The 132082-nt window shown below is 34.0% G+C and overlaps 6 protein-coding genes and 1 long non-coding RNA gene across 7 annotated transcripts; 3 read left to right on the top strand and 4 right to left on the bottom strand.

Moving 5' to 3' along the window:
* The first annotated feature begins 7207 nt into the window (after positions 1 to 7207).
* Positions 7208 to 8853, top strand: LOC149910116 (epithelial serine protease-like). Its single transcript, XM_090110551.1, has 5 exons — positions 7208 to 7405; positions 7529 to 7796; positions 8057 to 8146; positions 8328 to 8524; positions 8714 to 8853. Exons 1-5 carry the CDS (start codon positions 7208 to 7210, stop codon positions 8816 to 8818), a joined length of 858 nt encoding a protein of 285 aa, XP_089966677.1. The 3' UTR covers positions 8819 to 8853.
* Positions 8854 to 15319: 6466 nt separating this feature from the next.
* On the top strand, positions 15320 to 18311 carry LOC149910115 (epithelial serine protease-like). The gene is made up of 5 exons (XM_090110553.1): positions 15320 to 15517; positions 16296 to 16563; positions 17578 to 17667; positions 17770 to 17966; positions 18186 to 18311. Exons 1-5 carry the CDS (start codon positions 15320 to 15322, stop codon positions 18288 to 18290), a joined length of 858 nt encoding a protein of 285 aa, XP_089966679.1. The 3' UTR covers positions 18291 to 18311.
* Positions 18312 to 19907: 1596 nt separating this feature from the next.
* On the top strand, positions 19908 to 21590 carry LOC149910114 (epithelial serine protease-like). The gene is made up of 5 exons (XM_090110610.1): positions 19908 to 20108; positions 20197 to 20464; positions 20544 to 20633; positions 20989 to 21185; positions 21446 to 21590. The coding sequence occupies exons 1-5, from the start codon at positions 19908 to 19910 to the stop codon at positions 21548 to 21550; spliced, it is 861 nt and encodes a 286-aa protein (XP_089966736.1). The 3' UTR covers positions 21551 to 21590.
* A 1522-nt stretch (positions 21591 to 23112) lies between these two features.
* Positions 23113 to 28011, bottom strand: LOC149910113 (uncharacterized). Its single transcript, XM_090108737.1, has 6 exons — positions 27924 to 28011; positions 27367 to 27547; positions 26724 to 26942; positions 25112 to 26557; positions 23610 to 24812; positions 23113 to 23284 (listed from the first exon to the last, which is right to left on the bottom strand). The coding sequence occupies exons 1-6, from the start codon at positions 28009 to 28011 to the stop codon at positions 23113 to 23115; spliced, it is 3309 nt and encodes a 1102-aa protein (XP_089964863.1).
* A 3497-nt stretch (positions 28012 to 31508) lies between these two features.
* LOC149910112 (uncharacterized) lies at positions 31509 to 34543 on the bottom strand. The gene is made up of 3 exons (XR_016457586.1): positions 34491 to 34543; positions 33164 to 33338; positions 31509 to 31562 (listed from the first exon to the last, which is right to left on the bottom strand). It is a non-coding gene; the product is annotated as an uncharacterized LOC149910112 (long non-coding RNA).
* A 4319-nt stretch (positions 34544 to 38862) lies between these two features.
* LOC149910111 (uncharacterized) lies at positions 38863 to 45883 on the bottom strand. Its single transcript, XM_090107247.1, has 6 exons — positions 45796 to 45883; positions 44785 to 44965; positions 43130 to 43339; positions 41321 to 42766; positions 39831 to 41015; positions 38863 to 39066 (listed from the first exon to the last, which is right to left on the bottom strand). Exons 1-6 carry the CDS (start codon positions 45881 to 45883, stop codon positions 38895 to 38897), a joined length of 3282 nt encoding a protein of 1093 aa, XP_089963373.1. The 3' UTR covers positions 38863 to 38894.
* A 9427-nt stretch (positions 45884 to 55310) lies between these two features.
* LOC149910110 (uncharacterized) lies at positions 55311 to 92931 on the bottom strand. Its single transcript, XM_090110542.1, has 11 exons — positions 92653 to 92931; positions 65535 to 65615; positions 63805 to 63857; positions 62740 to 63208; positions 61904 to 62516; positions 61146 to 61562; positions 59968 to 60231; positions 59256 to 59467; positions 57736 to 58941; positions 57253 to 57427; positions 55311 to 56835 (listed from the first exon to the last, which is right to left on the bottom strand). Exons 2-11 carry the CDS (start codon positions 65537 to 65539, stop codon positions 56737 to 56739), a joined length of 3513 nt encoding a protein of 1170 aa, XP_089966668.1. The 5' UTR covers positions 65540 to 65615; positions 92653 to 92931; the 3' UTR covers positions 55311 to 56736.
* Positions 92932 to 132082: the final 39151 nt, after the last annotated feature.

Genomic DNA, 132082 nt, shown 5'->3' with positions numbered 1-132082 from the left:
ATCATCATCATCATCAGCCCATATAGTTCCCTTAGCAGGGACACGTGCCTATTCCTCATAGGATTTTGTCAAGGGACATAAAGTGTATGCCAATATAATAGCAAAAAAGTTCGTTTCAATTAGCTTCTTAGTTAAAACTAATGACATAAGTATGGGTTTGAAATACTAGCATAAGATAAAGTTCTATGTGGACTGTCGAAAATTATAGGGAATCCACACAATTCCATGAATATTTGATAAGTTAAAAGTAGTTCTATCACCAATACAGCGCAGTCAAAAGCCTTGGAATTAGTGTTTTATATATAATAATTGGAGGGTTTATTCTTATAAAATTTGACTCACCTATCTCATGTAAACCTTCATCAGATCTTAGTTGCCAGTTAGTAGAACTTCTAGTTTCTACTGCTCTAGAATATTTCTGTTTCAGATGATCATGTTAAGAATCTCAATTCTTTCATTATTCTGTCTTCATTACTTTCAAAACTTCATATATTTCTAAAAACTGGTGAACACAGCAAGCTCCTCTCTGTCCATAACAACCTAAGAATGGAAAAGTATTAAATGTTTAAATCATATAAAATACTTTAGTTACCAAAAATTAAAAACTAATGTAACGTTTCTCATATAATCTTCACCATACCATATTTTTTTATTTTAATAAATATATTTATATGTATACATATAGGTAGTGAGTAGTGACCATTCGCCTGGACCAACTACCAGGCGAATGGTCACTGGAGATTTAAAACTAGATTAATTCCAGTTTTCAACCTTGGTTTCTTTTAAAACTCTTAATCAAACTTAGAAAAATTTATAACTAACTATCTGTTTCAATTTATTCTGGAATTATGGAAAACAATACTATTTATTGACATGATTTTAAAAGAGCAACTTTGAAATTCTTGCCGGTTCTTCTTCCTTTAAACTGCTTTCTGAATCAGTGATAAAAACTATTACATATAACGATTAAAAAGCTTTTAGAAGAAGTCTTATTGAATAAATAAATAAATGTTTCAGTTTGAGTTACAGATTTACGTTGAGTTTTTCTTGCTGACACTTTAAGCACTAACTAAAATTAAACTAAAAAAATAAATTAAAAATATATGTTTTTTAATTTATTTATTTCGAAAGTTAAAACGAAATATAAGAGGAAGTTTTCTTTCAATCATGTACAAAATAAAAATTCAAATACATATAAGTAATTTTACATATAAGCATTTTTACAATTGCTACTATAAAATCTTTTGACTGCCTAGGCCTCCTCGGTACAGTGGTTGCCGCGTGAGCGTAGCACCGAGGGGTCCTGAGTTCGATTCCCGGTGGAGACGAAGAAAAAAAATGTCTCGGTCTGGTAGGCCACAGGTACTGGTAGGAAACACTGATCGCCTACTTGTCCCTAAAGAAAATCGATCAGTGAAACAGATGTATAATGCATCTGCCCCTTACCCCACTAGGGGACATGGGACTTCACTTTTACTATAAAATCGATGAAGGCATTAATGGATGGAGGTTCTTCTCCGGAGATACTGCTTTCCGAATCGGTGGTAAATGTTAAAATAAGTATGTAATGACTTTTCAAAAGTGCTTCTAGAAGAAGTCTAATTGAATAAATAAATGTTTGAGTTTGAGTTTGAATGTGATAAGTGATTAGAATCTCTTTGCATAATAACTATTTAATCTCCTAATTATATCTTTAACGACATTTTTTTATCTTAGATTGGACTTACCTAATTAATTCGCCAAAATTTTATTTTAAAATCATACAAACGCGTTAAAAATAATATATTTAATATATTTCCCATTGATGATAATATTATAAAATAACATTTCTACATGATTCCGAATAATGTTCTTATGATGGTGATGGGGTAAAATAAAATACACGGTACCTAGGACTTGACATAATATGAAGAAAAAATGATAAAATAGCTTCTGTATACAATTGTGGCGAAGATTACAATGATTTGAAGATAAGATGAGATGAGAGAGAGTGATGAGAGGTAAGAGATTTATTAAAGCGTTTGGAACGATTCTACAACGAAATAAGTGCAAGTGGAGAATTAATTGAGCCCGCTCAATTTTAGTAGAGCAAAATGTTATTCCAACGTTTTCAAAATTTTTTTGTTTAATTGAATTAGATAACTACGTCCATATCTTTTTAATTGACTGTTTAAATTGGTTTTAATTTTCCTCCTTACGCATATGCTATTATTGCAGAACAATTATAGAAGGCGATTTTTTTTATTATTTTCTTATTATTGTGAAATTGAAGGGACTAAAATTATTAGAATTATTTAATTTTTCAATAATATAACTTTACTGTGGTGAGGATAATAATAATGTTATTATGATGCACTTAAAATATACAAATTTAGTGGTGCAAGGTGGTGAAAAACAAAAAGAACTAAATTTTTCATGAAATTTTCAATATTGTGCCAATTTTTTGTCATTTGGGGCATAGAAAATCTAAAAAAAAAGCATTAAATATTTATTATGCACGTACTAATATGTACTCTTGAATATTACGTTTTTAGTATGGCTCATCTTTATAGAATACTAGATTTCCGCCCACGGCTTCGCCCGCGTTTTCCATAGAAAACCCGCATAGTTCCCGTTCCGGTGGGATTTCCGGGATAAAACCTATCATAAGTGTTAATCCAAGTTACCCTCTATATGTGTGCTAAATTTCATTGAAATCGGTTCAGTAGTATTTGCGTGAAAGAGTAACAAATTTGAACAAGTAACAAAATTGCGGTTTTGTCCCGAAAATTCCACGGGAACGGTAACTATGCGAGTTTTTCTTTGAAAACGCGGGCGAAGCCGCGGGCGGAAAGCTAGTATAATATAAGGAGTTGTATATTTGCAGTTAATCAAATTATTATGATTATCAATTTTCTTTGTAAGCACTCATTACATAACATAATTGAGTTAATTTAAAATAAGCGCACATGATAATTAAATATTATCTTTATATCTATCCTTCATTGATAAAAATTTTAAACCGAAGGAATTATTTATCATACTTTATGAATCATAATAATACAAATCCTTAATACACTGTACATCACGATTATTATCTAGGTTCGGGTGTATAAATATTATATTACTAACTAGCTTTCCGCCCGCGGCTTCACCCGCTTTGCTATCTATTAAAAAACACCGCATCAAAATCCGTTGCGTAGTTTTTACGATTTAAGCATACATAGAGACAGGGAAAGCGACTTTGTTTTATACTATGGTGATGTGCTGTGGATAAGCTTGTCTTGCTCGTGCGCTCTTTGATGGCGTTCAAGCTCGAAAGTAAATCTCGAAAGTCTCAATTCTTATTTCGTTTATAACTAAAGTAATAATTGATCTAGAGAAAAAATATCTTGGGATTGGATAGTAAACTATATTTTCTTACTGTTAACATTTATTTTAGACATAAAGTCCAAGTAAATCCTAAAAAATGTAATAATCCTTAAAAGAGGCATAATTTTTTAATTAGAAATGAATCGAGCGAAAATGTTACAATTACGTAACTGTCTTGTACATGGAAAGAAAAAGACCCAATAAATCATATACTAAAGTTCCATTTTGATTGTATGTGTGACTGTTTCAGAATATTAATGCAAATTCACATAAAATTTAGGGAGCCTCCTCTTAATACAATATAATACATAATAATAAGTGTCTATTTATTATTATCTATGTATTATCGCTGAGATTCCGAATTATCAACATATCATTTTTATTTTTTTATCATAATCATCATCAGTCCACATTAATTGCTTTTTATTATTGAAAAAGAATGTCCAATTTATGTAGGATTAAACGCCCTCCGTTTTTAATTATCATGTTATACATATATAACTAGCCATGTGCCCTAGCTCCACAGCATTTTCAAAAAATAAACACCTACTATCATTAAACCCGGAAACAAATCGAAAAAAAACAATCATTAAAATTCGTCCTGTCGTTCTATAGTTATACGTGGTGTAACTAACATGACATTATTTTATATTAATAAATACAGATTCCAACGGGAATGAGATAATAGTCCATTGAATAAAAAGTTCTAGAGTGCGTGAGTTAGTAACGTAAGATGTTTCTTCGGAAACATGTCAAGAGTCCCTAGGTGATAAACCTACTAAAACCCCGGGACACTAGGAGGAGCCCCGGAGTGGGGGGAGGGGGGAATGGGTTCATTTTTTCATTTTTCGCTTAAATCTCAAAAACGGTACATGTTAGAGAAAAACTTTCAAGGAAAAGTTGAAAGGCCATAAAATTATCTATAAGTTGTACCCAAATCATTTTTTCCTATATATCCTACCGTTTCTGAGTTATACGCAGTAAAAAATGATTTTGGCTCAAACAATTTCCCCATACTACACATCAATCGATCAAAAAATATTTCTTTCTTCCAAAAAACTCAAATGTGCAACTTGTGACCGGTACTGATAGATTGCTCTTAATTAGGTCTATAATTGGTAAAATAAACACATTCCTCCATGGAAGCCTTTAGGAGGAATCGATTGTCAAAATATTATATTACGGTAGTTTGAGTTACCGAACTTGATCTTTTAATTTTTTTCTTCCAAAAAACTCAAAAGTGCAACTTGTGACCGGTACAGATAGATTGCTCATAATTAGGTCTATCATTGATAAAAATACCAGATTCCACCACGGAGGCGTTTACGGGGAATTGAATTTTATCAGGGTAGTTACGATACTTGAACTTTTTATTTTTTTTCTTCCAAAAAACTCAAAAGTGCATCTTGTGACCGGTACTGATAGATTGCTCTTAATTAGGTCTATAATTGGTAAAATAAACACATTCCTCCATGGAAGCCTTTAGGAGGAATCGATTGTCAAAATATTATATTAGGGTAGTTTGAGTTACTGAACTTGATCTTTTTATTTTTTTCTTCCAAAAAACTCAAAAGTGCAACTTGTGACCGGTACTGATAGATTGCTCTTAATTAGGTCTATAATTGGTAAAATAAACACATTCCTCCATGGAAGCCTTTAGGAGGAATCGATTGTCAAAATATTATATTAGGGTAGTTTGAGTTACTGAACTTGATCTTTTTATTTTTTTCTTCCAAAAAACTCAAAAGTGCAACTTGTGACCGGTACAGATAGATTGCTCATAATTAGGTCTATCATTGATAAAAATACTAGATTCCACCACTGAGGCGTTTACGGGGAAATGAATTTTATTATTTTTTTAAGTAGCTTATTACCTCTACGTTGAAACAATAACCCTAAAAGTTTCATACATGGGTAAAAATACAGATATTTTGCACATTTTCGGTTAAAGTGGATATTATAATTACTTATAATAATGGAAAAACAATTTTTACATTCAACGCGATTTTTAAAGCGATATTGTTAACGATGATACATTTTTTGCATCTACCTCCGCGTTTCGCTTTTGAAGCCCTTATCGTGAGCCTACGCTACAACTAATTTGTGACCCATATAAAGTATTACCTATATATTATTGTTAGTGTACTTCATAATCAGAATTTTTTATTGTAGAAATACATTTTAAAATTTTTGTATGGTTTAGGATGGTAAAACATGTTTTATATTGATTGGGTGCAGCTTCAACAGATTTCATATCTAGAGCAAAATATAAATCTATAAAACTATATTATCTGTGGTAAAACTAATAATAAATGTTAACTTTTTCATTAATATTATCACTTACTTGTCCATTGCAACGTCTTCAATATCATCGCGATGTTTTCAAAATGATAATTAGTGTATCTTCAGGAATTGTCTATCTTTGTTTTATCAGTTTATCACTAATCGCATTAATTTTTGTATTTTTTCACTATAATACATGTCCGATGGGTTTGCTTGCGATATTTAATTCTTTTTTCTTGACTATATCTGTCTGTTTATTAATCTATCCAATGATCATTTAATTTGGGGAATTTCTTGATGTCAGTCATACATTCTAAAATCGCACCTCACACTATCTGAAACAGAAATAAGAGTGAAATTAATTTCTTGATTTGTATCCAGGATATTAAAGTATAGCTTAAAATAATATGCTTATGTTTAAAAATATATCGTCAGAATACAACACAATCAATTTAGGTCCCAAAATAGCCCCCTGCGGCACTCCGTTTATTATTGGACTATAACAGTAAGAAATTATATAAGTAGTATCATTACTACTGAACACATTTTCTTGTTTGCCAACGGTTACTGGCATGACTCTTATATCAAGCTTCACTTGGACTTAAGTCCAGAGTTAACTTTAGAGTGTATCAATTTATTCTATCAAAAGCACGTACCTAAACGTACGGCAGGGAGCCGCTGGATGCAGGCCGCCGGTGACCGGTCGTGGTGGAAAACCCTGAAGGAGGCCTTTGTCCAGCAGTGGACGTCCCACGCTGAAACGACCGACCGACGTACCTAAATAGTCCAGTAGAGAAATATTATTATTAAATATTTTACCACGAACCTGTTCACAAATTATGAAAAGTATATTTAAAATTTTCTAATTGAGATGAGAGCTCATACATAAGTACCGAGAACCCGGAAAGGAAATGATTGATGCTAGGATGTTTTTTATTTTCGGAATGTAGGTTTTTTTATTAATATTACATTATTTTTTTATTAATAAATAACTGGCCAAGTGCAAGTCGGAGTCGTCAACCGATGTATCCCTATAAACTTGTTGACACTTTAAATTTATGCTTTTCACAATTTGTCCTTTATTTGTGCTATGAGATGGTATTTCATACAATCATTTCAAGAATCAACCAAAGGAAGTAAAGGAAAGTAGCCTGTGTTGTTTTCATTGACTTTGTTTTTTTATTTAAAGGAACGGTAGAAGTATTCGATAAAGAATCTCATCTTGATATCTCCACGCGTGTTTGAGAAAAAGGATATTGAAAGATAGACAGACAGAGAGACAGACTAACGGCTAAGCAAGTGATCCTAGAAGGTATTTTTTTATTTTTTTGATTAGGAACCCTTAAATTAACGATGGGACTTATTTATTTTTACAATAATTTTAATCTAAGAATACATTTATTTAATTTCCGTAAATACAAACAATTTTTCCAACAATATTATATGATATCACTAATTTAAAATGAATATAATTAGATTAAAAATAAACGCACCTCCTCGTCGTAATTGATTTCGATAACTGATAATCTTTGGTATAAAATACAAAGAAATTTTCTAAACGGTACATTTCAAAATGAAACTATTCCTGGTTGTCATCGGTCTTTCAGTGGCACTTGGTGCTCCTCAGTATGAGCCCATAGTCACGGACTACCATGGTGTGATTGGTATCCCTGAAGCTGCCCGCATCAAGGCGGCAGAGGCTGCCCTAGACTTCGATGGCTCCAGGATCGTAGGCGGTTCTACATCCAACTTAGGCCAGCACCCGCATATGGTAATTTTTTATTTAAATTTACAAATACTCTTTATGAGGAGTTGTGTATTTTCCTTCAGATTTATGTGCAGATCGTGTTAAGAGAAACAGAAACACTTCATATATTCATATATTGCATTACAGGGTGGGTTGGTGATCACTCTGACCACTGGTGGACAATCCGTCTGCGGTTCCTCCCTGGTCAGCAACAACAGGATCGTTACCGCCGCTCACTGCTGGCGCACACGCCAGTTCCAGGCCAGAACCTTCACCGTCGTCCTTGGCTCCACCCGTCTATTCTCTGGTGGTACCCGTATCAACACCAACAGTGTGACAGTGCACGGCAGTTACAACATGGACACTCTTGTCAACGATGTCGCCATTGCTACCATTTCATGGGTGAACTTTAACAGTAAGATCTTTTTTATTGTTTACAATTTTCAAAAACGGTTAACGTGTATTATTTTTTTTAAGTTAGTACTACTTTAGTCTTTGAATAGTCGTATTTAATTTGCAGTTTGACTTTCATTGGCTTGAGATATTTATCACGAGTGAAAATATAATATTCATGTTATTACAGTATCGCATTTAGTGAACGAAAAGCTATTTTGCATTCCTTTTTTCTATTAAATATATTTAATGGCTTTAGTATTTTTATTAATTTAATTTCAGACAACATCAGAGCTATCAACCTGGCTTCTGGCAGCAACCAATACGTCGGTGCTACCGCTACTGCTGCAGGATTCGGAAGAACTGCTGACTGTGAGTATATTGTATACAATCATATCAAAAAATCTCAATGGTTTTATAACACAATTTTCTTAATACAATTTCTAGTGTACCATAATTACGAATGAATTTTGATGATCTCACATTTAAAAATCTTCTGAAGGAAGACAAAATCTCTTCGTGTAAAGCTCTACATACAAACTATTTATTACAGCTGCTGCTGGAGGCATCACAACCAGCCAGGCCTTGAGACAAGTTAACTTGCCCGTCATCACCAACGCTGAGTGCGCTCGTGTTTTCGGATCCACCACCATCATCTCCTCCACCCTCTGTACCTCTGGTGCCAACGGTCGCAGCACATGCTCTGGAGACTCTGGTGGCCCTCTCACCGTTAACAACAACGGCCTTTTGGTTAGAATTTATTATTTCTTGATTGACCTTTTGGGTGGAATTTGACTTATCAAAACAATTTCTCACATTATTCAGTAATCTCATTATAATTAGTAAATAAAAAATGATTCCTAAATAATTATCTAGCTATTTTCCTTTGAAGGAATCAGGATTGCTATTAATTTAATGTTACGTCTTTCTATCTAACAGATCGGTATCACCTCCTTCGGATCTGCCAGCGGTTGCCAACGTGGATTCCCCGCTGGTTTCGCAAGAGTCTCCTCATTCGAGTCTTGGTTCCGTTCCCGCATGTAAACCGCCTATGTTTAATAAAATTGAATTCGTTTTAATTGCCTTCTTTCTTATTACATATACCTTACCTTACCTATACCTTATCATCTTGAAGGAGCTTTCCATACAATCATATAGAAGATTTTACTCAATCACTTAATTATTATAAAAGTTGTTTTTAAATAGATGTTATGGAAGAATTTATTAAATCCGATTGATTAGATTGGAAAATGTATATTTCAATACTTACTTAATTATCTTTTAGGATATATTTTTAGATTTACCTGATTATTGCAATTGATAAATAATAAATATCTTTGGCTAACATGTTACATGTTAACTGACAAAAATACATATATATTTTACTAGGCCGTTTGACTCGGCTTCGTCCGTTTTGACCAATAATGAAAAAATATATGACGTCGATATCTGCCTGTGTCTGTTTGTGGCGTCGTAGCGTACAAACTGATGGATCGTTCTCGATGCAGTTTTTTTTTCATTTTAAAACTACCTACCTAAGATATCGGATCGGGTTGTCAAAATTATAATTTAATATTATTTATAAATATTTTTTTAATATCTTAATATCTTTTGGATAGATTGAAATGATTCACAAAGTAAACAACAGGAATTGTTATTGTCTTAAAATAATATTTGGATAAAAATTACGACAAGGTTACGAATAACATGTTTTTTTTATCGGCGTCTCTATCAACTTCGGAAACGTTAATATGTAATAGTTGGACGATCTTATAAGGTTTTTAAACTATTGCATAGCTTCTATCGCGGGCCTTGAGCGCGTGGACCGAATCCAGAAATTCTGCAACGAAAAAACCTCACGCTCCTCACTCCAACGGGCACGGAGGTGTGGCTTGAAGGCAGAGCATGCAATAGCTTTACCGCCGCAGTCCCCGAGTGCCACACGTCTTTTATTGATTTGATTTGGATTATTGTCCTTTTTTAATAAATTTGAGAGCAATCTTTGGCTAAACTAATAGAAAAAAAATCCTTTCCTTTAAATTCCTTTCCGCTATATTATATTCGTGCAGATATCACTACATAGTATAAAACAAAGTCGCTTTCTCTGTCCCTATGTATGCTTAAATCTTTAAAACTACGCAACGAATTTTGATGCGGTTTTTTTGAAGTGAAAACTTCTTTAGCGGCGTTGAGCACTTTTTCTGTAATGGGTATAAAATCTTAAACTCGCGTCAGGAAACGTGACCCTCGAAAAAGCGTAAGACGGATGGATATCAAACATGCTCAACGTTAATAATCAAGTTTTCACTTCTGCCGGCACTCCCGGAGTGCAACCCGTCTTTTTTTAATAGATAGAGTGATTCAAGAGGAAGGTTTTAGTATATAATTTATTATGTTTTAGATAAAGCAGGCGAAGCCGCGTTCGGAAAGCTAGTAGATAATAAAATCATACAAAGAAGATTTTTATAATCATCTTTTTTACGTAATGTTGATAAATGGTTATGAGGGATTTAATACCAGTCTTTTGGAATATTGATCCAATTATTTCAATGAAATATAGATAGAACTGTGCCTACTTATAATGATTAGTAGCTAGCATACAGGACTAGGCATAGGTACTAGCATAGCAGGGGAGCTTTTTGTGTCGCGGAGAATTGGATTTTTTTTGGTGGACATGTGGTTTCAACAAGACGGTGCCACATGCCACACGGTACGGGAAACAATCGCCCAATTGAGAACCGCCTTCAATGAACAGTTTATCTCACGTTTTGGGAACGTCAATTGGCCGCCTAGATCGTGTGATCTAACCCCTTTGGACAATTTCTTGTGGGGCTATGTTAAGGCTTATGCCTACAGGGATAAACCAGCAACGATTGACGCACTGGGAGCCAAATTAATGCATTTATTCGTGTTAAACCGGCTGATATGTTGTAGAGAGTGTGCCGAAATTGGGCCTTGCGAATGGGCCATCTAAACCGAAGCCGCGGCCAGCATTTGCATGAAATCATCTTCAAACATTAAATTATATTGATCGTTCTATCGATTCCATTATAGATTACATCAAATTTTTTAAAAATTTTGCGTTTTTTTTGAAAATCAAATCCTATACCTCTTATAAAATCACCCCTTATAAACAAATACAGAATTGAATGTTAAAAAAATCCCGTAACTAATGATGATGATATTAACTTGTGATGAAAATTTTTCGCGATGATAGCATGATGATGAAAAGCCTAACTATTTGCAGTTAAATAGGAAATAGCTTATTTAAAAATATTTTAAAGTTAACGTTTTCAAACGTAAATTAATCAAATTACAGATGTTTTAGATTTTAAAGTTGAAACAGTTATTATTTTTTCAAAGCGGAGGTTATTCTAACAACTAAACAAAAATTATTAACTTAATATTTTGGACACAGGAAATATTTCAATGTTATTTTTTAAGACGAAAAATTTAAAACTCAGACTGCTTTTTCTTATTTTATGTTCTTTCTGTATTTCTATTTCTTTGTGTGCAACAAAATAATAAATTAACAATAAATAAGACGAACAATAATGGCTATTATTTAGAAAAAAAAAACACTTGCCTTCATATGCCACATCTAACGTGGTCTAATTGAACTGAGCTTGTAAAATGATAGAAGATTCTCCAGAAATGGTCGATCTGTAATCAATAATAACATCAATTAATCAATTATTATCATTAACACAATTCACAAACTATAGGCCACGTTGTATGGGTTCGCTTGCGTGTTTATTCTATCGACTATATTAGAAAAAAAAAACAACAACTAGGTAGTGAAAATTTTTTTGTTATTGATTTTTTTGTTAGCTACCAAAATACAAATTTTTACTCGTTCAAGTATCTATTGTAAAAAATGGTGATACACGATTACTATTTATTTTAGTTAGCAATCTCTATAGGTCTCTATAGTCTCCTTCTACAAAAACGAAATTTTGACGATAATGCAATAATATTTTACACAGTGTCATAGAGCCCTAATATATTTATTCTAATGAAAATAAATCTTATGAGTTGGATGTATTATTTTTCCATGTGTAGCCTATATCATTGCTTAGGTATTTTTAAGCTATCGTATAGCTTCTATCGCTGGGACCGAATCCAGAAATTCCGTAACGAAAAACCTCACGCTCCCCACTACGACGGGCGCGGAGGTGTGGCTTGAAGGCATAGCATGCAATAGCCCATGAGCGTTAGCATTGTCGGGGACTCTACGAACGTAAAATAAAAATTAATTATTTTTAAGAGCTTTTTGTCATTATATGTTCATTAATTTTAGCTCCTAATTTTTTCACTTGCAATATATCCTTTTCCATGTAAGTGATCATAACACCAACTAGGAGCTAAAATTCACTAAGATAAATGTTATTTGGAATGCATTATACTTTGAGTTCTCGTCATTTTGGATACTTATAATCTCTATATTAAGCACCGTTTCGTTCAGTTTAAAGTAAAATAATATGTAACTTATCGTATCTCAAAATTAAACATCTCTACCGAAAACTATGCAAATTAGTGCATCATGGTTTTTTACATTCAACAAAATGTAAAATGAAAACCCCGGTGTGGTTTATTTCATATTCAACCCAAAATTTTCAGTAATCAGTGATTTACCTTGTTATTGTAGCAGGCGCTTTCATTTTCATCAAGAATTTTCGTATCTACTATCATTGGTTACTAAAGTTACCAGCGCTTCTTACGAGATAGCAATTTATACTCAACTCAGCTTTCCACGCTTGGCGTCGACCGCTTTGTAGAAATCTTAAGAAACTATTTACTAACACCTTCCTCAAGAACCACTCTATCTATTAAAAAACTTCATCAAATCACCGTTGCGTAGTATTAAAGATCTAAACACTTTGTACGTTTAGATCTTCAATACTAGGGGACGGACAGAGAGTAATAGCGACTTTGTTTTATGTGATTTTTCAACGATTTTTGATTAAGTAGATATCAAAATGATGATGTCTTCAGAAATATCATGAATTGATGATTATAATTAAGGAGATATGCAGACATGATAATTTTTTTGTCATATCAATGTCATGGTACATCAATCATTGATAAAAAGTTAAGTTATTAACTTTGGGTTTTCCATATTTCAGTATCATGTCTCTTTATTGTTATCTATAATATATTTATTGGATGCCACAAGTTCTTGAAATATGAATGATTATTATAAAATAATAAATAACAACAAGATGAGAAAATAAATAATAGAAAAAACGACACGAGTATTCGAACTCTCGAGTCTTTATCAGCCTTGCCGGGACGGGGTGGAGCCGAGGTTTGATTTCCATTCCCTTTCTTTAAAAAACTCTCATTTATAAAGCACTAGCTTTCCGCCCCGGGCTTCGCCCGCGCAGTTAAAGAAAAACCCGCATAGTTCCTGTGGGGTTTCCGGGATAAAACCTATCCTAAGTCCCGGGGTAAGAAGTAGCCTATGTCCTTTCTCGGGTATCAAAATATCTCCATACCGAATTTCATGCAAATTGGTTCAGTAGTTTAGGCGTGATTGAGTAACAGACAGACAGAGTTACTTTCGCATTTATAATATTAGTATGGATTTGAATACTATAAAACAAAATACTAAATCATTTGATTTTCAGTTACAGTTTCTAACACACATTCACACAGCTTTACAAGAGCTTGTTATCATAAAAAATAACGACTTCTTTGCAGGCTAAAGCAATTTAATTCAACTCAATTTTATCTAAAAATATTTATTTATATGTAATTACCTACTAGATTTCCGCCCGCAGCTTCGCCCGCGTTATCAAAGAAAAACTCGCATAGCTCCCGTTCCCGAGGGACTTCCGGGATAAAACATATCCTATGTGTTAATCCAAGTTACCCTCTATATGTGTGTTAAATTTAATTGTAATCGGTTCAGTAGTATTTGCGTGAAAGAGTAACAAACACACACACACACATCCTCACAAACTTTCGCATTTATAATATTAGAAGGATTTTCGACATGCTTGCAAGGTTATTATATTATAATAAAGAAAATGGAAACTTTGAGCCTGTTATGAAAGATTCTATGTAGGTAACTAATAATATTATTACAACAAAAGCTTTTTAAAAGCATAACTGTAAGTATGTTATTCCTTTTTGACCCGAAGCATATTTGTGATTAAAGACGAGTTTATGCATACTAACGCATTTTTCAAACATTTGTACTTAAATAACCATATAATAGTAATAATTGCCACAAAGTTGGCACACAAACAGGCGCGGTCCCAGCATGAAATTGGAAAATGTCGATTCGGTAAATTAGTCGATTAGGTTCATTTTCACTGGCAGAATCTGTTTCTATTGGGATCAGGAAGGCCACTAAGAAAAACGAAGAAGAAGCTTCACTTTAACACGCTTTTATAAACTTCTCTTGAATGTTTTACTATATTTTAGTTTCCATTCATACGTCCATATAGGAGGCTCATTAAAAATGATGATGATGGTATAGAAGAAGTACTTAAACATGTTTATTACATTATTTTTCTACGTTTTGGCGTTTAGTCATGTTTTTGCCAACCTGATTAAAATTCGCGCTTATAATAACCCGCGTGGCTCCGCTCCTGTTGGGCGTAAAGATATATCTAGAGCCTATAGTCTTTCTAGATAAATGTGCTATGTAACAACAATAATTTTTCAAATCGGACCAGTAGTTCCTGAGGTTAGCGCGTTCAAACAAACAAACAACTCTTCAGCTTAGTACTAGTATTGATACCTCTTGATGGAACTGCATCATAGAGCCTCTAGGTTTTTAAATAAAAAGCATCTTATTTACTGAATCTTCTTTAATTTAATTTTTTTTTAAACTACGACTGGTTTTGGAACATCGTCGTAATGTGAATAAAGGTGAAGTTAAGTGTTTTTCATTCAAAATCCAAAGCTTTTTGTAAATTAATAAGTATGGCTTTTGATTTTTTTAGTAGGTATCTATTATAATATTATAGTTTAGGATATTTGTTTGTTTTTTTTTGTCTTTCTTTCACGTCGCAACGGAGAAATTTTAAATGTATGATTAATTTACATCTGTACCTAGTATGTATCTAACTTTTCATTGCTGGTGAAGGGAAGCCGGCGCGGGTAACCACTACCTGAAATTGCTAAAAAGTAAAATAATAAGCTTTATTTATTTCCACAATACAATTAATATATATATATATATATATATATATATATATATATATACACATGTGTGTGTATATATTAATTGTATATAAAAAGTAAAAACAAACTCAAAATTCTTTTTCGAAATAAAAAATGATACTGAAAATTCTTCTACGTTGGAAAATTATAATATTTAATGCCTCTTTTCTTGAAGTCGGAAAAATAAATTTCCTATCAATATAGGTAAAGGCATCAACTAATAGGGTTATTTGTTTTGTAAAAATGATGATTAATTGTGTTAATCCTCATTGTCATAGGATAAGCAGATTAATCATCAAAATTGTCATCATATCTGATAGTTACATTAGTATATAAACCATATGAATTTTGCAAACTGTACATTTCAAAATGAAGTTGTTCCTGGTCGTCATTGGTCTGGCTTTGGCTCAAGCAGCCCCGAAGTATGAGCCCATACTAACAGACTACCACAATGTGGTGGGGATTCCGGAGGCTGCCCGCATCAAGGCAGCGGAAGAGGCTATGGACTTCGATGGCTCCAGGATCACGGGTGGTTCTACATCGAACCTGGGACAGTTCCCTCATATGGTGAGTTTTATTGCTATATACTGTTTAAAATAGCCTTATTATAATATTGGGTGGGTTATGGGTATACCATAGAGAATTTTCTCGAACATTTCTTTGTCATGTAACTTTCTTAAAAATGGTAAAATACAGGGAATAGCTCAATTTCCAAAAGCATTTTCATATATTGTAATGTTCCTGCAAAACCTCGTTGTTCGGCGTAATGCACATTTCCCTGGACTTTGCGCTCAATCTTGTTTGAAATATTGTCATTTGACCGATAATCCTTTATAGAAACTTAGACCACAGTATTACAATATTATTTCCTATTGTAATACTGTGCTTAGACTATGTCTATGTTCGCGTGATGATCTTCACGAAAGTATTTCGTATGACCTAACGTGAATTTATAAGTTAGCACGACAGTGTAACACTGGTGAAGATGGGGTGCACAACTAGTTAAAAATAACATAGAAATAAAAATAAAAATAGGAGATGGAGATGAAGACTGAAAAATAACAATCGCCTTCAAAAAGGTAAAGTAAAAAATAAAAAAGCCCGTGCACCGACATCAAACCTTTTTAGTAAATAGGTACTAAATAGCATATAGTCTAAATAATATGTATTATGTAGTAATTAATAATATCAAATCTTTTTTATTTTTAATTCCGTTTTTGAAGTCGGTTGTTTTTAAGGTAGTTATTTTTATAAACCAATATGCTCCTTGGTTTTAAAAAAAAACCTTTGGAAACTATGATAAACATAAAGTATTATAAACAAAAAATATATGTATTTTGAACAGGGCGGTTTAATCATCACTCTAAGCAACGGAGGTCAATCAGTCTGTGGCTCCTCTCTGATCAGTGCCACCAGGATCGCAACCGCAGCGCACTGCTGGCGCACCCGCCAGAGCCAAGCCCGTCAGTTCACCGTTGTTCTCGGCTCCGTTCGCCTGTTCTCCGGTGGTGTCCGTCTTAACACTAACACCGTTCACATGCACGGAAGCTACAACATGGAAAACCTTAGAAACGATGTCGCTATCGCACATATACCCAGAGTCAGCTTCAATAGTAAGTAAAACGTTCATGTTATTAAATCTTTCCCTAATGTGATTGATTAGTGAAGTTACAATATAATTTGACTGACGGTTTGCTTGGTTGGAATTGGCCCTGTCTTCCAAGACAAAGGTCGTGGGTTCGATAATCGATTCCCACGCGGGGAAAATATTTGTGTGTTGAACATAGATGTTTGCTCTGTGTCTGGGTGTTAATTATCCCCACCCCCCAGTACCTCAGTATCAGTTACTTCCGTTTGACCGCCTTCAGCATCGTGCCTGCCGCGTTGTCGACCTACCTGAGCTCACCGCTGGATCCTCTGGCTTTGAGGCGAGATGTTGCGACTCTGTGCGTATTTTATAGCATACTAGATTTCCGCCCGCGGCTTCGCCCGCGTTTTCAAAGGAAATCCCGCATAGTTCCCGTTCCCATGGGATTTCCGGGATAAAACCTATGTGTTAATCCAAGTTACCTTCCATATGTGTGCTAAATTTCATTGTAATCGGTTCAGTAGTTTTTACGTGAAAGAGTAACAAACATCCATACATCCATACTTACAAACTTTCGCCTTTATAATCGTAGTAGGATACAACGAGAAGTGTTCTGAGGAATTATTTGTCCTAATACCACCTGCACAATTCCACCACCGCCCTGCCCGACACAAGCAAAAATATCATCCACACCACCTAGATGCATGGCGCTCGTCAACCGTGCGTTTCTCACTGCACTTCCTGCCCAGAGCCACACTCCTGTGGAACAAATGTTCCCCAACCAGTACGACATAGAAACCTTCAAACAAAGAGCCTACACCTACCCGAAAAGCCAACTTTCATCTTTAAGCCGGCAATACGATCGCAGTGTTCCCAAAGCTGTGGCCTGTGATCGTCATGGGCGGCGTCTATCACCTACCCCCAAGTGAGTCGCCTGCCCTATTGCTAGGGTTACTATAAAAAAAAGTATGGGATCAGATCGTGCTGTGTGTGCAAATTGTCCTGCAATATTTATTTATTTATTATTTATTAATTACAGACAATATTAGAGCTATTAACCTGGCATCTGGTAGCAACCAATACGTGGGTGTAACAGCAACTGCCGCTGGTTTTGGAAGAACTGGTGATGGTGAGTCGATATAAAAATTATTACTTGGAAATTATTGGTCGTTTTCTTTCATACTTTATTATCTTGAATATTATTTATTACAAAACTGAAACATTCTTGCAGGATCTGGTGGACAAATATCAAACAGTCAAGTGTTGAGACATGTTAACCTTCCTGTAATCAACAACAATGATTGCAGCCGTGTGTATGGACCCAATACAGTTATCGCTTCCACCTTGTGTGTCAACACGAGCGGCAGACGTAGTACCTGCCCTGGAGATTCTGGTGGTCCCCTAACAATTAACAACAACAGGGAATTGGTAAGTACAACCAAACATTCTACATTGAAGAAATTTCATAGATTTTTATATTTACCCCCGTGGCTCCTCTCCTGTTGTTCGTAGTGTGATTATAGTATATAAGCCTTCCTCGATAAATGAGCTATCTAACACGGAAATAATTTTAGTGTTGTATTTTTAAAGTGTGCTTTGGGAATAAATGTCTAAATTCTATCTCTTAATTTTATTATTTATCAACAGATCGGTATCACTTCCTTCGGTCACCGCAACGGTTGTCAGCTCGGCCACCCCGCTGGTTTCGCCAGAGTCACCTCCTTCGCATCTTGGTTCCGCGCCCGCATGTAAACTGCCTAATAACTTTTCATAATAAAGATATATTGAATGCAATTTTATGTATTACTTATTTATTACAAAATATCAACATAAATCTACATTCAACGTAACTCATTAACTTGTTTACGCAATGATAATTACGATATATACGTTTATATAAAAAGCCGACAGTGTGAATTATTGATGGCTAATATAGTTAATTCTTATCGACTATTATAATTTTTGATACATTCGTCAGCTAAAAAAGATCTAATGACAATTGATTTAATTTGTTGTTGCAGTCTTTTTCTTCTACTTTCAAGTAGTTTTTTGTACATGTGGTATAAAACGTAACACATAAGTAAATGCTTCTTATTTTAATTTATGAAAAGGGGAATAAAGTTTTCACTGCATTGAATAGATTCTATTTTTAAAATATATTAATGTTTAAAAATGTAATTTAAACTTAATATTTTAATTTAAATCGGCTATTTTTTCAATATGGGTCTTTATACAAATTGTTTCGTAGCAGATATGATAGCTTTTCCATTTTATTTATCTACTAGCGGTTCGCCCCGGCTTCGTCCGTGGTACATGTTTATGTTTTCTTTCCTCAAGAACCATCCTCATACTTCAAGGAGTCAAGGAATATTATAAAAAATGAATTATCGAAATCGGTCCAACCGTTCACGCGTGATGTCGTGACCAAGGAAAACGGGTTTCATTTTTATATATGTATATGTATTTCATTGATAAATTAACTCAACAGACAATGTTATCAAAACTGGAAAAACCCTATTGCTAATCTGTAGCCACCCGCGAATTTATGAACTAGTATTATTTATCTCTTAATCGCTCTTATCTTGTTTTATTGACTGTTCCTCGAAAATATTATGAAATCCTACACGTGTCAGAAATGAAACTTTTTTGTCAATATACAATGATACCAAAATCGTCGCCTTACGACTGACGTGACGGTATTGCCATGACGCGACCTTGAAATTTTATTCTCAACGCGTCTAAAGAAGTTTCACTTGAAAACTTTATTTCACACTTACTTAACTTTATTTTAAGTTTACAACCACCGTTGTAGTACATTAGCGTAGGCTCGTTGGCTCGTCCGACTAGGGCCCTTCCGGCCTCCTCCACTCAAGCGACAGCCCAAGCCGAAGTTCGAGATCCCCGTCAAGGGGGGACGCCCTTGCGCATGTCGCTATCAGGGTGAACCTTCAGCCCTTCTGGCTAACATAGAGAGACACCACACAAAAAAAAATGCGTAGATCCTATAATTTCTGGGTTTGATTCCCGTTGGAGACTATAGAATAATTTTTTCGCGATATTTGTGTTTCTTGCCTGCCTGCCCTAATACGAAAGAGGAAGAATATGAGCTTCACAAACACTTATGAAACAATAAAAAATCTAAAGCTTTGCCTAGGAGAAACTAAAATTAATACTTTAGAGAGTATGTTATCACCGAGGTAATTAAAGTAATTCGGAAAATTATGTAAAAATAACAATATTAAGATAATTATTTACGTGGTATCATCATTAAAATGGACAGGATAAGCTTAATAATTATCTGCATCGTGCGATATCTGATACACGCTTAGTATAAAATCAGAGCAGTATTTGTATGCTGCACATTTCAAAATGAAGTTGTTCCTGGTCGTCATCGGTCTAGCCGCTTTGGCTCAAGCCGCCCCAAAGTATGAGCCCATACTCATCGACTACCACAATGTAGTGGGCGTTCCAGAAGCCGCTCGCATCAAGGCGGCGGAGGAGGCTATGGACTTTGATGGCTCCAGGATTACAGGTGGTTCATCTTCCAGTCTCGGTCAACACCCCCATATGGTAAGTTTTTTTAACCTATTTGAATTTTAATCATCTTTGGAAGTATCTGTTCAAGTCATGTATGTAACGTGTAAAATATAATTGACAGGGTGGTTTGGTCATCACTCTTACCGATGGGAGACAATCAGTATGTGGCTCCTCTTTAGTCAGTGATACCAGAATCGTGACTGCCGCTCACTGCTGGCGCACAATCCAAGCTCAAGCCCGCCAGTTCACTGTCGTCCTTGGCTCCGTCCGCCTCTTCTCTGGCGGTACCCGCATCAACACCAACAGTGTGACAATGCACGGAAGCTACAACATGATCACTCTCCGAAATGATGTTGCCATTGCTACTATTTCCAGAGTCACTTTCAGCAGTAAGTATTAATTCTTAATTTAATAAACTTTATACATAATTTCATAAAAGTACCTGTCTAACGTGCAATTATTTTACAGACAATATCAGAGCCATCAGGCTGGCGTCCGGCAGCAACCAATACGTCGGTGTTACAGCTACTGCTGCTGGTTTCGGCAGAACAGGAGACGGTAAGTTTCGAAAAAACATTACATAAAAACATAGCTTGATGACCGGTTGGCTTGGTTAGTGGACCCTGCCTTCCAAGCCGGTTCGATTCCTACCCAGGGCAAATATTTGTGTGATGAACATAGATCTTTGCTCTATGTCTGGGTATTAATTATCTATATAAGTATTTATTTAAAATTATATATATATATATATATATATGTTTATCAGACATCTGGTTTCCATAACGCAAGCGAAAGCTTAGTATGGGATCAGATCGTGCCGTGTGTAAATTGTCCTTAAATATTGCAAAAATATTATACAATGATTGTTAACCTAACCTGTTTAATTTATTTTTAACGCAATATTAACTAACAGGATCCGCTGGTGGAATTTCCAACAACCAAGCTTTGAGCCATGTCAATCTCCCTGTCATGACCAACAACGATTGCGCTCGCGTTTACGGATCAACCACAGTCGTTGCCTCCACCCTGTGTGTCAACACTAGCGGCAGACGCAGCACCTGCGCTGGGGACTCCGGTGGTCCTCTTACCATCAACAACAACCAGGAATTGGTCAGTATACTCTTTCATGTGTTTAACCAAATTAACTTCTATTACTCCAAGTTCTATCAAGTTATGTTTGTAAGGAATTATAAAATAATATACATAATTATATTCATATATGCTATGGAATGTAAAAAGGCCTTTTAACTATGAGTTTAGTTATTATTATTTACTTCGTAATCTAGTTTAGATGCATATAAAAAAACAGTTGGTAGCCAGAGAAATGGATTAAATGTTATATATTTCAACTTAATATTATTTATCAACAGATCGGTATCACTTCCTTCGGTCACCGCGACGGTTGTCAGCTCGGCCACCCCGCTGGTTTCGCCAGAGTCACCTCCTTCGAATCTTGGTTCCGCGCCCGCATGTAAACAGTATTTTGAACGTCAAAATAAAATCTTTCTCATAAAAGTTTATGTATACTTAAATCCTCTCCATTTTCAAATGATAGGTCTAAGTTTTCTGAAACTAAGAATTTTACGAGGTACGACACCATCAAGATGTTGCTAACTAGTAGGTATTGTAAATAATTATTGTCAATTTGCAATTGATAAAACGCATTTAATATTAATAGCGCAAGTTTTAAGTGCAGAAATTGCAGATAAACCACACCAAATAAACTTAAGCGAAAATAAGGTATTACGATACCTTTTCTTTCTTGTTACTGCATATTATATTATATTCACTTGAAATCCATACTAATATTATAAATGTGAAAGTAACTCTGTCTGTCTGTCTGTTACTCAATCACGCCTTAACTACTGAACCAGTTTGCATGAAATTTGGTATAGAGATATTTTGATACCCGAGAAAGGACATAGGATAGGTTTTATCCCGGAAACCCCACGGGAACGGGATTTCTTTGAAAACGCGGGCGAAGCCGCGGGCGGAAATGCTAGTCATCCAATATGCCAGTAATTATATTTTTTTATCACAAGAACATTCAAAGATACAACATTAAAAATTGCGTGAGATAAAAATAGAATAACATCATACAAAATTGAACGTAATGCATCCCATTAATTATAATAATAATTATAGATTGACAGCTGATAATATTATAGCACATGCTTAATATTCACCAATTAATAATGGTTTTAGTGACTTATCATAACATTATGATTATTGATTACATTATTTTTAAAAATGTAATCGTAGAAAATTTATTTTAGGTATAGAAATTTCATTAAAATACGTTAAAATATGCACATTAATTCAAAATAAATTTTATTAAAAAAAAAACTATAAAACTGACGTTTTACTGACTGAACTGAACTGACGAAAAAAAAGACGGATTGCACTCCGGGAGTGCCGGCAGAAGTGAAAACTTGATTATTAACGTTCAGCATGTTTGATATTTTGGAATGGTATCCGTGCTAAAAATCCGGGCTAATAAAAATCCGTTTTACGCTTTTTCGATCAGGCCACGTGTCCTGACGCGAGTTTAAGATTTTATACCCAACGCCGCTAAAGAAGTTTTCACTTCAAAAATGATACCTCCTAAAGGTATTGCAGAAAATCCTTACCTTCCTTGTAGACCATTGTACTTAACTGCTTCATAAATACAAATAAAAATTATTATCATTGATTATCTATAAGTAAGATGAAAACTTGAGTAAAATTGCTATAACTAGACCCATTGATTTTTTGTCTAAATTCGTCGATTCATCGTCAATTGATTCCTGGTTTTTCTCTCAAGTTTGTTAGAGATATTTGCTAAAATTGAGATCTTACGTTTTGAAGAACGTGGCTAAAAGCAAGTAAGACTTTTGTAATCCTTAACTTATTTTGTAATCGGTAAACTAAATAGTTCTAACACTGTGCTTTTCCACTATTTTCTTTTACATTATTCAAAAGAGCCATAACTAAATTTAAGGGACGAATAAATGAAAACCAAAGCGAAGCTTATAAATATTAATTGTACGTTAAAGCATCACGTTATGAAATCAAAATGCATATTTTCTATCGGTGGGACAAGCGGTAGTTCTGGAAATAACAAAGCTGGCGAGATCAGTTTTGGATCCTGAGTTAGTTGTTTTCGTATTTGTGATGCTGTGATCCTCTGTTCTGGGTCTCGACACCAACACTTGTATAATAACTTGCGCCTGGAAACATAAACATAATTAATCTCATTTTAATCGATTTGCTTCTTTCAAACAATATTTAAATGACAATAGTATGTACATATCTAATCATATAATTGTTTTGTCATATAGCAACTATGAAGTCAGGTAATTAAACTATAAATAAAAGTTAGGACAGTTATAGCTTCACAATCACAATGCCTACCATACACGAATAGGTTATTATTTTAGATCATTATTTACAAAACTATTAAAAAAAATTTTTGTGAAAAAATAAATATATGAAGTATTTGAGTTTTGACCTGTTTGACAATGTATAAATTAACTGTAACTTTAAAATACTTACATGGAAAGTGAACTGTCAGGTGGTAGAGGAGGATAGCCACCACCAATCACGTATCTTATCACTCTTTGCGGAGGCCAGTCACCGTATGGCCGTGATCCTAGCGTGGCTATCTCCAAAAACAAAACCCCAAGAGCCCATATATCCGACGCTAAGCCGAATACACCACCTTCCAAACTTTCAGGCGCCATCCATAAAACTGGAAAGAATGCTTTGCGAGTAGTCATGTATGTAGGATCCTCACTATCCAATTCCCGGGCTAAACCAAAGTCAGCTAGTTTTAAAGAAAGCCTTTTATCAAGAAGACAGTTAGCAGCGCGAACGTCTCGATGAACTAAACGCCGTATGGATAAATATTCTAATGCAGAAGTTGCTTCTAGTGCCCATCTCGTTAAATTTGCATCTGAAACCTCTAAATCCTCAACATACGGTCCTTCTCTTGCTTTGATGGCTAAATGCCTTCTCTCTGTTAGAAATCGAATCAGATCTAAATACAACGCATGCTCCATAAGCATCAGGGGTGAACCGTTTGTAAGACAGACACCCATGAGTTTTATAACGTTACCGTGATCTAAACGAGCAAGAACGCAAGCTTCACCAATAAATTCATTCTCTTCAAGCGGTGTTATATTTTCATGTGGCTCTTTCGCCGCTACTACTTGTGTTCCTTGGCCTGGTTGACTTAATTCCGCAAAATATACGCGACCAAAATAACCAGACCCTATCTGATGTAATAATTTCACGGAGCCACGATCCACCAAAAATGCTGCTAAAGATGAAGCGTTTTTGTGTCGAGTTTCCAATATATCTATAAGTACAGATTTGTTATACGCTAGAAGACGGTCTCGTCTGATCTTTTGCGCAATAAAAAGGGCACAACATGTAAAAATTAACGAAACACCAAATACTATTACGGCAATGTCGTGACATCGAGGCGTAAATTCATCGCCACTGAAAATAAGGCATATCTTTTTATCATGTATTCTTTCAGCACCTAGAATCGCAAGACATATATCTTGGCTGTTATTTAGTAGCCATAATTCAACTACTGTATTATTTAGAATTTGCAAAATAGCCATCGTCCGGCGTTCAGTTCCTTTCCACTTTTCCACAAAAATCACTGGATTTTTTTGAGAATTATTCTTCACCTCTAAAAATTGGGCTACTCCTGATACGTTCAGTGAATTCATGGCACGATCAAATTTCCTGAAAATTGAAAATAACACAATGAGAATGAGATACTCTTATTTTTATTTTTTAACATTTCATTCCAACTTTCACAATCAGACAAAAAGTACCCGCTAATTGTATTGCATGCGTAAGCAGTCAATATATATATATTTTTTAATTTTAATATTTGCGATCCATCGAATATCGTAGACCTTATCTTATGGAATAATTACAGGCCTATTTATATTTTAATTACTTAGTCAACATAAAATTATAATTTTTACTATCATTCATATTTTAGTTGTATACAAAATGGACATCATAATGTTAATTACTTTTTAGTGCCTTTTCCATGGAGATCATATCGATAAGAAGGATTTTCCATAAGATATGCAGTAAATCCGTGTGCAAGCTGGATTATAGCGTCATATAAGTAGGAAGCGCCTGGTAATTTAACGGTGTTCCCTCTCCACAAATCAGTCTTACTGGATATTTCTTTCCGAAGTTCTTTAGAACCTCCCCATGACTTACCGCCACGCCATGCAAAATCAATTGTATACAAGACATTTTCTTCAGTATTATTATTATCTAAACTACACCAATCACGAACTATCCAGACGTAATTTTCGATAGGCGTAAATATACTTCTTCCATGTGATAGTATTTTATTAGACAATTGGCAATTAGTATTTAAAATAAATATCCGAGCGTCATCATTTTTCAACTTTTCGAGGTTCGTAGAAATATTTTTTTCAGTTAAATTAATAATTTTCGTATTCAAGTTCCCATGACTTGTTATTTCTTTAAGAAAGTATGCCGAATATACTGTATCATCCGAAATAATTGCTATTCGATTCCAATCACACTTAGATAAAAAGTAATGGTATCCTTTAGCCAAATCTGAGAAACGGCCTGAGGTTGCATATGTGGTTTCTCCAAGATATGTATCACTAGCTGGACCAGCTAGTATGAGAGGAAAGTCTACATATTTAGCAAAATTTGAAGCAGTTGGAACTGCGGCATTCCAACTCCATGCTATAGCACCGGCAACGTTATCACGTCTGTAAAGATCATTAATGCCCCATTTGAGATCATTTTCAGCTGTACAATTTAATAAGGTTCTATTCAAACCGTATGAAAAATCTTTTACACTGTTCTTAAGTTTAAGTGCCATATTCTTTATTACTATTTTATAGTATTTATTATTAGGGTCATCAGTACATAGAAATATCACAATAGTATTGTGATTAGTTTTTGATTTATAGTATAATTTCTCGAATTCTTTAGAGTTTTCATTCGCCCATAAACAGGCAGCTTCTTCTATATTGTTTACTTTTTCTGTAGCTTCGTATTCTAATATCTTTCTTATTATATTTGGTTTAGGAGAAAAAGTAGAAAAGGTTTCATAAATAGGAGGTGCAGATTTCCTAATTAAGGAACCGTCTCCAGTTCGGACTGCATTGATTGAATGAAGGGCATCCATATTACAGGTAGAACAATTTGATTTTTGAATTGGTGGGATTTCTATGTAAACAATATCAGGAATATCAGACCAAATATTTTCATCGATGAATAAAAAGGTCTTATTAGATTGACGTAGCCTGTACAGCATGCGACGAAAGTTATTATCATTGTTAAATATCACTAATTCTAGCAGTAATTTTGATGCCATTACTTGCTTTACGAATTCAAATAAAGCGAGGTTGTCATGAATCGTTTCGTTTCTTGCAAATATAGGCAGTAAACAATTCTGATTGCAAACGTCTTCAATAAGAGGTTCACTGAAAAAGGAAAAAACGTTATTGTAGATGATAAAAAAATAATACTGAAAAACTCATTTAAAATATACGGATAGTAAAGACTTAGAATCAGTATGCTCTTTTAGACACAATTTGTAGCTTCCTTATATGATTATTGTGGTTGAATGTTGATTAATTTAGTCCTTACCTTTTCTGCTTGACATAAGATACACAATCTCTAACAGCATCAGTTTGAAGATATTGCCATGTAATTTTATTTTTACACCCATCAGATACATGTGCCATAAGATGAAGATTGACTTCAGCTGCGGCTGGTGCATTGAAACTTGCAACCGGATCGATTTGTCTATTTCCAGACCCGCAGCCATCTTTATTTATAATAGCAGCGGGTGTCAATACAATTGATCTGTTGAAAATTTAATAAAAACATGAGACACCTCCTAAATATTACCCTTTTAGTCTGTGTCCAGAATTTTACCGAAATCCATTCCGGTGTTACATATTGTTGAAAATTTTTCATCTTACGATGATAAAATATCTTTATGGAATATACTTACGATCAGTTACGGAACATTGTCGGAACATTTCATAAGTCTCTATTTTTATTAAGCTATATTTGCCGCGCGGTTTTAACCGTATACGCGGAAAAATCAAGTATTTAGGTCATGTATAATTCTGATGTATAATAATCTATGTTAGTATTATCAGTAGTTTTTTCGTGAAAGAGTAACAAACAAACAAACATACATATAATGATATAACATACAACATTTACCCTCAGAAGCTTTCCGATTTATAAAATTATTAAGATAGGAAAAAGTTTTACTTACGAAAATGGACTTTGAGTCACATTACAGAAATACGCTTCTGTGGGGTCCAAACGCGCGGTATAGCGATGTACATGTCGTACGATAGCCAGTAAGAGAGCAGCCTCTGCTCTCGCAGCTCCACCCCCTCCCTGAACCACTACATCACAATCCACACCTTGGTACCTCACTGCAGACACTGGGCCTGGAATATACACATACACACTATAAAAGATAACAATAATAAGAAGTATGAGGGTAATTACTAATTGTGTATAATATTATATGTCTTTCGTAAAGAAAATTTAGTTCAAACAGCGTCATCTAGCGAAACCTAAAATAAAGCTACAATAGAAAAAAAAACAATTATTGATCATGATATCTTATTCGTTATAACTATTGTGAATAGATATAGTATATGTTTAATACATGTGTACATTAAACACATTTTCTTGAACATGAGTTTGTTTGTTGTATACATAATATTACAAAAATTACATATTATGTACGACGTATTACAAAATAATTTATTATTTAGCTGAAGTTAAGGAAGGCATAAGAAATAGTGTAAATATACATACCTTTATATTTTCTATGTAAACGGTCACATTGCTCCAACGCTTTAGCATAAAACAATAAAATTATAACACAAAATAAATGTAACCACATGAAGCCAGTTTAGAACACTTTATTCGTTAATGTGCGAATGATTTCTATCCCATTATTCCACAGTTTTCCTTAAGTTTTATCTGCTTTTGATATTGGTCCTCGAATAACCTCGTATTGATATTTAAAATAATATAATTTACTGTTTTAGCATGCATATATAATAACTAACTTCATCTGTTTGTATTGAACCAACTCAATTAGATTTTGACACACTCTAAACGGACAGGTTGAATTCAAACTTTGTTCATATATCAAGGATCAGTGACAAAATAATAATTTTATTAGTTTAACCATGTTTAACTTATAAAAGCGTAAGAACTACATTTATTTTACATGTGGACACTTATGTTATAAGTTTTGAACTGATAAAATAGGTTTTTTTTTTGCATATTTTTTTATTATTTCATTCATTTATGAATAAAAATATTATGTATGTCAATTTATAATATGCAGATTCATATTATTGCGCTTCTAGTAAACTGGGAAAATAAAACAACATAAGTAGGTGTAAAAAAAAAATTATTTGTGATGTCTTTCCTATACACACAGTACACATAACCCAAACACAACATACAATCAAAATAATTACATAACTTAAACTTAGCTACAAGTTGACTAGATTTATTCGGAATGTATCAATTAGGTACTAAATTTGATTTAAATACAAATTATAAGTCATTGCTAATAAATATAAATAAATAAGTTATAACATTTTAACTTAAAGTAAATAAGATACATTACGTATATTGAGATTCTAAACGAATATATAGATATAAAATTATATAATAAATTTTTAGAATTAAGTACTTACACATTAATTTGTGATTGACAATTTTTTAAATAACATTTTATAAAATATAAAAAAGAACCGTAAGCCATCTCATTCTATGCAAAAGAAATGAAAGAGATAGATAGTTTTTTCTTTGTTTTGTGAAAAAATATCGCATGCGAAATACAATGCTATTAATAATCATTTAGAAGATAATATTTTTTTATACGACTTAAAAAATAGTAACTTTTAGATCCAAAAAGTTAAGGCGGTTCTATCTAAGAAAAATCTTACAATTTAGTTTTTAGAAAATTTTATATTATTTATCAATTAAATTACGTATAAAGTCCATTACATACATACATTAAAAATTACGTATTTAGTTCTATTTTTTCTATTGTGTAGGAACAAAGAATTAGCTAGTACTTATATAATTTATTATTCGAGTGTTTCTTCACTAAGTCTAGTACATATTTAATAATAATAGTTTATTTATTTAGGCAGAAAGTTTGTCATTTATCGTATGTAGGTATGTACGTAGAGACATTATTACAGAAAAAAAATGTGTGCGTGTACTAGTGTACACAAGAAAGAAGTGAAACTTCTTTATGACCATAAGGTCATAAAGAATTATTTTTTTTTAAATAATTAAAAAAAATAATTTACTATATGCAACTTTACAGAAATACTTTAATCAAAGATGGCGCGTAACAGAAAAATCCATCCATCATCATCCAAAAAGCAATCTTTTTCTTATCCCTACCACGCGTGATTCGACGTATTTCCACAGTATTACCATTATTTCCTACAGTAGTGCGACGAATGTACTTGTGCAGAGAAACGGAGGGGAACTGGCGGGGGTCGGGCGACGCGGGCCGCGTAAAGCAGACACGCTTAGTTTGCTTTACCTAGCGCGAAAGGATGACGCAGTTGTATTTTTTGTGTAATAATTTTATTATACATAGGTACTTACATATTCTATTATGGCGCGCACAAACTGTTCGGTTTACGGATGTAAATCTACATTGAAATCCCAGAAGGAAACAATATTTCAGAAAGATTGTATTAATTGTATCTGTTGAATTAAAATCAAAGCTATGTATATATGTTGTCCTCATTATTTTCTTATCAGATTGTACATCCCAATGCGAATGCATTACTAAGTTAAATGTTATAATATACAATTAAGAACATCCAAAAATAAAGTGTCCACGTAAATAATATTTAGCAGTGCAATATCTGTAATTATATATTTATGAACAAATAATTACATCAGATTTAATAATCGCAATTATTTTGAATGTACATATGAATAAAGATTTCATCATAATATTAATAATCACAATTGTTTTATTTCCCATTTGTTGCAACCCTAGCGTATTTTCGTGTGGCAGCGTCATTACCTACGCTGGCGGCGGCATCGCGCGACATCAAAGGCGATTCCTTACTGTAGGAAATAATGGTAATACTGTGGTATTTCTGTAAAGTTGCATATAGTAAATTATTTTTTAAAAAATGACGTCATATAGAAGTTTCACTTCTTACGTGTGTACACTAGTACATGCACACATTTTTTTTTCTAAGACTATGCATCTCATAAAAATTAGCTGCCCGATACGCTAAATGAATCATGTTTGACATAACTGTAACCAGAAATAGGTACTTACGTTTGTTTTTTGTAAAAATCCCAAAAGATCTTTTAGATTCAACACAAACACATATACCTACCTACATACTAAGTCTTTCAAAATGCTAAAAGATATTTTAGGAAATAACTAAATATTAATTACCTGGTTACAGTCTGGTTACAATATAGGCCGGGAGACTGACACAAAATTTCGGGTCATTTAATAGCACCATATGAGTAAAGAAATTGAATGACAGTTTTATATTTGAAGTCCTTAATCATATTTGTTTCTTTTTTTTAACAAATTATAATTTAATCTTATAAAGGTACTACGATTTACAAAAATAAGTTGATAGATTTATAAAAACTGTTCTCTTTTCCATACTCGTATAGTACGTGTTATCTTCTAAAAGACTTTCATTTTATTTTATTATTTATTAATTTAATTATTTATTTTTTTATTATTTATTTTTCGAAAACCCTGTCTCAACCCTAACAAAGTAATTTTCTAGACCTAGTTCCTAGATTTTTATAATAACTTCCTAATTTTCTAATAATTGAAAATTAGTCTCACAATCGCCTATTGAAACATCGAAAGTATCCGAGCTGCGTTGTAAAAACATTCATTGAAATTAGCACCTTATTCCGTCACAATAATGTTTAAAGTCTATTGCATCGTTCATTAGAATTACCTTATATTATATAGGCAGAATTTGCTTCGGACAATTTCCGGGCGTTATTGTTAGTTATTCATAATGTGCATCATTGGTTCACGTTCACCTCTAACAATATTGTGAATTTAGTTTTTAAGTGAGCAATGTACAACTTCTACAAAATTTTTAAGCTATTGCATAGCTTCTATCGCGGGCCTTGAGCGCGGGGAACGAATCGAGAAATTCCGTAACGAAAAACCTCACGCTCCCCACTCCGACGGGCACGGAGTTGTGGCTTGAAGGCATAGCATGCAATATCTTTACCGCGGCAGTCCCCGAGTGCCACACGTCTTTTTTTGATCTAGTTAAATTTTCTAGAAACTTCCACATTTTCTATACGTAATGTAAGTTTTAAGGAAGGAACCTATCGTTTTCTCTCGGCGCATCTGTACGTGGTGTCTGTGGTCGCTGATGTAGGAGCTGCCCAAGATACCCACCGAGCCTGGAAAGACAAACAATTAAAATAAATGATTTTTTTTACACATAACACTTATTAATTATTTCTTAATAATATTGTGAGCAATATATTATCATAAATGGAAATGTGTATTTTTTTAATTTTTAAAATTAAACAAGAGTATGTTTTATTACTTTATATTGAAATGTGCTAATTAAAAAAAAAATGAGTAGCAGCGAGAAGCAAGGTCATAATATTAACATATCCTAGTATATTAGGTATTAGTGACATTGGAGTTAATGCTATAATATATTTTATTGTGAACTGAATTAGATTTTGTGTTAGTTATAAAAGTTGCTGTTAGCGTCGCAATAGTTATTGGTGTTATTCCTATTATAGTTAGTAATGCTATTGTTATTATTTTTGTCATAAAAATTAACTTTTAAATTAAATAATTACATCAGCGATCTCTTTCGGCAAGCGCTAAGAGTCAGCGTCCAATGAAAGTGCGTCCAACGGCACATCGAGACATGGTGTAAGTAGTGTCATAAAAGTTGGTGTCACAATTTTTTTGTTTAGAGATTATAGTTTTAGTGTTAATGCCATTATATTTTGTGTGAGATTTTGTATTAATGTCGTAATAATAGTTGTTGTTAGTGTCGTTATTATACAGTAGCACCTCTATAAGTCGAATATCAAGGGAGACGCCAAAAAATTCGAGTAATAGAGTTTTCAACTTATGGAGGATTTCGACTTAGGCGGATTTTGATTCGACATAAAGAGTTTGAGGTTTATTCTTATAAATTTTGAGTTAGAGAGGTAAAGTTCATTAAAATTCAACTTGCAGAGGTGACAAACATGTTTTTATTTCTTATAAATCAACATTATTTCAAATCATTTTAAAATAAAAAATATGGTATTAAAAAAGTCAGTATTTTTTTTGCTTTAGATAATTTGGTTGTTTTCTAGCATTGTCTAATCTATAAAGAACAGAAAATTCTTCTTCTTCAGAGATACTGGTTTGCTCTATAAAATTTCGTAAGGTAGGTATTCAATGCGGTTCTTGCCTCTTTGATGGAAACGCATGGAGCGCATGTATTATTCACGTCTTCTATGTCATCTTAATCATTAGTATCGGTTTTCTGAGCTACTGAATCGATAATTTCGTCATCAGATACCTACTTAATGCGAACACGTGTTTACGTGAGTCATAAATTTATTATCGCATACTCCTAAAATGTTTTCTAAGAAACAATTATAGTGTACTGCACTGTCGGCAAGTTGTTAAAGTCCAAATGATCAAGTTATAAAGATTGTAAAATAAAATGTTGCCATGTTCGAGATACAGAGGTCAAATTTAATTTTTCGAGTTATAGAGTGAAAATATGTACCAAAATGGCTTGGAGGGACTCGGTGATTATTTCGACTAACAGAGGGCCAAGATTTCAAGTAACGGAGGTTTTTGGGTTTGAAGGGAAGGGAACAAGACATTTTTTCGAGATTTGGAGGTTTTTGACTTATCGAGGTTCGACTTAACGAGGTGCTACTGTATTATTAGAGTTAACCCTATTATAGTTGGTATTGCTGTTTAATGTTATTATTTTTGTCATAAAAATTAAACTATAACTTTTAAATTAAATAATTACATCAGCGATCTCTTTCGGCAAGCGCCAAAAGTCAGCGTCCAAAGAAAGTGCATCCAACGGCACATCGAGACACGGTGTGAGTAGTCTGGGAGTGTCCGCTATAAACGCGGCCACTTCGGACGCGGTAGGACGGGACTTGTATTCCGCCTGCCAGCACGATTTTATGAGACCCTCTCTGGAAAGTTATTTATAATTATTATTAACTAGCTGTGCCCTGCGGTTTTACCCGCAATGCTCCACTCCTGTTGGTCTTAGCGTGATGATATATAGCCTCAAGCCTTACTCGATAAATGGGCTATCTAACACCGAAATAATTTTTGAAATCGGACCAGCAGTTCCCGAGATTAGCGCGTTAAAACAAAAAAACAAACTCTTCAGCTTTATAATATTAGTATAGACATAGACAAATATGTATAGATTAGACTTCGTTGAGAAAGAAAGAAGATAAAAGAATGTGGAAAAATATTTAGGCTAAAATGAATATGATATTTAACAGTATTGTTTTTAAATAACGTAAAGCAATTACACCATAATTTTCTAATTTTACTTAAAATAATTTTATATATATATGTTACGGCTAAAGGTAGGTGAGAACATAAACTTAAGATTAGCCGGCTAAACTTAGGTTTATTTTCGACGAGGTGTTAATGTTAGTTTGTTCTATCTTTAGCCGGCTAAACTTAAGTGTAACCGCAGGCCCGTGGCTAAAAATGTCGGGGTGGGTAGATTTGGTTACTATAATACATGTAAGGAACAGGGCGAGTGTTTTCTGGCACTTCGCCGGCTGCTGCCGCAGCACGCTCGCTGCGCTCGCTCGGCTCGTGCGGGTCTTAAGAGTTCTAACCTAACCTAACCTAGCCACCAGCTTTCTGCCCTGAGTCGGGGTGGGTAGATTTGGTTACTAAAATACATGTAAGGAACAGGGCGAGTGTTTTCTGGCACTGTGCGGGCCCCTCAAGCCCTCCACCGGCCCGGCGCTAACCAAATCTACCCACCCCGACATTTTTAGCCACGGGCCTGCGGTTACACTTAAGTTTAGCCGGCTAAAGATAGAATAAACTAACATTAACACCTCGTCGAAAATAAACCTAAGTTTAGCCGGCTAATCTTAAGTTTATGTTCTCACCTACCTTTAGCCGTGACATATATATTATAAAAAAATTTGACGCCTGCGCAAAAGTTCTGGCCAATACTATTGTATCAATATTAATTTTATTTTTTCTGTATACAAGAAATGCAAGACCTGTATATTTTCGTTTTTATAATATAAATAAAACAAAATAAGGATTACAAATTAAACAACTTAAGTTTAAAAATTATAACTTACAACTGTGGTTTCAATCCCGTCGGCAACGTGATCGTCTGTCCTCCCTTCACTTTCACTTCACACAAAATCTATTGATTGGACTAAAAAAATAAAAAGAAATTTGTTTAGTATGTTGCATGTAGAATTATTTGCCGAAAAAACAGAATGATTGCATGTAGTTTAGTATGGTTTTTAAGCATCAAAAGATTTTTTTAAAGGTACCTTTGTGATTTTTTTCTATCGAGTAAAATAAGTTGTATTGTGTTTTCAACACAGTATCTAGTTAGTATATCTCCTGAAGAATATCATATATTTGTCTGAGATTTTTTACTGCAGTTAATCATATACTTTAAAGCATTATAAAAATCGAGTTTGTTTAGCTCTTCTAGTCCCCATAACTAATGGGTCTACCATTTATTTTTTTGTCTAAATTCGTCGATTCATCGTCGATTGATTTCACGGTTTTCCTCTCAAGTTTGTTAGAGATATTTGCTAAAATTGAGATTTTACGTTTTGAAGAACGTGGCTAAAAGCAAGTAAGCCTTTTTTGAAATCCTTAACTTATTTTGTAATCGGTAAACTAAATAGTTCTAACATTGTGCTTTTCCACCATTTTCTTTTACATTATTCAAAAGAGCCATAACTAAAGGAGACGATTTTTTTTGTTTGGAGAATAGGCCCACCTCAATTTCTTAGCGTATATTAATGAAATGTGTGTTAATTTGTTCCTTGAAGTCCCCAGATTACAGTGGTGACATTACTTTTACATGTTTTAACCGGAATCTTTAGAAATACGTGTGCAAACATTCACCTCATTACTACATAAAAACTAACTGATAATGAGCGATTTGTCTTGTGTGACCCATCCGAATCATTGGGTACAATATATTTAAATAAATGAATAAATAAATGGTAAAACTGTACATTATAGGGCGTGGAATTTGGGGGTAGTGGGGGGTGGAGAGAGGGGGGGTGGGTACTAGGAACTTCCCCTGTAAAGGGGGGGGCGCGAAAATTAATAGTTTTCGAGATATTTACAAATTAAGTTTTGGTCCGCCTAAAGCAAAGGGGGCGCAAAGTAAGGACTTAGAAAATTTTTGATCTAAAGTGAAAATTGTATAGGAATCATAAAATACATAATTTTTATTCAAAACGCTAAAATAAGCATGTTTTATAAAAAAAACTTTTTCTCTAAAATAAAAAATGGCCGAGATATTCGCCCTCAAAGATTGATGATAAAACCTAACCTAACCCTTTCCCTATCTCCTCATGTCTTTTTTATATTGTCTCAGACACTGCCTTAGCTCCGGCGCTACGGGAAGTGCAGCCCTTCCGCCCTTGCGTGACAAAGCACGGTCGCCCGTACTCCACTTCGCAGCTTCAGCTTATTGGTCGCCTTCGGCGACCAGCCTCAGCCGCTCCGCTCCGCACGGCTCCCGAGCTTTGTCACGGCGGGCGAGGGCTGCTCCCCCTCCGCGCCTCCGGCTTTTTACATACACTCTAGGGGTAGGGCAAACAAGACCACGTGGAATTCGGGGTTGACAGCTTCGGTTCTGTGGCAAGTCTTATGGTAATGCAATGCTTATTTTAGCGTAACGTTTTTTAGCTAGATTCGGACTTTCGCAGCTTAATATTGAATACATAATATTCCATCATTGAAAAAATTTACATTTTACAATCCGTCATGTATCTTGGTAATTATCAAGTTTAGAGAAAAGTTGCCCCAACAAAACATGCTTTTATTAGCGTAATCTTTACGATAAAACAATAATAAATAGGTGTTATAATGATACCAACTCCATCAAAAATTTTCTAAGTCCTGCGCCCCCTTTGCTTTAGGTATTTTTTTCCAGTTCCACATTGATCTGAAGCAATTAATATTAATTATTACTTTAATACAATAATAGTTTTCAATACTAGTAATATTGCATTAGCTCTTTGATTTGAAATATGACAGATTTAATGTAATAGACATTAGTATGACCTGTAGTTTTTTTTTTGTTTGAGTGGGAATCGCCCTAAAGTCGCTTCTGGCACTCGCCGGCCGCTGCCGCGGCACGCTCGCTTCGCTCGCTCGGCTCGTGCGGCAGTTCAAATGTTAACCTAACACGCTCGTCGCTTCGCTCCTCGCTACCTATTTGTATGCTAAAAGTAAAAGTTTAATAGTTTTGTACAGTTTTAGGGCTTAACAGGAGTACGCACGAAACGATCTCGACTGAAAGGTGGCAAACGAACGGTAACTGAAAATGACGTCGTTATTGTTTTGTTCCACGGTACAAAGCGTACAATTAATATTGGACAGCGCTAGTCGTCCGCTAAACGGATGAATAAAATAAATTAGTCGTCCGATTACCGGATGAATAAAATAATTTAATCGTCCGATAACATCTATTTATCTATATAGTTAGGTTATCGGGGTTTCTTTAGAGAACTGCCGCACGTATTATAGGTTTTTTTGTGGGGGGAGGAGGGCACACGTAGGTATTTGATTTTTTTTTGCGCGTCGACGGAGCCCCGCTTCGCGGGGCTCCTATTTCTGTGTAGTTTTTTTTTAAAGAAACCTAACCTAACCTAACCTAACGGCTAACCTAACCTAAACTAGATTTTTTTTGCGCGTCGACGGAGCCCCGCTTCGCGGGGCTCCTATTTCTGTGTAGTTTTTTTTTAAGAAACCTAACCTAACCTAACCTAACCTAACCTAACCTAAAGGCTAACCTAACCTAAACCTAACCTAACGAATTGAGGGTGAATATCTCCGCCATTTTTTATTTTAGAGAAAAGTTGTTCCTATAAAACATGCTTATATTAGCGTTATCTTTACGATAAAACAATAATAAATAGGTGTTAAAATGACACCAACTCCATCAAAAGTCCTGCGCCCCCTTTGCTTTAGTCCAACGCAACTAGCTTTAGTGTTAAAAGGTTATCTAGTAATCCGAATAATCGGACGATTAAATTATTTTATTCATCCGGTAATCGGACGACTAATTTATTTTATTCATCCGTTTAGCGGACTACTAGACACTTTGATTAATATTTTTGTTAAATTATAAATTGCGAATATTAATAATTTTATTTTATTTAATCTATTTTACAAAAACTATACTTAATAATAATTATTTTTAATGTTGTTGTTAAAAAATATACAAATTTCATAAATAAAATTTAAATTATAATAGTTTTTTTGTTAGATGAAATAGAATGTTTTACCTGAAATGAAACGCGTTTGACAATCGCTGTAGGTCAATTTGACACTGTCATAACAGTAAGTTCGCGTTTCAAATATAAAATGGAGTAAAATTTTCCGATTTTCAAAAATTCGTGACTCAAAAACAAAAAGTTTTCGCGCTGTGAAATTTCAGATTTAGGTTCCATAGGACAATAGCTAACCACAAAAAAAATTACGACTCTCAACTCCACGCCCTATAATGTACAGTTTAGCCTAAATAAATATTAGAAAACATCATATTATACATTGGCACGATTTAAAGCTCGGAAATCAGACACAACGAAGGTACCACAAACACAGAGACCCGATTTGCTTATAAATAATATAGAAAATAGATACCTATAAGTGGGTGTACCTCAAGTTTCTTGACCTTGATGCGATTTTAGCGATTGGGAAAACTGATTCAATAAGAAATTATTAGTTAAGTAGGTATGTAGGTATTTAGGTACGTGATATTTTATGACTATGGTAGGTAGGTACATAATATTAGGATAGGTATCCATTTGCACAGCTATTTTATTATTCATGTTCAATTGTAATATTAAACGCTCTTAAGTTGTAGCAATATAATTTTTAAATAGATAAAAAAAAACATTGTTTACATTCATTGCAAACATTGACGCAGGGGGCTACGACAGGAGGAATCTGACATATTCCGTCAAAGCAGCCAATAGATACACTATATAGATATTATATAACGTTTCGTTACACGGATTTTTTTAGCTGAGTAGAAACAAATTGTTTTATTTGATAAATGACAGGATTTAAAATCGCTATCAATCATATTCTTCACATATTCTTCCACATAAATAAGAATAAAAACAGTTTCTAAAGTGGTTCATTGAAGGCAATTTTTTTCGCTTTTTGGTTTTATTTTCATTCTATCGATAAAAACGTTTCGTTCCAGTTTTTTTTAATGTTGGCCATTGTTCTTGGTTTGTAGACAGCTTGGACAGCACACTACAGCAGGGATGATATCAAAATAAGGCTTTTTAATTCGATTTCATGATTCCGGTTTCGTTTGTAAAACAACGAAGTTACAAAATACATAATGTAATTTTATATTTTTACACGTTTTTTTTTATGACTTAGATACGTTACCGAGTCTTGGTGGGCCCACAAAAAATAGTCTCCTTTAAGGGACGAATAAATGAAAACCAAAGCGAAGCTTAAAAACTTTATTTAACGTTAAAGCATCACGTTATGAAATCAAAATGCATATTTTCTATCGGTGAGATAAGCGGCAATTCTGGAAACAACAAAGCTGGCGAGATCAGTTTCGGATCCTGAGTTAGTTGTTTTCGTATTTGTGATGCTGTGATCCTCTGTTCTGGGTCTCGACACCAACACTTGTATAATAACTTGCGCCTGGAAACATAAACATTATTAATCTCATTTTAATCGATTTGCTTCTTTCAAACAATATTTAAATGACAATAGTATCTAACTGTTTTTCTTATAGCAACTATTAAGTCAGGTAATTAAACTACAAATAAAAGGACAATTATAGCTTCACAATTCCTACCATAGGTTATTATTTTAGATCATTATTTACAAAGCTATTAAAAAAATCTTTATGAATTGTTGTTTTTTTTGACGTGACAACGTCTTATAATTCGATAGACTGCACGCACGATAAAACATGACTCATGCGGCGTTACCTCGCTCTGAGGCGTTCCATGTAAGGTTTGAAGTGCAAGCGAGAGCGCGGAACGAGCGACAAAGTAGCACAATCGGACGTTGTCACGTTCAACTATCGTCAGTAAACAGACTTTACAGACAACCAATTAAAAAAATATATATATATATACTAGCTTCCGCCCACGACTTTGTACGTGCATCCCCGTTTTTCCCCATTCCCGCAAGAATTTCGGGAAATCCTTTCTTAGCGGATGCCTACGTCCTAACATCTACCTGCATGCCAAATTTCAGCCCGATACGTCCAGTGGTTTGGGCTGTGCGTTGATAGATCACTATATCTATAGATTATACACTATATATATAATTGATATATTTGATTTTAAAGATCCTAATCATTCATCTTAAGAAACTTAACTGCTGCTTTAATAGAAGTGTTTGACTTTTGACCTGTTTGAAAATGTACAAATTAACTGTAACTTTAAAATACTTACATGGAAAGTGAACTGTCAGGTGGTAGAGGTGGATAGCCACCACCAATCACGTATCTTCTCACTCTTTGCGGAGGCCAGTCACCGTATGGCCGTGATCCTAGCGTGGCTATCTCCAAAAACAAAACCCCAAGAGCCCATATATCCGACGCTAAGCCGAATACACCACCTTCTAGACTTTCAGGCGCCATCCATAAAACTGGAAAGAATGCTTTGCGAGTAGTCATGTATGTAGGATCCTCTCTATCCAATTCCCGGGCTAAACCAAAGTCAGCTAGTTTTAAAGAAAGCCTTTTATCAAGAAGACAGTTAGCAGCGCGAACGTCTCGATGAACTAAACGCCGCATGGATAAATATTCTAAAGCAGAAGTTGCTTCTAGTGCCCACCGTGTTAAATTTGCATCTGATACCTCTAAATCCTCAACATACGGCACTCCTTCTCTCGCTTTGATGGCTAAATGCCTTCTCTCTGTTAGAAATCGAATCAGATTTAAATACAAAGCATGCTCTATAAGCATCAGAGGTGAACCATTTGTAAGACAGACACCCATGAGTTTGATAACGTTACCTTGGTCTAAACGAGCAAATTCATTCTCTTGAAGTGGTGTTATATTTTCATGTGGCTCTTTCGCCGCTACTACTTGTGTTCCGTGGCCCGGTGGACTTAATTCCGCAAAATATACGCGACCAAAATAACCAGACCCTATCTGATGTAATGATTTCACTGAGCCACGATCCACCAAAAATGCTGCTAAATGTGAAGCGTTTTTGTGTCGAGTTTCCAATATATCAATTAGAAAAGATTTGTTATAGGCCAGAAGACGGTCTCGTCTGATTTTATGGGCTATGAAAAGTGCACAACATGTAAAAATTATTGATACACCAAATACTATTACGGCAATGTCGTGACATCGAGGCGTAAATTCATCCCCACTGAAAATGAGGCATATCTTTTTATCATGTATTCTTTCAGCATCTAAAAACGCATGACATATATCTTGGCTGTTATTTAGTAGCCATAATTCAACTACTGAATTATTTAGAATTTGCAAAATAGCCATCGTCCGGCGTTCACTTCCTTTCCACTTCTCCACAAAAATCTTCGGATTTTTAAGAGAATTGTTCTTCACTTTTAAAAATTGGGCTACTCCTGATACGTGCAGTGAATTCATGGCACTATCAAATTTCCTGAAAATTTAAAACAACACTATGAGAATGAGATACTCTTATTTCTATTTTTTTACATCTCATTCCAACTTTCATAATCAGACAAAAAGTACGTGCTAATTTCGAAAGCAGTCTAAGTATATGTTTTATTTATTTTAATTTTAATATTTTCGATCCATCGAATATCGTAGACCTTATTTTTTGGAATTACAGGCCTATTTATATTTTAATTAGTCAACATAAAACTATAATTTTTACTATCATTCATATTTTAGTTGTATACAAAATGGACATCATAATGAATATAAAATAATAATAATAATTACATTTTAGTGCCTTTTCCATGGAGATCATTTCGATGAGAAGGATTTTCCATAAGATATGCAGTAAATCCGTGTGCAAGCTGGATTATAGCGTCATATAAGTAGGAAGCGCCTGGTAATTTAACGGTGTTCCCTCTCCACAAATCAGTCTTACTGGATATTTCTTTCCTAAGTTCTTTAGAACCTCCCCATGACTTACCGCCACGCCATGCAAAATCAATTGTATACAAGACATTTTCTTCAGTATTATTATTATCTAAACTACACCAATCACGAACTATCCAGACGTAATTTTCGATAGGCGTAAATATACTTCTTCCATGTGATAGTATTTTATTAGACAATTGGCAATTAGTATTTAAAATAAATATCCGAGCGTCATCATTTTTCAACTTTTCGAGGTTCGTAGAAATATTTTTTTCAGTTAAATTAATAATTTTCGTATTCAAGTTCCCATGACTTGTTATTTCTTTAAGAAAGTATGCCGAATATACTGTATCATCCGAAATAATTGCTACTCGATTCCAATCACACTTAGATAAAAAGTAATGGTATCCTTTAGCCAAATCTGAGAAACGGCCTGAGGTGGCATATGTGGTTTCTCCAAGATATGTATCACTAGCTGGACCAGCTAGCATGAGAGGAAAGTCTACATATTTAGCATAATTTGAAGCAGTTGGAACTGCGGCATTCCAACTCCATGCTATAGCTCCTGCAACGTTATCACGTTTGTAAAGATCATGAATGCCCCAACTGAGATCATTTTCAGCTGTACAATTTAATAAGATTCTATTCAAAGCGTATGAAAAATCTTTTACACTGTTCTTAAGTTTAAGTGCCATATCCTTTATTACTATTTTATAGTATTTATTATTAGGGTCATCAGTACATAGAAATATCACAATAGTATTGTGATTAGTTTTTGATTTATAATATAATTTCTGAAATTCCTCCGTGTTTTCATTCGCCCATAAACAGGCAGCTTCTTCTATATTGTTTACTTTTTCAGTAGCTTCGTATTCTAATATCTTTCTAATTATATTTGGTTTAGGAGAAAAAGTAGTAAAGGTTTTATAAATAGGAAGTGCAGATTTCCTAACTATGGAACCGTCTCCAGTTCGGACTGCATTGATTGAATGAAGGGCATCCATATTACAGGTAGAACAATTTGATATTTGAATTGGTGGGATTTCTATGTAAACAATATCAGGAATATCAGACCAAATATTTTCATCGATGAATAAAAAGGTCTTGTTAGATTGACGTAGCCTGTACAGCATGCGACGAAAGTTTATATCATTGTTAAATATCACAAATTCTAGAAGTAATTTTGATGCCATTACTTGCTTTACGAATTCAAATAAAGCGAGGTTGTCGTGAATCGTTTCGTTTCTTGCAAATATTGCCAGGAAACAATTCTGATAGCAATCGTCTTCAATGAGAGGTTCACTGAAAAAGGAATAACATTGTTGTAGATGATAAAAAAATAATACTGAAAATCTCATCTATACTAATATTATAAAGCTGAAGAGTTTGTTTGTTTGTTTGATCGCGCTAATCTCAGGAACTACTTGTCCAATTTGAAAAATTGTTTGGGTGTTAGATAGCCCATTTATCGAGGAAGGCTATAAGCTATATGTATTTATATATCATTACACTAAGACCAACAGGAGTAGAGCCACGCGGGTGAAACCGCGAAGCGCAGCTAGTTAAAAATATACGGATAGTAAAGACTGTGAGAATCAGTATGCTCTTTTGGACAATTTGTTGCTTCCATATATGATTATTGTTGTTGATTAGTTAAGTCGTTACCTTTTCTGCTTGACACAATCTCTAACAGCATCAGTTTGAAGATATTGCCATGTAATTTTATTTTTACACCTATTGGATACATGTGCCATAAGATGGAGATTGACTTCAGCTGCGGCTGGTGCATTGAAACTTGCAACCGGATCGATTTGTCTATTTCCAGACCCGCAGCCATCTTTATTTATAATAGCAGCGGGTGTCAATACAACTGATCTGTTGAAAATTTAATAAAAACATGAGACACCACCTCCTAAATTTTTTCCACCTCCTATATTTTTTCCACCAACCCTTTTAGTCTGTGTCCAGAATTTTACCGAAATCCATTCCGGTGTTACATATTGTTGATTATTTTTCCGACCCAAATATCGACCAATAGAATTGCACCATTCGACGTCACGTGGTACAACCTACATGGTATTATATTATACTGATAATTTTTTGAAAATTTTCTCTAGTCGTTGACGTCAAACTGACAGGTTCAATTAAATTATTGGCCGACATTTGGGACGGAAAAAGAATCTCCCGAATACCACACGAGCTTCAAAATTATCTGGCATTTCCCTCAAGGTTCCCTGCAAACAAATAAAGTCGTCAAGTTTTTCAGGAAAAATCACTCGCGCTTCGCGCTTGTGATTTTTTAACCTTGACTAAAAACTTGACTCCTTCATTTGTTTGCAACGAACCTATCGGAAAATACCCGATAATTTTGAAGCTCTTGTGGTATTATAAGTGAAAATTTTTCATCTTACGATGATAAAATACCTATCTTTATGGAATATACTTACGATCAGTTACGGAACATTGTCGGAATATTTCATGTCTCTATTTTTATTAAGGTAGATTTGCTGGGCCCTTAGTAGGTGAAAACGGCAAAATGGACTGTTATATATATGAGCTATAATAGAAAATATTAAAGTTTTTTCGCACTGAAATTTCTAATATGTATAACAGAACGTTCCTTCACCGTTCGAGCAGTGGTGATGTTACAACATGCGCAGATAAATTGAAAAATCAATTTATTTCCTGCGCGCTCGCCCGCTCTCGAACCCCGGACTAATCGATTCGAAGTCCGAGGTCTCACCACTGAGCCACCACTGCTCTCTGCTCTCTGCTCGAACGGTGAAGGAAAACATCGTGAGGAAACCGACATGTCGAAGAATCAAAAGTTCGACGATATGTGTCATCCGCCAACCCGCACTTGGCCAGCGTGGTGGATTATGGCCTGTACCCTCATAGGAGGCCCGTGTCCCAGCAGTGGGAACATATATGGGCTGATGATGATGATGATGATGATGATTACAGAACGTATGTGTGATGGGATGACTGTTTCATCATTCATGATGAAAATACGATTGGAAAATGTTGCTCGATAAAAAAAAATCCTGAAGTTACCTCTAAAATATCAATAGCAATATAAATGCTCATTACAACCGTATTTTACGATAATAATTCGTATAAAATGACAAATACATAGGTATTTACCTTATAGATTTCGTCATAGTATTCTGATGTATATAATAATCTATATTAGTTTTATTAGTAGTTTTTTCGTGAAGAAGTAACAAACAAACTTACATATAATCATATAACATACAACATTTACCCTCAGAAACTTTCCCATTTATAATATTAGTAGGATAGGAAGTAGTTTTACTTACGAAAATGGACTTTGAGTCACATTACAGAAATACGCTTCTGTGGGGTCCAATCGCGCGGTATAGCGATGTACATGTCGAACGATAGCTAGTAAGAGAGCAGCCTCCGCTCTCGCTGCCCCACCCCCTCCCTGGACCACTACATCGTAATCTACACCCTGGTACCTGACTCCAGACACTGGGCCTGGAATATACACATACACGCTATAGTTTATGATATTTTTAAACTAAAAGATAATAATAAAAACTAAAAAGTATCGTAATTGTGTATATGTCTTTCCTAAAGAAAATTTTTAACAGCGCCATCTAACGAAAACTAAAAAAAAGCTTGCACCGTAGAAAAAAATAAAACAATTATTGATCATGATAATTTATAACTATTTGTGAATAATTATAGTATATTTTAATGCATTTGTATTAAATTAAAAAAAATCAGTAGCAAAAAAGCTCATCATGTGAGTACAATGTGTGTTTTCTTGAACTTGAGTTTTTTTGTTTTTTTTTTTTTATGTTATGGGGAGGCAAACGAGCGGACGCACTGCCTGGTGGTAAGCAGGTTGCGTCGCCCATAGACCATAACAGAGGTTATGGTTGTTGCCTACCAGGATTAAGGGATTTGGAAGGAATTAGCGAGAAAGGGGCGAGGATGGGAGGGATTAAGGATAGGGGAGGAGAGGAAGGGTAGGGGATAGGAAGGGATGTGGGCCTCCGGACCCCTCACTCACCGTACGGAACGCGACAGTAAACTGTCACTATGGCGCCGATATTCTGTGAGGGTGTGGTACCTTCCCCGGTGCGAGCGTGGCCCAGTTCGTGCCTGAGCGGGTCCAATTTATAAAATGCTTTCGGTGTTTGTTAGCTCATTTGTCAAATTACTATATAGAAACTTTACTATTAAATAAAAGGACATGACGTATTACAAAATAATTTAAAATTTAGCTGAAGCATTAGCTTCTATTAAATATTCTATGGCTGAAGTGAAATAGTAATAAGAAATAGTGAAAATATACATACCTTTATATTTTCTATGTAAACGGTCACATTGCTCCAACGCTACAGCATTAAACAATAATATTATAACATAAAATAAATGTAACCACATGAAGCCACAGTTAAGAACACTTTATTCGTTAATGTGCGAGTGATTTTTATCCCATTATTCCACAGTTTTCCTTATCAAAAGCAGATAAGACTATCTGCTTTTGATATTGTTCCTCATAACCTCGTATTGATATTTAAAATAATATAATTAACTGTTTTTAGCATGCTTATATAATTACTAGGGATGCGCCGAATACCGAATACATATTCGGTATTCGGCATATTCGGCATCTTTTTCACTATTCGTATTCGGCCGAATTATTCGGTTTAGGTGCCGAATATATTCGGTATGAGTATTTCTACTTTTAGACCGGGAGATACTGACACAAAATTTCGAGTCATTTGTAACAGGATGGCGGTTCTACAGGGTTCTTAGTACGCAATGACAAAAAGAGAAACGATGTTGTGAACGCTGGTACCGGCGTCTTAGTCGCGTGGGCGTTAGTCGAACTCGTCGGAAAAATAGCGAAAGTCAAACGATTTGTACCAGCGTTCACACCATCGTTTTTCTTTTTGTCATTGCGTACTAAGAACCCTGTAGAACCGCCATCCTGTTACAAATGACTCGAAATTTTGTGTCAGTATCTCCCGGTCTATTTCTTGGCTATAGAACTTAATAATTAATAACTTCATATTATGAATGATTTATGTCATACTATACACAAGTCAAAGAAATCCTATGAAGAATGTGTTGAACCTAAGGTATATAAAATAAAACAATCATTACATTTCAAATCAACGTTTATTTTGTAAATTTACATCAACGTAATTTAATCATGTTTATTATTAGCACTTAGTCAGTATTTAATATTTATTATACTTTAAATCCTGAAGTCTGAAGACAATGCTTTTAGTTCCAATAGAATATGACATTATTTTTTTAAACTATAGTCAACATTCACTGGCACTGCGCTCTACTCCACCACGAGAAATAACACAATCACACAAATTACACTTAACTTTTGTTTTGTCAACTTGCATTTCATCAAAAAAGTACCAAGCTCGCGATCTTTTACGTCAGCTCATATTGCAAACACTAACATAAAGTAAAAAATATAAATCTTTTATAACTACAATATAAAAATTTTAATATTTTTTTTGTTTTAATTTGTAACGTATTCGTGCGATGTTTCAACACAACCAGGCCTCCGTCACTCGCTCAAGGTCGCGCTATAAGTGCCTACCGCACAGTAGGTCGGTACTCGGTACCGACCCAAGCGGCAGTTGGTTGGCACACGCGAGACTGCGCACCCGCGTCACGTTTCCCGCGCTCGCTACCAAGATGCCCGGTTTTTGCGATGTGGACGGGTGTCGGAGTTCAAGAGTGAATAACAAGGAATTGTCTTTTTTTCAATTGCCTAAACAGGAACAAACCTACCAGGCTACTTTTTATCCAGGAGACACATATAGCGGGTCCACGCGGGTGAAACCGAAGGAAACAACTACTATCAATAAGATTTCATTTTTCTTTATTGTATAATGTAACAAATATAATTAACAATAAAAAATTAAGTGTTTCAGCAACTCTGTGTTTAATTTACGCGCTCGCTCGGTACAACCCTAAAGTTTTCGTTTGATGACGCAATCGCGCGGCGTGCGCGGGAAACTCGCTTCTCGATGCGTGTTCGTAGAGTACATTTCTTACTGCAGCCGAGTTGCGGCGCATTTTGTAGGTAAATATAGCGTAGGTATTTTAGCTTTTGTATGGGAGTGATGTATCTGTTACGAAGTAACTATTCTCTAATCTGTGACACAACTGAGAGCAAAGAATACTTATATGTACTCTAAAAAAGAGACTGAGAGGGCACAGAGTGCGCGGGCGATGTACGCGGGTGGCGGGTGGTGAGGTAAGGCTCGCTCGCCACCGAGCCAGCAGCTACATGCGATGATGCAATGCAATGAAAATGCAATAGGAGGTATTGAATTTTATTAGGGTAGTTACGATACTTGAACTAACTAACTACCCTAATAAAATTCAATTCCCCGTAAACGCCTCCATGGTGGAATCTGGTATTTTTATCAATGATAGACCTAATTATGAAAATCTATCTGTACCGGTAACAAGTTGCACTTTTGAGTTTTTTGGAAGAAAAAAAATAAAAAGTTCAAGTATCGTAACTACCCTAATAAAATTCAATTCCCCGTAAACGCCTCCGTGGTGGAATCTGGTATTTTTATCAATGACTAGCTTTCCGCCTGCGGCTTCGCCCGCGTTTTCAAAAAAAACCCCGCATAGTTCCCGTTCCCGTGGGATTTCCGGGATAAAACCTAGCCTATGTCACTCAGAAATGATGTAGCTTTCCAACAGTGAAAGAATTTTTCAAATCTGCCAAGTAGTTTCGGAGCCTATTCAATTCATACAAACAAACAAACAAACAAAAAATCAAACCTTTCCTCTTTATAATATTTGTATAGATAGACCTAATTATGAGCAATCTATCTGTACCGGTCACAAGTTGCACCTTTGAGTTTTTTGGAAGAAAAAAATAAAAAGATCAAGTTCAGTAACTCAAACTACCCTAATATAATATTTTGACAATCGATTCCTCCTAAAGGCTTCCATGGAGGAATGTGTTTATTTTACCAATTATAGACCTAATTAAGAGCAATCTATCAGTACCGGTCACAAGTTGCACATTTGAGTTTTTTGGAAGAAAGAAATATTTTTTGATCGATTGATGTGTAGTATGGGGAAATTTATTTATTTATTTATAATTCTTTATTGAACAAAATATGAGAAAACAATAGTATGCAAAAAGAATTAGAAATACAAAAACATAATTTGCCCAAAAGGCGGCCTTATTGCTAAACAGCAATCTCTACCAGGCAACCTATAATAATATATATATATTATATATATATATATATATATATATATATATATATATATATATACAGGGTTACTTGTAAAACACCAGCAACCTCTCAGGACAAGATAGCTAACATCATAAGTAACAACAAGTATGTAAATAAAATTGTTTGAGCCAAAATCATTTTTTACTGCGTATAACTCAGAAACGGTAAGATATAGGAAAAAATGATCTAGGTACAACTTGTAGATAATTTTATGGCCTTTTAACTTTTCCTTGAAAGTTTTTCTCTAACATGTACCGTTTTTGAGTTTTAAGCGAAAAATGAAAAAATGGACCCATTCTCCCCCTCCCGCCACTCCGGGGCTCCTCCTAGTGTCCCGGGGTTTTAGTATGTTTATTTCCTAGGGACTCTTGACATGTTTACGAAGAAACATCTTACGTTACTAACTCACGCACTCTAGAAGTCTAGACCCCCCTTGGAGGGACTCATATGTCACTCACTGGACTATATGTAAATAATACAAAACATGTATAATACTAAGGGAAAGTTGATCCACTTAATTTTTAAAAAATACATCATTCGTACGCATAATTTAATATTCGTAATAAGTGATACCTAAAATGACAATTTGAAACAATTTTCGTGAAAATTACACCGGGTGATTCTTTTTATCAGTACACAAACAACTTCATGTTTATATAACTGATCAACTTTAGAAATTTCTTACCAACTGAATACGAGTCTTTTTGACTTTTGACATTTGTATTTTTTGTGGTATTTTTTTATTTAGAAAGTCTGCTATTATTAGTTCATTATTACGACTGGTTTAATTTATAATTGTTTTTTACTTTATTTATCATTGTTATACGCTGGTTGGTGCAACCTTCGGAAAATTTTGTTGTATCTCATAGGTAAATTTTTTTGCCTATTTTTATTTTATTATTAGGTATATATTTAGTATCAAATCCATTGTTAAGTATATAATATTATTTATTTTAATAACATTTATTTATTTTCGTTCTATTTATTTATTCTATTTTAATTATATTTATAATATTATATTAATACATACACATAAGCATATTAAAATGTCTGTAAACAACAGTTTGAGTAGTCTTGCCACTTTTGATTCTTTTTAAGTTTCTTAGTGAAAGTTGTTCAGTTTCACTAATGAAACGGATAAAAATTTTTTGTATATAATAAAAAAAAATGTAATGTTTGTGTAAAAAATTATAAAATAGAAAAATGCGCAAATGAAAACAAAAGATATTTATTTCTGACTAGCTTCCGCCCGCGACTCCGTCCGCGCGGATGTCGGTCTTCGCGTGGATGTTTTATTTCTCCATTTTGAACTGGGAAGACGTTTCTCACTAAATTAATATTAGACGATCATGATTCACTCCAGTCCAAATAGCAAATAAGCAGACTTCTGCTTCTGCAACGTTTAGTTGTCCCTGAATTTGGAAAAAATAGTCATGATTATTATCTATGACAAAAGTGTTATTTTTTTGCATTGTATTTCAAATATTAATTTTTTTATTTTTAACCGCATCTTCCGCATTCATGTCTTTTGCCGGAATTAGACATTTAACTTCCACTAGTCCCATTTTCCCTTCTTGATATTGGAGTGTATAAAGTAAATTTTTTAGATATTTCTCGTTATACTTTTAAAAAGTTATTATTGTCATTTTGCTCATTAGGTAAAGTAATTTCGATATCAGTTTTAAGTTTTTTGATACCTGCAATAATAACGTCATAATCGCCTACACACATATCGATTACACCCTGTATACAATCCACCATCCACATTCATAATGTTTTCCTGTCCTCCTCTCCTTTACGCTGTTCACCGATACATTTTAAATAAGTAAATCTGCTACCACTGAAGGATGTTTCATTGTGATCAGCAAATTTTCACCACTGTTGTTTTCATTTTTAATCAGCAATTGGGAATCATCAGTTTTGTTTTTTGCAGATTGGTGATGTACCCTAACAATACGTCGAAAAGGGAAAGCATCAACGAATTATCGTTTTCGTCCTCTTTTTTTATTATTCGCGTCTCTGTTACTTGTGTTTGTTTAGTTCTCAACACCCATTGAATTTTCTATGTTATTGTGATCTTCCGTTACATCTGAGTTTTGATGATGTGATGATAATCCATTCGTTTTAATATTGGTACTTAGAGTTGGTGGACTAAACTAGAAATGGTGGACTAAATTTGTCAGCGCGTCTGTAAGATCAGAATATAAAACCAACATCCTGTATTTAAGTTATAAAATTAATAATCAAACAACATGCCGCTACGTTCAAAATGACTAGAAGAAAAAATGAAAACACCTCGACATATTTGGAACTAGGTTTCCGCCCACGGCTTCGCCCGCGCAGTCAAAGAAAAACCCGCATAGTTCCCGTTCCCGTGGGATTTCCGGGATTGCGTCATTTTCCCGGGATAAAAAGTAGCCTATGTCCTTTCTCGGGTATCAAAATATCTCTATACCAAATTTCATGAAAATTGGTTCAGTAGTTTAGGCGTGATTGAGTAACAGACAGACAGACAGAGTTACTTTCGCATTTATTACTATGGATTTTGGAGTAAACAAGTTTATATTATATTTCGTATTTCTCAAACGAAAAATAAACATTTTTGGAACTTCAAAAAAAAATTATATTATAAGAAAATTTATGAGCTTACTTTAGTTTTAAAGAAATATACATCCCTTTACTGACACCCCGTAAAATAACGAAATTGTTGCCAATGACCTTTGTAATCTATTTGGTTTCATTAACTTTATGTTCGAAGATAATTTTTTTTCTAGTAGTTACACGCATATTTTTTTCGTTTATTTTCTATATCGAAATCAAATGTGTACGAATATTTGCACAAAACTAAGATAAAAATAATCAATTAATAAAAATATTAAATTTAATGAAGTGAGCAACTTTCACTTCGGTATGAAGGAAAATCGAGCGTAGAGCACACGTCAGAACGCTCCGGCCCAAGGAGCGCGACTAAAGAAATTCGCTAGGATTTTTCCTAATTATTTTAAATATTTTTTTAATATTTTTAAAGAATTATCAAAATTCGAAAAAAAATTTTAAAGGATTAATACTCATTGGTCTTCAACCAACTCGAATAAATTAATGGAAAAAATAACTTTTAGCAGTATTTATCAATAGTTTTTTGTAAGGCAAAAAATGGGAATTTAATGAATTTATAACGTTCTAATTAGGAAAATCATAAGTTTTTCGGCAATTGTATTCAGCAGATTTTAATTAAGACTATATAAGGATAATAATGCGCTGATCAAATTCTATAAATTGTAATCGGTTGCAACGTAGTGAGTGCACAAACTTTGCTCGAAAGGTCTTTGGGGGAAAGAGACTTATCTTGAAGGCCTGATTAAGGTCACATAAACTAACTTTATAAATGTGAAAAAATTCACGCGCATTGCGTATATATAACACTTATTGATAAACAAGAAAAAAAATCAGTTTATCATTTCAATAGCCGGGAAAAAATTGCCAAATAACTTGTTGAAAACGCAATTTTGCTAGACTGCAGCCTTAACTTATAAAAGCGTTTTTTAAACTACATTTAGTTTACATGTCAACAAAATTTTCGGGATATATTGTCAATAGCGGACTTATTGAATATATTAAGTTTAAATTACATTAGCTTTTATACTTCAGATTTTATTTATATCTAAAAAACGCTAATTTCGTCACTGACTCACTGATGATCATCAAAATTCTTAAGGTATTTCCTAATGTCCTAGGAAGCTGAAATTTTGTATGTAAGCTAGTATTAGCACACAAACAACAAAAAAATTATAAAACTTGTAACTTTCATCCCCCAACCCCTTAAACTAGGGGATGGGAGTTCGTATGAGACCTGTAATTTTAAATTAAATTTTGATGACGCTAGAGGTCTAATCTAATAATCTAAAACTTGGTTCCCCTAGATATATATGTATAGGTACTCTAAATATGCAATAAAAAAAATTTTGTTACAAACAACTTACAAAAAGAAATGAAATCCCACCAAAAACATTTTCATGTAAAATGTTGCCAAGACGAGCCCATATGATTCGCACTGTCAAAAAGTTATCAGATCTCATGTAGAGCCAAGCTTCTAACACTACACGCCCTAACTCTACAAGGCCTAACTTCACAAACTCTACACCTTAGTCAAAATATGTGGCTTGGCCGTTCGTTACTACAAGAACTATTGTATAACACAAAAGTAATGAACAGTGAATTAATTTTTCACCTTACGCCGATGTGAATGTAGCGAAATGGCCAAGCCACATATTTTGACTAAGGTGTATAGCCCAGTGAAATTAGGTAAAAAAAGGGGTCAACCTCGGAATGAAAGATAATAAGCTGGAAATTGGTAAAAACCTTTGTTTTGTTACCCTAAATATTGTCTCAAAAGTCACAAATGATATCGTGTCCGCGTCTTAAGATATTGAAGGTCAAAGGTCACAAAAAACGATTTTTCGCGAATATCTCGGTTCCTATTGCTTAAATTATATTTTCACCTATTATGAAAGTTGTAGAGTATAAAATTCTCTACAACTTTTGTCTAAACTTTTTTTTTTATACGATCAACCGTTTTTGAGGTAGAGCGCGAAGAGTGCGCAGCGTACAGTCATATATGAGCTAATGCAGGGTCAAGCGTGAGTTACAGTTATCAGTACGTTGTATAAAGTCAATTATTGACAAAAAAATTATAATTATTAAGCAATGCCCATTATTTCTGTACTTATTCTTAATTATTTATATTTAATTATTCAACTTGTTGGTCCACTTGTTGGTGGAAGTGTTGACAATTGTACAGGTTTATTTAGTTTTGTTAATTTGATGAATTGCGTGTAGTTTTGTTAATGTCGTTTTATTTTAAAATATAACTAAAATAGATAATCCAGAAATAATAATATACTATAGTTGAATAATTAAATATAAATAATTAAGAATAAGTACAGAAATAATGGGCATTGCTTAATAATTATAATTTTTTTGTCAATAATTGACTTTATACAACGTACTGATAACTGTAACTAACGCTTGACCCTGCATTAGCTCATATATGACTGTACGCTGCGCACTCTTCGCGCTCTACCTCAAAAACGGTTGATCGTATAAAAAAAAATGTTGTGTGGTTTTATGAAACCACGGTAAAAGTGAAACTGTTCGAACGGTTCCGAACACTGCTTTGTGTAGCGCATGTCGCGTGTCGGTCGGCTGCCGAGTATCGGAGTAGGTATACCTACTCGGCAGCCGCGATACACGCGACATGCGCTACACAGACCAAAAAGGTAATAAAAGTTTCACTTTAAAAAGTTTAGACAAAAGTTGTAGAGAATTTTATACTCTACAACTTTCATAATAGGTGAAATATCAATTAAGCAATAGGAACCGAGATATTCGCGAAAAATCGTTTTTTGTGACCTTTGACCTTCAATATCTTAAGACGCGGACACGATAGCATTTGTGACTTTTGAGACAATATTTAGGGTAACAAAACAAAGGTTTTTACCAATTTCCAGCTTATTATCTTGCACTCGCTGCACTATTCGCTCTGTTCTTGCAAGAAGTCGAGGCCCGTATACACAGTCGGCATAGTTAAATTTAGAAAGAACAAGAGCCTCGCATAACCTAGTTCGAATATCAGTGCTGAGAAAATTACGAATTTGATATAAAATTTTTAAACGATAAAAACAGTTCCTGACTAAATTTTGTATGTAGGTTTCGAATCGAAGCTCTTGATCAAAAATAAGTCCTAGATTACGAACCTCTAAAACTCTTTCCACTGGAACACCTTGTACCTTTATGTCCAAATTATTACTGACGATATCTTTTATTTGTTTTTTAGATCCCAATACCATGAACTTTGTTTTACTAGGATTTAACGCTAAAGATACCGACTAAAGATAAAGATACCGAATCATTATATTATTTTCATCATTATTTTCATTATATTAAACTAAACAATACTGTTTTTGATTTATAAGCTTAAGATGTTTCATTTTTATATTTTTGGTAATAATGCCGCTATAAAATAAAAATATTATGCACTAAAATTATTTGACATTTTAAACATAAAATACGTAATTCGGAACACGAAAAAGTGTCACAGGAATCATCATAGGTGAAAAGGACTATAGTGCCTTGTTATTTAGATTTCTATGACCTGGACATTTCTGTATAGTGTACAATAGAATACCTTAGCAAATGTTCGCCGTGAATACTTAAATGGTCATAACTTTTTTACTTACGAACCGATTGACATGAAATAAACACTAAATGTTAAATGAAGATTACCACAATATATTAGTGAAAACCGCATCTAAATCGGAAAAGCCGTTTCTGAGATTAGCGTGCACAAACATACAGACAACAGACAGACAAACTGTTTTTGAAGAAAAATGTTTTAATTACTTTTGGGTTTGGAATCGATTTAATAATAACCCCTGCTAATTTTTTTTACATATTTTATTGTACAGACATCACTTTTCTAGAATTTTATTATAATTATGTATTGATATCAATTTATAATATGGAGATTCTTATTATTGCGCTTCTAGTAAACTGGGACAATAAAACAACATAAGTAGGTGTAAAAAAAATATTTTATTTGTAATGTCTTTCCTATACACACAGTACACATAACCCAAAAACAACATACAATCAAAATAATTACTTAAACATAACTTAAACTTAGCTACAAGTTGACTAGATTTATTCGGAATGTATCAATTAGGTACTAAATTTGATTTAAATACAAATTATAAGTCATTGCTAATAAATATAAATAAATAAGTTATAACATTTTAACTTAAAGTAAATAATTTATTTTAATTCATTTTAACTTAAAGTAAACATTACGTATATTGAGATTCTAAACGATAAATATAAATATAAAATTATATAATAAATTTTTAGAATTAAGTACGTACACATTAATTTGTGATTGACAATTTTTTTAATAACATTTTATAAGAACCGTAAGCCATCTCATTCTATGCAAAAGAAATGAAAGAGATAGATAGTTTTTTCTTTGTTATGTGAAAAAAATATCGCATGCGAAATACAATGCTAATGCAATAATAATTTAGAAGATATTTTTTTTATACGACTTAAAAAAATGTCTACTTTTAGATCCAAAAAGTTAAGGCGGTTCTTTCTAAGATAAATCTTACAATTTTGTTTTTAGAAAATTTTCTTATATTATATATTTTTTATCAACTAAATTACGTATAAAGTCCATTACATACATACATTAAAATTACGTATTTAGTTCAATTTTTTCTATTATGTAGGAACAAAGAACTAGTACTTATATAATTTATTATTCGAGTGTTTCTTCACTAATTCTAGTATTTAATAATAATAGTTTATTTATTTAGGCAGAAAGTTTGTCATTTATCGTAACAACAAGTTTTGATCCGGGCGTTATCTATACATCTATACAAATATTATAAAGAGGAAAGGTTTGATTTTTTGTTTGTTTGTTTGTTTGTATGAATTGAATAGGCTCCGAAACTACTTGGCAGATTTGAAAAATTCTTTCACTGTTGGAAAGCTACATCATTTCTGAGTGACATAGGCTAGGTTTTATCCCGGAAATCCCACGGGAACGGGAACTATGCGGGTTTTTTTTTGAAAACGCGGGCGAAGCCGCAGGCGGAAAGCTAGTTTAGTTATATTATTATTGTTAGTTATTCATAATGTACATCATTGGTTCACGTTCACCTCTAACAATATTGTGAATTTAGTTTTTAAGTGAGCAATGTACAACTTCTACAAAATTTTTAAGCTATTGCATAGCTTCTATCGCGGGCCTTGAGCGCGGGGACCGAATCGAGAAATTCCGTAACGAAAAACCTCACGCTCCCCACTCCGACGGGCGCGGAGGTGTGGCTTGAAGGCATAGCATGCAATAGCTTTACCGCGGCAGTCCCCGAGTGCCACACGTCTTTTTTTTTGATCTAGGTAAATTTTCTAGAAACTTCCGCATTTTCTATACTAATGTAAGTTTTAAGGAAGGAACCTATCGTTTTCTCTCGGCGCATCTGTACTGAGGTACGTGGTGTCTGTGGTCGCTGATGCTGGAGCTGCCCAGGATACCCAACGAGCCTGGAAAGACAAACAATTAAAATAAATAATTTTTCAAATTACACAGAACACTTATTAATTATTTCTTAATAATATTATGGGTAATATTTCATAAATGGGTCAATATCATAAATGGAAATGTGTATTTCTTTAATTTTTAAATTAAACTATCGGTACTCTAATATTATTCATTGTAATATTTTTACAAAAAATATTAAGTAGCAGAAATTCTATAAAGATATAGCCCAGTGTCATAAGGATTGGTGTTAGTACGTTAGTGTCGTAATATTATCGTCATTACAATAATTTTAAGTGTATAGGTAGTGTTAGTGTCACAAGAATTAGTGTTGGTGTTGTAAGAGTTACTATAATTATGTCATTTTTAGTGTTTTTAACGTTGTTTATAGTTGTATAAAGCAATTATTACAGTATACATACATCAGCAATCTCTTTCGGTAAGCGCCAAGAATCAGCGTCTAATGAAAGTGCATCCAACGGCACATCGAGACACGGTGTGAGTAGTCTGGGAGTGTCCGCTATAAACGCGGCCACTTCGGACGCGGTAGGACGGGACTTGTATTCCGCCTGCCAGCACGATTTTATGAGACCCTCCCTGAAAAATAATTAACGAAAATGTTTATTTACTGAACTTACTTGAGAAAGAAAGTGAGAAAATTTGGTAGACATTACGTTAAATGTGCATTTCCAATCTTTAAATAATGAAAAACAGTTATTTTCTAATGAATTATTAAATGATTCGACAAATTTTACCGCCTATTCAAAAATATAGGCAAATACTATTGTGTTAAAATTAATTTTAAATAAATTTGATGCATACAGAAAATTCAAGACCTATTCCATTATTATTATTATATAAATCGTACAAATTTAAACTACAAAAAATTTAAAATAATAACTTACAACTGTGGTTTCAATCCCGTCGGCAACGTGATCGTCTGTCCTCCCTTCACTTTGTTCAAAACTTCACTATTACTGAGCCCTTGATAAGGCAACGATCCAAACGTCACTATTTCATACAACAATACTCCAAACGACCACACATCAGACGCCGGTAAAAAAATCCCGAACGCCAAACTTTCTGGAGCCATCCACCGCACTGGCAACATTCCTTTTCTACTGAATCTATAATAATCGTTCTCAAAAACAAGTCTTGTCATGCCGAAATCTGCCAATTTCACTACGCGTCTTGCACTCACTAGGCAATTTCTAGCTGCTACGTCCCTATGTACGTATCTCATTTGAGCTAGATATGATAATGCTCTAGCTATATCCAAAGCCATTCCAGTTAATCGTCTAGCTGAAACTTGTTCTTCTGGATCATCACTACTATCAGCGTTTGCTAAATGCCGTCTTGCTAGAAGATAATTCTTTAAATCTCCGTATAACATGAACTCCATAACTGTACAAACTGGTTCAGTCTTTGTTATAACAGCCAGTAGTCGTACTACGTTCTTGTGGTCGAAGCGTTTCATAGCTTCTGCTTCAGATAGAAAGTCGACCTTTTCTTCATTACTAGCGCCGGCTTTAAGGGTTTTTACTGCTACGGCTGTCCAACCACGATCTTCAGCCAATAAAGCATGACCTCCATAAACTGTTCCAAACGCCCCCATGCCGAGTTTTCGATTGATAACTACGCGTTCTCGTGGTATCTCCCAAGGGTCTAAACCAACTGTTTTTCCTATTGTCAGTCGTCTTAATGTTAAAGCTTCTAGTTTTGCACGGTACTTCTTTTCTGCGCGACGTTTGCAGTATATTACCAATGCTGTTAAAAGCGTCACTGTAAATGCTAATAATAAGGATGCTAGAAGAATAGACGCAGTTCGGCATTCTATCCGAAATGTATCCGCTAATGATTGTAGGGCACATGTTTCATGGCCATCATCTGGTACATGACCATCTGTGGTATACCATTTTAAAGAACTTTCAAATTCCAAGTTACTATTTGACCAGCGGGCAATTTTCCGTCGTTTTTGACCGTCCCATTGGTAAATTATTAGTGGAGATGTTCGGGCGTATACTGCGCCGTTGTCATCACTTAGTTTAGTCCATTCAAATTTTCCAGTTAGACCAACATACTCTGTCGATGTTGCGTTTGCTAATAATGTTCTGTAAGCAGAAAAACGCTCATTAGTTCCTAAGAATATTGTTTAGACAAGTAAAACTATATTATGACAAAATCTTCGTCACAATGTTAATTTAAAATTAAATAAATAAATATCTAAATGTTAGTAAAATCGTTACAATATTAGTTACCATACTCCTCCGAAACTGCTGGACCGATTCTCATGAAATTTTGTGTACCAATTGGGTAGACCTGAGAATCGGCCAACATCTATTTTTCTAAGTGATAAGAGTAAGGTAGAACAAGGTTTGCCGGGACAGCAGCATTATAAAAAGCAATAAAAAATGACGGTTCTTACCTAATAAGATTTGGTTCATGCAAGTCATTGAGCGCAGTTGGTGTATCAGCTATTAATTGTTTCAAGGTACTGGCCCATAGGCGCAAAGTGTCGTATAATAATACTGCATGTGGTCCGGGGTTCTTGCAATCCACTTTGAGCCAAGTACACGCTTCTCGCCAACGAGATTGCCATGCTTCGTTTTCTTCTGATAGAGTTTTGTTTGCGACTTCCTGAAATTTTTAAAGAAAAAATGAGTGCTTAAATGCTTTAATTTATCAGCTACTAGATTTCCGCCCGCGGCTTCGCCCGCGCAGTCAAGGAAAAACCCGCATAGTTCCGTTCCTGTGGGATTTATAATATTAGTATGGATTTCAATTCACCGTTTTCTATTGACGCAATAAAATAGAACGCTTACCAGAAGAAGACCTTTTGAAACAAGTTTTAATAAGCGAAATCGAAGCTTTTCTATTCTTTGTTAGTTTAAAAATATTAAATTTAATTATTTAATATTTAATTAGTTTAAAAATCCTTATACAATATTTTACAAGGTAAAATATTGAATAAGGATTTTTCTTTTTTACTATGCAATAAGTATTAAAGGTTAAACTAATATAGGTATTACTAGTATATTATACATATGTGAAAACATTGTTAGTGAGAATAATAAGTACATTTTATTAGAATTCAGATCAAACTTAACTACTATGGACTTAAATAAAAATTAACTCACATCATCCAACCACGGCAGCAACCAGTCAGGAGCCACGGAAATATGCCCCAAGCTCATTTCCGCGATTTCCTCCGCGGAACACGTATCCGATTCCGTGGGAATATCCCAAGTGGGGGGGAGAGTGGAGGGGAGGATCCAAACCGCCCCATTACTAGGGGTTAGACCTGACTTGTGACCAGCGCATAGCGCTTGCCGTACTGCTCTAGCGTCTTCTACGCAAATGTATATAATTCGTCCGTTTGTACGAGCGGCGCGATCTGCCCACTGTTGAATGATAATATTAGTTTAGAATCTCGATCGATCGATCTTCTAAAGGTGCTTTTCCACTAATAATGTGGGAGGATATGTAGCGAGGATTGTGTTTGTAAATAACCAATAGTATCGCTTCAATCGCTTAACGCATCATACTTCAAACTAAATGAAGCGATATGATTGGTTTACAAACACATTCCTCGCTACACATCCTCACACGGTGGAAAAAAACCTTAACTATGATGAAACGGTGAATACAATAATATGTTTAAGAAAAATCTAACGAGATGAAATAGTGCCATATAAACTTAATTAAAAGTTGGTTAATGTGAACTGTTTATCATTCAAATTATGAATAGATAATAAAAAAAATGAAATCTAATATTATAATAATTATTAACCTTGAATATGTTAAGGCACCGATACAAAGTTCAAATTTACATTCTCGATATACATCGATGTTGCGTGTAGTTGGGTTATAACATACGAGGGCTGTTGAAGACAATATTTTTTTCTATGTTTGTTATTTTATTTTTTGTGGGTATCTTCTAACAAAATAGAGCTGTATTTTACGGCACTAACTGTATATTATACACCGTTTTACGATTACCGTTACTTATAAAAAAAATTGTTCTTGTATGGTCAAAGCTCTGTTTATAAATGAGTATTTGAGTATGTTTATCCAAAGCTTGAATGAAAAAAAATACTTCTGTTACAAATCTGATGAATTTAAGAAGTTTTTTGCCCGATAACTCAATAATTAAATAGACTTGCAGATCATGCACTAAAACAAAACAGTTTATAATTTCACACGAATAAAATGTCGAACTTAATTTTGTTATGTTAATATAGATTCGATAGTATTCACACAAATTATAATATACATTTTAATACAAATAAATAGTGACTTATGAAACTATAATTACCTGAGCAAAAATAGCCGGATCATTGTCCAATCGATCGTCCGGCAGTTCCAAATGCACAACGAAGTCCACTCCCAAACTGGCCGTAGCAAGCGCTGAATGTGTCGAAGATTCACTCAAAGACACTACTCGTCTCCAGCCCAAAGAGCCCATTAAAGCAGCAATCGCTTCAGCTGGAGTTCTAGCATCTCCAGCGGCTAGCAAAGCTATTGGAGCAGCTGGAGCAGCTGGAGGTGATTGAGCCGTATAAGCCAAAGCTGGAAGACCATGTGCTGGACCCTGTCGTACCACATCAGCGAATGGCGCCCCACAAGCCGGACCCACAGCGGCAGTTAGAGTATCATACTCCCCCGTCCCTAACGCATCTATTAAGTATTTATACGCTTCCGCTGCGTTGCAACGGTCGTCGTACGTTTGAACCTAGAAAAATGAATAAGTTATGAGCTTTACTTATTAATTCAACGGTTATAAGAACGTTGAATAACGTTGTGAGCGTAAAACCTTAAATTGTACGCATGGAAGAACTTAGCAAAATGGTAATGCGTAACGTTACAACGTATACTTTGAAATGGCATGATTAAAACCAATGGACAGGAATCAGGATGGCATTTCTATGTCTCTGATAAAATTGTTACTTTGTTAATTTGTATTTGCATTATGTTTGTTTCTATCCTGTGAAGCTTCACGCTACAGTTAAACTATAAAACAACAACAATTATGCTAAAAATTCTAAATAAGAGGTGTCATAAGAAATGTCTTACCTTAAAAAATGCAATTCCAGGGAACATATTTTCAAGATCTCTATCAGCTAATGCGGCAGCCGCAGCCAGCGCTGAGGAATCATAAACCTCCCGTATAGTTGCAACTGGCAAGAAGACCACCACTCGTAATTGACGTGAATTTCCACGAGTAGGATGAGCTGTCAAAAAGTCAAGCGCAGCGGCTTCTGTTCCCCAATGTCTCTTGTTATCCGCTAGTTCTTGCAACTCGAAGAGATTTATTCTGAATCGTGTCATGATTCGCAACGCAGCTGGAGATCTTGCTAAAGCTGTTGTGTTAATCCATTTAACTAGACGTCGACTCTCGAACGAACACCAATCTGGATCAATGCCATCACACGGCGGCGGTCCAAGCGGTTGGTATGGTTCTTTGAAATGCTCAGTCCAGTCGCAAATCAGTGTCCTGTTTCCGAAAATTGGTGCAATTCTATGTAAATTTATTCCTAATGGAACGACTATTGCGCGAAGGTCATTGTGTCTAACTTCTGATTGGAAGAGTCTCGCTTCACCTTCGTCACTGGTGAATAGTGTTGCACACGTATTATTGCCATTACACCAGATTGATTCCATTGATGTTAAGGATTCACTAGATTTGCTGAAATAAAAGATTTTTGCTTAAAGAGTTATCTATTGGTTTGTTAACATTCTTAAAATGGAATCGTAAGTAATTAATACAAGATTATTGTAAAGATTTTATTCAAATTAATTTTTATGGAATTATTGAGCTATGTATCTATAAAAAATACTAATCAAATTACAAAGGTTTATGACTTTTATGAGTTTATTAAAAGAAAATGACAGGAGAAGAAATAACTTACTACTTCGACGACGAATTTTCTATCATTTGAGACCCAAGCACTTCGGCTATTTCACTTGGTGATATATAATATTTCTGCGCCACATCCTTATCCGCAAGATCTAGAAGCGATCTTGCCGGTGGTGACGCAACACATACTCTTCGTGTTGGTGGAGTAACATCACCCAAATCATCGAATCCTGTACCACGTAGCAACCATGCTTCTGGGACACTAGCTGCTGGCACTGATAGCATCGCTACGTGCAGTCTAGCTTGTCCTAATTCTGCAAGAACAGCTTTTCGGCAAGAATAAGAGTCTGCTCGGGATGGTGATATGCATGATATTGGGGGAAGAACTGCGTGTGCTTTGATGCCAGCTCTTCTTAAGGTCAACGCGGCCAGTTCGGCTAAAGCCGGGGCGGCGTCTGCCCCGTCTCCGGCTACACATGCTGTCACTGCTAGCGAGAACTCATCGTGTGTTGAATTTTTACCTGGAGAAAACATTAAGCTAGAGATAACTGATTTAAATTACATAAAAACATTGCATATAAACGATTATTGAAGTGGTGGTCTAAGTTTATAGAGGTTAATAATAGAGCAAAGTATTTTTGCCTAAAATGGTAAGCAATAGAAAAAATATGGCACGAGAGTATTGTGACATAGACATTTTTTGTAATAGTTTTGGCTGTGAATGTTAATGTCATGACCCTGAAAATCCACCTGAATACATAAATAATAATATCATAATAACTCAAAACCGTCTACCGTTGTCCGTTATCAAAAGATAACGAGAAAATAATAATACATATTACACGCTGAAACATTGTATTTGAAAAATTGAAACCATTAATTACTTGCAAATATTATTTTATTTACTCCTGAGTCCTGAGAGTACGTCATCTGCTATAACAGATTTATAGGATATTTTGATATTCCTGAGTGGGTGAGATCAAATTCAGATCATATTGGTTGTTCTGTTATTTTGTTTGGTTTTATTTATTTGTTTTATTTAGCTTCTAACGTCCTTACTCAGGTAACAGAGATACGCTCAGAGGTTTAATATTAAGTAAGTTATTAAATAAATTACCTGAAACAATTCCTAAAATGGCGAGCAGCAAAGTGCACGCCGCGCTTCCCCACCTGTAATCAATAATTTAATTGTAAACGAGGCCAGATTTACCACAAAATAATTGCAACACTTGTCTGTGATTAGAAAAAAAATTGTTTAAGATTAGTTAGAAACAAGGAAAACGCTTGAGCCGCCATATTCCTGAGACGAGGCACGTTCACACACTATTTTTCCGACGAGTTCGACTAACGCCCACGCGACTAAGCCGCCGGTACCAGCGTTCACACCATCATTTTTCTTTTTGTCATTGCGTACTAAGACCCCTGTAGAACCGCCATCCTGTTACAAATGACTCGAAATTTTGTGTCAATATCTCCCGGTCTATCTCTATTACGCGCGTTTTCAGTTTTCACTTCTGCCGGCACTCCCGGAGTGCAACCCGTCTTTTTTTTTATATATTAGTTGTGCCTCCCGGTCCACCTATTATGAATACTTATTAATAAAATATTTATTAACGATTCGTTTGATTCGGTTTACTTACAGTAGCGTTAAATTTTCCAATAGAAAAACAATTTTGTTTATCTACTATAGTGTTCTTTGAATGTATGATATCTATGACGTATGTACATACATTAAAAATAATGTACATCTGAAGTAGGTATGTTTATCAATCTAGTTTCCATAGCACACACACGCTTTACAAAGTTTGTACTAGATGGCATTGTAGTATGTATCATTGTATTATTCAATGATTGCAATTATGCATTCAATTTTCACATAGCATTTTTATTAGCTTCACTTGTATGTTTGTATGTAACCAACTTTAGACTCAATAATTATGATCCAGATTCCAGATTAAACGGACACAACTTTTGAGGTGTTTATTTTTAAATTTTAATGGTTTAGGAAAATTTTACTTCATTCAAACGCGAGTTCTTCTTATGAGCCGTTTTTTGCTTGTATTTATAAAATATTAAAATAACACTAAAAATCACATTTGAAACATAACAACCATTATTTAAATCTTAATGATGTGTTCATACAACTCTAAACAGCAGTTCTTTTCCTTGACGCCAAAACAAGTTCATTGAATCAACCAGCTCTAAAATAAACAACATATAATTATTGTAAACACCGAATTACTCATACAAAAAAACTAAACGAATGTTTATTAACTTATATTGTTTTTAATAAACAGTTTTATTAAACAATAAAATTCAATTAATTGCCAGTATCTAACGTTATTTTTTGTTATCAAAACATAATCGTTTAAATAATAGATTTAAAGTATTTTAGTTGACTTTAAACTTATATAATGATATAGTTGAAATAAAGAGTTATTAATCTGTGCTAACATTAAGTTTGTGGAACTGCAGAACTGATTTAGAGAATTAGTCACATTTGAAAGCTACATTATTCCTGAAAATATTTTACTGGTCTCCGGGTATAGGTAAACCCGGCTGGTCTGGGTTGTGAACGGTGAAGCTAGTCTACACTTCTATATCAATAGAGAAAATTTTTATTGTTTATTTAGTATTGAATAGGCTCCATAAGCACTGAGCCGATTTTGAAAAAATCATTAAAATGATTTTTTCAAGAATGGGAAGCTAGGTACATTATATTAGGAAGTAACAGTCTATATTTTACTTATACTAATGACAATCTTATTCCTATAAAACGGTTTCTACTAGACATCCTATATGTTATGTTATTTTTAGTAATGTAAAATCAATAAAATGATAACAAACCTCATGTGAAGTAGAACAGCAGACGAGGTGAAGGAAGACGGCGCAGGGTCACCTGCAGCCGCTGAAACCAGGCTGTGTTATCTGAAAGAAAAGTACCGATTTAATAAAAAAAACACTGACATTTAATACCTATAACCTATAACATAAGGAAAACGATTACTGGACGAAACTAAACAGAACTAACCGCTTCGCGCGGAAAATGCTTCGCGTGGCTACGATTTGGTTTTTAAAATTATGTATTTCAAATGTTAAGAGTACAAATACGTGGATAACAACAGATTATTTGCCTTTTAAAAGTCGAAACAAACAACAAAATAGCAAATAGGAAGTAGGACTCTTAATAAAAAGAACCGGTACAAAATTCATTGATTATATGGATAACTAATTAATTATGAAATCAGTTTGGCAATAAAAATGCCGTAATGTGGCAATTAAAATTTTAAACTTATAGATATGTTTATCTTACCGAATATATTAATCTGAGATCCGACGTGATGTAAAGAGTTGGTCTATATTTAATTCGCTAAACGTAATAATAAGGGCGCGTTCCCACTATGTCGTAACGACTAATTTATCGTTCGACGACTGTCGTCTCTACCTGTTCCCATTATAACGATTGTTTGTCGTCAACATTTTTTTTAGCGTTTAGCGACTGTCGTATCTAGCTGTTCCCATTGGATCGCGACGACATTTTATCGTTTCCTGGCAGTCGCTTTGTCGTTTACACATCATCAGCAAGCTAGAAATCAAGTCGCCTCTGCGTTCGCTTGGTGATTACTAGTGCGTTTACTCTCCTGAGTTCAATGGACGTCATAGAGTTGCCGTCCACGATTTTTTATCGTTTTACGACTGTCGTGCTTGCCGTTCCCACTGTCACGACAAAGTGTCGTCACTGCAAAAACTGTCGTAGACGACAGTAAATTGTGTCGTTCTAAATGTGAACACCTCCATTTAAACATATAAGCCACGACACTTAAAACTACACGATTATCTGTCGTCACGAAACGGTGGGAACGCGCCCTAATTTATTATAATCAGCGCTAGCCAATAGAAGATCATAAATTAGTAAGCTCTTGCTTTGGATTAAAATAAAGTTACTTCTGGCCTACTCGTTCTTTTATGATGAACCTGAGTGTTTTGTTATAAATATAAACTTAGTATTTTAAATTAATTTATGGAAAAATACGAGAGGTATTTATTGGAAAAATCGTGAGACGAGATTGGAATCTACGTCTCCGTTTATAGGAAAATCACTACTAGCATTTCACGCACTAGAATATATTAAGCTATTGCATAGCTTCTATCGCGGGCCTTGAGCGCGGGGACCGAATCCAGAAATTGCGTAACGAAAAACCTCACGCTCCCCACTCCGACGGGCGCGGAGGTGTGGCTTGAAGGCATGCTATGCAATTATAGCTTTACCGCGGCAGTCCCCGAGTGCCACACGTCTTTTTTTTATTTTTTAGTACGGTTTTTTTAATCTAGCGTAATACACTCACTGAATTTGGTACTAAATGCAGTTTTTATTTGCTAAGGCAATCTCTGCATTACTATACCGGGTTTATTATCAAAATTAGATTTATTTTGACAAAACCTGCTTCCGATGTACTTTTAGTCAAACAATTACAATATATTTTTTTAAGAATCACCAACACGCAATATTTTATAGATTTCCGACGTGCGGTTACTGACCACTTCCGTTATTTTATTGTTTTTTCAATTCTCATAAAATAGGCACGTTTGCGCAATAAATAAGTTTATTAGAGGCTTTATTCATATTTCATACATACCATTATACGCTATTATAATTGAGTAAACACATAATAAAATGAAAAGTCAATTCTTATATTGTTCTAACGTGTTTATTACGTTTTAATATTGCTAATCTTAATACGTGGGACTATAATAAGACTTATACGATCTATGCTGCCCACTAGGAAATGCAAAATTAAAGTCCTTTCCACCTAAGATGATTTCTGTGACACATCGATTTTTGACACGTATAGAGATGTCGGTTACTGAAATCGTATCAACTGTTTCCGATAATCGATAATATTCTATACGGAAATGAAATCGATTTGAATAAAGTACCAAAATTAGTTTTTTCGGCATTTCGCCAACAATTAACTAAGGAAACTTAGCAAACAACAGCAACAAAAAGTCAACAATAACAATTAGTAACAATAACAGAATACCACGTAAAGTAACAATATAAAAATGCAACTTGTATACAAGGCTGACGTACTCGTACAGACGATTGACTCGATTGACAAACGATCACAAGATGGGCGCCGATTATATGATTTTCCAACTCTATGATTTTTCAACGATCCATTTCATGTACACGAATTGCGTAGGTATTATGTTTTTGTGTTATTTTATTTTATCTTTCATTATATTAAACTAAACAATACTGTTTTTTATTTATAAGGTTACGATGTTTCATTTTTATATTTTTGGTAATAATGCCGCCATAAAATAAAAATATTATGCACTAAAATTATTTTGACTTTTTAGACATAAAATACGTAATTCGGAACACGATGAAGTGTCACAGGAATCATCCTAGGTGAAAAGGACTTTAGTAATTTTTGAAGTGAAACTTCTTTGGGCCCGTTGAGAGTAAAATATCAGGGTCGCGTCATGGCAATACCGTCACGTCATGGAGTACACATAGTTCTGACAAGTGTGCTCGGCACACTTATTAAAACCTAAGGAGCATGATAAAACTTAAAAGTATTTCCTAACGGGAATTATGTATAAAACATCAAATACCTACATACAATTTAATCTTAATAAATTGCAAAAATTATAAAACCAAAAAAATATACCTAATAGTTTAAATATGAAAATTTGGATCACACACGATTAAAAAACTACGCAATAACATGATTATGTTTATGTTTTCGATGTTATTTACATTTTTACGTATAAATGTGAATATCGAGGGAAATGCGCGATAAAAATATAGCGTTTGAATGTGGGTTGGCCGTTGGGTCCTTGGTAAATAAGGACAGACGGATACACAAGTCGATGTTTATTACAATTAATATGTTTGTTTATTCGGGAGTGTAACGGTCATGTTATAGGTATAATTTTAACGTTTTCTGAGGGGCTGATTTATTTATGATCCACATGTAGGTAAGTATGTTTGTAATAAAACTTAGGCTACTCTTTTTTAATCAACCTGTAAGGTGTGTAATTTGTATACTTACATGAAGTTTTTGCTAATGGTTTTCATTTTTAGTACCTTAAACAAATCACGCAACTTTGAAATTATAGGTACACTAGATTTCCGCCCGCGGCTTCGCCCGCGTTTTCAAAGGATAACCCGCATAGTTCCCGTTCCCGTGGGATTTCCGGGATAAAACCTATCCTATGTGTTAATCCAAGTTACCCTCTATATGTGTGCTAAATTTCATTGTAATCGGTTCAGTAGTTTTTACGTGAAAGAGTAACAAACATCCATACATCCATACATCCATACAAACTTTCGCCTTTAAAATAGTATTAAGATTTAGAATTTAAAAAGCGAACTCACGATTCAAGTCACATATCGTCAATAATTTAAAAAGCCGGATTTAAAATTTAAATAATATTAATTGATTATGTATGTGTCTATAATATTAATGTGACGATGTGTAACGCTATGACTACGTGAGGGGCGCCACGGGTGATTATGAACAATAATTAGAATAATTGATGCTTATCTATAATTGTTTGTTTATAAAACTAGCTTTCCGCCCGCGGCTCGTTATCCCCAGAACTTTTGAACAGATTTTAATTATTTTAGTTCAGTTGTTTAATCTCCGAATAAATTTGGATATTAAATAGGTACCTAATCAGGATTAGATTAGGAATTTTGTAAACACATTAATTCTTAAAAAAATAAACATTGGATAGATGGATAATAGGTCTGGGTCAGCAGAGCCGGGGTGAGCAACTAGTATGCAATAGCCAATAAGAGCTGGTTAAAAGAGTAATTGTGTAATTATAATTCCTACATGCTGGACTCATAATATTGTTCTTAATTTAAAGCAATTAATAATGCGGCTAGTTTTTACCAAGTTTTATTAGCTTCGTTTTTTACCGTGGTAATATTTATTCAATATAAACAAGCTACCTATGTAAACAATAGTTTGGCATTTATATTGTTATTTACGTATATGTCGTGGCCATATCGTAGATTTGCTCATTTCATGAAATGGCCAACATAGTTTGATCAGATCGTTAAATCGTCAACGTTTCACGATTTGGTCATCGACATTTGGCCAGATCGTATAAAATATCTTAGAGAGTCCATAAAACATAAAAAATTCAGAATATTTTAAGAACTTGTTTATTGTCATTTAAGTTAGTGCCGCGATAGCGCCGGCGAATACCAGAAGCGAATGGTTTTTTCAATAGAAAACAGTTAGGTTAGGTTAGGTTAGACTTTAATAAACAACGCCAGAAGCGAATCGCTTTTTAAAAAAGAAACAAAAATGGTCGCATTTCGTGAAATGGCCATCCACGTTTGACCAGATCGACGATCTGGCCAAATGTGGATAAGGCCTGGCGCCGAAGGTGAACAGTGCGGCCACCGTTGGGTTTTAGTGGGTATGGCTTCTCGCGAGTCCCACATACCCCCTCACGCAGAAAAACTGCAGAGGGAGATGCGTAAATGCATTTCCCAACGTAAAAAAAAGGTATAAAACTAAATAATGATAATTTGCATACCATTGTTAATTAGCTGAACATATTGTATTAAACAAAGACGCCATATTATAACAATACATAATTTTGCAGGTAAACGTTACTTCACATAGATTAAAAGAACTTGCGTTGAGAAAACAATAATGTACTATGATTAATTATTGCAGTGTCTAGAACAATATACTTTGTGTTATCCTAGGTCATGGCAAAAAAATATTCTTCAAGGTCACTTTTTACATAATCATACCAATAGCTCATAGTCTATATCTATTTTAAACAATATTCTTGAACATTTTCCAAATATTTTCCAATATCCAGTAGGTACCTACGTAATACGAATGTATATTTCACAAAATTGACCGATCTTATTTTTCAAACGATACTATTTTATTTTACACTAGCTTCCACCCACGACTTTGTTCGTGCATCCCCGTTTTTCGCCGTTCCCGCAAGAATTTCGGGAAATCCTATCTTAGCGGATGTCTACGTCCTAACATCTACCTGCATGCCAAATTGCAGTCTGATACGTCCAGTGGTCTGGGCTGTGCGTTAATAGATCACTATATCAGTCACCTTTGAGTTTTATATAAGTACTTATATATATGTATATAGATTTTTGAGGAAAAAATTAGCTTCCTATATCGTTCCAGTTTCTACGTCTTTCTTTCTTACACTGTAGTCCAATAATTAAAACAAGTATATCATAATTCAATTATGACAGTAAAGTAACAAATTCATTGACATTTGAAATTACTCAGAATGGGATAAAGCAAGACTTTGAAAATACCGAAAGGGTCTTTTTTTGCAATGAAATATTCTAAATAATAAAAAAATCTAAATACTTCGAAATACTTTAATTTTTTTTGACAACAATTGTGTTTTTTTAAGAATTTCTTGGACTTTTAATATGAATAATCATGAACCTTATTACGCATGGCATGGCAGATGCAGTCACGGGCACGAACTATTCACAAACAAGTCACACACGATGAAGTGTCACAGGAATCATCCTAGGTGAAAAGGACTTTAGTAATTTTTGAAGTGAAACTTCTTTGGGCCCGTTGAGAGTAAAATATCAGGGTCGCGTCATGGCAATACCGTCACGTCATGGAGTACACATAGTTCTGACAAGTGTGCTCGGCACACTTATTAAAACCTAAGGAGCATGATAAAACTTAAAAGTATTTCCTAACGGGAATTATGTATAAAACATCAAATACCTACATACAATTTAATCTTAATAAATTGCAAAAATTATAAAACCAAAAAAATATACCTAATAGTTTAAATATGAAAATTTGGATCACACACGATTAAAAAACTACGCAATAACATGATTATGTTTATGTTTTCGATGTTATTTACATTTTTACGTATAAATGTGAATATCGAGGGAAATGCGCGATAAAAATATAGCGTTTGAATGTGGGTTGGCCGTTGGGTCCTTGGTAAATAAGGACAGACGGATACACAAGTCGATGTTTATTACAATTAATATGTTTGTTTATTCGGGAGTGCAACGGTAATGTTATAGGTATAATTTTAACGTTTTCTGAGGGGCTGAATTATTTATGATCCACATGTAGGTATGTTTGTAATAAAACTTAGGCTACTTTTTTTTAATCAACCTTTAAGGTGAGTAATTTGTATAAGTACTTACATGAAGTTTTTGCTAATGGTTTTAATTTTTAGTACTTTAAACAAATCAAGCAACTTTGAAGTTATAGGTATCTTTAGAATTCAAAAAGCGAACTCACGATTCAAGTCACACATCGCCAATAATTTAAAAAGCCGGATTTAAAATTTAAATAATATTAATTGATTATGTATGTGTGTATATGTAATATTAATGTAACGCTATCTATGACTTCGTGAGGGGCGCCACGGGTATGAACAATAATTATTACGATAATATTATTGATGCTTATCTATAATTGTTTGTTTATAAAACTAGCTTTCCGCCCGCGGCTCGTTATCCTACAAAAGTAATAACCCCAGAACTTTTGAACAGATTTTAATTATTTTAGTTCAATTATTTAATCTCCGAATAAATTTGGATATTAAATAGGTACCTAATCAGGATTAGATTAGGAATTTTGTAAACACATTTCTTAAAAAAATAAACATTGGATAGATGGATAATTAATAGGTCTGGGTCAGCAGAGCCGGGGTGAGCAACTCGTATGCAATAAGAGCTGATTAAAAGAGTAATTGTGTAATTAATATTCCTGCGTGCTGGACTCATATTAATGTTTTTAGTTTAAAGCAATTAATTATGCAGCTAGTTCTTACCAAGTTTTATTAGCTTCGTTTTTTACCGTGGTAATATTTATTCAATATAAACAAGCTATCTATGTAAACAATAGTTTTGCATTTATATTGTTATTTACGTATATGTCGTGGCCATATCGTAGATTTGCTCATTTCATGAAATGGCCAACATAGTTTGATCAGATCGTTAAATCGTCAACATTTCACGATTTGGTCATCGACATTTGGCCAGATCGTATAAAATATCTTAGAGTCCATAAAACATAAAAAATTCAGAATATTTTAAGAACTTGTTTATTGTCATTTAAGTTAATGCAGCGGTAGCGCCGGCGAATACCAGAAGCGAATGGTTTTTTCAATAGAAACAGTTAGGTTAGGTTAGGTTAGACTTTAATAAACAACGCCAGAAGCGAATCGCTTTTTAAAAAAGAAACAAAAATGGTCGCATTTCGTGAAATCGTCATCGTGAAACGTTGACGATTTAACGATCTGGCCAAACTAAATTGGCCATTTCATGAAATGAGCAAATCTGCGATATGGCCACGACACATACATACTATTACTAATATTATAGAGTTAAAGAGTTTGTTAGTTTGCTTGTGGTTATCTCAGACACTACCTACGGGTCCGATTTGAAAAGTTATTTGACTGTTATATGTATATTGTATAGTATAGGTATTTATCGAGCAAGTCTTGTTATTTCTGTTGTTTATTTTTTCAGATCTATTATTATTTAATTTTGAAATAACTAATAAAATAGTGTAAATAATCGATATATTATTAAATAACTCAATTCTCTTTATTCATTCCTATTATTATGTATAACGAACATGAATTCATATAGTAATAATAGTTAGGTGCTGCTGCCGTGTGTTTCATGAAGATGTCATCATAATTTCTTATTATTATGAGGTAGGTATAAAACTAAATAATGATAATTTGCATACCACTGTTAATTGGCTGAACATATTGTATTAAACAAAGACGCCATATTATAACAATACATAATTTTGCAGGTAAACGTTACTTCACATAGATTAAAAGAACTTGCGTTGAGAAAACAATAATGTACTATGATTAATTATTGCAGTGTCTAGAACAATATACTTTGTGTTATCCTAGGTCATGGCAAAAAATATTCTTCAAGGTCACTTTTTACATAATCATACCAATAGCTCATAGTCTATATCTATTTTAAACAATATCCTTGAACATTTTCCAAATATTTTCCAATATCCAGTAGTCTACGTAATACGAGTGTATATATCACAAAATTGACCGATCTTATTTTTCAAACGATACTATTTTATTTTACACTAGCTTCCGCCCACGACTTTGTTCGTGCATCCCATTTTTCGCCGTTCCCGCAAGAATTTCGGGAAATCCTATCTTAGCGGATGTCTACGTCCTAACATCTACCTGCATGCCAAATTGCAGTCTGATACGTCTGGGCTGTGCGTTAATAGATCACTATATCAGTCTTTCTTTCTTTCTTCTTCTTCACTGTAGTCCAATAATTAAAACAAGTATATCATAATTATATCTTCAATTATGACAGTAAAGTAACAAATTCACTTACATTTGAAATTACTCAGAATGGGATAAAGCAAGACTTTGAAAATACCGAAAGGGTCTTTTTTTGCAATTAAATATTCTAAATAATAAAAAAATCTAAATACTTCGAAATACTTTAATTTTTTTTTACAACAATTGTGTTTTCTTAAGAATTTCTTGGACCTTTAATATGAATAATTATGAACCCTATTACATACGTAGTATATTATTATTAGTCTGTGCTACGCATGGCGTGGCAGATGCAGTCACGGGCACGAACTAGTCACAAATGAGCAGAGCAGATGTACCAACATACATATTAAATACCATAGTAATTTCCAAGTTATTTATCATAGTTATTTATTATCACCTGTTATTTAACCAATTTTTGTTTACTCACTTATCGGTTACAATGTAACGGTTAAATAAAATATATTCTGATATGCACCTGCGTAATATATTTTTATTGAGTTGTTTATATAATTGTGAAGTCAATTATTTGCCTTGCAATAACTGTGTCGTGTCAATAAATTATTTAATGTTTTTCAACTTTAACTTGATTTTTCATTAAGTGTCTGTATTGGAAGCTTTATTGTTGGCCTTTATAATTATAATAGTTACTTACTTAATTTCCTTCTACGAGTAGATTGTTTAGTAGCAGAGTGACTACTAAAAAATTTAAAAAAATTTACGTCTTTGGTTTAGAAAAGGACAAGATCCTCCCATTATAATTCCAAAACTTTATTACATTGTTTTTTTTTCAAGGAAAACCCATTTAAATAACAAAACAATAATTATTTAAAACGCTTCGTTGTATGAATCAGCCCGTTTTGAATAACAATAGTGGCGTCTTTAGTTGTCCTTGCCTGACAGGTGGAGATAAACAGACATATTTATTGGGAAAAAGGCGGATGTATATTTAATAGAACAATAGGTTACGTCGAATGCTAAAATATACTTATCAATGGTATTTTGCAAGCACTGACTGTTTTGCAAAAACAATCAGAAATACGTAAAAGTTAATGATTTCATAAATTCTATCCTATAATAGGTACTTACTACTAATACTACTAATATTATAACTTTAGATGAGTCATTTGTTTTGGTTGAGATTTTAAATTTGGTAACATTTGCGTCATTCATACTAATCCAATGAATTTAATGACAGTAACAATAATTTTAAGAGTTTATAGTTTATATTATTTAGTTTTCAATTGTCTAAACTTCCTATCAGGACACGAATGACGTTCTCATTGATACCGATATTGATCAATTTAAATATTCTTTATTTACGATTTTCTGGTAATATATATAGTTAACTCTAAGTTAGTTATTAGTTTTAGGATTAAAGTCAGCAATAAACCTAGCTGGGGCTCTATAGTCTATGACAAAGACTAAATACATAGTACTATGACTACAGTATTACAGCTATGACTATAAAATGACGCCATAGGGCAGAAGTGACGAATCCCTGTTTCACTGCGTAGAAATAAATCTAACGAAAGCGCAATCATATATATAATAGTACGCCCCCGAATCGCTCCGAGTGGAAATACTATGTATGTATTTTAATACGCAATTACTATTAGATTTTCAATTCAATACCAGAATTATAAATGCAAAACTGTACCTCTATATTTATGAGGATTTCTTCCTTTGAATGAGGCGAAATACCAAGAAATATGGCGACCAGTTTTATCGCAAAAGCGGCAAAGCCGCGAGCGAAAGCTAGTTTATGATAAATCAGTGGTGACCCATCGAATATGATGCATTAATCCCGTTCATGACGGAAGGTGTGTCATGGCTATGGGGTGTCATGGCCATATAACACCTTTTGGCCAAAGCCAACCTCACCTGCTCGTGGTGCACCCTGCTGGTCTACAAACGAGGCTCTGGCGATTAGTTTAGAGTGGTAGAACTACAGCTGCATACAGTCTCTGTATGTAGCACGAACGGGCTGTAGTTCGTCCGGGGCAGGACCACTACCTTACAGGAAACCGGCGTGAAGCATTAATTTGCGTTTCGCATAGGGTGAGTGAGGAATCCGGTAGCCCATTCCCCCCCCCCCTCCCTTTAAGCATCATGGCAGCGGTTTTTAACAGAAATTTACCCCAGGAGGGTACCAGCTCCATTGATGCTGGAGAATCCCTCCCTGAACAATCTTGTTCGGGCCGCCCTACGTATTCTGGGGAGGGCAAAATACCGCTCGTTACCTCCTCACCAGGCAAAAAGAGCAGAAAGACCAGCGCACCCCTTTCCACGCTCCGCGTTAACTTTTGCAATATCAGGGGTATTCATTCTAACATCAACGCCGTGCATTACCACCTCGAAACGGCGAAGCCGGCCTTACTGTTTCTAACCGAAACTCAGATATCTTCACCGTCTGATGTATCATACCTTAGTTACCCAGGCTTTAGCTTGGAGCACAATTTTCTACCCCGCGCTGGTGTATGCGCTTACATCCGGGAAGATATCTGCTTTCGTCGCCTTGGTCATCTTGAAGGTAGGGACCTTTCCATCCTTTGGCTACGTGTGGAATGCGACGACCACCCGCGCATCTATGCGTGCCTCTATAGGTCCCATAGCGGAAACGACGAATCGGACCGACTCTTTGAGCACATTCAGTCGTCGGTTGACACCGTGCTTAATCAGACTCCTGCTGCAGAAATTGTTGTCCTTGGTGACTTTAATGCTCATCATGCTGAATTTCTCAAGTCACGAACAACCGACCACGCAGGTAGATCTGTACACGACTTCGCTCTTGCCTATAACCTCACTCAATTGGTATCATCGCCCACGCGAATTCCCGATATTGAGGACCATACGCCTTCTTTGTTGGACCTTCTGCTGACTTCCCATCCGGAGGGCTACCAGGTAAATGTCGATGCTCCTATGGGCTCTTCCGACCACTGCCTAGTCCGGAGTTCAGTGCCAATCTTGCGCCTACCTCGGCCTCCACGTGCAGGCCACCGTCGCGTTTGGCACTATAAGTCTGCAGATTGGGATGGGATGCGTACTTTCTTCTCATCATATCCCTGGAGTCGAGTTTGTTTCTCCGCGAATGATCCTAGTGCGTGTGCTGACTCTGTCGCCGATGTGGTGCTTCAGGGAATGGAGCTCTTTGTTCCAAACTCCGTTGTTCCCGTGGGCGGCAAGTCCCAGCCTTGGTTTGGTCGCTCTTGCAAATCGGCATCTCGCCGTAAACAAGATTGCTACCAGGCCTGGGCCAATGCACTCGCATCTAGTGATCCAAACGCCCGTACATTGAAAAGAGAATTAAACTCGGCCTCTAGGTCCTTCAAGAAGGCTATTGCAAGAGCGAAGGCAGAGCACATTGCTAAGCTTGGCGAAAAACTTGCCCTACTTCCTTCGGGAACTCGAGCCTTTTGGGCCCTCGCTAAAGCTGTGCAAGGGAATTTTTGTCAGCCGTCCTTACCATCTCTGCGCATGGAGAATGACTCGTTAGCCCACACAGCAAAAGAGAAAGCCGACCTTCTTGGCTCTCTCTTCGCTGCTAATTCGACGTTGGACGACACAGGGTACTTACCACCTACCATTCCACGATGTGATGCATCTATGCCCGACATTCGTTTCAGTCAGAGAGCAGTGCGTAAAGCACTCCTTTCCCTGGACGTCCATAAGTCAAGTGGCCCTGACGGTATTCCTCCCATAGTGCTTAAGATGTGCGCACCTGAATTGGCTCCGGTTCTCACGCGACTTTTCCGGCACTCCTACTCTACTGGCGTTGTCCCGAACTCATGGAAGACAGCTTTAGTGCATCCTATCCCGAAAAAGGGCGATCGCTCAGACCCGTCCAATTATCGACCCATAGCTATCACTTCTTTGCTCTCCAAGATAATGGAATCCATTATCAATCGCCAGTTGCTCAAGTATCTGGAGGAGCACCAGCTGATCTGTGACCGTCAGTATGGATTCCGTCACGGACGATCGGCTGGTGATCTTCTAGTATATTTAACACATCGTTGGGCGGAGGCGATTGAGAGCAAGGGTGAAGCGTTGGCGGTCAGCTTGGACATAGCGAAAGCCTTTGATCGGGTCTGGCACAAAGCGCTTCTTTCGAAGCTTTCTTCCTATGGGCTTCCCGAGAAATTTTGCCGATGGGTCACCAGTTTTCTCACTGAGCGTAGTATGACAGTCGTGGTCGACGGTTCATGCTCCGAACCTAAGCTCGTGAATGCTGGTGTACCTCAGGGCTGCGTTCTGTCTCCCACACTGTTTCTTCTGCATATCAATGATTTGCTGCGCGTTAGCAGCATTCATTGCTATGCAGACGACAGTACGTGTGATGCAGTTTATGCCGGCTGCAGCAATATTTCTCGGGATCGCGTCATTGAGTGCCGGAACAATCTTGTGTCCGTAATCGAAACTTCCTTAGATGAAGTCTCGAATTGGGGTCGAATTAACCTGGTCCAATTTAACCCCAATAAGACACAAGTCTGCGCATTTACCGCTAAGAAGAATCCCTTTATCGCGACTCCCGTTTTCCAAAGTACTCCTCTAAAAGCCACAGCCAGTATCGGAATTCTTGGACTCGAAATCTCGAGTGATGTGCAGTTCTCTTGTCATCTGGAAGGTAAAGCTAAGTTAGCTTCGCAGAAACTAGGTGTACTCTGTAGAGCGGGGCAGTATTTCACTCCGAGCCATCGCCTTAACCTTTATAAGGCGCAAGTCAGGCCGCATATGGAATACTGCTCCCATCTCTGGGCCGGTGCACCTCAACAGTATCTCCTTCCATTTGACCGAATTCAACGGAGAGCTGTGCGACTCGTTGGCGAGCCAAGTCTAACCGATCGGCTTGATTCTTTGGCATTGCGTAGAGAAGTCGCTTCCTTATGCGTTTTCTACCGCATTTATCATGGGGAGTGCTCTGAAGAACTGTTTGGTGCACTGCCTGCTGCTGAATTCCACCATCGTACGGCACGTCATAAGCTGAAATTCCACCCATACCATCTGGACAGCTGGCGATCAACAACTGTTCGCTTTAGAAGAAGTTTTTTGCCTCGTGCTACCGAAATTTGGAATCAGCTCCCGCGGGCAGTGTTTCCAATGAGTTACGATTTGGGGACCTTTAAGAAAAGAGCGTACACCTTCCTTAAAGGCCGGCAACACACTCGCCATACCCCTGGTATTGTGGGTGCAAGTGGGCGACGATGATCATTTACCATCAGATGACTCGTCTGCTCGTTTGCCTGCTCTTCACATAAAAAAAAAAAAAAAAAAAAAAAAAAAAAAAAGGAATCAACACGATAATATTACTGACGATAGTTGTTTTGACGTGTTGTTTACGAAGATTCGTATCACATGTTTATCCCAACTTTTATGCAATGCTATAAACAACTCTGTGACGTAGTAATAATTGTACAAATATACAAAGGTGCACATGTTTACATATCGATGAGATAATAACAGCACTAAATATGATCGACTTTAAACATTACGGTCACAAAAATGTCAACGACATGATAATGAAATGCCCTTACAATTAACGCGTGTTATCTTTAAAATGTTCTTTTTGTTTGTACAAGAGAATCTTGTTTTTAAAGATTTTAACATTGGGGTTTCTACGCTATTTTTATATAAGTTTCTCTTGCGCCAAATTAATCTTATTGTAGGTATGTGAGAACAAATGAAGAATTTAAATTGAGATGAGATTTTTATCCCGGATTAAATTAGCTAAATAACGTGAAGTAAAAGTAGTAATTTTGTTTAATTAATTAATACCTTTTTATACTGTGGTGTTTTTATCGTATTTTATCAAGTGAGAGATATTGTGTGAGTTTGTACACAGTAGGTGATTACAATGTTTGATGAACGATATGATTTTAACACTATTAACGATATTCATATATTTTACTAGCGGTCCGCCCCGACTTCGCACGTGGTACCTACATGTTTAAACTATCCTATCTCTCAAGTTGGATCGAACTGCACATGGTGTGCGAATTTTATTATAATCGGTTTAGTGGTTTAGGAGTCCATTGAGGACAAACATTGTGACACGAGATTTATAAATTATAATATATAACTATTAAGATATTATTCATAAAGAACGATTTCCGTATTATACATATAACATAATCATAGAAATATGGTTAAATGCTCGAAATGAATTAATTATGAATTAAAAGAGGATTTTATATTATTAATCCAAATACCCTAAAGAAATAAAAACGCATTAGGTAGGTATAATTAAATAAAAAAAAATGCATGTGCTATTATTTTGTTTACAAACAAACTTTGAGAATATAATAGAGTTTTCTTGTTAATGTTATTATCATAAAATATTCAAATGTCACTTGTTTAGTTGTTTATAGACCGCCGAATATCGACCATGACCACACCCACGATGTTTATTTTCGTTTTTTATTGCGTTAATGTTTTGAATTCAGATTTTAGTAATAAAAATTCCATTGCATTTTTCATTCTACAAATAAATTATAGAATAGAGTCGGACGTGTGCAGCATCACCTATCATTAACCGAATTTTTTGTTTTATGATATTACACTAGTTGCTCAACCTGACTCCACCCGTGTACATACATACTTATTCTAAGCATTTCTTTTTTTTATTTTTAAGGGTTATTATCCTATTATCCAAGCGAAGACCTATCCAACAAAGCAAACACCATTTAAAAACGTTCAGTGGTGCTTTAGTTACAATTTACAAACAAGAAATGAATAAAAAACTAGCTTTGTCTGGTGTTGTCGATTCGCCTGATTCGATTTGTGGTTTGATCCGGTATACAAAACAAAAATAAAATTTAGCCCGACCACATATTTATTTATTTATTTATTTATGCTTTATTGCTCAAGATAAATTACAAATCGAGACTTAGCCTAGGATACAATAAAACAAACGGCGGTCTTATCGCTAAATAGCGATTTCTTCCAGACAACCGGTTGTACAGAGAGAAATTAAGTAAAGGATAGGAATAGGGCAGAGCACAAATAAATATATACATACAAATATAAAATAAATAGGTAATAATAATAAATAAAATAATAACAGCATAAAATACAAGCCACAAGAGTGAGATAAATAATATACATATGTTCACAAATAGATACATACCTAGGAGAAGAAAAAAAAAAATAAAAAAAATAAATAAATATATATCCTACCTATATATAAATATATATAAAAAACATAGCTACTAGGGACATTGAGAAAGAAAAAAATCACGAACCATATTTTTAAAGGTATTTATAGATTGAGCCTTCTTGATTGGATCCGGCAATGCATTCCATAATTTAATTGCACGAACAGTGAAAGAGTTATCCAGAAAGCTTGTATGGTGCGCTGGCATTATTAATCGGAGCTTTTCCGATGAGCGGACAGAATCTCCGTTCTCTCCTCTGAATACGAAATTGTCCTTGAGATATTTCGGTGTTTTAGGGTTAAACAAAACTTGATATAATAGTTGCAGCACGTGAGCATCCCGGCGAAATCGAATGGGTAGCCACTTGAGCTGAGAACGAAACTCAGAGACGTGGTCATATTTCCGTAGACCAAATATGAAGCGGATACAAAGGTTTTGGAGACGTTCGAGCTTATTCAATTGGTCTACGGTAATATTGACATAGCTTACATCGGCGTAGTCAAGTATGGGTAAAAGGAGGGATTGTGCTAGCAGAATTTTGGTTGGGATGGGAAGAAAATTTTGAAGACGACGGAGTGAACCAGCAGTTGCATACACTTTCCTACATACCTCCTTAATATGAAAGCTCCACGAGAGAGTGTTGTCAAAGTAAACTCCAAGGTTCCTTACAGCCTCACTATAAGGAATAGGTGTGCCGTCGACTAAAATAGGAGGGAGATTCACCCAGTTAACCCTCGCAATCAAAGAAGGACTGCCAACAATAATAACTTGTGTTTTTAAGGGATTCACTTGAAGACCATAATCCGAACTCCAAGTTACAATGTTGCTTAAGTCCTTGTTGACTGAAACGATTGCTTGGGGTAAATCATCAAGGGCAGATTGGGTATAGATTTGGAGATCGTCGGCATACATGTGGTAGTCGCACGTTAACTTGTTTGAAATAGTGTTAATAAATATGGAAAATAACAATGGGGAGAGGACTCCTCCTTGCGGGACACCAGCACTAACATCACACCATGACGACTCAACCTCGTCTATACGTATACGCTGACGACGCCCATGTAAGTAGCTGTAAAACCAGTCATTTACTGAAGCCGATATATTTATAGAACTTAATATGCTCAGCAGTATATCAAAGTCGACAGTGTTAAATGCATTGCTGAAGTCCAATAATGTTAGAACCGTGAGCTTTTTATTATCCATTCCATGACGAATATCGTCGGTTATTTTAACAAGTGCAGTGGCCGTACTATGACCGGATCGGAAACCGGATTGGAAGGGATTAAGAAGATCGTGTAGGTTTAAGAATCTGTGTAGCTGTTCATACACTAACTTCTCAAGGATTTTAGATAGGAAAGGCAGGATAGAAATGGGACGATAATCGGAAAAGGAAGATGGATTTATTTTCTTAGGTAAAGGGATAAGGTGGGAGTCTTTCCAGGACTTAGGAAAAGTACTAGTGGATAGGGAATGGTTAAGGATGTGAGTTATAACCGGGATTATGGGATCTAGGATGGGTAGAATCATTTTACGGCCAATACAATCGCTGCCAACAGCATTCGATGTAATGGATAATACACCCCGCCTAACATCATTTTCGCTAAAACATTTAAACACAAAAGGTGGATAGTTTGGTGCTGGTGTTTCTGAGACCGATTTTAAAGTAAGTTGCTTATTTAAGTTATTAAGAACGGATGGGGTATTTGAAAAATGCTGATTCAGTAGTTCAAGATTTAAAGAAGCATTATTAGATATATTACGCTGCTTACCAATCCCCAACGTTTTCAGAAATTTCCATATTATGGGAGGGTCACCACTCTCTACAGAAGCATGGAAGTATCGTCTTTGTGCGTCTCTACAACATGTATTACAACGATTCCTTATCTTGTGGTACTTATCACGACTCTCGTCAGTCTTTGTCCGCTTAAACTTGCTCTTGGCTCTAGCTTTAGCTTTGAGTAAACATTTTAAATCTTCAGAAAGCCATGGAGCAGGTAAATGTTTAACTTTAATCCGCCGAAGTGGAGCGTGTACATCATAGAGATTCGATAAACAGTTGTTAAAAAAGGCCACTTTTTCATTTACACAAGCGGAAGATAAGAGCGGAGACCAATCAATGTTACGGACATCGCGTTGGAGTGCATCAATATCAACTGCGTTAAAATTTCGACGAAGGATGAATTTAGGTTTTTCTTTAGGAGGACGGATATTACAGGACAGGTACAGGAGATCGTGATGTGAAAACGCGTCAGCAGGGAGCTGTCCGTGTTGATACACCAGATCAGGACAGGACATAACTATAAGGTCGAGGAGCGACGGAACGCAGTTTGGGACATGATGTGTGGAGTTGAGAGGAAGGAGGCTAAGGTTGTGCGAGTCAACAATAGACAACAATCTACGAGAACGGCTATCCTTCTTAAGGAGGCATGTATTAAAGTCTCCCATAAATATGCAATTATTGTAAGAAGGAACAAGTTTATCGAATATTGAATCTAAAGAGGAAAAATAATCAATTAACAAGGAAGGACTATAGAAAACGCCAAGGAGAACTTTGCAATGGGACAGGATGATTTCTAGGATAAGGTGTTCTGCAGCATCGGAAGGAGGAGGTTGGGATGATTGAGAAATAACAGAATAGGGGATGTGGGATCGAAGATAAATCGCAACGCCCCCACCAGTTTTACCAATGCGGTCGTTGCGAATAAGATGATAACCTGGGAGAGAATAGGAGGACGAAGGTAAACAGGGCTTAAACCAGGATTCAGATATTAGGATTGCGTGGATATTACTTGACTCGAACGATGTAAGCATGTCTGAGTAGTGAGCCGGGATGCTTTGCGCGTTAATATGTACTACGTTGAAAGTTTTTGGGCTATCAGAGAATACATTGGAAAGTGCATCATTAAGAGGGACAAAACTTGTGCTAAAATAACTACCTTCACTGTCAGAATCCGTGCTAAGTGACACAAAGCTATCACTGGATGTATCAGCAACAATCGACATTACCAAAAAACAAACGAATATATAAATATTTTGAATAAAAATGTAAGTAATTATATGTATATATTTAAAATAGACTAAATAAATATTTTATAGGGCTTATAATTAAATATACTAAATACTAAATTTAAAATAATGTTAGTTTGTACAGACCAGCATCTGAAAGAAATATATTTTTAACATTGTGCAAAAAGACTTGTATCTATAACAGTAAATTAGAATGACAGTTGGAAGAAAGAAGTAATGCTTGTCACTTGTCAGTGGTAAATGTAAACAAAAATATTTTATGTAGGGTGATGGTGAAATTAATATTTAACTACCAGCATTAAAATAATAGCAATATATATAGTAAAATAGAAGATATAAAAGAGAATAATATAATAAGTTATATTATTACAAGTGACAAGTACTTATATAAGTGACTAAATAAATATTACTAACAAGCAACTATTTAACAAATTGTTATCAAATATTAACAAATTATGTTTGATACTACTAATGTTACAAAATGAAAATATAAGGAGAATAAACAAGATTACTTTCTTTGGACTCGGCGTGTACGAAGATTTGGGGCCGTGGAATCCTTCGCATTATCCGTCTGTGCACCACGAGCAGGTCCTGCAGGAGCAGAATCAGATACGGGACCAGGGATTGCTTCAAGTTCCGTTTGAGAAGAGATTTTATGCCGCTTTCCTTGACTAGTAATGAAAATGATTCCATCCTTGGTCCAGCAGTTAGCAATTCCAAACCGTTGACGGGCTGCCATGAATGTATCATGTCTGGGTTTTGTCAAAAACTCAGAGATGGTTATGCCGGACCCCTTAAGGTTACTTTTAGAAAACCAGATCCGGTTCCTCTCTCCAAGGACCTTAAACTTCATTAGAACAGGCCTGGGTTTGTTGTTGACAGTGCGACCAATTCTGTGACATTCATTTAAAACTTCAGAGATGTCCCCAATGTCTCCGTGCTCAGCGAGTGCCTTAGTCACAACATTGGCAGTATTCTCCTTTTGCGTCTCAGGAACACCATGAACAAGAAGAATTTTGCGCCTGCTTCTCATTTCTTGTTTGTCATAAAGTTTAGAGAGCATGTCAACTTGAGATTGTATACAATGGAGAGATGACATAACAAGACCGCGGAACATGTAAAACTCGGATGAAATATTAGCATTAGGGTTTCCTGGATTTTGTGAGGACATATCTAATTGGCGTTGGAAATCTTCCATTCTGTCCTTAAACATTTGAGACATCTGTGCAACTGATTGTTTAATGTCATCCATATTGTGTGCTTCAGAATTTGCGTAATAAAGTTTTCAAAAAGTGATGTGATATTATAAAGGATATTTATACTGGTATGTACAAACTTTTAAATCAGCATAATACAACTTTTAACATTAAAATCAAAGTAAATACTTAATTTAAACTATTGAGTCTTAACAAAAACGTGTGCTCTTTTTGACAATCTACCCCCGAAAAACATACATACTACGTAAGTGTTACAATATATTGTTTTCCTAAAGCGAAAATAATTTTTTAAATTGGGCAAATGGCTTTAAACCAATACAAATACAATATAATACAAATATATATAATAAATTCAAAATCTTTTCGTAATAGAAAAATCTAATATTTCCTATTGATATGATTTAGTTACAGATAATATACATAATGTTATTTATAAACATGTAAAGTTCCTTATAAATAAGTAGAGAAATTTATCACATAATCCCCACTTAATTATTTGATTAGATTGTGAAGGCAATTTAATAAATTATGTTTGATTAGCGCTTGCAAAACTTGATAACCTTATGATGATATATGACTTTTAAATTATGTTTGTTACTTATAATATTATAATATATTATATGCATTCGGAAGTACCTAATCTGAGTGTTATTTTTATGCTATTAGATTTAGTACAAGACATAAATTTATTTTATTACTAGCGGCCCGCCCCGGCTTTGCCCGTGGTAGATATTTCGCAATGAAAGGTAGCCTTTGTTCTTTCTCAGGGTCTAAAGATTATCTGTGCCAAATTTCATTAAAATCGGTCCAGTAGTTTATGCGTGAAAACCATACATACAAAACTTTCCTCTTTATGATATTAGTATAGAAGCACAGAATACATAATAATATGTAGTAGCTAAACGCTACAGAACGGACACTCTCCGCCTCCCGCCAAAATTAAACACTTACCTCACCCCGCGCGATCGTGATTAAAATGGGCCACATTTTTCTGCAAGGACGATACGCAACGAAGATTGACAACAATCAACATTAATCAAAGTAATTTTATTATTTTGGATTTGTGATTATCGTTTTTCGTAGAAAATGGTTAGATATTGTGCTGTTTACGGATGTATTTCATCAGAAAAACGCGAATTTTTTTTTACGCTAGTCACAAATGTGCCAACCATAAAGCGTTAACATCACACATTTACAGTCTCTACAGTGCTCGGCTACAGTGTGACTGTCAAAACGATAATTTTGTATGGAGTGTCCGGGGTGTGATAGAAGTATAGATAACGCTTTATTGAACAAAGAAGTGAATTCATCAATTAAATAGTTTCACATATTTTTCACAAAAAGCGGCCTTATTGCTGCACAGAAATCTCTGCCAGGCAACCTGGTGCAGGGAAAGGTGAGGTAAGTACATAATATATTAGAAAACCAAACACATCGAATTTTTTTCCTTATTTCTTTAAATTGTTATCTAGTTAACAAATAATTAATTCGTTTTTTTTTCAATTAAAATAAACAATAGATATCGTTTAATTTAAATGTTAATAAGACACGTTGCATGTCATTTTAAATAAGTGCGTCTAATTTTATTTTTATCTATTTTCAATTATTATCTGAAAAACTTTCCAATCGATAACGTTTTATGTATTTACACGAAAACAAAGATTCCATGAACATTTTTGATCAACAATTCCTCAACATATATTATCATGGTAGAATAATAAAAATACCTTTTTCATGAAACCTGGTGAAAACGCCATCTGAATCAAACTTATTAAAAATATGTATAATTATAATATCATTACATTCTGCTTTTGCAATTTGAAAGAAAACGTGTGCGGTGTGGCACTCGGGGACTGCCGTGGTAAAGCTATTGCATGCTATGCATTCAAGCCACACCTCCGCGCCCGTCGGAGTGGGGAGCGTGAGGTTTTTTGTTACGAAATTTCTGGATTTGGTCCTCGCGCTCAAGGCCCGCTATAGAAGCTATGCAATAGCTTAATATAAAATAGAATCGTAAATGATAAAATTATTCCTAGATCGAAATATTTAAGCAGCAAGGCTCTCTGTTTTTATTATCTTACAAATAGGTAGTTTTGCATTTGTGGAATAAAAATTTGCGTGTTTTTTTTCTAATATTTGTTTACTTTTTATTATATCTGACGTCAAAGCGCGACTCATTAAATTAATATCTATAAAATACTTCGAATCTTTATGCAAAACTAATAATATTAATATATTTAAAACAGTTGGTGGCTAATAAATAAATATTTGCGAAAGATATATCTAGAGGCCTCCTGGCCTGTTTCTTTTTTCCTTTTACTTCCTATCTTTTGTTCCTATCGCCATTCTTTATTTATCCCTTTCTTTTAAAAGCTTCCTGGCAGTATTTGCAGAGGCCTTATCTTTGCCACGTTCATGGTGCGCGCATTCCACCAGACGATCCACGAGCGAGCAAGCAAGCTCTAATATAAAAAGAAAATTATTTTATTTTAGCTAACTTTCTGACCACTTCTTCGCCCGCGTTGTCTAAAATTTAACAAATTATCTAAGAAAACTTTTAAAAGTGCGATGTGGTACCTAATTTAAAAAATTACTGGGTATTCATAAATTTTTGTAAAGGTTTAAGAGGTTTACATGAATAAAAAAACAGCTTAAAAATCAGCAGCGTAGTTTTAAAGGATACATAGGAACACCGAACAGACAGACGCCGGGAAGCGACTTTGTTTTAAACTAAATGTTCACTTTAAAAAAATAAGAATCGAGAAACCAGTGGTGGATTTATTTTTGTTTTTTTACACAAGCGACCATGTTGTTTTTTTCTTATTTTTCGTTGCTTTTGGCACACATTCCAATTACGCGCAAACCACCTTTGACCGCTGCAAGAAATTACCTATAGGTTTTTAATTAAGCAGCTAAATTAGCATAAGTTTTGTTGGCTATTGTTTTTAGAACTTATTGTATCGAGACTGTATTTGAGGATTTCTTTTTTAGTCTGACTGATTTTTCGACGGCTTTTTTGAGGGTTAAGTATAATTAAAAAGTTTAATGCTACCAATAAATATTATATTTTCAATGCGATTTATCACTACATAAAGAAACCGAAGTTTTATGACGGGACGATTAAGTAAATCCTAAACTTCTACGGTCAGAAACCTGAAAATTTTCACAATGTTATTTTATACCTAGTTGCTAGCAATTGTACAACACTAGGAAAAAGTTTTCTTTTTTTTATTACCTATAGCGAAGTTACCACAGATCATATTATTAACTCATGATGATCATAGTAACTTATATAAAATAGTATTACACTGTCTAGAAAGTTCGTTATAAAACCATTTCCACGTTGTTTTAATTAATTATACAGTCATATTATTGTGTCCCTTCGTCCAGCATACTCACCATGGAATCCTGATATTTCATGAATGTCAAAAAACTGTTCTGAAATAGTGCTAAATAGTGCCCAAAGGAAAAAAATAGTGCTCTTGTACTTGCGAAGTTATAGCCATAGTTCGATGAGTATGCTGGACGAAGGTTTCGCCCAGCATACTCACCTCCGTCCGGAGAATCTGTATACGCTTCAAACATAATTCATACTTCAAAAAATAGTTCCCAAATAGTGCCAAACGGTGCCCAAAAAGAAAAAACAGTGCTCGAATAACTTCGGAGTTACAGGCTTCGTTCAGTGAGTATGCTGGACGTAGGTTCTACGCCCAGCATACTCACCTCAGTGCGCGAATATCGAACGAGCTATAGGTACAATTTACGTCTCAAAAAATTGTGCTTGAAATAGTGCCCAATATCAGTCCAATTTTTGCTTGACTTTTGACCTAGAAAACCATTAAATTTGATTGTAAACTTCTACATACATTACATTGAGTACAGTCGAATACAATATTATTAACTTTCTTTCTAACAATTTTTGTCTTGTGTAAATTATTAATTGTCTATGTAAGGAAGTATTTACTTTAGAATCGCAATATTATTAATTACACATTATTTTAATAATACTTTATAATAATATGATTAAGCCTTCGCGCGTCGCATGGGACCCCGGTAGCTAGGAACAATGATTTTATATATTTTGTCTAGATCACGGCGCTTGAAGGATTAAGATATCAAATGAAGTAAATCATGCATGAAAAATAAAATTGCTGTTATTAATGCTTACATTACAACTGACAAAATTATTCAAAATAATCATTTTCCGGATCAAGGACGGTACCACAACGTTTACGGAATTGACCTGTATTCCTCATGTGATAAAGTTCAATATAGTGTGGCAGTAATGGATGCACGTACGGTCAATAGGTATGGGGCTTACGACGCGCGGCGCCCGCGACGCAAATGAATATGTTTATTGTTTATGTTTAAATACTAGATGGCGCTGCCCTAACATCTTACGATTATTAGACAAGACTGATCTGTATTTTGAAGGTGATAAGGGTCCATTTTGTGTCACAAAGCAATCGAAACGAACAAGCGCTTCTCAGTTTCTTTGTTTGTTTAAGTAATTAAAAATGTTTTTTATTGCTTAACCTTTCATTGATGAAACTATTGGAAAGAGTTTTAAAAATTTGTATAACTATGTCACAGTACTAGTTTTGACTGGTTATAAGTTTTGCCTGCAACATATATACAAAAAGAAACTGTATAATTTCCTTTTTACAATTTTTCAAGATATTAATTTTATTGGCTGCAAATGACTGTTTTTATTCAGACAAACACACAATGCAATGAAGTAATAGACTTCATTTACGCTTAAAGTTTCATTCATTTATTATTATTTATAAAATATATAATAATGCATTTAATCGAAAGTTTTTTGACATGTGAGAAAATACCATAATTATTTCCAATAACATGAAGTCTACAATTAGAAAGTTTAATATTTTTGTCCAAAAACATGTGTCGACGACTGTACCCCATTTTACGTTAGTATGTAGAAGTTTACATTAAAATTTAATGGTTTTCTAAGTCAAAAGTCAAGCAAAAATTGGACTGATATTGGGCACTATTTCAAGCACAATTTTTTGAGACGTAAATTATACCTATAGCTCGTTCGATATTCGCGCACTGAGGTGAGTATGCTGGGCGTAGAACCTACGCCCAGCATACTCACTGAACGAAGCCTATAACTCCGAAGTTATTCGAGCACTGTTTTTTCTTTTTGGGCACCGTTTGGCACTATTTGGGAACTATTTTTTGAAGTATGAATTATGTTTGAAGCGTATACAGATTCTCCGGACGGAGGTGAGTATGCTGGGCGAAACCTTCGTCCAGCATACTCATCGAACTATGGCTATAACTTCGCAAGTACAAGAGCACTATTTTTTTCCTTTGGGCACTATTTAGCACTATTTCAGAATTCAGAACAGTTTTTTGACATTCATGAAATATCAGGATTCCATGGTGAGTATGCTAGACGAAGGGACACATATTATTAAAGTCAGAAAAACTACTTTTTGCGAAGTTGAACTTTGGTGGCCGCATACCGTTATGTATCAGTAATGGTAACATTCATGAATAAAATACACTCATACAGTCCTCAAAATACTAATAGTTGTATACGTAGTATATTATTATTAGTCTGTGCTAATAGTAACCTCTTTAACATTTTGTAACATAAAAATTTTTATATTATTTTTAGTTCTCAAAATAAAATCATATTTCTCCTAGATTTAAGCCGAAATTTATAAATTATATTTTAAACATTGAAACTTAAATTCATACTATTGAAAATGATATAAATATAAATTATCTTATTTGTTGTTTTTAAAGATAAGTTTAAATAAGGTTAGAGAGTGACATAAACTACTTTTTACCGCGGTGTAACTCATCCTCATGAGAATTTCTTTGCTATTAAATATATTCTGCGGTTAATAGTTTTGTATTGTGGTCGGGGTAAGCTGTATTTCCAAAGGAAAAACAAATGTAATTCAATTTGTATGTCATTGCGGTCATTGTTCGAGCTAGTCTGTACTCTATATAGAGAAAATATTATATTCTGGGTTTAAGCACTTAATCTGTGGTAAGTGCTGAGAATACCAGTGCCGTAAACTTTCATAGACCAGTTAAACTGACCTATCTCTTGTGTTACATTGGTATCGTGTCATGGCTCAAGCTATAACTTTGGAAATGGTTGGTAATAAAATTTATGGAAGTACTTTAAGTTGAAGGTAATTTTGAACAAGCGTCTAGACGGTTTTGCGTGATATGTGAGCGGTTGCGTGTCTTCGCATAAGCAGACAAAAAACAAAAGGTTATTATTTTTTTCTCTGTGCTAATTTGACAATACAAATGTATTTAGGTTTGTATGTTTAAATTGTACCTAGGTACCTACCTACGTATAAAAGAAAGACGAAGGCTGTTATTTTATGTGTAAATTTTTTAACATTAGAAAGTTCCATCTTAGTAACATAGATTTTTTTTAATTTGTAATATCTCTGTTCTTGGTTATGATATAGTTACCTACAATTATTCCATTAAGTACCTACTTATATTTTTGTACAGGAAGTGCTAATAAATAGGTCGGTAGGTAATAAATTATAGAGGTGATTTTTACTCGTGTCAATAAGATCAGTAAAAAGTTTTAAAGTTCATAAGTAGGTACCTCAGGTAGGTACCTAGGTACTTTGCGAGTAGAATTATTAGCATCAGAAAAGCGTAGTCTAATGAGTCTAATAGGTATAATCTAACAAAAGGAACTGGTTTTTATTTATTTTGTCATTCCTACATAATTTAAAAATTATTTATATTTCCAATTCTAATAATTTTAGAATGAAGGACGATTAAAATTATCGAAACACCCGTCAGAAAAATAATAAAATCATTGATATTGCGTATAAATTATAAATTATAATCCTTGTAGGTATACGTACCTATTTTATTTCTAAAGCAATACCTACCTATTAACTTTTGTTATGTATTTGTCGGCTTGTCGCAATTTACAACATAGTAGGTAGGTATTTAATGTCTACAATATGAATCCACAGATATCAAAAGACTGCGCCATAAACTCTAGCTAATAGCACAGACTAATAATAATATACTACGTATACTAATAGCATACAATTAAAAAGCTCAACAATAATAATTATTATCACATTCGTTGTCTATCTGTTATTATCTAGGCAAATATACTCAATATACACTCGATACATCGTAAAGTAAACAACTTTACATAATTGTTCAACTATGTACGCAATAACAATATTATAAATATTAATTATTCACCTGTGAATGAATGGATTGCGATGTTCGCTCCGATGTCATGAGATAATCCAACTTTTCTATTCATTTGAACATTTATAACTGCACTGAACACTTCTGTTGCAACAATTGCATAAACACATTCCACTTTGTATTGTTTATTGAAGAAACTATGAAAATATTGTAGTAAAATACCGCGAATCGTAATATTCAATGACTGTTGAACACTGCGTTGAATTGTATCGCTAACGTACGCACGCGAATAACTCTGCTCGTCGACTGCTCGAAATTGGCGGCAAACGACATTGCGCGCGCGTCACGTTTGAAATGCGCGCGCTTGTGGTAAACAATTGATGTTGTATGCCATGCCAGTTCACTACGTAGTTTTAAAATTTAATTTTAATTGAGTTTGAAGCTCATTTTCAGGCTATTAGCCGGCGCCGGGCTCGTCGTTATATTTTGCGATAGCGTAAACAATTAGGTATTTTATTTTTTGTGTGTAAATGTTGAACTAGAAATATACTTTACAAATGTTTTTGTGAAAAAAATACATTGCACGACCTGAAAATGTACTCACTATCTCCGTTTTTTTAAATGTGTTCTGTTCTGGTTCTAAATTCTAATCTAAATGACTAGCAATACAAGAAGATGCGTCGATACATAATACCTAATACCACAGACTAATAATAATATACTAACTAATACTTATTCTAAGTCTGTTTTAAAATATAAGTACAGTTATTTATAATGGAGAAGTTTGCTCATGTTGAAATTCACTATAATTATGTTAAAAATTAAAATATAGATCAAAACTAATCAATAGCCGATTTTTTTTTTGAAATCCATCAATAAATATAGATTATTGAAGTTTACATATTATTTTTGCACGAAACATCTGTGGATTTGATGCGCCTGTGGGCTGTGACGTCATCACTTCCACTCGCGCTAGTAGCGCTAGGCTAGGGCAGATTACTTCGATTGTATGATTTCTTTATTCAAAACTGTTATTATACGTAAAATAAAAGAAAATTGTAATAAAAATATTCCTCATACGGTGCAAAATTATATTTCGTAATTTTACATATTCACATTTATTTATTCTTTATTTATGAGTGCTTAGCAATTAATCGTTATTTAAGTTTCTTTGAACTCAACTTTATATTTTAGTAATTAATCGTAACCGAGGCCACTTTTTTATAGAAATTAAAATAATGACGCAAGCCTTTAAAATAATTTGTGATTTGTTTAATAATGCAGATAGATTATAATAATTAAGCTTGCTTATTCAAATACACTGGCATTTGTTTGGTACTTCCTCATAGTTATCAAAACATTAATTTATAATTATTAGTAATGTAGGTATTATTTTACCACAAAAAATAAGTTGGGCCTATTGCCATGTAAACTAAGATAGTAATCTAGGCTCTTTTTGCTACGTTTTTACTGTGTTTTTGAGGTTTTTACTATTACTGTGACGGATATATTGTATCACAACGTTTTTACACGCTTTATATTAGCTTCACCTGTATGTTTGTAACCGACTTCTTTGGGCGCGATTTACGGCCAGATTTCGTTCAAACTTTGTAGATTTATTGAGGACCGATGACAATACACTAATTTGATAAAATTTTCTATTTTTAGTTCGGTTTTCTATAAAAAGCGTGTCTTTTAATTTTTTTTTAACTATTATTATTTACAATAACGTTGATATAACGTTGTTTGTACATAGGTACCTACCTTATAAATCTTTTAGAAGAATTGCTAGTTTGTGTTTTTGAGGAAATTTAAACTTTCATTAAAATGTGGGTAGGTAAGTTTAAAAATGCATGCATATCCCGAAAACCAAATTTTTACCCATAATTTCAGCTTTAAATTTCGAAAGCCTTTTTTTCTTTAGGTATTTATTACGCTCGTTTCCATACTTATACTTACCCTTTATTTCCTAACGAACCATTTATTAACCCTTGCATGTATACCTAAAAGAAGGTTACCATTAAATCCAATTTATTATTAAGTCCAATTAATGAACAGCATAGCAACTAGTGCAATGAACAGAACACGCGTAGGGATGTCATAATTGTATTACAGTCATGGTTCCATGGCCCTTTGAATAATTGCAAACACGATTCAATATTTTTATTTGTACTGCGTTGTCATAATTTTTCTGATGTTACTGTTTCATTTCAATACAAAATTGCCTTTTGACATGTTTTATTACTATAAAATTATAAAGCATTTGAATGACATAAAACGCCCTTATAATAAGCTTCACCTGTATGTTTGTATTATTGTATAGTATATGTATAATCGACTCCTTAAGACTCGATTTTGACATACTTTAAACGGATACTTAGATCAAATTTAAAACTTTGTACTATCAAGTAACTAACACAGCAAGCGTATTTTTTAGTTAATAAATGAAATAAATTATTATTTCATTACTCAAAATATTTAAATTCATGCCTTAAACACAAGTATAATCGACCCACTTATTAATTATGTGACCTGCTAATTACGCATAATTTAGTTTAATCAATTCCTCTTTTCTTGATTTTAAACGAAGACCAATAAAAAGTGTTTATATAATATCATAATATCTATATATAATATAATATCATAATATCATTACTTTCCCTTTTTTATTAATCGATAATTTTATTGGTCAAGTGTTGGCATTTGATATTAGCAAAGATACGAGCCTAGTTCATTGGTACGTAGATATATTATTAATTTATTAATAAAAATAGTAATTAGTATTAAAGGATCCTATTTTTTAACAAGTTTCTGAATAAAAAATAAGCATTAATTCGGCTTAAAGATACTAGCGGTCCGCCCCGGCTTCGCCCGTGGTACATATTTACGTTTTCTCTCCATAAGAACCATCCTAGTACTTCAAGGAATATAAAAAAAAGAATTATCGAATTCGGTTCAGCCGTTCACAAATCACACAAAATTCTTTCAGTGTCCATTAATCGAGGAAGGCTATCTAATCTGTGGCTATAGGCTACATATTATCATCACGCAGAGCAGTGCGGATAAAACCACAGTATTACAATATTATTTTAAACTAGCGGTCCGCCCCGGCTTCGCCCGTGGTACATATTTATGTTTTCTCTACATAAAAACCATCCTGGTTCTTCAAGGAATATAATAAAAAAAGAATTATCAAAATCGGTCCACCCGTTCTCGAGTTATGCGCTTACCAACACATTTTGCGATTCATTTTTATATTATAGATAGATATTGTAATACTGTGGATAAAACCGCGGGGCACAGCTAGTTAATAATATTATAGTCGATGTATGAAAAAACACAGCTGAAGCATACCACTGCAATTATCTATTTTATCTAATAGTATAAAATGTATTTATATTGAGTACAAAACAGTAATAACTCCTGATTAATGAGTACTTCGCTTAGATAACAAACGTAAAGGCTAGGTTTGTTATGAAATTCCTTTATAATTATTAATAATTAGAAACCTGCTTTCGTATTATACGCATTTATTAAAAATAATTATAATTTATATGTTCTTATAAGAAAAACTAAATATCATCGCACACAAATACACACACACTTACCTACACGTTTAAAAAAAAACACGCACACACACATGTATAATGTATATATGTGTGTTTGGCTATGTGTGCGTGTGTATGAGGAAACATAAACCATTAATGTTGATGTAAATCTTTTATTTGAAAATTACCTTTTTAGTCTTCACCAGCGACAAAAGTAACCCATGAATACCGCAAATGAAGGTCAATGACCGCGCATTGTAATATTCGGGTTTCTAGCTCTTTGTAATGAAAAACGGTTAAAATACATAGGTACTATCATGTGCTATCATAGCACTAGTAACAAGAGCGGCTCTCTTTTTTATGCAATAGGGGCACAGATTAGAGAATAGTTACTTCGTAACAGATACATCACTCCCATACAAAAGCTAAAATACCTACGCTATATTTACCTACAAAATGCGCCGCAACTCGGCTGCAGTAAGAAATGTACTCTACGAACACGCATCGAGAAGCGAGTTTCCCGCGCACGCCGCGTGATTGCGTCATCAAACGAAAACTTTAGGGTTGTACCGAGCGCGTAAATTAAACACAGAGTTGCTGAAACACTTAATTTTTTATTGTTAATTATATTTGTTACATTATACAATAAAAAAATGAAATCTTATTGATAGTAGTTGTTTCCTTCGGTTTCACCCGCGTGGACCCGCTATATGTGTCTCCTGGATAAAAAGTAGCCTGGTAGGTTTGTTCCTGTTTAGGCAATTGGAAAAAAGACAATTCCTTGTTATTCACTCTTGAACTCCGACACCCGTCCACATCGCAAAATCCGGGCATCTTGGTAGCGAGCGCGGGAAACGTGACGCGGGTGCGCAGTCTCGCGTGTGCCAACCAACTGCCGCTTGGGTCGGTACCGACCTACTGTGCGGTAGGCGCTTATAGCGCGACCTTGAGCGAGTGACGGAGGCCTGATAGGGGGCAACAGAGCAGACGCGTCATTTTTTACTAGCTTTCCGCCCGCGGCTTCGCCCACTTTGCCTAAAACATAATAAATTATATGTATACTAAAACCTTCCTCTTGAATCACTCTATCTATTAAAAAAAACCGCATAAAAATCCGTTGCGTAGTTTTAAAGATATACATGGGACATATGGACAAAGAAAACGACTTTGTTTTATACTATGTAATGATGTTATGATGATGATTGAGCAAACAAAACATTTCAATGAAACTTACAAAAAAATGTATTTAAAACTGTGATTTAAAAGAATTTTTAAAAGAGATATAAAATGATAAGAGCTACAACTAGAAAAACGGAATATTTTCCGGGTTCCCTTTATTCTAGCGAGAGTCAACCAGCCCCCCTAGACAAGTGGCTTTCTATTAGCGTAAAGTTTAATAGAATAGATTATGAATGTATGAGATTGACGTTTGATTACGACGACGACGACGATTGATTACGTCAATCTCATACATTCATAATCTATTCTATTAAACTTTACGCTAATAGAAAGCCACTTGTCTAGGGGGGCAGTAATATATTAGAGCAACATAATTAGGATTATATGGCTATTGAAGATGATATTATTATGATCATAATATTACGACTACTGCATTTGTTTTATATTCCATCCAACACTACTCGTGTATTACGTCACATTCTGGGAAATACGTTGAGCAATTCATCATATTAAAAGTGTTTAGATACGTAGGTAGGTACTTAGGTAGTAATTAAGTGAACAGATTGACGCGCCGTAAAAATATAAAAATCGTATATTTAAAAAAACTTACAAAAGCTAGGCGTGAACTAGGTATCAAATGCTAGCATTCCGCCCGTCTACGCCGCTTTGCACGCTTTATCTAAAACATAGGTATTTATTAATTACTAGCGGTCCGCCCCGGCTTCGCCCGTGGTACATATGAAAAATAGATATTGGCCGATTCTCAGACTTACCCGATATGCACAGAAAATTTCATGAGAATCGGTCCACCCGTTTCGGAGGAGTATGCAGACTACATTGTGACACGAGAATTTTATATATAAGAAGATATTATATACTAAAATCTTCCTCTTGAATTACTATATATTAAAATAATTTGGAAAATCCAAAATTGCACGCCTCATAATTTTTTTTTAATAAATATTTATTAATTATTATTTTTGTTTATTTAATAACAATTAAACCACATCGAATCAGACCCTGAAAAATGAAAGGGTTCTATTCCTGAGCATACTCAAGCGTAAGAGAAAAAAAAAGACTCGATTAGTAAAGTATTTCGGTCGCTATCGTGTTAACAAGAATAACCGGCCAAGTGCGAGTCGGGCTCGCGCACAAAGGGTTCCGTAGCAGCAAATATAATAAATTACAGTTAAATCAACCTATCTCAAAAACTATAAGAGATACTTTGATCAAACCAAAAATCGTTGAAAGAGTTAATTAGCATGCATCACCTCTATTTTTTTTAGAATTTTATACCCCGTAGTTATAAAAATAGAGGGGGGGGGACATACTTTTTACGACTTTGAGAGCTGATATCTCAAAAACCGTTCACTTTAAGAAAAATGTTTTTTAGAAAACTTTATATCATTTTAAAAGACCTTTCCATTGATACCCCACACGGGTATGTACATCGAAAAAAAAAATTTCATCCCTCAGTTACATGTATGGGGGGCCCCACCCCCAATTCTTTTTTTTACTATTTAGTGTCATATTTTTGTAGCGGTTCATACAACACATATTCCCATCAAATTTCATCACTGTAGTACTTATAGTTTCCGAGTAAATCGGCTGTGACAGACGGACAGACGGACAGACGGACAGACGGACATGACGAAACTATAAGGGTTCCGTTTTTGCCATTTTGGCTACGGAACCCTAAAAAGGATCCGCACATACAGACACACGGACGTCCAAGACAGAACTTTTTAGGGTTCCGTAGCCAAAATGGCAAAAACGGAACCCTTATAGTTTCGTCATGTCCGTCTGTCCGTCTGTCCGTCTGTCCGTCTGTCACAGCCGATTTACTCGGAAACTATAAGTACTACAGTGATGAAATTTGATGGGAATATGTGTTGTATGAACCGCTACAAAAATATGACACTAAATAGTAAAAAAAAGAATTGGGGGTGGGGCCCCCCATACATGTAACTGAGGGATGAAATTTTTTTTTTCGATGTACATACCCGTGTGGGGTATCAATGGAAAGGTCTTTTAAAATGATATAAAGTTTTCTAAAAAACATTTTTCTTAAAGTGAACGGTTTTTGAGATATCAGCTCTCAAAGTCGTAAAAAGTATGTCCCCCCCCCTCTATTTTTATAACTACGGGGTATAAAATTCTAAAAAAAATAGAGGTGATGCATGCTAATTAACTCTTTCAACGATTTTTGGTTTGATCAAAGTATCTCTTATAGTTTTTGAGATAGGTTGATTTAACTGTAATTTATTATATTTGCTGCTACGGAACCCTTTGTGCGCGAGCCCGACTCGCACTTGGCCGGTTTTTATTTAAACTGTTTTTTAACTAGTTTAAATAACAAAAATGACATCAAAAATATCATGAACGTTAAAAATAGTGTTTTTTCTTAATATGTGTGTGTATGTATTATCTTACAAGTGCAATGTATGATACATAAAGACATTTTAAGTTTGAAAAATCAGATGTTTTGCGCGAAGTGACAGTAGTACCCACCTCAACGCTTCGCTTATGAGGCGTGCAAAAACAACATCAAAAACGCGTAATTTTAGGGACATATTGACAGGGAATTGTTGAATACTATGTAGTGATCGTGATGTAACTTCCAAGACATTAATTTACGGATCAATTAATGGGCCAGCCACTTGTATTTCCTTTTATTTAAACTATACCTATATAGAAACTAATGAGCCTAAGCGGTAGCAAAAAGGTCATGTTTATTTACAGTCGTTGCTTAACGCAAAAAAAATTGAATATCGCAATCAACTCGAAGTAGCAAAACATTAGATATCTCAAAAACATGTTGTACTTAGCGATTTAATACACAAACAACTTTCGGTTTCAAATAAACAACTACGCGTTTAATTTATACGTATTTGCTACTTCTAGCAATTAATACCTAAGTTTTACGACCATAATTTTGTCCTTTCAAAACTATAAAAACAAAAAGGTCGATGAGCTTGTTTACGTCCACAACACTTGTGTTGTAACTCAAAATGCGCAACATTCTAACCTTGGAGACCACGGATTATCATGAACTAGATTAGTCACTAGATAACTAAAAGCGCGTGTCACTTTCTGTGTTCAATTAGGCGCAAAACTCTCAGTTGTAATTTTACCCACAGCTTCGTAGCAGGTCAAGTGTAACGCAATTAATTATTATAACAAGAAACCAACTGGCTTGATGTTTCTCATTAAATATATTATTATTAATACGTTTTACGGTGAAAGTAAACTAAAATTTTGTTATGAGAGCTTAATTGGAGGAAAAATGTAAATAAATTTATTAAAACATCAACATTAATGCTTTAAAATGTATGGCGTGATTTGTAAATCGTGACGCTAATATACGAGTAATTGGTGATGTGTGTGAGGAATGATTATTAACAAATGACACGCTTGACTTCCATATAAATTACGTTTTTGTCCCATCTAGTTTAATATATGCGTTGACTGTATTAGGGCTTGCCACTTCTACTATATTATATTGTATCGTGCTATATTTCACTCAATGGATTATGGAAAATAAATAATAAAACAAAAAAATGTGTAGGTACAATTTTACACGCTTTATATTAGCTTCACCTGTATGTTTGTAAGTTTGTAACCGACTTCTTTGGGCGCGATTTTGACCCACTTTAAACGGCCAGATTTCGTTCAAACTTTGTAGATTTATTTAGGGCCGATGACAATACAATAATTTGATAAAATAAATAATAGTTAAAAAAAAATAAAAAAAACACGCGTTTTATAGAAAACCGAACTAAAAGCGTGTTTTTTAGTTTTTTTAAACTATTATTATTATTTTCCTTGAATTTCCCATTAGTATTTTCACAGTGTTTTAAAAGTATACTATTTATCTTCAAAAAAAGGTGGCAACCCTAACTGTAATGTCTAATCTTCGCCTCTCGAGGGGGGCGCTCTACTCCAAACTATTGCGCATTATAACTACATACACACAATAATTGTTTTATGAATGAGCGTGTATTGTAGATTAGACGCAAATGATAATATAAAACAATGTCATTGGAAATTACGTTGGATTGTAGCGTGTCTAAATGAGAATTGCTCGTGTTGTGGATCTTGAAGGAATTTTAAGCTTCCGAATCAAAATTCTTACTTTGTTTTAACCACTTATACCGTAGTATATGGTGGTATGAATTATTTTATCAGTCCATCTTATTGAGAAGAAGTTATTGTTCTAATACTTAGGTAAAAGGATACATATTTATTATTTACAGACATCTGTCTCATCACGTATTATTAGGAAAATTATATTTTTAGGAAACTCAAACATTACACAATAATATATTATACTAGTATACGATAAAGAACAATGATAGTATTGCAATTGTTATGCCGATTCCACCCGGGTAGAACCGGGAAAGTCAACTCGTATCTGTTAATTCCAGTGATATAATATCTACATTTATCGTTTTTCCGCAAAATCCGCAATTGTTGGGAATACCCGAATCAAAGATAATAACTTAATAAGTATGTTTTACGAATGAATGATTTACCAGAGATAATATTATAAGTTCTACATTTTATTATGCACACGTGTTGAAATATGTAATGTACTAATGAAGTCGTAATATTTTACTACTTCTGTAGTTTATGACTCAGCTTATGTAACCGAGCAGTTAATTATATGGGTTAAATAAACCTTTGGAAAAATAAATTTTGATAAACTTAGGTATACTACCTAACTGATTTTTCATCTGCTTTAGTTTGTGATAATATTGCGTGACTTGCAATGTGAGGAAAATTTATTAACAAATACGCAGAATATTGATAGTATTTACTGGCTTTATGGTTACAAAATAAATCATGAAGTGGACGAAATATTGCATTTAAATTAATTCAAATTTCAAATATTATTCAAGAACGTGTAGAAGAAAAATAATATTAACTGTATCAACTTAACAATTCTTCAGTGAGAATATATATAAATTTTAAAAATAAAAAAAATATTGTTTGTATGTGGTCTGTGATATTTTCATCTTCGTTAAAGGTGGGCGAAGCTAGGTAGAGCTGCCAATAATTGAAAAATCGTCAAAGAGGTAACGTTATTATTATTTTTTTTATATTTAGATAATACTAGGCCAATGTACCGACGTAGTGCCAGGCAAAAGTTAATCATGGCGGTCAAATGCAAGTTTCAAATTAATAATTAATGTTTATATATTTAATATTCATACAGTTATTCGAATTGTAATTTTTGTTTATATTAATATCAAAATATTGTTTCTTGAATATGCTAGACGTATTTTGAGAAGCCTTTCACTATCAGATAGTATTTATGATTAAAATAAACATGGTTTCATATCCATGCACATCTTTAGTACAAAGGTCGTCGGTACTCAAATGAGTTCTTTCTACGTATCGTTATAATAACTAACAATAATATTATATTATTCGCATTACAATTTACACGTGTCGAATATTATAATCACAGTATTACCATCCTACAGTTGCAGTAGTGCGACGAATGTACTTGTGCAGAGAAACGGAGGGGAACTGGCGGGGGTCGGGCGACGCGGGCCGCGTAAAGCAATCACGCTGAGATTGCTTTACCTATCGCGAAAGGACGACGCAGTCGTATTTTTTGTGTAATAATTTTATTATACATAGGTACTTACATATTCTATTATGGCGCGCACAAACTGTTCCGTTTACGGATGTAAATCTACATTGAAATCCCAGAAGGAAACAATATTTCAGAAAGATTGTATTAATTTTATCTGTTGAATTAAAATCAAAGCTATGTATATGTTGTCCTCATTATTTCCTAATCATATTGTACATCCCAATGCGAATGCATTACTTAGTTAAATGTTATAATATACAATTAAGAACATCCAAAAATAAAGTGTCCACGTAAATAATATTTAGCAGTGCAATATCTGTAATTATATATTTATGAACAAATAATTACATCAGATTTAATAATCGCAATTATTTTGAATGTACATATGAATAAATGATTTCATCATAATATTAATAATCACAATTGTTTTATTTCCCATTTGTTGCAACCCTAGCGTATTTTCGTGTGGCAGCGTAAGTACCTACGCTGGCGGCGGCATCGCGCGACATCAAAGGCGATTCCTTACTGTAGGAAATAATATTGTAATACTGTGATTATAATGTTTCATTGCGACATGCGTAGTAATCCTGATAACACTAGCTTTCCACCCGCAGCTTCGCTTGCGTAAACGAAATTATCACGATAATGACTTTGGTAAAAATAGCCTGTCATTGTCTAGCCTCCTAATTATCTTCAGACACACAAATCATACCATGAAATCGCTTTGTTGCGGTGTGAAAGATAGACCAACAAACTTTACTTACTTTTGCATTCATAATAATTCATATCAATTTATCAAGGATACCAAGAGAGAAAAATGGGCTGGTAAAATTTAGAGTACCTACCAGCTGGTTAATACCTTAATACGTAATTATTTGTATAAGTACGTGATAATCGCGTTTTTTTGGTTTTTCATTCTTGCACACAATGACACAGGGAAACTAACAGAAATATTAGATTATGTCTTTACTCTTTTTCGATAAGATATAGGTACCATAAAATGCTAAAAGTGTCAAGAACACCTTTCACCCGTTTCCAAGCCGAATTAATCCGCGGTACCAAACTAGTTTGAATGATTACAATTTTTACAAACATGCAAAATATTTCAATACTTCCGGTGTCCATAACAGGATTCAATTTTATCGGTTTATTTCCGTCAAATAGCATAGTTTGCCCATTTCTAGTTTAACAGAGTCCGAATACTTCCATATGCTTAAATAGGTTTTGTGGACTTGATTACCAGGTAATTAGGTAATTGTACGGTTACTGATGAAGAAGTAAAATTACTTGGTCTTACCACAGACCGTCGCATTCCAAGAAAAATACTCATGTAACCATTTTGATAGTTGAAAAATCGTTACCTATTTTGTAAGAAAATTTGGTAAAAAAACTATCGTGATTTGAAAAAGTTCTCTGGCATAATTATTATTTTAAATGTAAAATTTTATTTAATTGAATTGATCTACAGAGTTTCTTGCGGGCTCTTTTCTGTAGAAACTGATTTACAAACCAGTGCTACACTGAAAAAGCGCTACTGAAAGAAGATTAGTAAAAAAAAAAATGTTTGACTTTGAACAGACCAACTGCAAAGTTTTTTGAGGCAATTTCTCTTTAGAAACTGAATACGTGATATCAAATTTCTATTTTATATTATCATGAAAAGTGCTTCGAAAAGAAGTATAAATAAAAATAAATAAATGTCTAATTTGGATTTGAATACTGAGTCCAATGTTGACCTTGGATCTTTATGAAAATAGTATAGTACAATTATTATTTTATATACTTTGGCCTACATAATATATTGCCTGACTTCAATAAACAACAGTTTAAACAGACAGTTTCAACAGATTTAAATTATTGGCTCAAAATATTTGCACAGAAAAGTTTCAAATTTCTTCAGCTGGATAAACAATAGAAATTATATTATATTACAATTTATTTTCAGTTTATACTTATCTATTGTCATTTGACCCTGAAAGTAAAAAATGCTAAATATTTCTATAGCTCATGTATTGTTATTCTGTAATTGTAAAAACAAGTAAAGTTTCATGCAAATCTATTTGTTTTTTCGTTAAAGAGCAACAAATATTATACATAGGTATTGCATACATACATCGTAAAATATGCATACACTTTCGTATATTTATAATATTAGCAGGAACAGGACGAGTGCCTCTATACCAATAATTTGACGAAAATATATGAAGAGGAACTTTTTGTTTCAAATAAGCTACATAGTACGAATACCTAACATACCTAATTGATCTAGAAAATGCACTCCGGCAAGATTGCAAATTTTTATATTTTTCCGTTTGGACATATTCTATATTTTGTTATTGTTTTTAACACTCTTGCAATGTGTTTGTGCAGTATGCATTATTTACTTGCAATGTGCATAATTCTTAGACCCCTTCTAATTGGTTCCGTATAATTCAATCGAGTAATATTCTCTATCCCAACAGTCTATAATTAGCAGATGTTATGTCTCATGACCTTTTCTAGCACATATCAGGTGCTTTTGTTTGCAATTGCAGTACACCAGGCCATACATTATACACTTATACCAACTTATATTTACGTACCTACTAGCAGCTCCCCGCGGTTTCACCCGCGCGTGTCAATGAGTTTTTCCATTTAATCCTATTGTTCCTGTGGGAATGTCGTCGAATGTGGAATATAAAATAGCCCAAGTTAGGCTATTTTTTATACCAACTAACTTATAACAACAGCTATCTGCTAGTGAAAGTCCCGCCAAAATCGGTCCAGCCGTTCCTGAGATAAACCGGAACAAACAGACAGGCAGAGAAAAATTGTAAAAATTACTATTTTGGTTCATACATCCATATTCATTTAGAATGTGTATGTGTAAAATCGGTTATTTCAATAATTCAATATTGAAAACAGACACTCCAATTTTATTATTGGTTTACATCAGGCAATATCTGCGTAGCTGCAACATTGTTGCATAAATTATTATTTATCGACTGAACATCACCTGTATTCATATTTATCGGTGTTTATAATTAAAGATAATAAGATAACGCTTTTATCATGATTATAGAAGAGTATCATGACTAAGTACAATTTTACATGAGTTATTGTTGAATGAGTGTATTTTAATAGTGTTTTCATCATTAATCGAATAAAATTAACATAACTATGAAACGAGTAATAAAAAATAATTTGGAAAATCCAAATGTGCACGCCTCATAATTTTATTAATTATTATTTTTGTTTATTTAATAACAATTAAACCACATCGAATCAGACCCTGAAAAATGAAAGGGTTCTATTCCTGAGCATACTCAAGCGTAAGAGAAAAAAAAAAGACTCGATTAGTAAAGTATTTCGGTCGCTATCGTGTTAACAAGAAAAAGGATCCGCACATACAGACACACGGACGTCCAAGACAGAACTTTTTTAAACTGTTTTTTAACTAGTTTAAATAACAAAAATGACATCAAAAATATCATGAACGTTAAAAATAGTGTTTTTTCTTAATATGTGTGTATATGTATTATCTTACAAGTGCAATGTATGATACATAAAGACATTTTAAGTTTGAAAAATCAGATGTTTTGCGCGAAGTGACAGTAGTACCCACCTCAACGCTTCGCTTATGAGGCGTGCAATAACATATTTCTGTTTTCAAACATACTAAACAGCATGAATATCGACCTATTGTTTTGGAAGGCAAACATCCCAGACGTATATTTTCTGCTATATTTAAATACTAGATTTCCGCTCGCGGCTTCGCCCGCGTTTTCAAAGGAAAACCCGCATAGTTCCCGTTCCCATGGGATTTCCGGGATAAAACCTATCCTATGTGTTAATCTAAGTTACCTTCTTTGTGTGTGCTAAATTTCATTGTAATCGGTTCAGTAGATAGTATTTGCGTGAAAAAGTTACAAACATCCTCACAAACTTTCGCATTTATAATATTAGTAGGATACATTACAGGATACTAAACATTGTCATTTTTATGATTGTATTGTAAAAAGACTTGGTTGAAGGCTTGAAGCTGATTATGATTACTAATATTAAAATGCTGAAGAGTTTTAATCCAGTCTGTAGGTATTTATGCTCTACAAAAGGTGGCGTAGAAAATGTTTTGAAACGATATTGTTTAGGTATGAAAGGTTAATAAAAATCCAAGTTTTCGACCTTGACGGACCCAGGCGCTAGCCGCCATCTTGAATTAAAGGTGCTAAAATTAGGTATATTTTAAATAACTTCTCAATTGTTTACTAAATCACAAAAGTGTCTATGAGGGGTTCAAAGAAGACAAAATTACCTACATTTTTTTCATACATGATTATTCTGTAAGTCTTAAAGGTAAAAAGTTACAAGCGACGGAAATAATAATATTTACAGAAATCATATAATTTTAATTTTGTTTAAAAATTGTACAGCTATCATTTTTTTAATTCTCTTTGATGGCCCGGGCTGGTTAATGGTGGCTTCTTCATTATCGTCGCTGAAATTTTCTGTTTCATTGTCTGTATTTTTAGTTTCCAACCATGAAATTTCGTCATCATGACCAGAAGAAATCGAAGACGCTGGAGCACGCTTTCTAGTAACTTTTTACGGAGGGGACATGGATAAGGAATCCTTAGAAGATATCCGATATGAACGATTCGTAAAGTTATCAATAAAAAGTAAATTTAATCGACGAAATTTCATGGTTGGAAACTAAAAATACAGACAATGAAACAGAAAATTTCAGCGACGATAATGAAGAAGTCACCATTAACCAGCCCGGGCCATCAAAAAGAATAAAAAAAGATTGCTGCACAATTTTTAAACAAAATTAAAATTATATGATTTCTGTAAATATTATTATTTCCGTCGCTTGTAACTTTTTACCTTTAAGACTTACAGAATAATCATGTATGAAAAAAATGTAGGTAATTTTGTCTTCTTTGAACCCCTCATAGACACTTTTGTGATTTAGTAAACAATTGAGAAGTTATTTAAAATATACCTAATTTTAGCACCTTTAATTCAAGATGGCGGCTAGCGCCTGGGTCCGTCAAGGTCGAAAACTTGGATTTTGATTAACCTTTCATACCTAAACAATATCGTTTCAAAACATTTTCTACGCCACCTTTTGTAGAGCAGAGGCTTTTACATTTCCCCACAGACTGGACTATTTGTTTCTTTGAACTCGCTAATCTCGGGCACTACTGGTCCGATTTGAAAAATTCTTTCGTTGTCAGATAGCCCAATTATCGAGGAAGGCTATACAGGGTGTAATCGTTAAGTGTGCACAGGCGATTATTCCGTAACTATTACAGATATCAAAAAACTTTAAACTGATATCGAAAGTACTTAACCTAATGAGTAAAATGGAAATAATAAATTTTTAAAAATAATACGAGAAATATCTAAAAAATTAACTTTAAACCCTCCCATACATTTAGTATGAGATATGAATATCCCATGTACATGGGTTGATCCAAAAGTAATGATAATCAATATTAAACAAGGTCATTACAGTTAAAATAATTATGTATTTCTCTAGATAGTCTTCTAACTAGATAATATACTTCGATATTTTTTTTCCTTAACTTAGAAAAAAAAAACTTTGACTTCATCTACAAAACCCCTCAAAATCGGCCATCACTTCGCTGTCGTCTTAAAATTTCTTGTATCGACGGTGTTTCTTGTGCCGAGGTAAGAGATAGAATTAACTAGGAGCTAGATCTTACAAACAGGGTGGGTGTTCAAGCATTTTCAATGCCGATTTTTGATTGGCAGCCATCACAACTGACGCTTTGTGATCTGGTGCGTTGTCTTGGTAAACCAACATTCCGCCAACCCGCAATCTTTTAATTTGGTCTGTGTAGTAAGAGCCCTGTGTAGTAGTGGCTACCTTCTTAAAATATTCCACATTTCTTCAGCGTCCCAAAAAACTACGGCTTTAATCTATCCCACTAATTTTCACTTTGAAAATCTTCACCGTCACTTTGGAAGCTCGCATCCAGGCCATTGATTGTTTCTTGGTTTCAGCATAAACATGGTGAACCCAGGTAACGCCCATGGTTACAAATCGTGACAAAAAATTATCCTGATCTCATTAAAAATTTAGAAATTCACCCTCTAAATGTCGAATCGTTGTTTCTTCTTTTCGTCGGGAAACATTTTGGCTCGCACTGTTCACATTAAAATTAATGTTAATACTTGGAAACGTGGCCTGTAGATATAATTTTTTTGTGATAACTTAGTGATTACATGAGCAAGCATAAAACATTTATTTTATATTTTTATGTGCACAGGAAATACCCAATTATCATTACTTTTGGATCAACCTATACATTTAATATGAAAGATTTTAGCTTTTTTTTGTTTTTTTGGTTTTCTGCTTTAATTACTTCGCAAATTTGGAGGGAAGTTCATTTAGAAACTGTAAATAGACCTCCTCATTGTATTGCACAATAAGGACGTCACTTCGAAAATCTACTATGAATACAAAATGTATGGGAAATAAATTGTATGGGAGCGTTTAATGTAACATTTTTGGTTATTTCTCGTTTTATTTTTGAAAATTTATTATGGCCATTTTACTCATTAGGTTAAGTACTTTCGATATCAGTTTAAAGTTTTTTGATATCTGCAATAGTTACGGAATAATCGCTTGTGCACACTTAACGATTACACCCTGTATAGTATATATCATCACGCTAAGACCAACGGAAGCGGAACAAAGCGGGTGAAACCGCGGAGCACAGCTAGTACAAGTAGCTACAAATATCATGAATCTTGAATGAATAAATTTGATGTTTTTTTCGAACACTTCCTGTTTATTTTATCATAAATCATTGTACACAAAAGAGATTACATGAACTTACATTATTTACGATTTTTCATCCTATAAACTGAACAATAAATATTGTTTTTAAACATCGCAATTATAATTATACAATACTTGTAGCTTTTTCCGCAACTTTTTGAATAAAAAAGTAGTACGTTGTTGCAAGCCCGTATTATGTACCTACCTGCATACAAAATATCAGCCGTTTCGGTTCAGTAGTTTTTGCGTGAAAGGGTAAGTACAATCTGCATCACGATTTATAGATTTACTAGCTTTCCGGCCGCGGCTTCGCCCGCTGTCTAAAACCTAATAAATTGTATACCTTCCCCTTGAATTACTTTATCTATTACAAAAATTGCATCAAAATTCGTTTTGTGGTTTTAAAGATCTAAGCATACATACAGGCGCTGGAAGCGACTTTGCTTTGAAGCATGAGCATACACCACAGATCACAGAAACTGCCTATAAAAAAAAATATAATATGCCTATATAAAAAAAAATATACCTATAGGTATATTGACGAGACCCACCCGCGGCTTCACCCGCTTTGTCTAAACCCAATAAATTATAAATTATATACTAAAACGCTCCTCGAGAATTACTCTATCTATAAAAAAAACCGCATCAAAGTCCGTTGCGTAGTTTTAAAGATTTGAGCATACATAGGGGCGTATTTCCAAACTATACATAGCCAGAACGCAACCATAGGAAACTGCTCGTGTATACTTTGTAATGCTGTTTTTAAGTTTATTATTACAAAATATACACGAATTTTGCATACTGATCGCGAATACTTTGTAACGCGGATGCTTGCGTCTTCGTTCCAAACTATACACGATTAGTACGCAAAATATAACTAAATATACCTACTACACCACTTACGCTTGAGCGAAAAAAAAATATTATAATTTATATAGGTAATCAAAGACTTTTACAGCTATATAATTATATCTATACTTTTATTCTTCTTGATTATTATTGATTCAGTAAAATATGGAATAAAAATATTACTATGTAAGCTTAGGAAAATAAAAAATAAATAGATAAGGGTACCTATGGGTTAGGTTAGGTTCGTGTTTTTTTTAACTACACAAAAATAGGAGCCCCGCTTGCGGGGCTCCGTCGCCTCGCAACCGTCTTCTTCTGGACTTATTAGATTCTTACATTTTAGCACTTATGCCAATTGTAAATCGTGCAGTAGTAGTATAGGAACGAAGATACAAGCATCCTCGATACAAAAAATATACGATCAGTACGCAACATTACATACACATGCATTGTAATAATAGATTAATTAAAAACAGCAATACAATAATATAAACGCGAGCAATGGAAAGACGGCGCGCTTACTCCGAAACATACACGATTAGTCCGCATGCGTACTGCCACTGTATGTTTTGGAGCTCTATTTTTACTTACTTCACTACAAAGTATACGCGAGTATTTGCGTACTACTCTTGTATAGATTGGAAGAACTTTGTAAAAAAGTTATTTCCAAACTATACGTGATTAGTTTCACACCGTTGCGTGCTGGCCTTGTATAGTTTGTAAAGACGCTACATAGGGATATAGGGAGTAGGGACAGAGAAAGCGACTTCGTTTTATACTATGAGTGATACTTGACTCTGCCTTTTTAAACTATGCTGGCAATAAAGCGTAAACGTTATTATAACATTTTTAATTGCAAGTTCGGTTATATCAACGTCCTAAATGGTAGAATTTGGTGGGTAATTAAACTTTTTTGCTGTTGGTAATGTTATATATGTGTTATTCATCGAAATAAAAAGCCATTTTGCCTATATCTATATTTATTTTGTATCATTGTATTCCGTTCATCATAGCCTAAATTAGTTCCAAGCCCAAAGGTAACACGACATTCATTGACTGGGCGGTACAAAGTTCGCCGGGCCAGCTAGTAGGTACAATATAACGAAGTTGATTCTGTACTTACAGTTGTTTCAGAGTTACCGTGTAGGTATTATTTCTGTATTCATAATCTTTTCATAAGTGTTAATTAAACATGTAATAATATTATTATCGTGGTACATACCCAAAAATGTGAGAAATAAATAAATCAAAACAAATTCGGTTATGAAAGCCAATATCGAAGGAGCTTAGTATATTGCGATATTTTTCAAATAAGAATAGGATCGACATAGCGCCATATTGTGACACAATAGGTGTTAATTCTAAGCAATTAGGTAATAGTATACGTAAGCAATATCGTTTTCAGACATAAGAAAACAAATCATTATTCATATGCAAAAAGGATTTCCAAGTCAATCGTATTTTTCAAATAACATTTGACACAAAGAGCAACATTCCTTTTCTTAATTGGATCAAATATACCTACCTAATTATTACGCGTGGTCGTTCCTTTACTCAATCTATCTTTTACTCCGATGATAAAACCGACATGAGAGGAAGTCAGCTTTATTAGCTCTTCGATTGATTTTGACATTAAAAATAAACTATTTTCAATAAGATAAAATGTAAGACATTTTGCGTTATATTTAATAGCACAACTAGCCTCACATGCATGGTTTTACCCGCATTGCTCCGCTCCTATTAGCTAAGCTCGTATAGAATTAGCGTTATATTTTAAAAATTATAACATTAAAATATAAGATTAAAATCTTCCTTGATGAATGGACTATCTTCTAGTGAAATAATTTTTCAAATCAGACCTTGGGTTCCTGAGATTACCACGTTCAAGCAATCAAACAAACTCTTTATTAATATATCTGTATAATATTAGAATAAATTGGTGATATATTTATTTAAATGTTTTGTTATTTCAGTCTTAGTGACTTAATAAAACCTATGTTGATACAGTCGCATTTAAAAACACCACATCGTGCCAAATGACAAAAACGCCCTTGAAGAGTTTCGAAGAAATCACAAAAAACATTGAATTTGAATTTATAACAAATGTGTTGTATCCAGCAAGTAATAAAACTAACATTATTGTCGTGTATTCTCAATTGTAACTTTTCACTCTGTAGACTTTTTTTCGAAAAGAGACAGCATGCACAAAAAATATAGGTCAGTGACCAGTGTAAATACAGTAGCAAAATACCTGGAGATAATAATAGTCGAAAAAATCTAATCAAACGTAATACTTATGTTAGATATAATTTAAAATATTATTTTATATTTTTGAAAATTTTGTTTTGTAATTTGGATTTTGTTCACTATTCAAGGTGGAAAGATCCCTCCGATTATAACGCACATTGTTTCTCCGATTTTAATCGATCCAATTATAATGTTCAAAGAAAGGAAAAAACAAAAGCATTTCTTCAAACAAAGGGAGGAATGTCACTAAATGTTTGTGCTAAGCTCCACTAGTTATATTGATAACTCCAGTAGAAAACAAATTAATTGTTAGGCCTAGTAAAAAGGCCAACTCGATTGTTTTCTGTAGAAACATTTTCAGTAAAGGCGCCGCGTTATCATTTTCTTGCACATTCAAGGGCAATAATCTTGCAATAATTGAATGCTTTAGGCTCAATAATTGACTTTAAATAATTGTGACTGTCACACGCGGATATAAGTTTGAGTACAAAAATGGAATGAAAATTTAAATTAAAACTTGTACTAAAATCAATAATGTCGCGTTTTGTTATTAAAGTCGCATGTCATTTATTGTTTCAATTTATTTGCACGAAACAGGCAAGAAATTTACATCATGTAAATGGGTCTTTAGAATTCATATGCGAGGATATTCACCCCTGAGGGACTAAGGTATGCGTAATCGCATTTTTATACAAAAAAAGTAGTTTAATGAAGAAATTCCTGGATACTTGAGTGACTAATTGGTATGCTCTATTTATAACTTGTGTCCTATTACGAAGTGAAGTTTATAAATTATGTTATAACATTTTATAGCCTCAAACAAAAAAACTAAGACCCGGGTCATTTGTAATAGGATGGCGGTTCTACAGGGGTCTTAGTAGGTACGCAATGACAAAAAGAAAAATGATGGTCAGAACGCTGATACCGGATACCTTGAGATACTGTAATATTTTATAGTAGAGAATCTTAACATAAAATAATATTATAGTATATTCACCGTGTGTGATGCGCTTAACACATAATAAGGTAATAATTGATGTTATGGAGTGTACAACCTTCCTCAATAAATGGACTGAATTAGATATTAAAACAAGTATTCAATTCGCACCAGTAGTTTCTGAGATTAATAATAATTGACTGACCGGTTGGCTTGGTGACCCTACCTTCCGAGCCAGAGGTCGTGGCTTCGATTCCCACTCAGAGCAAACATTTGTGTGATGAACATCGATGTTTGCTCCGTGTCTGGGTGTTAATTATCTACATAAGTATATACTTAAAATTATATATAATATGTATCACCTAACTGGTTTCCAGAACACAAGCGAAAAGCTTAGTATGGGATCAGATTGTGCCGTGTGTGAAAAATGTCCTGCATACAAACAAAATCTTCAGCTTTATATTATCATTATATTAAGTATTAAGTACAGATATTATATCTATAAATATAAAACTCTAAGGTGACTGATATAGTGATCTATCAACGCACAGCCCAAACCACTGGACGTATCGGGCTGAAATTTGGCATGCAGGTAGATGTTAGGACGTAGGCATCCGCTAAGAAAGGATTTCCCGAAATTCTTGCGGGAACGGGGAAAAACGGGGATGCACGTACAAAGTCGTGGGCGGAAGCTAGTAATATATAGTGTAGATAATAAATGATTACAAAATCGAACAAGATGAACACGTTTGGCCACTGCTTTATTGAGCCATATTAGTTTATCAATGAAAAAAAGTCATTAAATTTGTTATTCGTTAAATAGTTGTTATAAATGTTTATTTTAATGGTAAATGTTTTCGGTTATCAGTCACCGGCTATTTGTGGAAATATTTCCGATATTTTTATGTCGTATTTATAAAATTATTTGCGTTTTTCAACTTACATACATGTTTGTTGAATGTTAGGAACGTGTTACACAGAGAAGCGAAGCGATACGATAATATCACAGTATTACAATATATAATATCTTAAGGTTTTCTTACAACACAATATTCTATGACAGGTCAGAGTATCATAGGAAATAATATTGTAATACTGTGGTATCAGTGTAAGGTCAAACCGTGCTAGAAAGTATTAAATCAAGGAATGTGCTCTTGATATTATGCAAACGCAAACAAAATTATTATATAGGTACATAGGTTAGTATTCAATTTGTTGGTAGTACCACAGACTAATAATAATATACTACGTATACAAGTAGTACTATATTCTTGGTTATTATGATATAAGTAGGTATTTAGTAATCTGCGGTTATAGGTCTAAATAATCTTAATATATATAAATCTCGTGTCACAATGTTTGTCCTCCATGGACTCCTAAACCACTGAACCGATTGCAATAAAATTCGCACATCATGTGCAGTTCGATCCAACTTGAGAGATAGGATAGTTTAAACATGTAGGTACCACGGGCGGACCACTAGTATTATTATAAATTACGAGAATAAACACATTTATGTGTTGGTTTCCCTCACTTTTCCGTGGGATAATTCAAAATCAACAAATATTTTTGTAGCTCATTTGTTACCTATTATCTGTAAACTTTCATCCGTCCAGTAGTTTTATCGTGAATGAGTAACAAACATACATCAATCCTCACAAACTCCGCATCTATAGGTACTAATATTATAAAGCTGAAGAGTTTGTTTGTTTGAACAGGCTAATCTCAGGACCTACTGATCCGATTTGAAAAATTATTTCGGGGTTAGATAGCCCATTTATCCAGGAAGACTATACGCTATATTGTGTCATCACGCTAAGACAAACAGGAGCGGATCACTGCCTGTAAAACCGCGGGGCACAGCTAGTTTATAGTATAAGTAGGATAGCTTTTAATCTAACAATACCTTTATCAAGCTCGCATAATCACAATCACTTTGTATCGGAATTACTTCGTGGAACACTTATAACTCGTGACGTCATCGAACAATGGTTTACACATTTTTTTCTTAAAGACATTTTCTAGATGAAAATATTAAGTAATTGGTAATGATTAGTTGAAAGCGCAACACAGTGAGGTTCGTATAATACCTGAATGAATTATTCTAATGCCTGAATTAGTTATATTAATACCTGAATTTGGCATTATAAAATAATTTTTATTCATAAAAATAACTAAAGTAATGAATATACTTATTTAAATAAGTATATTTATTCTTTTTTGTTTAAATAGCCTCGATTTTTAAGCTTTAATACAATAATAATTACATAATATTTTGTTAGTTTTTATTCAGATTAAGCAATATTTTAGCGTCACCGCATAATGAGCGATTTATTATCTGTGCGTAAACATGTTTTTGTAACATTAATTTATGATATATCCCTGAACATAATTTTTATAATTTGGTATTCATATTCAAACGAAAGTTAAAATTGCTTGACTAATACTCAAAATTTTGGTAATTAAACAAGGGTTCTCTTGCATACGCTATCAGCTATGTGGAAACAATTAAAATACCGCAAACGTATATCTATTTTTTGGATTTTTTTTCTTTCTCTATATTTTTCATCTACTTTTTGTTGTATTTGTTTGTTATATTATAATATTTGTCTTGTGCATAAGTTTTATACCGCTTGAAATAGTGAATTTTATGAAAAAGCAATGCAGTTAAATCCTGAATACATATATGATATTCGACGACGCGGTTGGCGCAGTGGTAAAGTAACTGCCTACTGAGCCGACGGTCCCGGGTTCGATCCCCGATCAGGGCAAATATTTGTGTGATGAACTCAATTATTTGTTCTTGGGCCTCGGTGTTATCTATATAATATGTATTTATAAATATTATATTTATCGTCGCCTAGTACCCACAACACAAGCCTTAATTGAGCTTACTGTGGGACTAGGTCGATTTGTGTAATAATGTCCTATAATATTTATTTATTTATTTATATGACGGGTCTTATAGAGGCTCAGATATGATTAATGTATGTCTTCAATAAATAAGTATATAACTATATCTTGTTTATGGCCTACTGGCATTTTTAATTGGAATATTAAAATCTATATTATGCGTATACTAAGTTGTTAAAAAACGTTTAAAAAAAAAGATCTTATTGGCTTAATTAAACTTCCAAGTTTTCCGACATTCCTCTAAATTAGTAAATAAGTACAGCTATTAATTTAAAACCTAATAGAATTTATTTTTAAAGAGAAACTAGAAAAACAACACTGACCTTTGTCTATTTCTAATCTATACTAATAATAATATGTTTAAATTATTAGTATTATACATTAATAACTTTATATTATTATGAGTAGGTATAGATTTAGAAGAGTTTGTTTGTTTGAACGTGCAAATCTCAGGAATTACTGGATCGAATTCAAAAAAAAAATTAACATGGACGAATCCGGGGCGGACTGCTAGTTCTATATATTCTGACACCAAACATTGTTATTTAGGGTGGCATACTATTACTCAATGTAACGGATATCTTTAGTAAGTAATTGAATTGAACATCAAGGCAGTTCCAACTTCCAACTAATGTAATTACATACATTACATATAATTACACGCACAATAACAACTCGTGACAATTATCTACTAGGAGTAAAGACAAACATACTATTTTGCGTCGTAGATATCTTAACGATTTTTTTTTAAATGTTTGAGTCAAAATGAGCTGTGGCCTAATCTACTTATTTCAAAATAGATTGCCAACTATAAATACATTAAAAAATTAAATTGTATGTTATAATTTGCTTGTTTGTATGTATATGTAAATGAACTTGAATGAGTTTATGATTGCATCAATGTAAATTATATCATAAGAGTTAATATTATGTTAAAATAAAATAAATATGTTTTTTGCTCTTGCAATGAATTCAATTTTATAGGTGTAATTTTAGAGATGATGATGTTCCCTGATGGTATAACGAGATGAAACGTTTTAACGATGATGTAAAAGAGCTTTTAAAATACTTAGGTATTTACCTAGCTTGCTTTTTAAAGACTAGTGTCATTATCATGTTATCAAATGGTATAGTGAGTTGGGGTAAGACCAGGCGGATATTAGACGTATTGAAATGGTCTAGCAAAAGCCCGATTTTCTTAGCAATAGTTCAAGATTTACTACTTAAAACTGATGTAAATGACAATTCATTTAGCATAGCTTTGAAATTGATATTTATTGTTTTATGGCATTCAATTGATATTTATTGTTTTATGGCATAAAACAATAAATATCAATTTCAACAAAAAAGGTCGTGCTCCATCGTTACAATATTGTATTCACTGAAAAGTGTTTCATATTGGTTGAGATGGTTGTTAATCATCCCAATAGATGGCGCGCGGTGTGTCCCTTAGACACATAAAAACTGAAAGAATAGAATAAATTCGATTGCTCTGGCGGGTCACGAGTGGCTGAATTGGTCAGGCATCCGCCCCGGAATGGCGCGAAAGGATGCGGGTTCGAGTCCCGCCTCGTGATCGAATTTTTTCTATTCTTTATAAATTTATAGCATAGCTTTGCTCTACATTAAGTTTGTTCTTATAAACTGAACAGTTTCTGATTTAAAGGCGTTTAAAACAGCACTTACTTTTTTTATGACCATGGTCAACTGATGGTAAAAAAGTACTCTTCGGGGTAAGTTCGGACATAGTTTTAAATGCACTTCTATTGAATATAACATAAGGTCTATTATAAAATATATACGATCTTTTACGCTCTAAAATGATTTTTGATGATTTTTTTTGAATTCCACATAGGAGCGACGTCCAGGACCTGAAGCACAGAATATATAATAGTACCTACTCCTGAAGGTCGATGCAAAACAAAATGACGTCGTACAGGATTTTGCCAACGTAAATAAATACGCTCGTATTCGCCGAATTTAACGCATATTGTATTCTAACACAAGTAATTATGGTTTGTTTTTATTTGATATCTCTTATAATGAACTCACGATTGATTGGTGTACAATTATTTTACATTAACATTTTATATATCTGTTACGGCTAAAGGTAGGTGAGAACATAAACTTAAGATTAGCCGGCTATACTTAGGTTCATTTTCGACGAGGTGTTAATGTTAGTTTGTTCTATCTTTAGCCGGCTAAACTTAAGTGTAACCGCAGGCCCGTGGCTAAAAATGTCGGGGTGGGTAGATTTGGTTACTATAATACATGTAAGGAACAGGGCGAGTGTTTTCTGGCACTTCGCCGGCTGCTGCCGCAGCACGCTCGCTGCGCTCGCTCGGCTCGTGCGGGTCTTAAGAGTTCTAACCTAACCTAACCTAGCCACCAGCTTTCTGCCCTGAGTCGGGGTGGGTAGATTTGGTTACTATAATACATGTAAGGAACAGGGCGAGTGTTTTCTGGCACTGTGCGGGCCCCTCAAGCCCTCCACCGGCCCGGTGCTAACCAAATCTACCCACCCCGACATTTTTAGCCACGGGCCTGCGGTTACACTTAAGTTTAGCCGGCTAAAGATAGAACAAACTAACATTAACACCTCGTCGAAAATAAACCTAAGTTTAGCCGGCTAATCTTAAGTTTATGTTCTCACCTACCTTTAGCCGTGACATATCTAATATAGTATTTGGCACATAGATTGGAATTCAGCGTGGAATTGTTTATAAATATTTCAGTATGTACTTTTTATAACAGTCCATTAAGTATCTATATATAAAAAATTCCACGAAACGGCTTGACCTTTACAAAATAGTTTTCAAAATTCGTAATATCGATTATTTTCATAACAGTTTTATCCGGTTAGAATATAAATTAATCGATACAAACAATAGTTGCTCAGAAATGTAGTAATTGAACAAATATTCATTTTTATACAAATTACAAATAAACATTGTATTTAACGAGCCACAATAAAAACATCAAGTTCCAAGCAGAGGTGACAATTTAATATTTATTGATAACGTTAACATTGCTGTGTTAGTGCCATTTATGAAATGTACATAAAAACTTGAATTTTTATCTTTTGCAATAATTAATCCTATTATGATGAAATATGGCTTCTTTAACAATAATAACTTTAATCTTAAAAAAGAAAGAAGAAATTTAATAACGATGATAATATCCATATTACTAATATTATAAATGTGAAAGTAACTCTGTCTGTCGGTCTGTTAATCACGCCTTAACTACTTAACAAATTTACATGAAATTTGGTATAGAGATATTTTGATACCCGAGAAAGGACATAGGCTACTTTATATCCCGGGAAATAGGATAGGTTTTATCCCGGAAATCCCACGGGAACGGGAACTATACGGGTTTTTCTTTGACTGCGCGTTCGAAGCTGCGGGTGGAAAGCTAGTTATATATAATTATATGTACCTTGAAAAAGTGTATAGTCCACCTATAATCTGGTAAAATATAAAACTATTTGAATACAATGGGTGGATGGAAATAGCCAATAAATACTTAAGTGTACCTAAATGTTTAAAAATACAAACTACGAGATTTTTACCTATATAAGATTAAATATGAATTATCTTATAAAAACAAATTGATCAGTAAGGTTGAAAGGTGATTCGCTCTTAAAATAAATGTTCAATGATTTCTCAATGACGTATTTTATCTGGTTAAAGTCTTCTCTAGACGATAATGCAGCATGACATGCATTACTTGGAGACATGTATGAATGCAGTGGTGGCTCAGAGGTGGTGACCTCAATATGGATGATGACCTCATAAGTCGGGGGTTCGAGACCGGGCGAGCGGGCAGGAAATAAATTGATTTTTCAATTTACCTCCGCATGTTTATAACATCACCACTGCTCGATCCGTGAAGGAAAACATCGTGAGGAAATCATGTCGAAGAATCAAAAGTTCAACGACATGTGACAGTCACCAACCCGCACTTGGCCAGCGTGGTGTATTACGACCTGATTGATCCCTTACGGGAGGCCCGTGTACAAGCAGTTGGAACATAGTGGGCTGATGATGATTGATGATGATGCATGAATGATCGTTTAGATGATTGAAATGAATGGCATGCTAACTACGTGCTTATGCTGATTGACGAAGCTTCCTATTTTCTAACCTACAAGTTAGACTGACATGCAGCATGATCGTTTAGATTGCTGCTATGCAAAAGCTTAGAGCGTTTCATACACTATACTACTGGAAGCGAACTGTTTAGCATGATTTAATATTCTCATGCCCGGTTTACATTATTCTAGTCCAGTGATCCAGTCCTAGATCACGCAGCATGCAGCATCACAGTTCACGCATGACAGTTCACGCATGTCATGCTTGCATTACCATCTAGGGCCTTCTTAAGATGCACACGACAATTCTTAGAACTGAATGTAGTTATGTATTCTATTTAATCTGATTTTATCTGTGGATTTTATAGTACTACGATAAGGCATCATATTGCGCATGTCACATACTTGTTATTATAGTATAATATTCAATATTATATCGTAATTCTTTGTATGTTTCATAAATTGAGTAGGCTCTACATAAAATATTTGTTTCACAGATAAAAAAAAAATTGACTCATTTTAGTCATTTTACTATTGTTTAAGTAAATAATTTTTGTATCTCTTAATGGTAAAGGTGTTCAGATTGCAGAAGAACTTATCCAGATCAAATAGATAGAAAGATAGTATCTATAATAAAGATAGTTAATGATATTTATCCATACTAATATTATTATAAATTCGAAAGTAACTCTGTCTGTCTGTCTGTTACTCAATCACGCCTAAACTACTGAACCAATTTTCATGAAATTTGGTATGGAGATATTTTGATACCCGAGAAAGGACATAGGCTACTTTTTATCCCGGGAAAATGACGCAATCCCGGAAATCCCACGGGAACGGGAACTATGCGGGTTTTTGTAACTTAGGACATTTTGATTCGATTTCGATTTTTATGAACAATCCATTTATTCACATTTTATTGCATTTATTGTTTATTTATTATAGCTGGTTATACTTATGAGTTATGCCCAAAACGGAAAAACAAGATTTATTGATGAAATGTTAATTTATGTAACACTAAAGTGTATTTGTTAGTCATATATTGAGTCACGAAACAAGACATTAATTATAATAAGTTCCTGCATTTTATATCCTTGATACCATTTATGTAATTTTTAACATTATAATATACTTAGCAATTTAATGTGACTGCTTAATGTACGTTAGAATAATAAAGGTACTTAATAAAAATATATAAAATAAATGCGTGAGTAACACACTGTATAACTAAAAACAATTTTAAACATCCTACTACTATTATAAAGGCGATAGTTTGTAAGTATGGATGTATGGATGTTTGTTACTCTTTCACGTAAAAACTACTGAACCGATTACAATGAAATTTAGCACACATATAGAGGGTAACTTGGATTAACACATAGGATAGTTTTTATCCCGGAAATCCCACGGGAACGGGAACTATGCGTGTTTTCCTTTGCAAACGCGGGCGAAGCCGCGGGCGGATATCTAGTATAAAATAAATGCGTGAGTAACACACTGTATACTAAAAACAATTTTAAACATCCAACTAAGTACTATTATAAAGGCGAAAGTTTGTAAGTATGGGTGTATGGATGTTTGTTACTCTTTCACGCAAAAACTACGGAATGGATTTGAATGAAATTTGGCACACATATAGAGGGTAACTTGGATTAACACATAGGATAGGTTTTATCCCGGAAATCCCAAGGGAACGGGAACTATGCGGGTTTTTCTTTGAAAACGTGGGCGGAGCCGCGGGCGGAAAGCTAGTTGTCTATCCATTGCATTGATGACATGTGCGGCGTGCGCGTTGAGAATTCGTCCGATTTGAACGATGAAAAAAAAAACCGGCCAAGTGCGAGTCGGGCTCGCGCACAAAGGGTTCCGTAGCAGCAAATATAATAAATTACAGTTAAATCAACCTATCTCAAAAACTATAAGAGATACTTTGATCAAACCAAAAATCGTTGAAAGAGTTAATTAGCATGCATCACCTCTATTTTTTTTAGAATTTTATACCCCGTAGTTATAAAAATAGAGGGGGGGGGACATACTTTTTACGACTTTGAGAGCTGATATCTCAAAAACCGTTCACTTTAAGAAAAATGTTTTTTAGAAAACTTTATATCATTTTAAAAGACCTTTCCATTGATACCCCACACGGGTATGTACATCGAAAAAAAAAATTTCATCCCTCAGTTACATGTATGGGGGGCCCCACCCCCAATTCTTTTTTTTACTATTTAGTGTCATATTTTTGTAGCGGTTCATACAACACATATTCCCATCAAATTTCATCACTGTAGTACTTATAGTTTCCGAGTAAATCGGCTGTGACAGACGGACAGACGGACAGACGGACAGACGGACATGACGAAACTATAAGGGTTCCGTTTTTGCCATTTTGGCTACGGAACCCTAAAAATGATGATTACAGATACAAGAAAAATTGTTTGTTGATATTTCACTTTCATGATCATGTCAAAGTTTGGTTAATAATGTCTTATCGTCAGACAAAATTGCGTTTTTCTTTAACTAGAAAAAAGAACAATCGTTCAGTAAGCATATTTAAAATGTTAAACACACTTGAAGCCACGCGCACCTCGATTAGATATTAGGTAGCTGTTAATATTATAATTAACATAATAATTAATGTATCATTCGGATATGCTTCGTTAATTCTTGTATCAAAAATAAAGAGGTCGCTCAACTTAAATAATTCTTTAAATTAAATTTTATTATTTTATAATTTATAGTAGGCCGTTAATTACCTAATAATAATTTTAATTTTCCGCTAAGAAATAAAATAAACGACCAAACAGTTTGGTAGAAATTAAAATTAAATTGTTATTCTCAGTTAAATTTAATTCGAGCATAATAACACAGTTGATAATAATCACTACATAGTATAAAACAAAGTCGCTTTCGCTGTCCCTATGTCCGTATTGTATGCATAAATCTTTAAAACTACGCAACGGATTTTGATGCGGTTTTTTTAATAGATAGAGTGATTCAAGAGGAAGGTTTTAGTATAGGTATAATTTATTATGTTTTAGACAAAGCGGGCGAAGCCGCGGGCGGATAGCTAGTCCAGGAATATAAGCGAGTAGGAATTACAGTGCAATTTACAAAATCAAATGAGACGTTGGTAATAACTGAAAAACTTGGGATTAATTTTGATCAATTCTTTACTAGCGGTCCGCCCCGGCCTCGCCCGTGGTACATATTTCACAATAAAAGGTAGCCTATGTTCTTTCTCAGGGTCTAAAGATTATCTGCGCCAAACTTCATCAAAATCGGTCCAGTAGTTTATGCGTAAAAACCATACATACATACAAACCTTTCCTCTTTATAATATTAGTGTAGACAAACATCGTTATTATAATATTTGTTTACCTAGATGAAAACATTCTCGTAGATAAGTTACCGAACCGGCGGATATGTATCATGTTTTTGTTTTTAAACTTCTAATTTAATGAATATTTAATTTTATAAACTTAATAAAAACTAGAAAAAAAACCCTTCTTTGTATTGTTTAACGAAACAAAAAATGATATGAATACTAAGTACATACTTAATTAAATTTGTGACGAGTAAATTAAAATTTTAGATTTGACTCATAAAAAGTTCTTTATTATATAAAATATAAATTAGACCTCCAAATATTATATACAATTAGAATTATTATAATATTTTATTAATATAAGAATCTAAGTTTACTTAACCCAGTACGTGGTTCTCGTTAGGGTCTGACAGATCTTTTCTACATTTTAAAACCTATTTTTAATCTTTTTATGTTAATTATATTAATTTTTCTTTATTCTTGTTATCTGAAGCATTTTATACTGTTAATTATTCATCTTTCTTTCGATCATAGAGACAATTTTAAAAGTTTTGATACATACACGGCTAGTCTTCCGCCCGCGGTGTCATTTACATCAAAATCTGTTGCGTAGTTTTAAAGATTTAAACTTATAAAGGGCTTTGTTTTATAACTATTTAGCCAAGAAAAAAACAAATAAAAAGTAGTATCAATAATAATTTATTCTTTAATGGAGCAATCAAAGAAATAATTGCATATAACGTGCAAAGAGGTAATATAGAAAATTAATTGTGAATTAACAAATTAAAGAATAATCGTTTTATGAGTTCTTAATTAGAGTTGTATTATGAATGATTGACGTGTAGAAATTTTATACAGTTATAGAACTAAATGCACTATGTGGATATTTAATAGAAATAATTAATATATCAAAATTCAAAATAAACTCTACCTTTTTACGGAAACTTAATTGAATCACAAAGATTGTACCTTGTTTTATCTCAGATCAACCCAGACGAAACTGGGAAAAACGGGTAGTGGCTTGTCTATACTAATATTATGAAGATGAAGAGTTTGTTTGTTTGATCGCGCTAATTTCGCGTACTACATTTGAAAATTCTTTCGGTGTTACATAGGCCATGTATCGAGGAAGGCTAGGATATATAATATATATCATCACGCTAAGACAGCAGCGGAGGACTGCGGGTAAAACTGATCAGCCATTCACATTTACATGCAGATTTCTTCAGGTAACAATTACATAGCTCTTAGGTATTTTTAAATGTAATGCGAAAAGAAGTGCTGGTTAAAATAGATCGGTAAACAAATAAATTCTCATAGTACATTGTAGAGTGTGAAAATCTAATAAATCTTCCAGCTATTTGGCAACATGTGGCGTTTTGTTTCTGTTCTTTTGTTTTTATATACTATGCTCCTATTTTTAGAAACAAATGGATGTTAGATTACTCAGAGTCCAATTAACGTGTTTTATAGCAAACAATTATTTTTGTATGAAGGCTATATCAAATTTATTGATCGGTAATGTGTACTAGAATGTACTGGTAAAACAAAATTAAGACGAATACCTATAATGAAGATTTTCATTCTGTAAACCATCAAGTCGTTCACGCTTGTGCCACTCACACACAAGAGGAAGATTTTAAGTAGGTATATAATTTATTATGTTTTAGACAAAGCGGGCGAAGCCGCGGGCGAAAAAGCTAGTTATAAATATAAATATTTTTTCAGGACAATTCTGATTGATCTGTGATATTAGTAAGGATAGCCTTTAGTTAAAGAGTGCTCAATGTAATATCTAAGGATTTTGCAAATAATATAACACAAATAGAAACTATTAAAACGTCGTATTTAGATAAGAAGTATAATTACTGTAGGTGATAACAGTTGTTTATTTGTGGTGAAGTGATTTTAAAGTCTATTATGCGGAATATAACCATATACGGAAGTAGGGTGGATGTACCACTAGTTGACCATTTAAGCGGTTTTATCTTTAGCTATATATAAAAAACGGGTTATTTGTTTTACGTTCAATGTTATTTTTAGGACACAGATAATTGAATACTCACTGTAACTATTGTTCTTAATATCAATTTGATAACCTTCAAAGGTTTTATGAAAACTACTCTGAAAGTTATTTCTGCTAAAAACACCATTACTTGACCACTGATCACCAATATCTGACCATCATTACTCTAAAAGTTGACCATTTTCAAAATGGACAAAATGTCCTTCTTCGAACATTAGTTTTGTTTAATAAATAAATATATTATTTAATAAATAAAGATAGGTTGATGAAATCAAACCACTTGGTCACGGAAATCAAGTGGACAACTCAAGGTTAATAATATTCTCGGCCCCGAAACCTGACCAACTAAGTTCGGTATAAAAATCTTACGGTGGTCAGCTTTTGGAAATATGCAACATAAAGCTATGACTTAACTACGGCTTATATGGTTTGTTAAATTAGGTAGGTATAAGCACAAACCAAAGCAAGTCTTTCTTAGCAAAATATAAAGAACCAAGAGCTGACCATACTGGTCAACAATAGGCGAAAAATTGTTTTCGTTGCTCCAAAAGATAACCAGGCCGCTAAAAATCATGAAAAACTGTTCATGCAAAAAATGAAGCCGAAAGTCTATAACAGAATGGTTCAACATTATGCCTATAACAAGACATATAAAGAGTAATCGATTGCATTCAAGATAAATTAAGATTTCCCAATCAACTCCCGATAAAAAACTCTTAGTAAAAAATGTGATTACTTACGGGGCACCTACTTAATAAGATCTTCGTGTTGAAAAAATGTCAATATTTCTGACCAATGGCAGCAAGGTTTGTTTTTATTTTATAGATGATGTTGCTTTATAGAAAAAACAATAAACTATCATCTGGGGCTGCCGTATTTTCTTAATTGGCGCGTATATTTGAATTTCGGTCATGTATTGGCGCTTGGTCAGCTAGTGGTACAGTCAGAAGCATAAATATATTACCATTTGCAGATTAGCAATAATATCTGTCATAAGAACGGGTTCAATAATATCTGTCTGCCCGTATACAGCAAAAATATCTGACATTAGTAGGCAGCAAAATAAAGTGGCATCAAAATTATCTGACGAAAATGTTACAGCAAATAATTGTGACAACCTCTCGAAGCATAAATATGTGACGTCACCTAGGAGGCAATAATATCTGACACAATTTTATATTTCTGTATTGTAAAATATAATTGATTCCTCACAAAAAGCATAAATATGTGACACTAGCTTTCCGCCCGCGGCTTCGCCTGCGTTTTCACAGAAATACCGCATAGTTCCCGATCCCGTGGGAATTTTGGGATAAAACCTATCCTAAGTTTTAACCCAAGTTACCCTTTATTTGTCTGCTAAATTTTATTGTAATCGGTTCAGTAGTTCTATTTGCGTGAAAGAGTAACAAACACACACACACACATACACATCCTCACAAACTTTCGCATTAATAATACTAGATTAGTAGGATAGGAAGTAGGATTATAGTAGGACTAGTAGGATAAGATAGGATAGGATTTTAAAAAGGCAAAACGTTATTTATTGAATTAGTGTTATGTATTTTGCTGGGGTAAGAATATGAACAAAAGACACATTAAGTATATTTTGTAAATATTTATTTTAATAAAATTACGATAATATGATAACTTTCCATAATTTTCGATACTCAATAAAATAATAGCAATATTATAGGCTAATTATTATTATAGGTAAATGAAAATGAATAACGGAGCAATCGTGTCAAACGCCGCTAACGTCAAATATAACAAAACATGTGACAAAACAATTTCTAAATAATACAAGAAGGTTACACTGAACCTTCAAATAAAATAAATCTACCCAAGTGGGCATTCATATAAGTATATCAATACTTTAATTTTGTCATGATATGATATCCTTCTAATATTATAAATGCGAAAGTTCGTGAGTATCATGTAAGGATGTTTGTTACTCTTTCACACAAATAAAAGAGAAAATGGAATTTAGCACACACATAGAAGGTAACTTGGATTAACGCTTATGAGAGCTTTTATCCTGGAAATCCCACAGGAACGGAAACTATGCGGGTTTTTCTTTGAAAACGCGGGCGAAGCCGCGGGTGTTAAACTAGTAGGATATATGTAATATCTAGACATACAATATGTAGTATACAACGACGGCACATATAATTAATTAATATGGTAATAATGTTTTCAAACAACGTAGTTAAAATAAAATTTATTTATTTTGTATTAATTCAATATTAAATTAAAAATAAAATTGTGTCAGATATTATTGCTTCCTAGTTGATGTCACATATTTATGCTTTTAGTGTGGAATCAACGCAAAATACAGAAATATAAAATTGTGTCAGATATTATTGCCACCTAGTTGGTGTCACATATTTATGCTTTGTGTGAGGAATCGATGCAAAATACAGAAATATGAAATTGTGTCAGATATTATTGCTTCCTAGTTGATGTCACATATTTATGCTTTTTGTGAGGAATCGATGCAAAATATAGAAATATGAAATTGTGTCAGATATTATTGCTTCCTAGTTGATGTCACATATTTATGCTTTTTGTGAGGAATCTATGCAAAATATAGAAATAGGAATTGTGTCAGATATTATTGCCACCTAGTTGATGTCACATATTTATGACTAGCGGTCTGCCCCGGCTTCATCCGTGGTACATATTTCGAAATAAAAGGTAGCCTATGTTCTTTCTCAGGGTCTAAAGATTATCTGTGCCAAATTTCATCAAAATCGGTCCAGTAGTTTATGCGTGAAAACCATACATACCTACATACATACATACAAACCTTTCCTCTTTATAATATTAGTATAGATTTGTATGAGGAATCGATGCAAAATACAGAAATATGAAATTGTGTCAGATATTATTGCTTCCTAGTTGATGTCACATATTTATGCCGTGAGAGGTTGTCACAATTATTTGCTGTAACATTTTCGTCATATAATTTTGATGCCACTTTATTATGCTGCCTACTAATGTCAGATATTTTTGCTGTATACGGGCAGACAGATATTATTGAATTAGTTCTAGTGACAGATATTTTTGCACATCGCCCCCTAGGCATATATTATTGCTCGTGACTGTACATTGACCCTACTTACTACCTATAATTATTTTTTAAATGATTAATAATTATCTTAAAAAAAACAGTACGGGTTATTTATCTGTATATGTATAGGAATAATTTTCTTTCTTTTATAGATAAAAATTTTCAAACGCAATACATAATTAATTTTTGCCTTTTTATCACACTACACTGTAAAATACCTCAACTAAAAACTTTTTGGATGAAAAACATTATCTACACATTATAAAGAGGTAAAATTTCATTTTTTGAATGTTTGAATTGAATAAGGCTAGAATATATTTTTATAATGTTTTTATCCCGGGTCAACCCGGGCGGAACTAGCATTATCCCATTAGTACCTATCCCATTAAGTATTAGAATAGGCATATTATATAATTTAAAATGGCTTTAAATGGAATCAAAGAAGTATAGAAAATCTTTCACAGTTTATGTAAACTGTTATAGTTATTACTTATTAGTTACACGTTCCTAAAACAATATTAACATATAATTTAAATATTTGTTACATAATACTACGTATATTTTAGACCTGTCTTGTAATTAATCTAATGTTAAAAATTATGCGAAAAACTTTGTCATTGGAGCTAAAATGTCTCGAATTTTTACGTAACTGCGCAGTTATTTACACGTGTACATTAAAATAATAATTATAAATTATAAATATAAAATAACATTATTTTTATACATAACAACGAGTAAAAAAGTTAAAATATGTTTCCAAAAGTCCAACTAAAATATAACTTTAAAAATATGTTATGTAATAATAAACATTTATTTATGAAAATATATTTTTAATTTTTATTATTTTGGATTAGGCACTACCTACTGAAGTTTTATTTATTCTTGTCTGTCCTGTCCATTTGTCTGTCTTTTCTACACGCAACTAGTGAAGTGATTTGGACGAAATTTGTTTCAGTAGTTTGAGAAATGAGAGATGAGAAAGGATATAAGTTTTATCCCGGAAATTCCACGAGAACAATAACTTTGCGGGTTATCCTTTGAGTTCGCGAGCGAAGCCGCGAGCGAAAAGCTAGTAATTTTATAAACAAGGAATTAAAATATTAATTTCCTCTTTGCAAAAGTTATCGCTTCTCATTTGTATAAAACGATGAAAATAACAAAAAAATATGTTAATTCAAACACACACGTGTAGCACAGTATTAAAATATTATTTAGGAAATATTGTAATACTGTGCGTGTACTTGTGTGTGTATACACAAGTACTTACATACCTATTTTATCTCTTCCAAGTTTTTCATTTCACACGCATACAGTATTATTTTGTACTAGATTTCCGCCCGCGGCTTCGCCCGCGTTTTCAAAGGAAAACCCACATAGTTCCCGTTCCCGTGGGATTTCCGGGATAAAATCTATCCTATGTGTTATTCTGATGTATAAGCTATATTGTGGTAAAGTTTCATTCAAATCCATTCAGTAGTTTTTACGTGAAAGAGTAACAAACATCCATACAAACTTTCGCCTTTAAAATAGTATTGTGATGTGATTAAGTATGGGATAATATTTTTATGAGATAAATTAATTGGTGGTGACGTCATAAGATTTATTTAGAAATTAAAGATTTTAGATACTCATTTATAACGCGATTTATTCTTTACATATATAATATAGATAGTTATTTTAACCCAGTAAATCTTGATTACCTTTACTTGAGTATTTAATTCTTAGAAAATTACTGCACCATTTTGTAATTATAATTATATATTTAAACCAAGTTTTTTAAGTAACTGTGACATGTTTCGTATGATAGATTTCTCATGTTTTCCTTATATGATGCCACACAGTTATTTTTCTGGGAATTACCTTAACTACGATTCTAGTATTTCCCCGCAGAATACTACAAGGAAAACCTAATAGGTAACCTAGAAGATCTATTGATATAATGCTTGCAAATTTTACCATTAAATCAACGAACTATTTTGAAAAGTATTGTAAGCAGGAATTTACTAATTAATTAACGAAATAAAATAAATTAAAACCATGCTTAAAGTCATGCATTTATTTTATTATCACCGATCCTTCACACCGATAGGTGTACCTACAAATATCTGAAAATCGAGTCTAAAGGTCGATTACATGCAAACATACAGGTGAACCCTAATAAAGCGTACAAGAAAGGAAGAGTTTTAGATTTATCATCAAGCTTAAACATAGGTACTGACTACTGTAATTTATGAAAATAATAAATCAGGCAAAAAAAAACCACAATAATGTACGTTTTAAGGTTTTCATTTTGTATTTTTTACATTAAAAAAAACTGTAAACTTAAAATTTCAAATTAAAATTTTATTTGTAACAAAAAAGTAATTTGGCGCTAACATCCGCTAATTTTTTATGGAGTCAATGTCACTCTGTAAATTAAGACGCATAATGTAATAATGGCATGCTTAAAATATAAGGAGTTTATTAAATGTATCTAAGTTTTAATAAGGGTAACGGGTTCGAATCCCGTGATCGTTTTTGACGTGACAACGTCTTATAATTCGATAGAGCCGGCTGCAAGCACGAAAAAACATGACTCATGCGGCGTTACCTCGCTCTGAGGCGTTCCATGTAAGGCTTGAAGTGCAAGCGAGAGCGCGGAACGAGCGACAAAGAAGCTCCATCAGTATTTTCTTATACGTTGTCACGTTCAACTATCGTCAGTAAACCGACTTTACAGACAACCAATTTTTTTTGACGTGACAACGTCTTATAATTCGATAGAGCCACGCACGAAAAAACATGACTCATGCGGCGTTACCTCGCTCTGAGGCGTTCCATGTGGCTTGAAGTGCAAGCGAGAGCGCGGAAAGAGAGACAAAGAAGCACAATCGGACGTTGTCACGTTCAACTA

This window comes from Colias eurytheme, chromosome 2 (assembly GCF_061535395.1).
Source record: "Colias eurytheme isolate Ceu_HAF_F1 chromosome 2, ilColEury1 Martin Lab GWU primary, whole genome shotgun sequence".
Lineage (NCBI taxonomy): Eukaryota > Metazoa > Arthropoda > Insecta > Lepidoptera > Pieridae > Colias > Colias eurytheme.
This window is presented reverse-complemented; position numbering and strand designations above follow the sequence as displayed.

What these genes read in the sequence shown, in the direction of transcription:
- LOC149910111 (XM_090107247.1), bottom strand. Translation starts at nt 45,883, where the DNA reads ATGTGGTTACATTTATTTTATGTTATAATATTATTGTTTAATGCTGTA. An exon ending in CATGGAAAAGGCACTAAAAT is followed by an intron (nt 41,016 to 41,320) that starts GTAATTATTATT and finishes TTAAATTTTCAG; the next exon opens with GAAATTTGATAGTGCCATGA. An exon ending in CCTGACAGTTCACTTTCCAT is followed by an intron (nt 39,067 to 39,830) that starts GTAAGTATTTTA and finishes TTATGTTTCCAG; the next exon opens with GCGCAAGTTATTATACAAGT.
- LOC149910115 (XM_090110553.1), top strand. Translation starts at nt 15,320, where the DNA reads ATGAAGTTGTTCCTGGTCGTCATTGGTCTGGCTTTGGCTCAAGCAGCC. An exon ending in TGGGACAGTTCCCTCATATG is followed by an intron (nt 15,518 to 16,295) that starts GTGAGTTTTATT and finishes TATTTTGAACAG; the next exon opens with GGCGGTTTAATCATCACTCT. An exon ending in ACCCAGAGTCAGCTTCAATA is followed by an intron (nt 16,564 to 17,577) that starts GTAAGTAAAACG and finishes TATTAATTACAG; the next exon opens with ACAATATTAGAGCTATTAAC.
- LOC149910114 (XM_090110610.1), top strand. Translation starts at nt 19,908, where the DNA reads ATGAAGTTGTTCCTGGTCGTCATCGGTCTAGCCGCTTTGGCTCAAGCC. An exon ending in TCGGTCAACACCCCCATATG is followed by an intron (nt 20,109 to 20,196) that starts GTAAGTTTTTTT and finishes TATAATTGACAG; the next exon opens with GGTGGTTTGGTCATCACTCT. An exon ending in TCAACAACAACCAGGAATTG is followed by an intron (nt 21,186 to 21,445) that starts GTCAGTATACTC and finishes ATTTATCAACAG; the next exon opens with ATCGGTATCACTTCCTTCGG.
- LOC149910113 (XM_090108737.1), bottom strand. Translation starts at nt 28,011, where the DNA reads ATGTGGTTACATTTATTTTGTGTTATAATTTTATTGTTTTATGCTAAA. An exon ending in GTGACTCAAAGTCCATTTTC is followed by an intron (nt 26,943 to 27,366) that starts GTAAGTAAAACT and finishes AATTTTCAACAG; the next exon opens with ATCAATTGTATTGACACCCG. An exon ending in CATGGAAAAGGCACTAAAAA is followed by an intron (nt 24,813 to 25,111) that starts GTAATTAACATT and finishes TTCAATTTTCAG; the next exon opens with GAAATTTGATCGTGCCATGA.
- LOC149910116 (XM_090110551.1), top strand. Translation starts at nt 7,208, where the DNA reads ATGAAACTATTCCTGGTTGTCATCGGTCTTTCAGTGGCACTTGGTGCT. An exon ending in TTCATGGGTGAACTTTAACA is followed by an intron (nt 7,797 to 8,056) that starts GTAAGATCTTTT and finishes ATTTAATTTCAG; the next exon opens with ACAACATCAGAGCTATCAAC. An exon ending in TTAACAACAACGGCCTTTTG is followed by an intron (nt 8,525 to 8,713) that starts GTTAGAATTTAT and finishes TCTATCTAACAG; the next exon opens with ATCGGTATCACCTCCTTCGG.
- LOC149910110 (XM_090110542.1), bottom strand. An exon ending in GAAAATTCGTCGTCGAAGTA is followed by an intron (nt 62,517 to 62,739) that starts GTAAGTTATTTC and finishes CTTTTATTTCAG; the next exon opens with CAAATCTAGTGAATCCTTAA. An exon ending in TACCGAAAGAGATTGCTGAT is followed by an intron (nt 56,836 to 57,252) that starts GTATGTATACTG and finishes TTGTCTTTCCAG; the next exon opens with GCTCGTTGGGTATCCTGGGC.